This window comes from Colletotrichum scovillei (assembly GCF_011075155.1).
Source record: "Colletotrichum scovillei strain TJNH1 chromosome Unknown Contig00002, whole genome shotgun sequence".
Lineage (NCBI taxonomy): Eukaryota > Fungi > Ascomycota > Sordariomycetes > Glomerellales > Glomerellaceae > Colletotrichum > Colletotrichum scovillei.
Genome location: NW_023336260.1, coordinates 4,133,633 through 4,251,333, shown reverse-complemented (window position 1 = coordinate 4,251,333; position 117,701 = coordinate 4,133,633). Strand labels below are relative to the sequence as shown.

The window sequence follows — 117,701 nt, the reverse complement described above, 5'->3', positions numbered from 1 at the left end:
AATTGGCAGCTCCAGCGCCAAAACATGAAAGTCAAAAGAACCGACATCCAAGGTTTCTGGGCGCTAGAGATTTAAGGTAGGCGCCGGGGAAGAAGACGACATCGGTAGAACCGTAGAATAAGCATCGGGAAAACGGAACGGACGGCTTCCAAAGACGCAGAGATTCAGATCACATACGGCAATAGTCAAAATAAGCATCGGGAAACGGAACGAACGGCTTTCAGTAGGCTGTTAGACTAACGCAATGGGATGGACCACGAGAGCTCAGCAGGATAACCCCAGATATGTCTGCGATGGTTGGTATAACTCATTCGTGCGTGTCCCAAACGAGCATCGCGAAAGCCAAGAAGAAGACGTGACATTCCTCTGCCGCTTTCCAAAGTCCCAAGACTTCGAGAAAGCCCAGGCCGCGCAACTCTTCTCCCTGGGGTTCCCTCTCGAAATCAAAAAGGCTTGGTACTCAATAAAAATATTGTGCAATATGCGACTTCCCTACACCAATCTCCGCGCCGCCCATGTCCGACAACTCGATGTTGAAACAGGACTGTTGGCCATATTAACAAATCGTGGCGAAAGACAATAGAAAATAGGGGTGCGTACACCCAAATGTTGCGGAACACGCCAAGCAAACCGAGAGCCCCAGCTGCAGCCTGCGCGTCCGACAAGGCCAGTGCCCAGGCCCGGGAAGAGGGAGCAAGAAAAACGTGGTTGCTGGTGTTTCTCTGGCTTTGCTGAACTCAATTGCTATCAATCCATAGCTGTGAGTTATCGAAATAGTTCAAGGCAATAGTAAACCCAAATAATGAGATTGAGATCCGGGAACCGAGTCCGGATTGCTGGTCTTCGGCTCCGGCACACATTTCACGACATCAAGCTTTCCCACAGTCCGGTGTCTTCTATGGAGGTTAGGCCCGGCAGTTCACTACCTGACAGGTTTCCGCGCTTTTCCTTTTCTCCAGCAAGATCAAATGACCTGGGAGCACCCAAGAAGGGGGTAAAAGGGGGCGGAGGAGCAAAGAAAAATCTCCTGTAATCCCGTGAAGAGCTCCACCATGTTCTCCACGATCTGGTTGATTCAGGGAGTAAGAACCTGCATGTCTCCGACCCTCAGTACGGAGTAGCCTGCCATGACCACTCACGACAAGTCACAAAACTGCTGGCCTGTCTGCTGGCAGCGCTGAGCAAGCGTGGCAGGCAGAAAAAGGAAGCGGGGGAGTGTATCCCAACTGGGCATTCCGTAGGCCTTTGCTTGCAGTGCTTGCGTAAATGCGGGCTGCTGCGGACAATAAGCGCCACGCTCCGGGCGGGCAGGGTTGGCTGACAATCTGGCAGTTGAATGACGGGAGTGACAGCCTGCATATCCCACGCATCCTCGCCGCAGACTGTGCAGAGAAAGAGAGAGAGAGGCGTTCTGACTGGTGCGACAACCTGAACCTGAAGCTCTGAGATGGCCCCGGCATAAGGCGCAGGGACGAACTCCATCTGCCAGTGTCATGTATTGGCTGAAGTGCTCTTGGTGCTCAGATAGTACCGGCGTAAAGCCTTTCGAAGCTGTCAAGGAGTTGGCTAGTTGTCAAGCGCCACCAGCATGACATGACTCTGGGAGCTCTTGTGAGAGCTTCCGCGTAACAACACACCCAAGAGTCAAGACTCAAGAGTCGATACTGAAGTGAAGAGTCAAGCTCGCCACGAGTTGACGCTAGGTGACGGAGAAATACCTTATCTGAGACAGATCCTTGCCCCCACAACTCTACCTGATTTTAAATTTAATATACGCCGGGACCATGAACCCCACTTGAGCCATTCCCGTTCTGTATCCCTGACACCCTCAACCCCGGTGGGTTGACCCCCGAGCCGCCGAGCCAACGACAACGACAACGACCCAGAACTTCCTCTCTCCAGTCTCCATCTTGCCTACGAATAGACCATGAGTCCATCCTCCGGCCTCCGGCCGACGGGTCTGCCACCGAACGTGGGAACGACAGGACGAAAAAGGAAACCAACGTAAACGACCAGACACCCCCTCCCCTGACGCCTTCAAGCCCTTGACAACCAGACGACATGACTTCCTCATTCCAGCTAGCGCCCTCGTCTTACGGTCTTCTTCTGTCCATTCCCGGAATACACCAAATCGATTAAACAACTGGACCTTGCGGTAAGTGGGAGTTGCTGGTTGTTCAACTCCGTCGGTGAATTCATCTGGGAAAACCCTAGGAGGAAAATTTGTAACCGCGTCCGCAAACCTGCAGAGTATGGGGGGAAGTCCTGAAATTCTGCTCACCTATGCACGTTTTTTTCTATCTGTATCCTTTTTTCTGCCTCCATCCCCCCTTTCGGACCCAAACTTGCTCATCCCACACTATTGAGCGACTGCCGTAATTGAAGGGACCCATCTACTCCGTACGGAGGCCTCGAGTGCGTTTTCTTCTTCTGCTTTTGTCCGAAAATACTGACTTGATGCCCTGGACCCGGGCAACTGACGTCGTCCCCGGGGAACCAGTATTGAGGCTCTTTCTTCCGATGGTTGACAACTCCACCCACGGTACTGGGCCTGATCCGATGCCCAGTGGCCCCCGTCACCCTTTTTTTGCCGTGATCTGATCCGTGAGTAGGAAGAGCCGAAGAGGTATCCGTGGATCACTAGATCATACAGAAGAAAAGGAATCATGATTGAAATCCTTCTAGTCTATCCGCATTCTCCTCACAATGTTACCTACTACCTACAACCCATCCCATGTTCTCGGACTCCCTCCATCATGGCTCCATGTTCACTTGCTCTCCACACCACCCCTGCAACATGTCGTCCGCCCTTCTTCCTTTTTTTCATCCCATCAATCATCCCCTGGCTTCATTTCGAAGCCCACATCCCTCTATATACCCTGGCTCGTTTCCAAACGTCAACTCGCTCTTACTGGCTTAGTTTGTGTCTTGGCGGAATATCGACCAAACACCTCCTGGCCTGCGTTTCTCCTAGACAAACGAACCACCTTCTCTCAGCTCGTACCACGCCCACCACCACGCACACCCAGTGACACCACATGGTCGACCTCTTTTAGGCTTTCCGTCCCGTCTATTCGTGCGATTTCCAAGTTCGAGATCGCGGGCACCCGGGTACCGCTTCACTGCCACCGTGACATTGGGCCGCCCGTGCTTCATGCTGCCAGCAACCGGCATCTACCTTCTTGGGTCTTCTACTCTGCCCACTGCTTCCTTTTCAGGTTGATGTCCAATATACTACAAGCTCTGTCGTGTTTTGTCCCTTTCCCGCCCTATGTACTCCGTATCCGTAGTGTATTTCGTACCGCCAACTTTCTCCATCATCCCCTGCGCCTGACGCGATGAGCAGCGTGATCAATGAATGTACTCTATCCCGTGGTCTCTGTATCCGACCTTGGTGTAAAGTCCACACACACGTACACCCCTCCCCCCTCTCTAGATGTTTCTCCACTCACGAGTGCACCCATCACGACTCTCTCTCCGCCAAGGACGTCCCAACATGTGGCCCAACCTGTCCAGGCCCAGGCAAGGCACCACGCAAGTGCCAAGCCCCAAAGCGTCGAGAGCCTCCTCCTACCTTACCTAACTGCTCGGCCTGGGTCCCGCTCGTAGCCTTCAATACCACCATGATCCTCGCCAAGACCAGGGATATGCCAAGATGCGCACGCGTACGCAAGCCATCACCCCCCCCCCTTCCGGGAGTCTCCCAGACTGGACCAGAGAAGGAAGAGATGAACAGTACTGCAGTCTGCAGGACAAGGCCTGCTCGAGTTTCTCCAGAAGAGCCCAAAGGAAAGGGTCTTGGCCCTTGGCAACAGAAGCTTAGCCAAGAGATGTCTTGGCTCTGAATACTTAAGAACCATCCTCCTCCGGCTCTCATACTCACTTACCCTTTCGATCTCCATCCCGCTTCACTTCCAACTTCTTCAGTCCTTCAGCTCTTTTGCGCTCTTTGCATTCGTTCTCTCAGTAACCTCACTGTCAATACCTTCGTTCGACGTAGACCGTCAACCCCATTCTCTATTACAACCACTATCAACCAACCACACAACTAGCACCTCCAGCTTATTCACGAAAAGAAGTCAAGATGAAGTTCTCCATCGCCTCCTCCATCGCCGTCCTGGCCGCTCTGGCCAACGCCACCCCGACTCCCACCGTTGTCGGCGGTAACGCCGTCGACCCCCGTGCCGTCGAGAAGCGCGCCACCATCACTGACGCCTGCGACGTCGGCTACGGCGCCGGCACCACCGGTGGCTCCGGCGGTACCACCACCACCGTCTCCACCCTGGCCCAGTTCACCGCCGCCGCTACCTCCTCCGACAAGGCCGTCATCGTTGTCAAGGGCGCCATCACCGGCGCCGCCAAGGTCAAGGTCGGCTCCAACAAGTCCATCATCGGTGCCAAGGGCTCCTCCCTCACCGGTGTCGGTCTGTACATCAACAAGCAGGAGAACGTCATTGTCCGCAACATGAAGATCAGCAAGGTCCTCGCTGACAACGGCGACGCCATCGGCATCCAGGCCTCCTCCAAGGTCTGGGTCGACCACTGCGAGCTCTCCTCCGACCGTGACAACGGCAAGGACTACTACGATGGTCTCCTCGACATCACCCACGCCTCCATGGCCGTGACCGTCTCCAACACCTACCTCCACGACCACTACAAGGGCTCCCTCGTCGGCCACTCCGACTCCAACTCGGCCGAGGACACTGGCAAGCTCTACGTCACCTACGCCAACAACTACTGGAAGAACATTGGCTCCCGTGTCCCCTCCGTCCGCTTCGGAAACGTCCACATCTTCAACAACTACGAGGAGAGCATCGACACCTCCGGTGTCAACACCCGCATGGGCGCCCAGGTCCTCGTCGAGTCCTCCGTCTTCTCCTCCGTCAAGAAGGCCATCACCTTCCTCGACTCCAAGACCACCGGCTACGCTACCGTCTCCGACGTCGACCTCGGTGGCTCCACCAACGACGCCCCTGCCGGCACCTTCACCAAGCCCGACTACTCCTACACCAAGCTCGGCTCTGCCAAGGTCAAGGCCTCCGTCGTCGCCTCCGCCGGCCAGACCCTTTCCTTCTAAGTTATTAGTTGTCCTTAATAGTGGTGTGAGAATTGCTGCAATCAGCGCTGCCGGCCGTGGGATGTTTGTGTCCCCGGTTGGAAAGTACTAGGAAGAAGTACGGAATTCATGTAAATACTTTTCTCTCTCAAGGCATCAGACAAGGCCCTTGGCCACCTGGTTCTGTAGATATAAGTTGCCGGTTTCAACACACTCTTGTCCAGATGCAGTGTGAACGTGACAGTCATGAAATGTTCCTCTACCTCGGTGGCGACGAATGATAAAGGGACAAAATGATCAATCTAACATGATGGTTATTCTCCAAACACCGGCCGGCATCTTGTGGCTTGATTTAACCATATCACCCGAGGGAACCATGGTAGTCAAAGAACTTGGTGCAGCAGAGCGAGAAATCGATTCTGATAGGTTTCTAGGTAACTCTGTTCCTACGTAGACATACTCGTGGGTTACTCATTGGAAAGACTGGAAGAACTGTCCCCAACACCGCATTACATGGGCTTGCAGCCAGGTGGCAGCTTCGGTTCCTAATTGCCCTTTCTGGTCACGCCGACCTCGTTCCAGGCATCCCTCACGATCTTGCCTGCCTCATCTCCATACAATTCCTCCGCGATCTCCGTCGTCACATCGGCAAACTGGATGAATGTGCACTTGGGAGGAACACGGCCCGAGTTCATGGTCTTCCACCAGATGGGACCAGCCTTCTCGTACGAGAAACCGCCAAAGCCCTTCGCCGCAAGATAGAAAGCCTTGTTCGGGATGCCCGAGTAGATGTGCACACCGCCGTTGTCCTCGAAGGTCGGAACGTAGTCCTTGAAATGAGCTGGTTGAGGATCCTTTCCGAATCGCGGGTCGTCGTAGGCAGTGCCAGGTTCCTTCATGCTCCGGAGAGCAACGCCCTTGACACCGGGCATGATGCAGCCTTCGCCAATGAGCCAGTCGGCACTCTCTATAACGGTTATCAGTAATGTCACCGCCGTGATGGGCATCTTCCACTAACCGGCATCCTCCTTTTCGACAATCTGCTTCACGATGATGCCGAAAACATCGGAAACGTGCTCGTTGAGAGCCCCGCTCATTCCCTGATAGTCGAGGGGACTGGTGTGCTCAGTCACAGCGTGGGTGAGTTCGTGGCCGATGACGTCGATGGTTCCAGTGAAGTTACTCAGGAACTCTCCGCCGTCTCCGAACACCATCTGCATACGCTCTGGATCCCAGACTGTCGTTTGCTGTCAGTGTAGTCCTAAAAGTTCCAGATAAACAGAGAAGGATAGTACTTACATGCGTTCTCGTACTTCTGACCGAAGTGGACGGAACTGATGACATGCATGTTCTTGTTGTCGATGGAAATCCAGTTGAACTTCTCCTTGTACATCTTCAGCACCTCGCCAACATTGTCAAACGCGTCATTGACTGCCTTGTCGTCGACAGCCTTTTGGCCCTCCACACGAACCACATCACCAGGCAACTTGCTCTCGTTCTCGGTGTTCTTGGCGTCATAGATGGCCCGGTAGAACTTGTCGTCCTTCTTACCGGCAGTGGCAGCGAGGGTGACCTGGTCCTGTGGACCCTCGACTTCGCCCTGCTGGACCTGTTGAACCTTTTGCTGAACACCTCTTATGTGGTCAAGATCCCTCTTGGCACAGGCTCTGGTGTCATCGTCGACATCCGTTGAATCGGCAATGTGCTGGAGCAAGATATCAGGGACGATGGAAGGGCGGGAGTGGGAGGAGAGCTGGTGACGCTGGGCGCGAGGACCACCGAGGATGGCGAGGCGCTCGGCACGACGGGTGGTGAACTGCTCGCGGAGGCTCAAAGCCTGTCTCGCGGCATGACGCGTATGCTCGCTATTGCACTCGGCGTCGGCGATGGCCTTGAGCAGGTGGGGAGGCACGACGTAGCACACGTGATCGGCCATGATGAATGACTAGGTAGTATCAGAGTTGGTATGGGAAGACAGGATATTCAGTGAATGTCTTGGCGAAAAGACTCTGGTAGAGGCTGCGAAGTTGTTGAAGTTTAGAGGATGTCAAGAGAAGTGTGGGATGTTGAAGGTTGAGAGAGAGGATGTAAGAAGAAGAGAAGATGGTATTGAGGACGTCGGGGGGATGGCCTCTTATGGGCAATAGCTCGGTGAGGAGTCGAGGGGGGGGTGAAGGTGAGGAAAGGTGACCTGGCGTCTGCCTGCCTTTCTGTTGCCTGCCGTGTATCACTTTGAGACTTGCTGAACACGCGGGCTGGGAATGAGGCAAGTACAGGTTTCCAAGTTTGGGGATTGGATCCAGTTGTCTGTCTGTATGCGCCAGTTGGTGTTGTTGCTCAGCCTTGAAGAGGCAGCCATGCAATGCAACCTTTCTGGGACTTGTTGTCTTATCGCTGGCAGCGTTGCCTGGTCCTATCAGAACAGAGAAAGCCAAGACATGGCGATACAGCTGTCGTCCGAAGGCCAATGTGATTGCGTGACGGGGGGCCAGAGCTGTCCCAATTGGGCCGGTATTCGTGACCTATTGGTACCCCTCTTCTCATCGGATAACCCACTTCTCCATCACGAATCCATCATGGGCTTTTCTGCGTAAGCCGCGGGGTAGAGAATGTGTCTTTACCTGGAGAGACCAAAGAATTATGTATTCAAGTTGTCACTAGTGGCTTGAATGCCATACTTCTAGGTTTGCGAGGTGCGAAAGGTATATAGATCGAGGAGTAAAGAGCCAGAGTTGAAGCAATGGAAGCAATGACAAACAATGCGAAAGCGACCATCTCGGATGACGACCAAGGTACCGATAAGATAAGAGCTCCAGATACCTAAGGTACCTTAAGGTAGGTAGGTAGCTAAGGTAGGCGCGGGACTGGGGCGCAGCGGGTGCCACCCACATGCCGTGACCAGGTGTTCATGTCCAGGGGACGTGTAACTTGGTAAACGAGGCAGGAATGTGGCACAAGTCAGAGGAGTCGATGGGAAGGCGAGACGGCAGATCAAGAAAAGCTCTCCCCGAAGGCTGGAAGCTCCCCGGAGCGTTTGTCGTGGCGCCGCGTTTGTTGACTTACATGCCGCTGCACGAATTGGATACCTACGCCCTGTCTCACTCGGGTCCACTATCTTGGTGCGTGTGTCACTCGACGTCATTCTCCCCGTCTCACAAAACCTTGAATGTGCAAGGTAAAGCTTCGTCACTTGACATCTGGGTGCGAGAACTCGGGCCAGACAAATGGCTTAACTGACGATTCTTTCCAGATAGGAAACAAGTCACCGAACCAGTCACGTCACGCCAGTCAAGCCAGTCAGAGCGTAGTTCAGCTGGGCAAGGGAGAGCTGAAAAAGGTGCAGAACTTCAGGTAGCGGTACCTTACTGAGGACCCACTCCAACTGCGGGGACTGCCGGCGTCAACCCGGGCCGCAGAACGCAAGTGCCGGCTGAGCCCCGGCCAGTCCCGTTTCCCCACTAGAGTCTTTGGCGTCTACCTTACTTTGGCACTTGAGCAATAAGTGCATGGAGGAAACTGTTGTGCTACCCGGCTTACTTGCGTCGTAGTAAGGTAACTTTTGATGTAAGATAGGATGGGAAAGGTAGGTAAGCAAGACTCTGGCGGACGAATGTTACCATTATGCTGTGCTAAAGTGTAAGCGGGCATCGTGTTACTCCGTGAGAGGCTGACAACTTCCTTCTTCCGTAATTTTGGTTCGAATCAGCCGCAATGCGAGACTTATCTTCGGTGTAGAAGGAAGTAGCACTCCTTGTGTGTAGGTAATGTGATCCTCGAAATACCTAGGTACTACCTTACCTAAGGTAAGGTAGGTGTCTATGGTACCACCACGTGATGAGGCAGCTTGTAGATGGGAAGAGCACACCTGCCTCATCGTCACCATAAGTCTTTGGTACCTACCTGGGCAGCTACAGAGCCTCAAATGCTCGGGGAAGGCTCGAGGAAGGAGGATGCTGGGTGCCCTTCCAGGATCGTCTCAGGATCAAGGTGTCTGGTTGTCCTTTAGTTCTTCCCTATCCCTTCATCTCCTCACATCACTGTCGTTATTCAACTCGATTCCAACTCTGCCTCCATAGCAAATCCAAGAGTGCTGGGCTGCGATAGCAAGAGGTCATTCGTTCACGATGCCTCCCCTCCTTACCCCTAATCCAACACCCTCCAAGGCCCCTCATCCTCAATCTCAGTCTTCGACACCAGCTTCTCGACCCTCGCAAAGCACACAGGCCTCAAAGAACCCCAAAACAACAGCAGATCTCTCACAAGAGCACCACGCAATCATGCTTCGTCACGCACTCTCCTCTCCGACAATCCGAGCACTTGCCTCCCTTCCCCGCGGCCCGCCTCCCGAAGAGATCCTCCGTTGTGCCTCTTCCGCAACAGAATTCCTCTCCTTCACCTTCAATCCGTTGGAAAAGGTCGCCTTCTCCCACATCAACAACGACCCTTCAACCCGCTGGCCCTTGAAAGAGACCCTAACCAAGCCTTGGCACAAGGTCTTCCTCGTCGCCCAATGTGAGGCTTCGGGCGGAGACTACGGCGACTGCCTCTCCCTCCAGGCCAGGCAGAAGCTCTTGTCCGACAAACCCCGCATAGTAAAGATCCTGGGTCAGGTTCTGCGTGCCTGCGCCGACATCATGGGTTGTCGCAAAGACGCCGTCGGCCTGAGGCGCTCCCTCGAGACCTGGCGTGCCGTTGTGTCCAAAAGCTAGGAGGGATTGGCGACGGAGCTACTTCAGGTACCCGATATTGGGCCGAAAAAGATGATCACACTCGTCGAGCATGGCATCAGAACCGTACGCCGGCTTGCTGAGATGGACTTCTTTCACATCGAGAGGGTGCTCTCCCGGAATCCGCCATTCGGTCAGAAGATTGTGCGTAGCTTGGCACACTTCCCACGCCTCGTACTTGCTGTGGACATACCCAAACGCGACGAGGGCCCGAAAAGTGGTGTCATTGTTCGCGCCATCCTAGGCTGCTCAAATCGGGAGGCTCCTGTCTGGAAAGGGACGACACCTTGGGTTATAATGGCTGCCGAGACCTCGGATGGCCGACTGGTTTTTTTCTGGAAGGGAAAAGTCAGGAGCCTTATGCCGAGCAAAGACCTCGTGTTCTCTATCGAAGCGGCCAAGGGCGACAAGGTGTTCGTGTGGGCAAGTTGCGAAGAGATTGCTGGTACTTATGTAACAGGGGAGGTAACAGTCTAGACTGATGCGGTTGAAAGTATGTGATCGAGCGCCAGTTTTTGGGAGGGAGATTCTCATGGCATGTCCATTATTTTTGAAGAGCCTCAAGGAGTATGATGGAGTAGCAAAGGATTACTGAGCCCTAGGAACCATGCAAATGCTTGACCGCATGACGCAGTCTCAAAATAATTACTTGTTGTAATCGTGAGTAAATGCTCTGCCAGATGCATTAATCTCGCTTTCGTCCTCTGCTACACAGGTCACATAATCAAGCACTGCACGGCCGCAAAGTATAGTCGTAACGATGTGAATCTCTTATTCTCCGAGCGGCTAGCGCTGTACCGCTCGTCCGCAGCATGCAGCTGCTAGTCTCTGCAATATGAACACTCGCGCTCTCGGCTCCCTAAGAGGGGCCTCAGATATACAATGCACCGTTGCCTGAACCTTGCGGTCTGGCCGGGTATCGCTGTTGATGATACTGTGTGGTATGTGGGTGGTTTGCTCACATGCAAGCCGGACTCTATTCCAGGACTGGATGTCCAAATATTCCGGAGCATGCCACCCGAGAGAAGACAAAAAAAAAAGGTGCACAAAAAACGAGCCCCCCCTTCCAATCCTTTTTATTACCCTGCCTTTTGTTGCTCGTCATGGTACTCCCCAGCCGATCCCCCATCTCGACTCCGGTCAACGAGTTTACGTTACAACATTTCGAAATGACGTCATTGAAGCGACGATGTGATGCAAATTAGTCGTCGCGGTTCTTGCCCCTAGCTGATGGCGCTCGGTGGTGGTGCAGCATAGGCGACGATGGCCTAGACGTCGAAAGTCCCATGCTGCGGACCGCATCGAGCGGGTCAAGATTAAGCTTGGTTTCATCGGTGACGGCTGGCGTGTACGCCGGGTCAACCATTGCCTTCTCGTAGCTTGCAATCGTAATCGGTGGCGGGCGGCCCTTGCGATCGGGAATGCTGTAGATATACGTCGCGGCAAGAACCAGAGTGGTACCGAGAATAAACTGAGAATGTCAGATGTAAGAATCATGGCGAGTTGCGAAAATTTACTTACGGAGAAGTTGACTTCAAAGTTAAAGAACCAAACGCTGAATAGAAAGCTGATAACGATACTGATACTTGCAGCAAAGTTCTTTGCAATGTTGTCGGCGTAGTTAATGCACAACGACGCAAGCACGCCGCCGACAGCTTGGAATACGATTGCGGTCCATACGACCCAGTTGTAGCCATCAAAGAAACCATGCTTGGCAATGTCCTCCGCATCAATCAAGATAACGCCTGCCAGAGCAGGGAACAGAGAGTAAAACGACAGCTGGATGTTGCGCGTCCACACAGAGGCATGGGTTCCCGAGTCCTTGAGCATCTTCTCAAAGTAGACTCCAGCAAGACCCGAGGCGACGGCGGCGACGAGCACGGCGGTCAATCCAATCGAGTAGTTCATGAGCGGTGACGGGTCTTGGTCCTCTTGGATACCCTGATACGAGGCCGACCGCTTCACGATTTCTCCGCCGACGCCCGCGAGACCGTCCGCGGCGCGCTTGGTGAGCTCACGGGCCACCTCCGCCGCACCCTCGGCAGCTTGACCAAGCTCGTGCACGGAGCGAGGAAAGAAATGGTCTGTGGTGTCGTGCAGGAGGATACTGGCCGACGTCGATTCGGCATGGCTTGCGGACGAAGGTTGGGGAAGTGAGACAATGGATACGCCCAAGGTCAAGATGATCAAAGAGATCCAGCGCTTCATACCAAGCGCGCGGCGAAGCATTGTAACGGAGAAGACGGCGGTCGTGAGAATCTGCGACGAGAACACTGTTAGTTCCGGTAGATCCCCCGAGATGAGAGAATCAATCCGTGACTGCGCGCACCTTGAGCTGGTATAGTACTTGGAAGTGAACGGCATCCAGGTTTCCGACTGCGACGTATTGCAGTGTGTTTTGCAGCGTGTATAGTGTTGCTGGGATTGCGAGCTTCCACCCATCGCCCGAGAACACGGAGTTGAAGATCTGCTCGAAGATGACGGTGGCCGGCGTGGACGGTGCTAATGTGCGCGAAACCTCTGCAATGGAGCAGGTCAAGCAAATGGACAGCTTGATCACCTCATTGAGGAAGACTGCGGTGGATGTGAAGTATCGGTGATCGCCCACGGGAGGCATGATGCGGGAGTAATGCATGATCTACCACGGCCGGGTCAGCGCTGGTGTCTGGAAATGGCGACGATGAGAAGGCTTACCAGAATCAGTGCCGAGTTTTGAAAAGTGAGCTATAGAGCGAGGCCATTGTCAGTATTCGCCGATACAGAAGGGAGCCTTTGCGCAAGGCTTGGTGCGAGCAATCGTTCAGAGCGTACCGTGATGAGGGAAAGTTGCTTCATGGACATGCCGAAAAGTGTCGGGCCCCCCGCCGGCGGCGCGGCAGCGTCGAGGAGAGCCATTGTGGCTGATGCGAAAGGAGATGAGGTCGTCAAAACGTGGGAAATAGCAATTGGCGGTGCTAAGATGAGTAGGCAGATGTTAAATTCGTGCGATGTGTGTTGTTCTTCTCGAAGTTTTGAGGGTCCTGTTTCGTCGGGTATTTTTGAACCGCCGATAATTCGTCGCGATTAAAGGGGGGGAGCAAAGTGGGTGGTGTGGGAGCTAAGCTGAAGCTCTCCCTTTTTTTGACCCTATTTTTTTTCTTCCCGTCTCGTCGTAGGATGGTAGTGTACTTGGTAGTAGGTTGCGTCAAGACAGCGAATCGGGGTACAGATGATGATCTGGAGGGGTCTGGAACAATGTCAGAGCGGCGGCGGGCAGGTAATACGGTGGGTTGTATGGATCGCGTGGCAGCAAGTAGTGGTGATTGGCAATGTCAAGCTGCCGGATGGTGAAAAGATGTAGACAGGTAGCAGGAGAGGAAGAGAAGGGGAAGGATGGAAAAGCAGAAGAGAAGGGTTGCATTGAAGCCGTGGAAGAGGGTTGGAAAGTGTGTCGCGTTTCTCAATGCCCCAGGATGGGACGTTTCTAGCCCCCGTCCAAGCAAGAGCAAGTGCAAGTGCAAATCTGCGTGACTGCGACTGTGTGTTTCCTCTGCTTGGGATGCGCTGTCCGTGACGCAGGTACGCAGGTCCCTTCCTTACCTGACTGGGTGAGGCGGCCCCTGACGTAAGGGAAGAGCAAGGGCGGGCAGGAGCAAGGGGGTTTCCTTCCAAAGCAGCTGGGGCAACAGGGCAGGCAAGCCGCAAGAGCACCTCACCTCAACCTGGAAGTCGCAAGTGCAACAGCAAGTGCAGAGCAGGCAGGTGTCGTAGTGGAGTTACCTTACTACCATGTACGGACCTGAAGACTGCGCGGAGTGACTGGGCAGTGGGCAGTGGGCAGGAAGGAGCAGGACGAGAAGGGGAGGAAGGGGGAAGGGGAAAAGGAAAGGACGACAAGGGTACGTACCCCTTGGTCTGGTCTCTGCCGTCTCTCGTCTCTCGTCTCTCGTCTCTAATCTTTTCGGTCTCTCCTTCCAGATTTCTGCAGGTGCAAAGGGAAGGGAAGGTGCAAAATACAAATGCCAAGGCAAGTGCAAGATGCAGGAAAGAGGGAGAGGAGTGAAAAAAAGAAGAGATGCAATGTGCGCCTGAGATGAAGTCTGTTCTCAAATGGCCTTGAATGCACGTTTGCCGACTTGCCAGGAGAGTGCACACGCTTTCTCACTGGCCTGGCTCAATTGGTGATTTGTTGAAAGTCCGGTGTCCGATGTCTCCTGCAGAAACCATGTGCTGCTCTTGCTCAGTCAGAGCCTGTCCGTGAGTGAATCTGGCAACCTCTACCTTACACTACGTATCTGTGAGCCTGTGAGGTACCGTAAGGTAGGAAGTAGAGACCACCTCACAACACAACAGCAAGTGACCCGGAACAAGGGACGAATACTCGGATCGCCGTATCGCGACAGCACCAAACCCAAGTATTGGTGACTTGTTTGAAACCACGTCTCGATGTCTGGTCGGCGCCCCCCCTTCCTCGGTTAGCATGAGCAAAAAACTTGGGCAGAGCTTCCGCTTCCACGGCCTCCCATTCGTCAACCGTCCCTCGCCTCGCCTCACCTTTCACAACTCTCAAACTCTCCCCGATGACAGTTGCGGGATTGCCTGCAAATGCCGCCCTCCCCAACCATGCGATACGCCACGATACACTGCGATACACCTCAGAGACACCTAGAAAATCAGAAACACGTACCTCAAGCTTGTCGCCGTGAAGGCATCCACCCTGTTCTACTGGGCAAGTCGATGCGAGAGGAAACACTCGAACCACCAGACCCCAAAGCTTCCTACGTCTTTCAGCTGCTGCTATCCCAGTTCGTTTGCCCGGATCCTCGTTATTGCGATTTCTGATGCACCGAGAGATGCAGAGCCGCCCAATATCGGTCGGAGTCCCTTGGTTTTCAGTCCGATTCCAACCCGCTCAGCCGCCCGAGCGTGCCGCCGTGCCGTCCAAGCCCGCCCGTTTACCTCTCGGAGTCTCTGCCCACGACGCCCTTTCCCGCTTGTGCCTAGATGCCCAGATGCCCAGCCTGCGGGATGGACGATTGCTGGAGTCTTTTGCCCGGCTTGCAGATCAACGACGCATCGGTCACGCTTGCAGTGGAGGAACCCGCGCTGAGGCCCAACTCGCACGCAGTCCAGATGGGTCCACGGCACCAAATCCAGCACTACAAGAGGCACTGTAAACAGACGATCAGCGATGCGATGACAGGGATCACCTCTGTTTTCGGCCCCCTTTTTTCTCTGGTTCCTGTCTCTGCAACCTGGCTGCCGTCACTGATGATCCGGGGAAGCTGCTGGGAAAGCTCTCTTGGTTCCTGGTCGATGCATACACCGAGACACAGTCGAATTGCTTAGCCACTCCTTCGACCACAAGCCTCAAGAATCGAGCCTCTATTTATACCGTCGTCGACATATTGAACTTCCACCATCTTCACTGACCACCCTCAGCCCTTCACGAGATCAAAAGCTCACAGTTCAAGCAACTAGCCCCGGCCCAGGGCGGGGAAGCTCCCCATAGTTTCTGCGCCTCCATGCATAGTGAACTGTCCCGGCTGGATCTGGGTCCAGCATGGCGTCACCTGGCACTTGGCCGGATCACCACTTTGGTTTTTGGGCAGAGACATCCTAATAACCTAATAAGCTTGGAACCGCCATCGAGACATTCTTCCCTAAAGCGAGACACGCTACCCCAACCGCGTTGGCAACTTCCGCCATCCCGCCCTCAACACCACGCCAATCACCATCTAGTCAACTCCCTGTCCCGTGCGACTCCGCCGCCACGCCTGGCAATGCTTGGCCTCATGACCCGCCCAATGTTGACCGCCAACGTCACCTTGTGTGAAGTTGAAGGGTCAGAAGTAAGCCAGAAAGGTTGGGTAGGGCGCATCACGCGGGATCCATTCCATGGTTTTCAGACGGTGCATCCTTCATGTCACAAGAGACGCGTCTGACAGCTGCCAATGAGTCGGGACGGTTCAACGTTGAGGCTTCCCACGGATGGTCGCCACGAAGGCTGGAATGCCTTAGTGCGATCCCAATTTCAACGCCTCCCCCAGATTCTTGCATCGCCATTGGCTTTTTCCAGACGTCTACCGGCTCTGTTCCAGGTGAGGTTATGATGAGGTCCTAGTTATGATTGGAGTTTGTCTGCTCAATCAATCCTCCGATGTTCGGTCCGGCGAAGGGATGCCACACCGCTTCGAAATCTCCGACGACTGATGTCGGATGGCTTGTCGTCCTTAAACAGAGGGACATCACGTTACTGAGCTGACAATCCTTCTCGGCTAGTCTCTATTGATAAAAGCCACAGGATGATCGTGTATGCCGCCTACTTCACACACGAGCGAAATAATGAACACCCCTTTTCACCACCCGAAAATCAGCATTCCATCTCAAGCGAGATCGTAGTGCTATGCCACTCCCACCTAGCTGAACGACGGGGGATATTGATGCCTTTGGCCATCCATCGATGATACCATAGATGCTCGGTCAATGTCGAGCAGAATATGCTGGCTTCTTCAGTGGTACTGCGGACAGAGTTATGGCAAACATTCAGTCGTAACTCATCATTTCTATCGTATCCCACAGTCGCACTCCATCGGTCTCGTAAGCAGATACCTTCATGTATATGCTTGAAAGCTAAACGCGCGCAAAGTCGAAAGAACTAGCCACTTTCATTGTATCCATCGACTATCGAGACTTCCTCCCAGCTCTACTACACTGTTCGCACGACTTGTTTATATGGGCTTAGTCCAGTGACCGAGAATCCGTGACAGCTCATCGATTCTATACAAGGGTGTCAAGCGACACAGACGCGAGGTCTTACGTACGCCCTCGTTAGCCTTGTGCTTGACAAAATTGGTGCATGAATAGGATCGGAGTTCTTGCTTCTCGCCCGCCCCAAATCCCTCTCGTGGATGGCTGGCCGCTGATGCAAGTCGTATTCCATCCGCGAGAATGGAGGCAAGTTTCTGCTAGCGTAGCTCTGACCAGTGTCAGTGACAACAACAACAACAACAGTCGCATTCTCTTTGCTTTATCAACTGGCTGCTTTCGGGCTTATTTTCTTTCACGATCACACCTACAGCGACATCGGTAATAGCGAAAAGGGCCCCCATGTATCTTGGCTCTGCATGTGTTAACCGAGGTAGGGATACTCTGTAATCTGTTCAGAAGCACCTTCGAAGATTCGACCACCCACCAACGACCACGATACGATTCTTTGCGAACGACAGGCAATAACACGCGAAGGAACATATCACCAAACATGGTTCATTGAATTGCTTACGTATGGCGCCTCGCAGCCTGATATTCTGCCATTCTCAATCAATCGAAAGACAACAGCAGCGCCCAGCCGTTGAGCAATGCCTCAATGCCTCCTCTGTGGCTGCTTACTCTCGTTCAAGACCGGATTTCATAGGGCGATGGGACTTCTGCAGGCGTCCCTTGCAGCGAAGAATGGGGTTCGCCAGTATCGTACATGCGGTGAGATTGCAGATTAGGATTCTGCAGTCAGCACAAGCTGCCTGCATACTGCTCACGGCTTGACCGCGAACCTGTTATATTATAAAGTAGCAGCTTGACCCGTTGAATAAACTCATAACTTTGTTTCCTGCCATCGATATTCCCGGTTCGCGCTGAAATTTGTCTCCAAGTCATCGAGGCGACGTTTGAACGAAGTCATGCTAAGTCCTAAGCTTTTTGCGGCAGCTGCCTTCGCAGCTGGCCACGTTGTTCACGCCCTCGCAGCTGACATCAGCCCGACGGAGCCTGCCAACTTCAATGTTGTAGACGCACTTCATGAGCTAGGCATTGTCATTTCTGAGATTCCAAACATGACCGGCTTCAACAAGAGGTCGGAAATAGGCTGCTCCGCTGCGGTGAGTCGTCTACCCTCCGCAACGCCACTTTCAAGGTGACTGACGTTTGGTTCTCTATCGTAGTGTGGCACTTTGAAATTTGTCTACGGCGATGATGCTGTCGAAACGAGAAATGAACCTGCATACACTGAGTTCGTCAGCTCATACTGGTCTGGGAACCAAGCCCAGGTCAGCCCTTATTGTGTCTTCAAGCCGTCGAAGCCAGAGCAAGTAGCCGTCGTGGTTCTACTGTCCCGTCTCACGCAGTGCCCATTCGCTGCCAAAAGCGGTGGCCACGCCGCAATGGCTGGTGCGTCCAACGCTCAGGACGGGATCACGATCTCATTCCAGAACATGAAGAGCATCGCGCTGTCTGCCGACAAGAAGATTGCTTCGATCCAACCTGGCAATATCTGGGGCGACGTCTACCGCGAGCTTACAAAGTCTGACTTGAATGTCATCGGTGGTCGGATATACGACATTGGTGTCGGAGGACTAACTACTGGAGGTACGTTTCTGATCTACACACTCCAAGCCCGGACATGCATCTTTTGAGAACTTCCTCGCGATTTCCTCACGGCATACCCCTGGCACAACGCGTCGAGCGTAGAACGGCATGAGCTAATGCAACTATAGGTGGCATATCCTACTTCTCTAACCTCCACGGCTGGGCTTGTGATAATGTCGAGAGCTACGATGTAAGTTCACTGGGGAGAGACTCTGACCACAAGCTGATTTTAACAGGTCGTCACTGCTACCGGTGCTATCATCCGAGCATCAGGCACCCAGTTCCCGGACCTGTACTGGGCCCTGCGTGGCGGCGGCAACAACTTTGGCCTCGTAGTCAGCTTCAACCTTCGGACCATCTCGCTCCCAGGCGGTAAGATGTGGGGTGGCTCCCGTACCTATCTCGAAGATTCGTTCCCTGCGCTCTCTGGGGCTTACGCCAACTTTATTGCGAATGCGGAAAAGGACCCGAAGGCTGGCTTGTGGCACGTATACGCCTACTTCAACGGCACCAAACTCTCCCTCCCGACGCTGTATTATGCCGAGCCGGATGGCGGCGAGGCCGACATCTTTTCCGAATGGAACGCTATTCCCGCCATTTCGGACACGACGCAGAACCGCATCATTGCTGACTGGGCTGCGGAAGGAGCCGAGGGTTCACCGCCGGGGCCGCGGGAGATCTATTCCGTCATTAGCAGCAAGGCCGACAAGGGACTCGTTGATGCCGCTCAGGAAATCTACTTTGAGGAGGTTCTTGCCGTGACGGACCTGCCTGGCATTCTTCCCACTTTGGTGTTCCAGGGCATCACCATTCCGATGCTGAAGCACATGCAGCAGAACGGGGGCAATGCACTGGGTCTCAATGTCGAAGACGGCCCGTTCTACATCATTCTACTCTCCATAATGTGGAGTAACGAAGAAGACGACGACAAGATTTACTCTTTTGCCTCAACAGTTATGGAAAGAATCGACGATGAAGCCAAGGCGCGGGGGCTGGAGAACGACTACATCTACATGAACTACGCCGCACAGTTCCAGGATGTTGTCAGTGGATACGGTGCGGATAATAAGGCTAAGCTCAAGAGCATCGCGAAGAAGTATGATCCCAAGGAGGTGTTCCAGAAGCTGCAGCCTGGGTACTTCAAGCTGGACCGCGCCCCGCTGCCGAGTTCCAAGTACTTCAACTGGTAGAAGCCTTTAGACATGAGATGAAGGTCCAATCCCTTTGTACGAGAAATTGAACAGAGTATTGTTGCACATGCAGCTATATTCATCGGCCATGGACAAGCTAGTCCCATCTACAAGGCGGGTAATGGCAAGCCTTTCACTGAGATAATGTAAAGCAAAGATGATCTATCGCTGTTCCAACATGGTCGCCACTGTTCGAACCTCCCTTCATAAGCATAAGATGCTAACGATATACCATTCTCAACGAGATTCTTGAAACGTCTGGAAAGTCATATCCGAATCCGACCGTTTCCGCAGAATCTTGAGCATCCACGGTGGGGCCCTATCCCGAAGACTCCCACCCCGAACCCTCCGTTCGAGAAGCCACTGCACCGTCATTGTAGCCATAGCACAGTTCCACACAAACGAAACAATCATGCCCAGAGAGAATAGGAGCGACGAAGAGAGCGTGTTCGTTCCGCAAATCGTCATGATGCCAAAGTCGTCGATGCCGTCGGGGAGGGCGAAGCCCGAGATGAGCAGGATGGCTTGGCAGACGAGGAAGTCGAGGGCGTTGAAGAATTTGAGGCGGCGGTACATGTAGAAGGTAAGATCTGGGCGGGAACTGAGCCTTTTTTGGTAGAGATAGAGGGGGACTGAAATTGCGGCGAGGCCAATGGTAATGTAACCGATGATCTAGAAAAGGATCAGGGTCAGCTTCTGACTTGCAAGCGTTCGAGGAGGGGTAGCTTACTCCGTGCTCTGTTCTTGCGTGGTCAGAGGCTCCCATTGCGATTATACCGGTGACTACTCCTGCAATGGACAGAGGAGCGAAGAGGAGGACTGTGAAGATTGTCTGCCATCGTTCTAACTTTCGTTTCGTGGGCTCCTGGAGTGCGCGATCGATCATGATACACAAGTTCGGTGCTGAAGCTAGTACTAGAATAACGGGGTAACAGAAGAAAAACGCTGCAGTCATGCATACAACTAGAGCCAGTCAGATACATGGTATGATAGACTTTAGGGGGAAATGAGGCAACTCACGATGCACATAGGTCAATAAAACGAAGTCATCCTCGTCGACCCCGTTCACCTTGTAAGAGTCATCTGAGAAGTCAATAGAGAAGGCGTTCCCTTTTGACGTAACGTTGAGTTGTATACAGGTTGGTATCGTGACGTTGAGCAGGGGGTTAGCTGAGATGTTTCTCTGTAGTAGTTCGTGTAGTCCTGCTACACCCTTGATGATCCAGCAGTGATCAGTTGTTGATAAGTCGTTGAAATGCTCTTGTAGGAAATCGGTTATGTAAAGTTCATCCCAGGGACTAAAGGGACAGTCTCGCCGTATAGGAACTATCGTGTCGTTGATTTGCCGATGCTGCAGTTGTACGCTTCGGAGGCTTGGGTCCTCGGAGATGCTATCTGAAGATGGCCTAGCATCTGCAAGTCCGATGCTCAAGAGAAGTACGCTAAGCAACATCTTGCCTGAATACATGATCTGACGGTGGTTCGACGACAGAGAAAAAGGAAACGAGGTTTCCCTCATGGAGTCTCTGAGGTAGTAGTAAATTTGACAACCTCCTCCACGGAGCCGTCGGCAGTTCTTTCTAGCGGAGGCTCTCCCGGCCGTTCCCAGAATGACGAAAACTGTGAGGCTGCATTTCAGGGGCTTTGTACGGCAGAATTTGCCCCGTTGTGAGGCTTGACCAGTGATTTAAGGTTTCGTCTCATTGTGCGACAGAGTCGGACTCATCGCACACTCGGATCCGGTGGAGACTCGGGGGCCCGCGGAGGTGCTGGTGTTGCAGGGCCACCCTTGCTAGTGCGATCCATCACTCTGTAGTCTATCTGTACGGCAGCGGAAATGAACATCAGGATATTTGGGTACTGACTTAGAGCGGGTTATTTCCATAGATGTTTGCTCTATTATGCTAGGGACTGTACTGACGCGTACTTGCTGCGCCACTATGCTGCCCCAATCGCAAAGGCCCCGAGGATATCAGAGGCGTATCTAGATACCCGAAACATCAGAAGTCGAAGCAATCCGTCACGCCGTCGATGCCGAGCTCGCTCAAAAACAAGCCGCTTACATGAGAAGATGAGGGAAATAAGATATGATCTCTCGTGCTGTTTTCGGTTCTGGGGGATTTACTTCTCTCTTCGTCATCATCTCTTGCCGCCTTCGAGCCGTCCACATCACGCGAGAGCGTCAAGCCGAATGGTAGAGCGACTGTTGGCGACGGTTGGCCTGGAAACTTTGGTATATCCTGCATTAACTCGGGAAATTGGGCAAAGAAGTCTGGTGCCATTGTCCAAGATCGCAAGTCATGGATCTTCTCTTTGAAGAGAGGCGAGAGACCGTATGTTCCCAGTTGCATATTCCTGATATAGCAGTCACGAAAGTCGTACGGCCACACTATGCGCAAGTGTTCTTTGAACATGTGCCAGAACAAATTGCTACAGTACCGGTGTGGCGCAATAGCAAATCGGTACCTTAAAGCTGGCCTGCATCTACAAGTCAGCATCATGCTCTTTGCTAAGAATCGAGCCAACTTACCAGGCAAAGTAATCAGCTGATGGATCATGAGTAATTTCCTGCAGAGGCCTTCATAGGGTTAGCCCATGGTCATATTCAGGACTCAACAACATTCATTGCACTTACGATTTCAGATACCACACTGGTACGACTGCGGACTTCACCAATGTCGGATCGGCATATGCCCTCATAAGAAGATGGATTATGAACAGAACGGCCAAACGTTCTGCCTGTCCACATGCTGAGAAACAAAGTTCATCAAGTTGGCGAACCTTTCTCCACAGAGGCGTCATCCTGCCTGTGTGCGCCAAGCTATCCCAACCATGAAGCACAGCGTGAACAGGAACGTCCTCGACTGTCTCTCCTTCCAGTCGTATTGAAGCGTCGGGTAGAGCAAATGGCTCTTGAAGAATTTCATTACCCGCTTTCCAGTTATTGCAACTGACTTGTGAACCATCCGAGAGTCGTCGAAGTCTGTTGGTTGACGAGCAGTGGCATTTAGAGGCAATTCGGCGTGTTTCTGTTGTGAGTTGCTGACTTTTTCTTGATGTGGATGTGTCCAGTGATACGCCTCTCATATGTGGCTCACTCATGTTTTTCGATGGGGCGGTTGTTGTGAAGTCTGGCTGAAACATTGAGTCGCCCAAAAATTGGCTGATATCAAGTGAAGATTCGTCCATGAAACTGTCCATGTCATCCCCCATTTCTTTCTCCAGGACCTCATCGGCGGAGCTATCGAAGACAGGGACCGATGAATATGCTGGAGACGTTGATGATTCCGGGCTCGGATGTTTCGGCGAAACCTCTTTAGCTGATGGCGGCTTCGACAGAGAAGGCACGTCGCAAATCATCCCCGTTGAGCCCCATGATTCAGCCTCTTTGACGTGATCGTTAAACAAAGAAGAAGTTGTTTTGAGACATCTCATGAGTTTGTTCCTCTGTTCAGTCACCCTTGACAACTCCGCCATGAGCGATGCTGTAGTAGCGGTGTCATCTTGCTGGCTCAACTTCTCGACCAGGCTCTCGAGCTGAGCTATTCGGTTCTTCGTCTTTTCGCGAGCAACTCTTTGGGCTTTGCGATCGTATTCTCTCTTCTTGAGCCTTTGAGATGTTGCAGCAGTCTGTGAAGTCCGCCCGGGTGATCGAGCAGCCGTATCCTGTGTGCAAGAAGTCGTAGGCGTGCCAGTCATTTCAACCTGTTTCTGAGTATTGAAGCTGAGTGTCATGCAGTGAATATGCGACAAATTGAAGTTCGCCTGTTACTCAGCAGACGAAGAAATCGCATGAAACGGTGGGTTCGGGGTGACGTGGGTGGGGTTTGTCCGACGAGTTGTGATGAGAATGCGGGGGAACAAAGGCGTTAGAGGCAAATGACCTCGGATCCTCGGTAGCACGCGGTACGAGATGGTTTCCTTTTTGAAACTAATTAAATGACCAGCCACTCATTTCACTAGAACAATTGAGTAGTCGCGAACTTTTTCACGCGCCAGGTCTATGGTGGTATTTGTACTCTGGGGATCGTCTGCGGGGCCCCGGACTAAAGGATGATCTACATAAAGTAGGTTTATAGTCTAATGAGCTAGGCCTTGCTCTGGGTTCTTCTTCTCAGGTAAAAGTAGTATGTCCCAGAGTGCTGAAGATCCTTGTTGTCCATAGCACCGATCACAGTGTTTTCGTCCACATAACGGAACGCGTCAATGATGGGGAACTTGTCATAAACCATTGCCGCAGTCACAACACCCCTGAACCTAACCTCTCGAACCTGATATCCCTCTTAGCTATATCTTCAGTGACAAGTGCCCAGAATAGATGCACTCACCTGCGCATGGCCGTAGTCAGAAAACCATGTTCGTTTGCCGTCTTCTTCGTATCGCATGATTGGGTCTACATCATCGACAGATCGGAAGTCTTTACCCGCCCATTTGAAGTTGCGAAGTTGCAAATGCGTGGGATGTCCCGTATCGAAACTGCCTCCTTCCCACTGGCCGACTAGCAGCTCTGGAGCGACAGGCTTCAGCTGATCGTAGACGCTTGCGATAGTGGCCTCCTCTACATGGCCCTCGATCTTGGCGAGTTCCGCAACTTGCTGTTCGGGTCTGCATGATTGGTGAGAATTTGTCAGCGTCTAGTTAGGGCTGGGGTCTAAGCGCGAACGTTGAAGTCATTATAAAAGTTGTCGTTTGAAAGGCGAGGCGGTTCCGATTCTTCTGAGAACGATACTGGTCTCAGTGCTCCAAGTCAAAACGCTGGGTATGATCAGTCATATTTATGCAACGAAACCAACACCATTTCGCTCCTCGGGCTTCGTGACGCCACTGAGAAGTCAGCATCTATAAAGTCGTGAGCCGAGGGTGCGAGTCAAAAGCCCGTCCCCACCCCTGACTCGACTCTGCATGTCACACTTGAAGCGATTCAGCAGAGCACTACTCAGTGATTCACAGCGACGAGCTCTCACTTCCGCATATGTTCATCGTGTAGTAATTTTGGCCCCTCATAATCCTCCTTCACAATATGAGGAATTTCACTTTGTGGACTTACGTGCACGAAGTTTCGATCATGAGGCTTGAACAAAGTAGGGTATTAGTCCTACTTAGATCTAGATCTAGATAAAGATCAACTAAACTTGAGAAAGACTCAATTCTCTTCACAGACAACATGATTGCTTGAAATTTCCCAAGGAAACTACTTAGAAAAACGATTGAAAGCGCTTTTGAGGATCGTATAGACGCCGCAACTCCACCAACTTGTCATAATGCTCCCGGTATACCTATCGAATCATCAGGGGAAATATTCCGAATCAAGAAACTTAAAAGTCAGCTGTAATTACTCACCCCTTTCACGTCGTGGTAAGATGGCTCGAGGCCAGCAGGATTGACTTCCGCCCGAGTTTCTGGGCCCAAAACCTGGCCAGACGCATCGTTGGAGATTTGACGAATGATTTTCTCCTGCTCCTCTGTGCCATTCCCGGACAGCTTATGATGACCTGTTTGAGTTTGATGGGACCTTGTACCACCAAACGGAAGGCGTAACTATGGGCACCTCTTGCGCCCCAGCTTTCGCAAATCTTTCGCTTGGCTTCAAGGAACGAAAAAGTCAGATGCTGAACATGTCACGAACCGGCTTGAGGTTCTATGTTCGCTACATTGACGACATTTTTCTCATCTTCAAAGGACCCAGACAGGACCTGGAGAAGTGGTTGTCGGAGTTCACTCCACACCTTGCGCCCTACGCTATCTCCTGGGAAATTCGTTCATCTCGCCAAGCGACGCCGTTCTTAGACGTAGAATTCTTCTTCCGGCAAGGGCAAGAATCCGCGGGGTTACAATCTCGGGTTTTTCGCAAGCGTATGAACAAACATCAGTATATCCCCTGGTCATCTGCACACCCGGAAACGGTCAAACGAGCCTTCGTTAAAGCAGAATTGACTCGCTTCATGACAATCAATTCCACCCAAGAACTCTTTGAGGAGAGAGTTCGTGAATTCATGACAGCATTGAGCCGGCGAGGATACCCGGCTGACATATTATCACGATGGCGACATATGGTGGACTACAAGGACCGACCGGCTCTACTCTGGAAACGGAAAGAGTCGCGCCCAGGACTACCCTTGATGCTACCTTCGTCATACGATGAAGTATGGGAATACGTGGATGTTCGGGCGTACTGAAGACGATGAGACAGACCTGGAGCAAGAATGGCACTCTGCCACCTTCCCTCGATGGCCCACATCAAATCCCTCAGACGAACAGAGAGCCTTCGATAAGATCTCTGCATGGAACAAGGTCGTGCTACGACAGCCTCCTAAGTCGGAAGCCTTGGAAGTTTGAAGTTGCCTTTGCAAAGAGGTGGCCGCAGGGATGCGCCCTTAAAAACTGCCAAACCGCCTCTAGTAGTGCGCTGCAAAGTTCGCGAACGGACGGGGAGGTGCCATACAACCTTGATGGAAGAGTTAGTTTTTGACTGCCGCGAGATACCGTCCACTCCGAAAAAATTATGCCGGGCTAAGGAAACGGCGGCACGAGATGCCGGCCCCAGAGGATCAAGCTTATACCCCGCCCTCTTTCCTAACCCTAACCCGAACCTCTACCGCCTAACCAGACGGTGTCAGCTTTGCAGAAGACCTGGCCCGAGCTTGTCTCGGAAAAGGCCTCCGTTTTCATCCGGTGCCTCGGCGCACGAGCCACCGCCTTGATTACGTGACCGGAGTTTTAGACCGGAGCTTTCCCCTGTGGAATGTCCGTGTTGACCCGACGGCCAGACCATTGCACCGACTCCGGGTGGGGCAGGCCCACAGTAGGTGGAACATCGTACGACGACCCACCGGCGGATTGCAGGTTCAGCGCGTATTTAACCAACCGCCGCCCACCACTCTGCATTGTTGGAATGCAGGTGAACGGCACAGCTGCAGGAACCCAGACAGCAATCGGAGGGACCAGACCTCCGACTCATGCTTAAAGGGAACCAACAGCTTGGCGTGCTACTTACCCAACAAGTATTTATGTCCCTGATGAGCCTTCAAGGCGAAACACTTCTGTCGTTCTTTCGAACCAGGACCGTGTCGGACTTTCTTGTTGCTCATCAGTTTTTATCTCCTCCCGTGGAATCCAATCACATCTAACCCTAACCCTAACCCTAACCCTACGTAATTAGTAGTATTAATATATAAAACTTAATAAGAGAGCTAAATAGACTTAAGAGTATTAATATTATAAACGACCCTAATACTATTATAACTACTTATATAGTAATATATTCTACCTATAGCGAGGTCCGGTTTATAATAAATATAATTATTATTACTTTTATATTTTTAAAACTAATAGCGAGAAATTTATTTATTTAAAAAAATATACTTACTTATATATATAACCGCTAGCCGTTTATATTAAAAAGCCTAAGAATAGTTTATAACTATAAAATAAACTTTAATAAATATTTTGATTAATTTTATTATAAGCTTTAATATAAGCCGCGATATATAAACGAACTACTATAATTATATTTACGTAACTATTTTTATAAATTAGCTCTTATAAAACCTAAATATACTCCGGTTTATATTTTTAATTTCTAAAGTTTTACTTAGAATAGTTTATTAATTACGTATTACTAAGACTAGATTATCTATATTTTAAATATAAGTATTAAATATATTAGTTTAAATTTAGTTTATCCCGACTATTAAATAATATTCGAAATTAAGAATTCGTTAAATACTAATATAACGCAAAAAAATATAAAAATAAATAATATTATATAATAGCTACTATTATTAAGACTTATATTAGGAGTTTTAATAATAGAGTTACGAGTTTTAAAACGTACTATAGCTCTTTTTAAATTAGTTTAAGAGTAAAATTATTAAGCTAGTTTTTAAATAACGTTAATAAATTTCGCTAGCGATTTAATAGTCCGGGTAATTAAAAGATCCTAATTTTAATATAATATATTTTTATATAAGTATTATATAAAAAGACCTCGATTATATATAACTACTTATATAGTTTATAAAAATTACCTTATTTTAGTTATTTACCGTAATAAGATAAAAGAAAAAGCTATATTTCTAATAGTTAATCTAAATACCGTAACATTAATTATGTTAATTTTTATATTAGTTAAGTTAACTTATTATTTAATAAGATTATATAAATACCGTAGTATAGTAATACTTTAGTTTATAATAAATAGTATATTATTAAGTTAACGAGGCTAATTATAGCAGGATATAAATAAATTAATAAACTCTTAGTCCGTAATTTATTAATAAAAATAGTAATATATTATAGCGGTTTTTAGTAGAGTAAATAATAATATTTTTAAAAATAATTATTAGCTTAGAAAAGAAAAAGAGTAAGGGAATAATTATACTTAATTTATATTACTCTTTCTAAAATTTATATAACTAAAATATTTAAATTATATTATAATAGGTCGTTATATAATAAGTTTTAATAAGAGAGAAATAGAAAACTAAAATAAGGAAATAAGGAGTAAAAAGTAAAAAAATATAGGGAGCGCCTTTACGTAAATAGTATAAAGTTATAAGAAATAAAAATATTATAAAATATTTATTATTATTTAAGCCTCTACCCTCGAGTTTAACTTAAAATATTACTAAAACGATATCCGGGTTACGTTTTATATTATTTTAAATAGCGTATATAACTATTATATAGAGCTTATTAAACTTATTTACTTCGGTTTTTAGATATATAGTATTTAAATTAGTTATTAAATATAATATTATTAGTCCGATCTTTAGCAAACTAAGAGTATATTCTTAGCTAATTAGTTTTATTTTTAAATTATAGTTTAGGACTTTTTAGAGAAATACTTAGTTTTTATAAACTTAGTAAGTACGATATTATAGTAATTAATATTAATATATATTTTATAACGTAGCTATTTAATTATATAACTAGCTAAGAAAAGATTTTTATTAATTATTTAAAAATAGCCGCGTTTAAGCTCGTTAATAATAATAACGGCCTCGGGGTTTTAAAAAATAATATTTTTATAATTATTATTAAAAATTTTAGGCTTTTTAGAGCGACCTAGGCTTATTTCTTAACGTTTATTAGCTTTAAGTAAGTTATTTTTAATTACGAACGGGTTATTAAAACGGCTTAGGGTTACCTTACTAAGCCCTTTTTACGTACTAGGGGCTAAGCCTAGCCCCGTACTCTAATTACTATAGAGTTTAATTCCTTTATAATTAAAAAAATAACTTCGTATTTTTAATACGTTAACGTTTAATAAAGTATTTAGGTTAAAAATATTAGGATTATTAACGTTAAGTATAGGATAAAACGAATACGTTTATTAACTATATTTTTATAAATATAATAACTCCGTTTTATTTAGGTTTAAAAAAATTACGTACCTCTTTAATATATTATTATTATAAAAATACCTAAGGATATTTAATCTAGTTAGTAAGGTTATAATAAGCTATAATATATATATAATACTTATTAACGATATCTTAGAACTTATTATTTTTAATAATTTTAAAATTAGTAATTTTAATATTAAGGGTATTTTATAAATTAAAATCTAAGTTATTTAAAATAAAATAAGAAAGTAGAGCTATACTTATTTTTAAAGTAATAAATAAAAATAAAGCTATAGTAGTATTAAAAATAGGATCTTTAGTATTTAAAAAAAAAAAGCTAGGGTTCTAATAAATATAGTTATAACTTAGAGCGTTTATACTTATCTATTTATTAAATCTTTTTATTATATAAATAGATAAGATTCTAAATAATAAAAATTTATAAAAGTTAAGGCTTTATATAGCTTAATAGCCTTAACTATAAGTAAATCTCTTTATATTATAGTATTCTATTATTCTTCTTTTTTAAATAACTTATATATATTTTTATTTATAAATAATAATATATAATAGTAGAGCGTAGCTAGGTATCGTTTTAAATATCTTCGTATCTAAGCCGGTCCTTAAAAAGTATATAAACTTTATAAAATATAACTAATAATAAAAAGAGCTAATTAAATACTTTATTTTAAAGATAGCCTCTCTCCTAGCTCCTAAATACGAACTACTAATATTATTCTTATTTATTAATTATAATAATCTAAAGAATAAACCGTACTATAATCCTTTCTTTAAATACGTTTTTTTATCCTAAAAAAATTTTTTACGTTTTATTTTCTAAATTATTATATTTTTAATATAAATATTATAGCCGTTTTTTAAAATTGGGATATGTTAAATAATAATTATATTACGGGTTATACTTACGATCCTTAAATAAAATATAATTTATATTTTTATTTTTAAGTTAATAAATAATAACTTATAGATCTTTATAAGCTAGTTTATTTTTATTTTAATTATATTAATTAGTTTAAGGATATTCTTTTTTTAAATCTCCTTTTATATTACTTTTTATATTAATAAGTAAGTTATAGGCTTAATAATATATTTTTATAAAAGAAGTATTTTTATACTCTTATTAAAACGTATAGTATTATTTAATAAAATATAATATTAATATTTATAAACCTCCTTTTTAGGGCCTATTTTATATTATAACTAATTAGAACGAGTTATTATTAAGGATAATAATAGGGTTCTATTAAAACCTAGGGTATTAATTTTATATATATATTTATTAAAATATAAAAAGCTAAAATAAGCTAAATAAGAGTAGTTAATTATAAAAAGACTAATTAATCGTATTAATTATAAAGTAAAATAAGAAGAACTAATAAAAGTATTAAGTTTTATATAACTATTATACCTTATTTATATTAAAAAAATAAAGGGTATAAATTACTTACTTTTCTAAAAAAATTTAGAAATATTCTTAAGAAATCGATTAAGATAATAGAGCAAAGTACGTTTAGTATACTTTTAAGAATACTTTCTATACTTTTTATTAAGAATATAGGATTTTTAAGTATAATATTAAGTATATTTTAAAAATTAAATAATATCTTAGTAAAGAAGTCTATTTTAGATAATATAAAGTTTTAAAAGACGTTCTAACTTAGGAAGAGGATATAGTAATAATTAAAAAAATAAGATTTTATTAAAGATAAGGTATTATATATAGTAAAAGTGAATACGTTTTAAATAGCTTAATTAAAATAATTTATAATTAAAAACGGGGATATTTTATAATTTATACTACTTATATTATTAGCTTTTTTAAATAATATCTCCTCCGTTTTAAATAATCATAACTTAAAAAGAATAAAAAGTACTAAATATCTAGATATAATTCTAAAATTAATAAACTACCGTACTATTTAAGTATTTAAATTATAATACTAGCTTTTTATTCTATAATTTTATTTTATATTTTATACTATTTATTTTTAAAACTTTATAGCCTTTAACTATAAGTAGCTAAGTAGTAATAAGGCGCAAATTTAATTTTAATCTTAAAATAGTATTTAGGTTAGGTATAATTCTCGTTATATTAATTATAAAGGTAAGTAATACTATATAAATATTATATAAAATTAATAAATTTATAATAATAACGATACTATAATTAACGATATTATAATTAACGATACGTTAATTAATAATAATTTATAAATAGCTTTACTATTTACTATTTATATATTTATAATAATATAATTACTAAAATCTATATTTACGTAGCGCGTTTATTATAATATAAACCTCGTTATTATTTCAATTTAAAAAATAATAATACTTTTTATATATCTTAATACCTATACAATAATAAAAATAATAATAAAAGATACTTATAATTATTGTTTATTAAAGAATTTTAGATATTTTTATTTTTATAAATAGTAATCTTTTTATATATTTAGAAAAATTCGTATTCTATTCTTAGCTAGATCTTAAAATTAAGTTGCGTTATATTAAAAACGGGTTACTAAAAATAAATTGTTTATAATAAAATAAGAGTATAATTTAACTAACCTCGTTATATTTAAATAAAGGTTTAAAAAGATATTTTATTTAAAACTATTATTTATATATAGCTATAAGTTTAGCTAAATCGTTTTTAAAAATAATTACTTAGTAACGTATAGTTAGTTATTAGCTAAGTATAATTTTTAAAAATAAAATTAAGTTTAAAATAAGTTAAGTCTAATAAAAGATTTTTAATTATCGAAAGATAATTAAAAAAATAAGTTTTAAATAATATTATATAGCTACTGTAATAAGAATCCTTAAAATTATTAAATATTTAATTTTAATAAATCTTTCGGCTACTAAGTAATAACTAAAAGAATTAATAAATTTACTACTAATCTTTAAGTTAATACCTAGTAACTAAAAAATTAATAAATTTTATATAATTTTTTTAACTACTAAGTAATAACTAAAAAATTAATAAATTTATTACTAATTTTAAGTTAATACCTAGCGACTAAAAGAATTAATAGATTTATTACTAATTTTAGGTTATTATTTAGTAACTAAAAGAATTAATAGATTTACTAGTAATCTTTAGGTTTTACCTAGTAACTAAAAGAATTAACGGATTTACTAATAATCTTTAAATTATTACTTAGTAACTAAAAGAATTAGTAAATTTTATATAATTCTTTTAGCTACTAGGTAATAACTAAAAAATTAATAAATTTATTACTAATTTTTAGGTTAATACCTAGTGATTAAAAGAATTAACAGATTTACTAATAATTTTTAAGTTATTACTTAGTAACTAAAAGAATTAATAAATTTTATATAATTCTTTTAGTCGCTAAGTAATAACTAAAAAAATTTATTACTAATTTTTAAGTTAATACCTAGCGACTAAAAAATTAATAGATTTATTACTAATTTTTAAGTTATTACTTAGTAACTAAAAGAATTAATAAATTTTATATAATTCTTTTGCCGCTAAATAATAACTAAAAAATTAATAAATTTATTATTAATCTTTAGGTTAATACCTAGTAACTAAAAGAATTAATAGATTTATTATTAATTTTTAGGTTATTACTTAATAACTAAAAGAATTAACGGATTTATTATTAATCTTTAGGTTAGTACTTAGTAACTAAAAGAATTAATAAATTTATTACTAATTTTTAGGTTATTACTTAATAACTAAAAAATTAATAGATTTATTATAATTCTTTAGTTACTTTATTATAATTTAATTATTTAAATAAAATAAAATATAAGTTTTATTAATAAAGTATTATATAACTACCATAATAAGGTAAGTTTTTATATTTAAAAATATTTTTTAAAAAAGTTTTTATATATATAAAGAAACTATAGTTTTAATTATAAAATTATAGAGTTTTAAAAAAAAGTTTTAAAATAGAAAAATATATTAGTCTTTTTCTTTTAAAAAAAAAAAAGAAATAAAATTTCAAATATTTATTTAAAGAAATTGCTTTTTGAAAAAATAAAAGTTGGTTTTAAATTCCTTAAACCTAAATAGATTTTACCTACTTAATAACTTTTTATTTATAATAAGTCTTAGTTTATATCTTTTTAAATCCCTTATTCTTAACTACTTAATATTTTTAGTATTAAGTTCGGCTATATACTAAACTATTATTAACTTTATAATATCCTTTTTACTACTATTACCTAAACTAAGTCCTATCTTAGTCTTATTATTATTAATAATTTAGTATTATACGTACTTCTCGTATATTTATATTTATAACCGGATTATTATTAATTTTAGCTTAGTTATTATATACTTAGCTTCTTATTAATAGTATATAATATTATTTTTATTATAATAAAATAATAATATATAAAGTAATTATACCCTTACAAAACGTTAAACTATTTAATAACTAAGCTATTATTATTAAGTAGAATATTAACTTTTAAATTAATTAGATTTAAATAGCTATAATAATCCTTAATATTTTAAAAACCTCTCTTTTAGTTAATACTTATAATAAAAGTATAACTTAATACCGCTACTAAGTTAAATAACTACTTTATATTTTTAATAAATAAGTATATAATACTTCTTATTAATTTTAATAAAGCTATTTATAATAATTTAATACCGCTTTTACTTTTTAATAATAAATAAGTAGTATAAAATAATCTTTTATTTATTATTTTTAATTATTTTATTAATACCCCTTTTTATAATTTAATTTTAATAACTACTTATATAACTCTAACCCTAAGTCTTTAATTAATAAAAGTACTAACTAATTATAGTACTAACTTAACTTTAACTAATATTATTTTAAAGCTCAGATTATATTTTATAGTTTATATAGCCGTTTCTACTTAAATCGCCTCTAAATAATACTTAAAGTATTATTACGAAAGTAATACGGGAAGTTATTACCAGATTTAAACTTTTAGGGTAAAACTTATTCTCCTTTAGACTTAGTAATTAAATAGGAATTATTACGCTATTACAGAGCGAGAGGTTAGTTATCTCTCATCATAGCTTTAAAATATAAACATCAATCGACTTCAAATAAGCTTTATTTACTTTATAATAAATATAAGAGGGATAAGTCGGTATATACGTTTATAGCGTAGGTACTTAGATATAGTACACTACGAGGCCTTTACCTAGCTCTCTAAATAAAAGCCGTTATATAAGTAATAAAGTAAGTTGGGGAAGTTATGCTTAATATTGCCTCTTTAAACCCCGCCCTTCGTTAGTTATTATGAGATACGGATAGTGCTTATAGCGATACTTCTTCTCTCTAAACAAGATTTAATTCCTAGCCCGACTTATCCTAAGAGATTTTGAACGCAACGTCTGCCTGTTTTATTAGACGGGAGGAATTGAATTAACCTATTAGTATGCCTAATTACTGCCCACCAGTTTCAAGTGTGAGGGGCTTCTGTAATCTCTACCTATCAAAGAACCTCGTCATCGACTCCGCGGGCATCTTCTCAAAGTTCTTGACTTGGATCATGCGTCCGACCGGGTACCTGATGCCGCTCTTGGAACTGTACGGCGGAACGGTCTCCAGATTTTCAAATGAGTTGATTTCAAGGTGTCTAAAGCCTCGATGGCCCTCCTTAGGCTGGAATCCGCCCACGCCCTTGCCCCTAAGCTGCTCAAACACCTGACGGCCACCGGTGCGGGTTGACTGTGCTGACCTAAGAATAATGCGGATGGAGAAGGCACTGTTCGGGCCCGACATGGTAGCATACGCCGGCTCAATGTAGACCTGTGCTCAGATGTCATTACTCCGGTTGGACAGGTAAAGCGGCGTCTGAAGACCGGCGGCTGCGCGACCTATGTCTAGCTGACGGACGGATTCAAGCTGTATAGGGTTAGACTCGTTAGTGGCGGCATTGATGAGGGTCTTGACGCGCTGAAGATGGTGGTGCGTGAGGACTGGCGTGACTTTGAGCTGGACGGCAATGGAGAAGATAGAAGTGTTGACGTGAAGGTTGAAGTGAACCGTAACTTCCCCGTCCTACTCCAAGGTGTCTGTGATGAATTTCACGCACTGGTTTCTTTCGCACGGAAAGGAAAGTCGTTTATAAAAAAGGCGTACCCTCTTGGCGGCAGCTTCAGTAGTGGCGTTAATGTGAGTAAAGATATTACTTGCGATATCTATTGGAATTTCTTCAGTGGTGCGACCAAGCCGGGCTTGAGGAGTAGATGTTTGAAGGCGTCGTTGTAGGATGCGAGCCCTTGTTTGCTTAAAGGATTCCCTGGAGGTCGATATTTGCATAACGATGAAGGGAGTTGCCGATACTGGGGGAGGAAGATTGCTCCCGAAATGGGGTCTAGAACGCCCTGTTATCTTATTAGCCTCGTTGACGGTGCCGTCACGATTAGTGTCTGCTTAAAGAATAGGTTGTTGAGAGATGGCGGTTCTGAAATAGAGGATGGCTAGTGTAATAATTGTAACTTTTGTCGAAAGAAGTATCTTAATTCTTTTGATATTTAGTCCTAGTTTGAAAGAGTGAGCTTGAGAAACGGCTGTGAGTTTGTTTTTAAGTATGTTCTAGAGATTGGCCGTGTTAAATGGTTGATTTTTGTTTTACTATCCTTAATATGAATATTATTTGGAACGCTATTAAGAGCTTTGTAGACCTTCCTACCTTGGTTATTAACGATCTGGCTCCCGCGGGCGAGATATTTTGGTTGAGTATATATATTACGCGATGATGACTATCCCCGTTGATTAATTATATTATTTTTAACATATAGTTACCATAATTGACGAACCTCCCCCATATGTCACGCCCCGATCAAACATTGGCATGGCTTTGTTCTTGTCAAGAGCAGAGAACAAGTTTGGGATCCGAGTGGCAGAAATACCTCTTCCAAAGTGAATGTCTTATCACTCAGGGCGACAAAGCTTCATTTTGTTAAGCCAAGATAGGAAACCCATTATGGCCAAGAGATTTTGCCCTAGGGCCGCTGTCAAACCAGCTTGCTCGTTTCCTCAGTAATGGATGTTACTTTCCCTCCACATCAGGCATCTCTAGAAATTCCTAACTAAATGCGCGCACTACAAGTCATCCTCTTGTGGTGACATACGGCATCTGCGGACACACAGTGGCTTTGCCATAGACAGCTCGCTACAGAAACCTGGACGCAGAGTACAGCGTTAAAACTTGATGTTGATTTCTAAGATAATCCAGCTGTTACATGATTGAAATAGGCAAATTTAGGTCTTGAACAAACAGTCAAGACGAATACCAGTGGAAAAGTAAGGTCCAATAATGGGGATAAAGTCAGCCACAAAAGCAGACACAGACTGGGCCTTAGAACAACCACCGGTACCAAGAGCCTGGGAAGAGATTCTGGCCTGGTACGCATCAGCACGAAGCGACCCGTCACGGTTATAGACATTCATGCGGATGATGCTAGGAAGCCAGGTGCCCCATTTGAGACCAGTGCACTCCATGCCCGACAACGGACAGTCCTTGTTGTATGGGCAAGGCTTGCCTGATCTTCCTCCACATGCCGAGTCGGCTTTGTTTGGCGTTCCCTCCTGCCAGGTGAAACCATAGCAGCCGTTATACACGGTATAACCGTTGTGCTTGCCAATGGCGTTGGCTGTCTCCCACATGGAGTGGATCAGGGCGTCGCGCATCGACCAGCCGCTGAGACGGCCTACGGCTCCCCACTGGCCGTCGAGAGTGAATCTGGTGGTCACGCCGCCGTTCCCACCGTATGGGCTGTTACAGAACTTGCTCCATGCGTTGCGAGTGATGTCTGAGAGACCGCCCCTGTCATCGCTGGAGTCGTACATGCGCGTCCAGAGCATGTAGAAGGTGTCGACATCACCGACGTTGACGAGGTTGTCGGTGTACATGCCGTGGACCTGGTAGATCCAACTGTCTCTGGCCTCGAGGGCCTCGGTTTCATTATGAACAGAAGCGGCGGCGGCTTCCTGACGGGCAGCTTCTGCTTTGACGGCTTGGAGCCAGTGCTCACCGTCAGAGTCGTGGATCTTGGCGAAACCTTTGGGCGGTTGGAGCTCTTTTGATGGCCGAGCTTCGGTTGGTATGGAGAAGGCAAGGGGAAAGCTTGCAAGGAGGGCAAGCCCAGCTGAAATGAACTTCATGATCAAATAGTTTAAAGGCTTGAAACTTCGAATCAGTGAGGCTGGGATGAGACTATTGGAGAGTTCGTGGAACTCAGTCATCTATAAGTCAAACCCCCCACTTCCCGGCACCCCCCTGTTTCTGGCACCCACAAAAACGCGAAAATCCACCACAACGCAATGCCCACCCCCAACCTCCTTTTATCACAACATTTTCAAATGGGCTCATTTTTGCACATACCTTCTTCTATATCTAATGCCTCAATATACCGAAGATCAGCTTCGTCAGGCTCTCGAGGACATCTCAAACGGCAAGAGTCAAAGAGCCTCATTGGAGTATGGGATACCACGATCAACCCTCAACTACGTCTCCAAGGTGGTCAGACTAGGAAAGTGGCTTTTGCTGACTGGCAGAGGCTGTCTCCTGACCAGGAGAGTGGCTGGCACAATGGGTTCGCATTCAGGCTTCGCTGGGCCTCGCACCGCACCAACAGGTGAAGGAATTCGCAGAGCGAGTTCTGGCTGCTGCTGGGGATACCAAACCATTAGGAAAAGGCTGGATCTATGCCTTCGTGAGAAGGAACCCTATCATTAAGGTTCAGAGAGTCGTTCCATCGATTCTAGACGCGTTAATGGGGCATCTACTGAGGTCATTAGGAACTGGTTTAAGTTCCTTGCTATCCCTGAGATCAAGGACATCAAACCAGCCAACAGATATAATATGGATGAGACTGGCATCCTCGAGGGTCAGGGAGCTAATGGGTTAGTGCTGGGCATGGCTGAGACGACGTCTGTTCGCAAGAAACAACCTGGGTCGAGGGCATGGGTCTCTATCATTGAGTGTATCTCAGCCTTGGGTAGGGCACTTCGTCCTCTTATCATTTTCAAGGGAAGACGGTCCAACAACAGTGGTTTCCATTACATCTGGTTCCATACGATGGGTGGGAGTTTACAGCAACAGATAATGGCTGGACTACAGACTTAACTGCCATTGAATGGTTAGAGAAGGTGTTTATCCCACAGACTATGCCCGAGGCTGAGGGCGAGGCTCGACTGTTGATTGTGGATGGGCATGGGAGTCATACGACGACAGACTTCATGTGGAATTGCTATATTAACAATATCCATTTACTGTTCTTACCACCTCCTCTCATGTCCTCCAGCCACTTGACCAGTCTGTCTTCAGCCCTGTTAAGTCAGCCTATCGGAAGGAGCTCGGTTACTTGTCTCAATGGAACGACTCTACCATTATAGGTAAAAGGAACTTCCTGGACTGTTACCAGAAGGCTCGACTTGCTGGTCTATCAGTCTCGAACATCAGAAGTGGTTGGAAGTGGACTGGTCTACACCCTGTAGCGATGGTTAAGCCCCTGATGAACCCTATGGTATTACCTGAGCCTTCTGCTAAGCCCACCACACCAAACCAACCAGTCGGGGCAAAAAGCGATGCCATAATGGTCAACAAACTACCCCTGTTGAGCCATGGGATTCTGCTTCCTCTGCAGTGGTCTGGTCGACACCCAGGAAGCTGGCAGAGCTCAGCGGTCAACTGCACTTATACACCCAACTCGACAATGATACCAGCACTCAACGGCTGCTGTTCAGGAAGGTGAAAAAGGCTTCAGAGCAGGCCTGGCAACTGGCAGCTGCCCAGCAGCAGCTGGCTCACCTGAGGGCTCAAGTTACCAACGCTGCAGTTAGGAAGAGGAAGACTGTTCAGATCGATCCCAACACGAAGTTTGCGAACATCAGGGATATCCATCGGGCTCAAATCGAAGCGGGTGAAAAGGAGGTTATTACGGCTGAATCCAGCGACTCTGAATGCCCTAGTGAGGCTGGCAGTTGTATTGTAGTGGGTGTGGTTGAGGATCAATAGTTAATAGTAATGAGGAGGTTGGGTTGTGATCCCATCGTTTTTGTGGGTGCCAGAAACAGGGGGGTGCCAGGAAGTGGGGGGTTTGACTTATATATACGAAGTACTGATCTGTACCACAACCCGTCTCTCACACGACAGTATCACCAGTCTTCTGCGTATCCTATGACAAACAACTTCTCTATGATAAGCATCATTCATCCTATCACCAGGCCAAGCTATCCTGATCATGTGCCTGACCTAACTAAGAAGCTGGATGGAGATCATCGTCAAATGTTGTGCCAAAGAGATAACATGACTTTACGAGCCACCCTGGAAAGGAGAGCATTTACACGAGTACACGGACCAGAGAGTTTTTTTTTTGGTGAAGAAAGAGAAAAAACATCCCCTCAGCGAGTCAGCACCCACTATATGTTATCAAAGCTCGCAGCCCCAATTTCAAAATGTTCCCACAACTCAGGTTCCAACGTCGACTAGTCGCTGCATATCTTTTTGTGTTGTCTATAAGGTTCACGCCTTTTGTGGAGCTGGTAGATAGAGGCACGATGAGCCAATCATAATTACGAACTGTCTTTTTAAACTTTAGGTCATCTTACTATTTCGTCTGTCGAGGGATCCATCATTCAATTCGATAAAACATTCTAGAACTGGCAGGGTTCGGCTGTGCCTCAGCGGCTTGGCCAATATCGCGGTGCGGAGGCCTTCGACAGTCGAGATGAACTAAGCCTTTTGAGAGGCGCTGAAATTAAACAATGGCTAGACGAGATGAGGTCCCATGATAAGCTAGCGGGATGACGATCTGGGCTTAAACAGGCGAAGTTCTGTGGTGGAGAGTTTATGATACTGAACAACTGTTGATATAATAAATTCTTCAAACAGAAATGATCTGGGCCTGCCCTCCAGTCTGGGAATTGATACTCAACTCTTTTCTACACACTATGATGCGATCCTCAACACTCCTATCACTCGTTGCTCTTGCTGCTCCGACACAAGGCATCAAACTCCTTGGAACAGAGTTCACTGTCTTGATATCTTCAAGGCCGGCGCTTATCTTGTTCACAGCGGACGGTTGCAAGGAATGTGACAGAGTGCAAGGAGTCCTTGACAGGGTGTCTCCAACGCTTACCAAGACTGCTATTGCTTCTGTCAATTGCAATGAGGAGCCGATTGTGTGCGATGACTCTGAGGTCTTCACTGTTCCCACATTGAAGTTCACAACCGGCAACAAGGAGTTGATTACCTACAAAGAAGCTTTAGACGCGTCATCGTGAGTTTTTTCGAATTCTCTAACATGGCTTGTGGATCACTGATCATCATTGCAGGGTTGTAAAGTATATTGAACGGCAATCAGGTTCTCCAGTTACGGAGCTTACCGAAAAGAACCTTCTCCATTTCGCGCGTTCATCTCGAGTCACAGTTGTTGCCTTTTTTGGTTCGCATCATCAACCTGAGCTCAAGACCTTTCACGCTGTTGCTACTAAGTGGCGAGCGCATTACAGTTTTGGTAATCTTCATAGCCCAGAGAAAGACGGGAAGGGCCCTTCCATCGCCGTCTATACCCAAGAGGAAGAGGATCCAGTTTATTATCGCGGGCCTTTTACCGTCGCAGCTATCGAGGCATATTTACAGGATGCAACCCAGCCGCTCATTCGCGAATACGATCCCATCCTTCATGAAGAAGCAACAAAGGTGGGTCCTTCTTCGCTTAATGTTTGATAGGGACTAACCGTTCAAGGACGAGAAACCACTGGCCCAAGTATTCTTCAGCAAGCGGGATGATCGGGCTGAGATTGTCAAGTCACTGGCTTCGCTTGCAAAGAAGTACAAAGATCAACTCACGTTCGTGACGGTGTTTGCGCCAGATTACCCCAAAAGATGTGAGCAAATGCATATTAGCAAGGACATCAAGCGTGGGTTCTCCATTGCAAATCAACAGGGGAGAGCATATCCTATGTCTGAAAAGGTGTTCAACGCCAACAGGGTCGCTAAACATGTTGCTGCTTACCTGGCTGGTTCATTGGTGCCTACCATCAAGTCAGAACCAGTGCCTGGAGCCTCGACAACGCACCAATTCTTGACAACGCTAGTTGGCAGTACCTTCGACGACCTAGCTTATGACAAGTCCAAAGATGTCTTAGTTGAGTTCTACGTGCCGTGGTGTCAATACTGTACTGAGTAAGTTGATCATATCTGTGTGCTATCGAATGCAGAACTTACAAGCCAAACAGTCTGCGTACTCCAATGAATGAGCTTGGTTTCAAATACACCGAGTTTGGGCTGTCGGACAAAGTCGCGCTGGCAAGTATTGATGTCGACGCGAACGATGTGCCAATCGAGATAGATTCATATCCATCAATCAGGCTATATCGCGCCGGTTCAAACGACATTGTATCTTTCGCGGGCAACTTTACTCAAATGTTGACAGTCGAGCAGCTGGATGCTTTTGTTTCACAGAGTGGAAGTCATAGGGTCAGTGTATTCAGTCAGAGCGAAGCCCATGACGAGCTGTAGTCTCCAGATCAAGGATCGTATCGAGCAGCTCATACGCACAATGTTTACATGATCTCTCACTCGCAAACTTTTCGATTCTGGATCTGAATTTGGCCCCCTTGCGGCTGACCATCGGTTGCGTGATGCTGTAAAACTTGTACCATGGCGATCAGCGGAGTGGTTGGGCGGGCCGCACCACGGGTCCTTCAGTGGAGGGTGTTTCACCATCTTTCCCACAAGCGTAATCAGATGAATGCTTGCTGCATAGCTCCAATGAATCTAAAAACTCTATTCACTTCGTCTTGTCCTTGGGGTCTTTGACGTGATCTTGGAAACCTAAGGCTTAGAGGACCCAGAGTGTCCTGGGTCCGCGCAGGTTGCGGTCGACGTGGCTTGCATCCCGAGCACCATCTTGCTCATGCCTCTAGTAAAGTTGCAGTCCCTTTTCTTTTCAACTGCTCGGCGAAACCAATGCTTTTCGGTGCTGTGAACACCCACGCAAATAACTAACTCCAAGGATCGAATGATTTCCGCAACGACCATTCCTGATTTCCAGATACGGAACCCATCAATCTCTTTGAAAACCTCCCCATCGCTCAAACCCCCCCGTATCTAGGTCAAACAGATCGAGCATTCGTCCAACACTATGCTCGACGAGATCGTCCACCGTCGCCGGGCGTTGGTAAAACGCGGGCACCGGCGGAAAGATAACGACTCCGTTCCGTGCCAGAGAGAGCATGTTGTCGAGGTGAATTCCGCTCAGGGGACACTCCCGTGCGGCGAGTACAAGCGTTCGGCGCTCTTTAATCACCACGTCAGCCGCGCGGGCGACAAGCGAGTCGCATAACCCCGCGCGTATTGCAGCAAGCGTTCGCATACTACAAGGCACCACGATCATACCGTCTACTCGGAACGACCCGCTTGCGATTGGGGCGGACATGTCGCTGTTGTTGTGAACGTGATCCGCGAGGGCGCGGACGGCCGCCGGGGTGTAGTCTGTCTCGTGCTTGAGGGTGCTTTCAGCCCACTTGGTCATGATGAGGTGCGTCTCGACATTGAGTCGTCGGAGGGCGATGAGGGTCTTGATTCCAAGGATAGCTCCAGTTGCGCCTGTGAGAGCGACGATAATGCGTTTTCGTTGTGAGGTATTCATGCTTTCTATCGTCATTCTGTATGGCTACGTTTGCGATGGGAAGAGGCAGTGTAAGAACCACTCAAAAAGATGTGTTTGCACAGGGGCATGACATCCAACTTTTACAGCCAAGATTGTCTAGAGCTAAAGTCACCAGATTTGATGTTTTGTCTTTTGAACCTGAAACAACTGGTTTAGGGCTTAGAGCCATCTACCGCGAAGATATTCACAGTAAGTGTTCCAAGGTCCATAAGACACGGAGAACCGAACGCGCGAATCTTCAACAGCATCGGCGGTCACGTATAGTTCCGCTCCGCGCCGGGGCCGACATTGTCTTAAAGACGTAATAGTAACGTAAAAACGACGACTAGGCCTCTGAATTAGTGGAGAAAAAATGGAAATAGTGGCGGATATAAGACGCGGCTGTGCTGTAAATGCTACGGGGTTTGTTCGATCTATTGTAAATCGGCGGAGGCATCATGTCTGACGCCGGAGATGTTGTGGATCTCGCGACGGATGACCTTCCGGTCGACGCTACGGGAGTTGAGCCGATTCTTACGCGATAAACTCGGTCGACGAAAAATTTAGACAATGTGTGTTTACCCTAAGGACCTAGTTCGGCCTCTGCAATCACGAATTGACCTCTACATTGGGACTCGGCGTTATGTGAAGCTCAAAGTACATTTGAGCCCCATTAACATACTATACACTCAACCTAAGCCATTTCTACCGGCGCTCTAAATGGCCCGTGTTTTCTATGACCAGGAAGTTTCCAGAGTGCATGTGGGCATTGTTCAAACGGCGACTTATAAATGCCCTCGGGCAACGTGTGATTGAAGAATCAAAAATGTCGTTCAACTCGACACCTCATCTCCTCAACCATCATTTCCTACTTGAATCCAAATAAATGGCAATGGACTCAAAGGCTGAGAACACCAAATCATCCGCGGCCAGCTTCCGCGCCTTTATCGAAGAGTTGGCCGAAGAGAACGACCTGCTAAGCATCACAAAAGAGGTCGATCCTCATCTGGAGCTAGCAGCCATCACACGAAAGGTCTACGAAACCAGAGACAAGGCCCCTCTCTTTCAATGCGTCAAGGGTCGCACCGAAAATGGTCTCTTTCGTGTTCTTGGTGCGCCGGTCGGAGCGAGCAAGCTTCCTGGCAAGCGTTTCATCCGCATCGCGAAGTCATTGGGGCTACCGTCTACATCGAGTGGACGAGACATCATCGAAGCAATCAACCAAGCAAGAAGGCTCCTGCCCATCCCCCCAGTCGAGTTCGAAACTGGCTCCGTAAAAGAATTCAACATCGCCGGAGAAGATATTGACCTCGAAAGCCTTCCAATCCCCATGCTACATGAGGCTGATGGTGGTCGTTATCTTCAGACCTTTGGCATGTTCATTGTGCAGAGCCCCGACGGGGCGTGGGTCAACTGGTCCATTACCCGCGGCATGGTCAATGGGAAACGGACGATGGTCTGCCCGACAATGTCCGCGCAAGACATTGGTCGTATCCGCAATACGTGGCTAGAAAAGGGCGAGGACATGCCCTTTGCCCTGTGTTTCGGGGTACCGCCTGCCGCCATCATAGTGAGCGGGATGCCCATTCCGAAGGGTGTGAATGAGAGCGGTTTTGTAGGCGCCCTGATCGGCAAGCCAGTGGAGGTCACCAAGTGTGAGACTAGCGAGATTCGGATCCCCCGCGATGCCGAATTGGTTCTTGAGGGTCTTGTCTCCGCGACGGAGACGGCGAACGAGGGGCCTTTTGTCGAGTATCATGGTCATGCCTTTCAAGGAGTGCCTAAACCTGCCCCTGTCTTCCGAGTTGATGCCATCACATACCGAAAGGATCCCATTTTGCCAATCTGCGTCACGGGACGGGCGACAGAGGAGAGCGAAACAGTGTGGGCTCTGACTCAGGCGGCCGAGGTGCTCAACATTTGCCAAGCCGCCGGCCTTCCCATCAAGATGGTCTGGAGCCCGTTTGAATCTCACTGCCTCTGGTTCGCTCTACAGGTAGACTGGGCCGCGCTTCGTGCCCTGAGGACCGATATGGAGGAATTTTGTACAAAGGTAGGCACAATCGTCTTCGCCTCGAAGCCAGGCTTCTACATCCCTAAAGTGTACCTGGTCGGAGAGGACATCGACCCAACTGATCTTAACGACGTGATCTGGGCCGAAGCCACCAGGTGCCAGCCTAAGGTGAACGAATTTTTCTTCGACGAGTATGGGAATATCCCGTTGATTCCATATGTCGGTCGGGGACTCAGGAAGGGGAGAAATCATTTCAAGGTTGTACGATGTTGCATGTTCCCTGAAGAGTTCACAGAAGCTAAAGAGAATTGGAAATCGGCGTCTTTCCGAGGTTCTTACCCCCAAGATATCCAGGATAAGGTCGACAGCCGGTGGAAATCCTATGGGTTTTAATTCTTCTCGAATGCTGAGATTAAATCATGTCGGAGTGGCCTCGTTGAAGGATTATTCAGTCAAGAGAAAAGTTGATGCATGATTCCATTTTCTGCCTTTAATTTGATTACTGAGTGCCCGCTTTTTGCTGGATAATGATAACCTCACTTCTCTATCCGCTTCCTTGCACAAACCTAAAATGATAGACTGTTTGATGCAAGTCTCCAGCTTGATGCTAGCGAGGTGCTTAGGACAAACTAATAGCCACTTAATTCATTGACTGGCTATGGATAGATCTAATACTATAGATGTAAAAGGAATGAAGCGGCAAGACATTGAACGAGTGAAAGTAAGAAAAGAACCCTGTGCATGTATTCCACTAGCGGCTTTTGGCCACCCATACCAACCGTCCAGCACTTTGAGCTAGGTATAGAGACATACCAAGAGTCACCACTAAGAGCGTCCCGGTAGTCCAACCAAACAAGCAGTACCTTGAAGAAATTGGAGGCAACTCGTCATTGTAAGGCGTCGTATGGGGTCTTTCCGGTGCAGGGAGCTTCTCGATATGTGGACCAGCAAGAGACTGCTTGAGAACCTCCCTGAAGAAGAGGTCATCCCCGAGCCAGGGCAAAACGTAATGTATAATAAGCCCTGAAAACGGCGGCTGTTGGCAGAGGAATGCGCCATCCCGACGACCCTTCTTCATCATGCTGGAGGCCCGTTCATATCGAATTGCGCATACTTCACTCAGCGCCTTTTCGATGAATTCGAGTTGGAGGTCTGGAGACGTTGGAATCTCGTTACGCGTGAGGGCGTTGACAAGATTCGCTGCCGCCTCAATCGCACCGTTTCCTCCTTGAGCTGAGATCGGATGGACCTAGATGGTATTATTAGCACAACTATCCACTTTTGTAGTATATGTAGTCCTGGGTCCATGGTTTACGGTCGTACCTTGGTTGCCGCATCACCGATAATAAGAATCCTCTGGAAATGCCATCGCCTGAAGACATGTTCCTCTAATGGGACCAATGTAGACTTGATGCGGTTGTCGTAGAGATCCCCGAACGTCAGTTCTTCTGTGATGTGATCTTCTCGGTGTTGTGTCGACAGGAGCAACTCATCCTCCTTAGAGAATTTAGGAATGTCTTTTCCGAATTTTGTCTCTCCTAATTCGTGGAACAGGAACCAATACACCCGGTTTCCCGGTGCGGATATAACCAAGTATAGATGGCCTCGGAAAAAGGTGCTCTGCTGAGTGGCACCAGGCGGGAAGTTTACTGGTTGTCTAGAAATTCCGAAGATGCACTTCATACTCGATTGTGCAACTATGCATAACTGTTAGTACCTCTCTCTTCGCCAATACAAGTAGGTACGTCAGTGCAACGTTAGGGGAATCCATAGATACTTACTTGATCTCTCTTCTTGGGGAAATGCAATTGGATCAGAGACACTAGCTATCCGCCACATCTCTTCCCGTACCTTACTATGAACTCCATCACCGCCAACCAGGATATCGCCGGTATGTGTCGATCCATCTTCCGTCGTGATCACAACTCCTGTAGAGCTGGTTTCCACGTGGACGACGCGCTTGTTCGTGAGGACTTTGTCCTTTTGTTTCAAGTTGTCGTACAGGATTTGAAGTAACATTTGTCTATCTACCCACAAAGACGCGTATCCGGCGCTTTGTTGGTTAGTGTCATGGACATAAACTCTTCAAAGAATTCAACTGACTGTTTCTCCATTCTTTCTGACATTGTAGGTCCGGGCGTTGAGGAGATGGGTTTCCCATTCGCATCGCGGAAGGTCACCCTGTGATAGTAGTTTCCAGCAGCCTCTCGGAGTCGCTCATAGCAGCCTAATTGATCCAGAATGCGCAGGCCGTTAGGAAGTAAGCCGATGCTAGCTCCAACTTGGGGCGCAATTTCAGAATACGCTTCGAGAATCGTGTAATCGATGTCGAATCTCTCTAGCATATTGGCAAGAGAAAGGCCAGCGACACTGCCTCCTACAATGATGATTTTGATACCCATGGCGTTGGATAGGAGCAATAGAGCATGAAAGAAGTACCGGAGAACATGGAAGAACAAAAGGTCGACTTGGACAGCAAATATAGGTTTCCTGTGATCTCTTTCGCTTAGAGTAGCTCTACCTTGTTCCATGTCTCTTGCAGATGGCGACATTTCGGATCTTGGCAAATTCCGCCGCCGGCGGTTCGGTATCACGGAATCTTGACCTTGTATCCCCCGTTATCCACTGGTCACAGAGCCTAGCATGTAGCAGCTCGTATCGCTAGTTCTCCAATTAACTTGGCTCATCGCCATCTCCTTGACCCAGTATCTCCACAGCAACATTTTAGATGTCATTATAAGGACACCGGGAGGAGCCGAAACTCCGATCTTTAGGACGAACCGGGAGTGGCCGACAAGTTAGTGCACAATACGACCCAGGGAAAGTCTTTCCTTATGTAATAAGCAAGCTCACGCTTGCGGAAATTTTCATCGGAAACCTATTCTACAGCATTAATGGACCTTCAAACATGTCCTGAATGTTTTCGTTCATGGATGACGCCGCCTTTTTATGCACATCGGGGTCGTTATTCAGCGCATAGATAAAAGCCTCCCTCTCAGCGACAACTTCAGGATCATCGGAGTGCAAACGTAGCTTGAAGTCTGTCGATGCCTTATTTGTGAATTCTTGCCACGTTGCCTTTCGAACTTCTCCATATCGTGACAGGAGCGGGCCGGCCTCTTCTTCGAGGATCAGAATTCTCAAAAGGCAATTCCCAAGTGCTGCAGAGTCTAGGAATCCAGTTGTCAGACCAAGTCCGCCAATTGGGTTGTTGGACTTTAGAAGACGAATAAAGTCAGCTTATTCTAAGCAGCGCGATATTGAACATGACTTACATGCGCAGCATCACCACAGAGAACAATTCTCTCATTATGGAATGTCTTGGCACACCTTTGATGGGCCCAATACGGATTGGCATTCACCAGATCGTACTCCAAGGGTCTAGGTCCTGGAAGTAGACGCTCGTACTTCTCATGGAGTTGCTTGATGATGTCTGAATCCACGATGTCGGCCGGGACGCCAAATGCAACTCGCCATGGTTCGTCTCCTGGGCCAGTTCTAGCGATGACTGCCCAGTCTTCCTCGTCGACAATCATGTTCGCGGTCGCAAACCCATACTTCTCGAAATTGTAGTTGACGTTTGATGCAACAAACCGGAAATCAGTCCAAGTGAATCCTTCAAAGGGAATACACAACGATCGCCTGACGGCACTGCTCGCACCATCGCAACCTATCAAATAATCACAGGTGAAGGCAACCTCTCCAGAAGGTCCAACTGCAAGTACTTCAACAGGTTTGCTATTGTTGGTCTGGTTGGCCCCGACAAAGCGATGCTTCCAAAGGATTCGAAAGGACTGCTGCTTCTGGCAGTGTTCGAGGATAATCTTTGCTACCAGATGTTGACCAAGGTGAATTCCTGCATAGTTGTATTTCACAGTCCCTTTGGGAACTTGAGACATCTTGAGGCTTCCCAGAACCTCGCCGCCTCTTGCATATGATTGGCGGAACTGAATGCCTTCGTAGTTTATGTGTCCTGCCTTGACGAGGTCATCGACAATCCCCACCTTCGCCATCTCGTCTAATACAATGGGCATGTAACTATCAGACTCAGTTAGAAGAGCTATCAAGACTTCTGTTTGGTTATCCCTGACGTTGTGGCCCTGGGGCTTTGCAAGATACCAGACTCAGCTTCTAGTATCAGCACATCAACCCCTTGGCGTGCAAGCTTGAGTGAAAGGAACAGGCCAACAGGGCCTGCGCCGACAACGATGACTTTCGCAGACTGATGCATAATGGAAAATACCGGAGTGATAGCGTAATGAGTAGTATGTCTTGTGGAATTTGAGGTGAGACTGATGAGTAGATGGTACTAATCCAGCTAAGGTTATCCCTAGTATTGCTAAAAAGACAACTTCTTTGGGTCAACTTGGAGTCGAATTAACCCCACTGTTGTAACTCGGGTTCACCAGAGTCTACGATTCCCCCGTAATCAAACACCCCTCCCTCTGATCAAAAATAGACGCCCTTAACCTGCTAGTCAATTGTGGGGGACTGTAATGCTGTGGGGTAAACTTAAGTGGTCATTATGAACACAGTAATATTGGATTTGACTCCCCTTGATAGAAGAGCAGCCGTCCTCAACGTCTAATGACTAACAAAATGCGGGGGAGTGTAGTGATGTAGGGTGAATCCAGGTGGTCATTGTCAGCTTGGTGGCATTGTATGTTACTTACCCCATGAACCCCACATTCTTGACTTGCAGAGAAGGTGGAGGGATTCGTGAGAAAGTCTTGACTAACGAAATCGCTTCGTTGTGTCATCAGCATAATTAGAATCAGAACGGTTTAATGTTGTCGCAACGCCACACGTGGCGCTGCCCACTTATTGCCGTACGAGACCGCTTACTACAAGACGACTGCCCGCTTCGTACGGTATTTAGATACGACCCCTTACGGGTCCCATACTTAGAAGAATCAAGCCACTTTCTACTGTATATGTCTTCCACTTGGATCCTCGCTTTGTAACAAATGTCTTTAGGCCTCACGATCGCCAAGAAAACGACCTGTATCACAACTAGGACATTGTACTCGTTTCGGTCGGTTACACAAGAACCATGTCGAAATACTCGGTTGAAGACGAAGAACTGAGAGGCTTAAGTGGCAAAGTGATACTTATCACGGGAGCAGCTACAGGCATTGGCCGCTCTACCGCTAAGCTCGCGCACCGTATGTCTGCCTTTGATGGTGTGGAATTTATCTACAGTAGGCTGACTCCTCTAGAAAACGGAGCGAAAGTAGCTTTCTGTGATGTTAACGAGGCCAAGGGCCGAGATTTGGAACGAGAGCTGAAAACGTGCGTCCAATGCCATATTTGTACATGGTATCATGGATAAGACTCTAATCACTTCCTATCAACAGAAACATTCTCTTCAACAAGTGTGACGTTAGCAATTGGGGTGATGTTGCCTCCTTTTTTGAGGAAACATATAGCACTTTGGGTCCGATCGATGCTGTCATATCTAACGCAGCCATCAACAAGCACGAGTCCACTGCGCCAACGTCGACACTGACAGCTCCAGATCTCTCGGTTCTGAACGTTAATTTAATCGGGACATGGTATGTAGCCACATGTGCTATTCACTTCTTCAACAAGCACCCAGATAAAGCATCACAGCTTGTCTTGATGGGCTCTGTAGCCAGCTACATCGATACACCGCCATTATATACGTACTGCGCCAGTAAGAGTGGGGTTTTAGGCCTGATGCGGGGGCTGAGAACTCAGCTCCTAAAGCACAACATCAGCGTCAACATGATTGCTCCCTGGTTCACAAGTGAGATCCCTCTACTTAAGCCCTTTTTCCCAAAGCTGCTGGTAACCCTTGCCTCAAGTCACTGCCATGGTACCGGAGGACATCAAGAGATTGTGGGGCGATTTACCAGCGAATACGCCTGAAGATGTCGCCAAGGCCTCCTTGGTGCCGGTGATTCGACCTAAGATTAATGGGAAGTCGTTCATTGTTCATGGCAAAGAGTTCACCGATGTGGAAGATAAGCTGGACCAGACACAGCATTTATGGATGGGATCTGAGCTTGACGAGGCCATGCGTGAAGGTCAGCGCAGGCTGATTCCCTAGTTTCTTATTTGTGTCAGTTTTGATTTTTCTAAGAAATAGTGATTCATTCAACTTGGTACCTAATGTGAGGTTCGCTTTGCTCGCATGCTCGCATCCCTTATGCTCCACGAGACCTCCGTTATAAGCTTACTGTAACATACCTGTTTCCCGGAGTTTCGCTTCATATTAAATCATGACAGTTAACTACTTATTACTAAAGATTACCATACTACTAAATCGAGGTATGTTGCTATTCTGCGCCAACTCTCTACTCGGATTCTCCTATACAGACGGAGCTAGATTGATATTGAGTATGAATTATGTCTCGAAAATCGCTTGCCGCGGTTCCTGAATACGAAAACGCATTGTAGGCTCTGGTAGTGATTCTGGAGGTATCGAAGTAATCGGCGAAAGGATTAGCGCAACAGCGGATGCACTTGAATACTCGGCTCGTGGTCTTCCAACGATGAGAGACCTCTCTAGCTAGCATCTCTCTGTACCCACGAGGTAGTGCTCGCGGGTAACTTAATTTTATATAACCAGATCTCAAAGGAATGACTCGTTTGCTCGATTAGCAAGGTCGATGTGAATAAAAGAGAAATGAAGAGAACAGCGTAGGATTCTCGCCGACTCTTGATTGATATCATGCTACAGGGAGATATCATGGCCCACTTCAGCCTGTCTAGCTAAGAAAGCTGGCATAGGAACCTCAACTTGAGCTATTACATGCAATACGCCATGTCATTGTCCCTATGTGATCAATATGGGTCTCGAACATTACTTACTTGATGCTGTCACAACTTTTACGGCTTCAGTTCATCATTGTCATTACAAAAGTCACGCTAGCGATCGAGCCTTAGTTCAAGAGTCCCCGTTGAAGTTATTTTAGTCTGGTCTGATGAGCCCAGTCTATGGGATAAGAATCATGGGGCCATGGTTCGTATATCTTGAATATTATATTCCTCCTCACGTATGTCAGTCTATGCCTTGGTAAACTGTGCGGCGCGAGTATCTTGGCCTATATAACATACATGATCACATGGGCTTTGTTCATGACTTAGAACCTTGTAAAGTTTTCAGTAGTTCTAGTAACGAAAGCACCCGATAGCTGGAGGTTGCGAGGGAGATACACCTAAACTACTCGACTTCTGCTTGTGAATCAAAACTCAATTCATATGGAGGAAATAATTTTAATTACGTGCTTGCTATGCGATGAGAAAGAAACCTTGTATTGAGGTAGAGCAGAGGCTCCGGCAAGCAGGAAGCCGCTTGTGCTATGTAGAATCTGCCTCTCCCAATTGCGCCTCTGCAACCTTAGTACCTCGCAGCTACTGCATCCGCGCAATCTCTGCGGATGAGAGCCGCGTGCTCCTCACTCCGAGGACTTACCTTGACGTCAAAAGGTGCGGTGTGTTTGGTAATCTGGGGGATCCTCATCGTGTCTATCGGTTTCCCCGGTAGTTGCTCAAAATCAAAACAATACAAGAGTCGTGCAATGGCGATCCAGACATTCATCTCTCCCACTTTCCATCCGACACATACTCGGCGGCCTGAACAAGTATCATTCCCCTGCTAATGTCTCGTGTCGACTGGGGGAAAGCTTACCTGGACCAAATGCCCAATGCCCTTTTAAAGCGTTTTCTTCGTTACCATCGAGAAATCTCTCTGGCCAAAATTCTTCCGGTCGATCGTATTCCTCGGGGCTCAGAGCAATTGCCCAGGCATTCCAAGTGAAGATTGTGCCGGCGGGAAAATGGTAATCTTCATACTTGTCATCCTTGATCAGCATGGTTGGTGCGCCAATCTCTGCAATGTTTGGTCGCCAGCGGAAACCTTCTTTAACCACGGCCGATATATAATTGAGTCTTTCCCTATCCTCCCACACAGGCAAACGTTCTGCATTGGAGCCACAAACTTCATCCAGTTGTGCACGCGCCCGTATCACCCAGTCAGGGTAAGTGGCTGCGCCTGCGATTATTTGGCCAAGGGTGACTCGAGATGTGTCGCTTCCAGCTTCCATTAGTGTACCGAAAACAAAGAGCTTTTGCACCTCCGTCATTGTCTTGACCTCCTCGGTGTTGAGAAAGTCGGTACCGAAGCATTCTCGCTGGGTTCCGTTGGCCATTTGTTCTTCCATCTTGGCTATCTCGCGTTTGTAAACCCTAGAAAAGCACATGTTAGTCACTCGAGTGAATAATGAGAGTTGACGATTGGACACGTACTTCGCGGTCTTGTGAAACACTCTTTCTCCCCGGGGCCGCCACCATTGGAGGACCCTGGGAATCTTCTCGAGTACTGGAAATGCATCAACAATGTTAACGCCTGGTTGTTGATTCTCTAAGAATAGTTCAAGAGTTTCGAACAGTTCAACCACATCTGGGTCATCGAGTGTTGACCGACGGCCGAAGACGACGCTCATTATGACAGAATTGGCATAGCGAGCATTGGCTGACCACCATCTGCTGGGTGTCTGCAGATAATCCCAGCAGAGGTTCTTTGATTCGAGATCTTGGAAAGGTTTGAAGATATCTTGCTGCCTAGAGCTCAAGATTTGGTGCATAATTTTACGCAGCATGCGCCATCTTTCATTGTAAGGCATGAGGACGATACGTGAATCGCCTGACATAATGCCTTGAGTCATGGGAAACGGTGGCCTCGACGAATAAATGGCAGCTCTGCGCTCAAGCAAATCATTGACAACCCGGGAAGAGTTCAAGAAAACCCATGTCGAGCCGCCAAACTTGCAAGTGAACCTATAAACAAGCGAGTCAGCCTTGAAGTAGAAATCATAGCCAAGCCAGCTTAACACGATACACGACTCACATTTCGCCATATTTTTCAGCTAGCTTCTTAGCCCAAGGGCCCTGTTGCAGGGCGGGAATTTGAAATGTGTTGCCGAACACCGGAATGCCAGGGACTTGTGGGGGGAGCTTGAACCCTTTGTCACGCCGAGATGCTCTCAGCAGCCATAGTGCAAGAACAGTAGCTAGTCCTATTAAAGACACAAATAGGGCTTTTTGCGATATCATGCTGAATGGCGTAAATAATTTGCAACTGACTGTAGCTTCAAGACTGCCGACGGTAGGAAAATGAGCTCTGACTATAGAGACTGCCATCTGATCGAAGCAACCTAGAAAAAATCTTTTCGCAATGTCTAACCTCTCGTTCGGAAACGAGTAATAATGCTAATCTGGTACTAACAACTAGAAACTCCTTCTCACAGGAATTACCCACAGACCCCACACGACGTTCCCCGCAATCCGCCGAATCCGTATCCTCACTCCGCACACTCCTAGCCACACTCAATTCAAAGCTCCATTCGAACTTCTAACCAGACTTGAGCGAGCCCCACCCGTCCCCACTCGTTCCCCTCATCGGGGGACTTCTATGTGCGAGCCATGTTGCTCATGTTGAGTGTGATGTAGTTGTCAGTTGAACTTCTGACTAAGGTAAAAGTCAATTGCATTGTCTTTGGTAAAAGGTAGAGTACTCAGTTAGGCACCGTTCGTCGTACCCAATACCTCCGGGTTAGTTAATTACATACCTAACCAACAGATCAAGGGTGCATGACAAGGCCCCACATCCGTATCGCGGGCACATTCAATGCTCTGGCCCGAATGTTGGCTATTAGTTCGAAGAGAAAAAAGGGAACGAGATGCTACCCCAGATATTTCATTAGCTGCAATCCCTTGGGGGTATTTGATGATTCTGTAGAACATCAATACTTTGCACGCAGGCGCCCGGCTCATGACCACGGTCCTCCTTCTCAACATGACACTACACTCCACTTGGTTTGACTGGCTAAGCGTACAACGAGAGATGGATGTCATGCCCGCGATATTGTCCTGCATTTTTGCCAGCGCCATGGCTATCATTGCCACCTTATTCTACAGACTTTTTTTGCATCCTCTCTCCCATTTGCCGGGCCCTCTGCCAGCCAGATTAACAGGTCTCTGGCGCACAACAAAATACATTCAAGGCAACTGGCATGATGACATACTCTCCATCCATAACAAATACGGAAGAGTGGTACGAATTGCACCGAACGAAGTTTCTGTAGTGGACGAGTACGCCATGAAAAACTTGTACGGCCACGGTCACAATGCCACCAAAACGGATTGGTACTCCATTTGGGATCCTCCCAATACAGCACCTCAACTATTCTCGGAATTGGACAAGAAGCACCATAGCTTCCTAAGAAAGCGCCTGGCGAGTGCTTACTCAATGTCTTCAGTCCTCAAATACGAGGTCCATATTCAGGCCTGCCTCGATTTACTAATCCGAAAGCTCGGGAAATACGCCCAAGCTGGCGAAATCGTTGACATGGCTGTATGGACTAATGCGTTTGCATTTGATGTAGTTGGTGAACTCGGCTATGGTTCCCAATTTGGCCATCTTCAGGAGGAAAAGGACGTCGGTGAACTTCGAAAAACCATATTCAATGTTTTCAAGCTTTTGTCATCCGTCGGCCACCTCCCTCGGTGGTTATGGCTTGTTACAAGTCGTGGTGCTCAGATGATTACTGGATTCTTCAATGCAGACCAACCCCTGGTAGCTTTCCGCAATTGGTCCGCGATGAAAGTCCAGAAGCGACTAGACAACCCTGAGATGACCGGACGAGAAGACCTTCTAGCACATTTCTGCAGAATGAAGGATCTCGAAGGGAAACCAGCTTCCTTCCTTGAAATCTTGGTGGAGGCGATGAATTTAGTGTAAGCCTGATCTCCTCGTCATGACGCATAGCTACTAAGAGAAAGTTTAGTGGGGCAGGAGCAGACACAACCTCTATTGGCATGCGAACCTGCCTCTACTACTTGGCAACAAATCCAGAAGTGCTGGCTAAGCTGAGAGAGGAAATTGACAACTTTTATAATATCAATAATTTGAAAACACCCATTTCTTACCTGGAAACCCAAAAGCTGCCCTACCTGCAAGCAGTCATCAAGGAGGCCATTCGACTACTACCGTCCATCGTCTTTCAGCTCCCACGACAAACACCACCTGACTTTAAGGTTAGGGGTATCAAGATCCCAGTGAACACAACGATTGGGATCAGCCCTATAGCTCAAAATCGCGATCAGGAAATATGGGGTTCAGATGCAAACGAGTTCCGCCCGGGCCGATGGCTCGAAAACGAAGACAAGACGAGATACTTTGATCGTAGTACGATGACGTTCGGCGGTAGCGGACCGAGAATGTGTATCGGAAGGAATATTGCGCTGGTAAGTCGGACGGAACCACGAGCCTTGAGGGGAGGTAAAACTGACCAGCTATGCTTTTCTATAGGTTGAGCTGCACAAGTTCGTGGCCCAGTTCGTACGCGTCTTCGAATTTAAGCTTGTCAATACGGATACTCCATGGAGAATCAAGGCGTATTGGTTCGCGTATCAGAGCGAAGTTTTCATGAATATAAGCCGACGGAAGTGAAGTCTTCAGCAGACTGCATTACCAAATGATGCCCGACAATGACAATGGGAGGCGTGGATATTCTGCTTGTCCAACTATATTTTACTAGATAACTACTCCTGGCATACATTACGATATTGTTTCTTGCATTGTTTGTTTAACGCCTGTTTCACCCGTAAAGGTCAGGGCGCCTTCGTCGGCTATCGAGGATAGTATACATTACAATAGTGCCACTGCTCCGTCTATTTCCACGTGCTTTCCAACCCATTTACCTTGACGCTCACTCTCATGCTACTAGGTAGGTCTGTGGTACTCATCACAAAGCGCGACAAAGGCTGAGTCGTAAAGAACGTGTTAGTCGCGCTGTCGATGCCACCGTTAATGAAGACCTCCAGAATTGACCTATCGATCACTCCACTGAGACCCCACGAGTTTTGTTCCGTCGTCAAGCTACTAATGGAGGTTCTTTCTGTGAAAAAGATATTGTCAAAGCCTCGGGCGCCATTGCGGTTGACAAAAAACACGGGATCCCCGCCGAAGAAGTATCCCCCGTTGATGTACTCGCCGGTAGCAGGACTCGAGAACGTAAAGTTCAAAGAAGCAGTTGCCGAGATATCTTTCTCTGGAATGCCTGTCACATTAACCTCCCAGTAAAGTGCGTTGGATTCCACATCGGCATAGTCCACGATCAGTGTTCCGTTACCCATGCTGTTGTTGGAAGCTAGTTCACGACCTAGCACAGGCTCCAAGTTGTACGGGGCCGAGACCAACTTCCATCCCACTCGCTTCGCCTTAGTCAGATAGTTCTGACGCGGAAGACTCATGATGCTTCGCCAGCTTTCCTTGTCAGTCGGAACCGTTTGAGCATATTGCCAATTTGATGCCCATGCGATTGACACCGGGAATTCCTCGGCCGGAAGGCCGTAGAACCATTGCCCAGCATAGTTATCCTTTCCAAAGTCTGCAATTCTCGCAGCCGCGTCAACAGCCTCAAAGTGAGTGCCGTTGAAAGTGCCAGGATGATACTCCGTGATAGAGCCTCCTAGAGGCGCACCTGGGTTTATGCTGATGGCCATAAGCCACATGTCGTCCTGCCTCTTGCCCTCTGCGTCTATGTAAGGCATAGAAATCAGGTTTGGACACTCATACTGCAGACCGAGAAGTCCATGATGAGAGAAGTTGCTAGTTGCTGTCCAATCTTTCAGATTGGGTGACGTGAAGATACCGATGGCGAAGTCATGTGGATAGGCAACCACCATGACCCACGAGTCATTGTAGCGGACGACTTTGGGATCGCGGAATTGCGCACTTGTACTATTGATGACGGGGTTGTTTGCGTATGGGGTGAAGGTGTACCCTCCATCTCTGGAATAAGCGATACCCTGAGTCTCCAGCGTCGGCGATGCCAGAGTCTTGTTACATTAGCCATGGTGGTATCCAAAGCCGGATTGGAGTAAACTCACATAGATTGCAACAACACCGTTGTCCTGGTTTGGGAAGAAGCCAGATGTATTGTTCACATCAACAACAGCACTTCCAGAGTAGATGAAGACATTTTCTTCGGGGGGGAAGAGAGCAATCGGCTGATTTGACCAATGGTACAAGTCTTTGGACGTGGCATGTCCCCAATGCTGGTTGCCTGCAACAGCGCCCGTAGGATTGTACTGGTAATACAGATGCCAAACGCCATCGGCGTCTCGGAACATGCCGTTGGGGTCGTTCATGAAATGTTGAGGGGGAGAAAAGTGCACTTGAGGGCGGTAAGCGCCATTGTAATCGCCAACGATAGGTGTTCCAGTTGGAACATGGACAGGTTGAGAAGAAATGGTTGATTGGCCAAGTGTATGCCGGGTGAACTGGGCGACACCGACAAGGGTCGTCAGGAAGGCGCTTCGAATCGCCATGGTATTATTGTACCAGAAAAGGAGGCATCCGATAATATGACATTTATTATCACCACAGGCAGCTACCAACGCGATATATATACAAAAGCCTAATCGCCGAGAAACCGCTTTCACGAGAGTTGTCTCCACTTAAGGCCACGAGCCAAAATGCTTCTCTCCAAGGAAAGATGCTTTTACCCCACGGAGAACAGGCCACAAGGCATTCCCAGCGTTGTCTTGACTCGCCCTCCCCGCGATTTTAGTCATGGGGAAATGGCGGAGGAAGCTATCCTTGATTCCTTGAAAGACTGGACAAACGTTAGCGTACTGGTCGACATAGCCAAGGTGATATTGGGCACTAAGGGAAAAGAAAAAAGCTGGCAGGGCTTCGTGCGGTTTAGTGAATAAAGTGAGTGGTCATCGGGCCGACGATCGAGGAACGTGTTTGCGATATCCACTTCGGGGGAAATTTCGCCTTGGCTAATGGGCTAAAGGAAAATCAGAGGGCGCACGGAGAAGTCTTCGCTAAAACTTCTTACCTTCTTCTTAGCCAACGTACGAGAGAGGAGCATCCCACCCGGAAGCTAAGATCAAGAGGGATAGACGAGCTCCGCCTTAGAGGTCGCTCCTCAGACCACCTGGAATATGACGAGTCTCACCTTTTCCGGTAATCCGAAGGGACCATAGCACATGGCACAACTGGTTTTCCGGTCTGTGAAAAGGCAGGACAGGGCGATATGCATGTCAATTTAACAATGGATGGTACATGCATTAATCACAGCAGGATTCAGTGTCGGAACACTTCAAGGGCGGTGATGTCTAGGTTAGTCCGCTTCATCCCCAAAGATTGAAGTGCTGTCATGTCTATATGAAAGCGTTGCAGGATGTCTTAGACGTATCTGGTACATGGTGGCTTGCATCTGTATGTTGGATATCTTACTCCGTAGAAGCGTACCTAGATAATACACACTACACTCTCTTTGTCTCGTGTCCACCCCTATTGTGATTCTGATGGCAGCTGCGAACTTCATAAGTTCTTCTCCATAAGTCAAACCCCCCACTTCCTGGCACCCCCCTGTTTCTGGCACCCACAAAAACGATGGGATCACAACCCAACCTCCTCATTACTATTAACTATTGATCCTCAACCACACCCACTACAATACAACTGCCAGCCTCACTAGGGCATTCAGAGTCGCTGGATTCAGCCGTAATAACCTCCTTTTCACCCGCTTCGATTTGAGCCCGATGGATATCCCTGATGTTCGCAAACTTCGTGTTGGGATCGATCTGAACAGTCTTCCTCTTCCTAACTGCAGCGTTGGTAACTTGAGCCCTCAGGTGAGCCAGCTGCTGCTGGGCAGCTGCCAGTTGCCAGGCCTGCTCTGTGAAGCCTTTTTTCACCTTCCTGAACAGCAGCCGTTGAGTGCTGGTATCATTGTCGAGTTGGGTGTATAAGTGCAGTTGACCGCTGAGCTCTGCCAGCTTCCTGGGTGTCGACCAGACCACTGCAGAGGAAGCAGAATCCATGGCTCAACAGGGGTAGTTTGTTGACCATTATGGCATCGCTTTTTGCCCCGACTGGTTGGTTTGGGTGTGGTGGGCTTAGCAGAAGGCTCAGGTAATACCATAGGGTTCATCAGGGGCTTAACCATCGCTACAGGGTGTAGACCAGTCCACTTCCAACCACTTCTGATGTTCGAGACTGATAGACCAGCAAGTCGAGCCTTCTGGTAACAGTCCAGGAAGTTCCTTTTACCTATAATGGTAGAGTCGTTCCATTGAGACAAGTAACCGAGCTCCTTCCGATAGGCTGACTTAACAGGGCTGAAGACAGACTGGTCAAGTGGCTGGAGGACATGAGAGGTGTGGTGGTAAGAACAGTAAATGGATATTGTTAATATAGCAATTCCACATGAAGTCTGTCGTCGTATGACTCCCATGCCCATCCACAATCAACAGTCGAGCCTCGCCCTCAGCCTCGGGCATAGTCTGTGGGATAAACACCTTCTCTAACCATTCAATGGCAGTTAAGTCTGTAGTCCAGCCATTATCTGTGCTGTAAACTCCCACCCATCGTATGGAACCAGATGTAATGGAAACCACTGTTGTTGGACCGTCTTCCCTTGAAAATGATAAGAGGACGAAGTGCCCTACCCAAGGCTGAGATACACTCAATGATAGAGACCCATGCCCTCGACCCAGGTTGTTTCTTGCGAACAGACGTCGTCTCAGCCATGCCCAGCACTAACCCATTAGCTCCCTGACCCTCGAGGATGCCAGTCTCATCCATATTATATCTGTTGGCTGGTTTGATGTCCTTGATCTCAGGGATAGCAAGGAACTTAAACCAGTTCCTAATGACCTCAGTAGATGCCCCATTAACGCGTCTAGAATCGATGGAACGACTTCTCTGAACCTTAATGATAGGGTTCCTTCTCACGAAGGCATAGATCCAGCCTTTTCTAATGGTTTGGTATCCCCAGCAGCAGCCAGAACTCGCTCTGCGAATTCCTTCACCTGTTGGTGCGTTGGTGCGAGGCCCAGCGAAGCCTGAATGCGAACCCATTGTGCCAGCTTACTCTCCTGGTCAGGAGACAGCCTCTGCCAGTCAGCAAAAGCCACTTTCCTAGTCTGACCACCTTGGAGACGTAGTTGGAGGTTGATCGTGGTATCCCATACCCAATGAGGCTCTCTTTGACTCTTGCCGTTTGAGATGTCCTCGAGCCTGACGAAGCTGATCTTCGGTATATTGAGGCATTAGATATAGAAGAAGGTATGTGCAAAAAATGAGCCCATTTGGACTCGAATTGAAAATGTTGTGATAAAAGGAGGTTGGGGGTGGGCATTGCGTTGTGGTGGATTTTCGCGTTTTTGTGGGTGCCAGAAACAGGGGGGTGCCGGGAAGTGGGGGGTTTGACTTAATCTATCCCATCTCCTACCAGACCCAGTAGATTCTTGCAATATCAAATGTGAAGCCTCTTCCTTCTTTGGCACTGCGTAGGTTCTGCGGCACTCAAAGTTCCGGCCAGAAAGGGTCTCCAAGTTTAAAAACTGTCTCTATATTCAAAGATCGTTTGGACGAGGACGTAAACTTACAACATTGAAGTAACAAGGAAAACGCTACGATAAGATCACGACGGTTCAGAGATAGGCAAGGGTTGAGGAACAAGTGGCTGAGATGAGCTTACAAAGGCTATGAGTTATGTTCTCAAGTTCTTCGATGAGATGAAGTTTCAGCTTGTCTTAGATGCTGTGAACTGTGGATCATGCGACCCGAAAGATGCTTGCAAACGTCGAAGGTGAAAGCATTTCTCAGGGATCCCATTTGGACTGATAGTTAGAAACATCGAGCTCGCATAATTCTGCTAAGAACCTAGCTTAGGTTTGCTCGACACCATAGTCTAGAATCACCTTATCGTCTAGTTATTCCTTGCGGTCAAACCCTAACGCTATATTCTGGGCATGCATCTCTTTACGCAGGCACTGATTATGTACAGAAGATGCGTCGAGTGCGATTATTAGCTAAAGAAACCACGAACCTAGAGAAGTAGATGGGCCTATGTACGGTATCTCAAATGCCGACATAAACCGAACTAAGTTTGCAGCATACAGGTATCGTCGAGATTGTAGACTGGGTTAGCACTACCTCATGTCGCTATTGAGAAATGGCCGCGGCGTTCGAGAAGCATATTATCTCAGATATCAATTCTTTTTCTTTCGATTGATTTGATCAAACGATGTATCAGTAAACATCACTGCCGAATATTTAACCCATTGACTACCACCAATCTGGCCTCTCAAGTCGATTCACTCAAACACTGTGGTCAGCGGTCCCAAACCCCCGAAGCCCGCTATAGTATGAAACTTAGTCTGAAAGCACCTGAGATAGACACTAAAGACTTGATCAAAAGTCTGCTGAGAAACGTCTATCGTTCTAAGTTCTTTGTTCAAAGAGACAACGTTAGAGGCCCCGTCGGGGGCTGCGAGAGGACTAATGTCGCACCTCAACGTAACCTATGGATCTTGTGATCACAGTGTTCAAGATCTAAAATTGCATCGTTAGACCGATCAGGCCTACAAACGCGCGAATGGTAAGGAACTGCCTTATATCAAGACCGGTGTCTGCAATGTTCTTGACGTTGGTTTGCATGGGCAGAAGGTTCAGTATACGTAACGCAACGCTTGTTGCCCATATAACTGTACGAAAACAAGCATCCAAGACTGTGAATTCACACCGGAAAGAGCCATATATTGCAGTTCTAGGATTTCAATAGACCCAAGATAGTCTCAAGAGCTATATGCAACCTGCAAAAAAGGGAACCATCATCACAGATATGACGGGAGTTTATACACCAACGATGCTAGTAGGTAGAAGAGACATAACTAATCTGGTCGCGATTTTCTAGTAAACAGCTTAATAAACTGTCGCAACGCCACACGTGGCGCTGCCTAATTACTGCCGTACGAGGCCGCTTACTACGAGACGACTGCCCGCTTCGTACGGTATTTAGATACGACCCCTTGAGGGTCCCTCACTTAGAAGAATCAAGCCACTTTCTACTGTACATGTCTTCCACTTGGATCCTCGCTTTGTAATATAAACTAAAACCAAGCAAGGTAGTATAGTATTGCAACAAGAATGGCTTCACAGATAAAGCCCACCACTGATGACGTGTTTGTGGGCTTCGAGAAGAAGAGACGATGAGATACGATCGGAAATGCAAATTTTGCATCATAAAAAACGAAAGTGACGAGCGCCGCAACGCCTAAAACTACAAATAGCAAGGTTCACCACGACGCCAATGAAAACAAGCATCCAGCCCAACTGAGTAGCAACACAAACAACGTGATCTCAGAGATGACAAGCCCCATATCAATCTGCCACGAGTTCCGGCACACAGCAATAGGCATATGAAGTGAGTGGAAAGTAACTTGAACTAACCCATCTAGAACGAAGAAAATAGATCAGTCTATATACTGGACGGATGGCAGATTCACGTAAACAAGCACATGGCAGAATGCCTGACGAATGCTGATACGACTCCTGTTCCGTGACATAATTGAGTACAGCCGTTCAATTCTACTGAAAAGGGAAGAATCGAGTGTGATTAGCCCTAAACTGAGAAAGAAAAACGGCAAAGGGATGCCCGTCACGAGAATCGGTAGATTGAAACCAATCGATCGATCTCCATTCAGCATAAGTAACATCAAGGGCACCAACAAAAGGCGCAAGGATATTACTGACGGCGTTGGGATGCCAACTAAGTCAAGGGATTTCGAGCATTTTTCAATTTTCGTAGTGCCGGCAAGAATAACTTAAACCAGAACATCGAGGCTCCCAACGCCGAACCCCTGGGAATGAAATTCGGCTAGCAGCGAAAGCCAGGGGCGGGGGATTAGAAGTCCTTATGTCCAAATTAGTACTTGAGTGGAAGTGTAAGGAGGGGGCTGACTACTTATACAAGGGAGGTATGTCGCAATCCGATGGGGCATGGCGAGTTCATCAGTAGTGAGACAGAGTGCTAGAGTATTCAGCAAAGAGGCGGGTTTATGACGCATAAACAGATAGGATGAAGTGCTGCGATTTAGCCACACACGCCACGTAACCTCCCTTTCCAATCAATCAAACTCGGTTCGGCTTCATCTCGAGCTAAGCTATCGCACTAATTTCGTCTAAATCGAGTGAAGAAGAAAGCAAACCCGATTCACGAGAAAAGTCCCATCAGGAAGATTGGCCATTGGTTGATAATGACCACGATGGTCCCCCTTACGGCCAAGCCATATTGAACTCCAACGGAGCCATCCGACACAGTCTTGATGAATACAGCCGATGGCATCCTGAGTATGAAATGCAGTGATTTTGAGAGAAATGATAAATGATTGACAATGTCCATGCACTCAGCTAGGTTATTCCTTGCTCTCTGCGAATAACACAAGACAGAGACACTGAGTTCCAGACTTCTCTCGGAACTCGAAACGATTGAGTCTTGCCTATCTTCCTACAGTCATTATAGCAGAACGAGCCCGGAATACCATGGACTGCTCCCTTGAAATCACCAGCAGCATCTGGCTCGGCACAGTCATCGGCCTGACGATACTTAATGCCGGAAAGGTGATAGAACAAACCCTGCAAATTTACTCAAAAATAAGGTCCTTTACCAGTCTGTACAGTTGGATGTAAGTCATTATTTCCTTTTCAGCAATATGCATATCCATTTTTCACATAATAACATACTTATTCAAGGATTGTGGGCTTGCTCCTTGCCAACATTTCACAAGCTGTTATTGACTGGCTCTATATCCGTGGAGACGTTGCCGGAAGGTAAGAAGATGATGATTGCCCACCCTACCTATCAGGAGCCTGTTTAACGTGATAGTCTTGGCTTTTCGGGCGCAGGGACAGTCTTGTGGATAATCCAGACGCAATGTGCACCTCAAATTATCGCAAACCGACTGGGACTCATCATCGCGAATAAGAGGAAGACCAAGATCATGAAAATCACGCTATTTACAATCGTCGGCATTATGAACATCTTTGTTATGAGCGTAATGTTTCCGATGCAAGCGACCCGGCCCAAACTGGGTTTACGTATCCAGAGATTCTACTCGCCCATCGACAAGATTCTCAGTTTGCTAATTGACCTTTCGTTGAACTCAGTGTTCTTGCGGAAGCTTCAACGCGAACTAATCGATAACGGCCTAGTCAAGTATCGATTACTATTTTTTCTTACAATTGCTGCTATAGTAGTTTCGCTATCTATGGATGTAGGTTACAGAGTGACTTGCCATTTTAGCCGTTTCCGAGAAATTTATACAAGACTGACTCTAGCCCTGAAGATTTCACTAATCGTTGTGGTGTTTCTATCGAACCCCTATTTATACGCTTCTATCCACCCTACTGTCTACAGCATCAAGCTTGCCATTGAAATGATGATGGCAGATTTTATCGCTCGGGTTGTGCAAGAGCAGCATCAGATTCAGGAAATATAAGGCTTATTGTTGCTAAACAAAAGTACGTTGATTCATAGATTAACTATGTTTAGCTATAAAATCATGTATATCCTTGGCTTGAACACTCTGGCAACGAACTAATATCTCAAAATAAACATTCGCAAATTTATTCGCAGAAATGGTATTGGAGCTAGTTAGAATGCTATCTTGACACAATGCAGGCCATGTTGCATGAACAAAAATAACGGAAGTAGCTATGGTGGATCGTGACTGATTGAATATTGTCTAGGAACACATTCTGTGTAATAAGGTAGCTAGGCCCCGCGCGAAACAGATAAGCTCTTAGTCACGACTTCTCTTCAACATAGATAATAGATCCAATTCGGGATCGCGTCGCCTAACTTGCACTTTTGCAGTTGGACTAGAGTCGAGTTGAATGCCTGATAGCACAGGCTCAGGGTTCGCACCTGGCACCAACTCGAAATCATAGTTCATGATCAAGAAGCATAAAGCAATCTTGATCTCATTAGCAGCAAAAAATCGTCCAGGACATGAGTGCTTTCCATGCCCGAAAGCGATGTGTTGTGGGGATGTTGTGGCAAGCTGGTGCAGGTTCTCTTGTCCCACCTGTTGGCGCTTTCGAAGCCATCGATACCCATCCCAGGATTTAGGATCTGGATGAACAGAAGGGTCCCACATAGAGTGCGCAGACACTCCCATCTTGGATCCCGCGGGAAGGATTGAGCCATCGGGAAGCGTAACATCGTTCAATGCCAGCCTGTTCATGCTCACCACGTTCGGTGGTTTGATGCGTTGGCTTTCCTTGATCACGCTGTCCATCAGCCTCAGCTTATAGAGCGCTGTCTTCTCCCATCCGTCTTGACTGATGACTGTGACAATCTCCTGTCGGAGGGCTGGGATAATCTGTGGATGGCCAATGATATCGAACAGGGTCTGAGCGAGGAGGTCGGTTGTGGTATGGACAGCAGCCATGGCGAGGGCAATTTGTGCCCGGCCTACGTCATAGCTCTGACCCTTGGCCATCTGTTCGAACCATTCGATCGCATCGTTTCGTACCTCCGGCTTCAAGCCCCTAGCAAGTCTTTGTTGATCTTCCAGTTGGCGCGCCCTTAAAATATCATTGATGATATTGCGTGCCGTTTGTCCCTGTGCGCGTACAGTCTTGCACTCTGGCAAAAACCAATGAACAACGTGACGAATTCCAGGAGGGTATTTCCGGAGCTCAACACAAGCCATGAAGCTGTTCACGGTGAATTCCTTGGTAATGTTGAGCCAAGCCGGATTGCGGCAGCCCACGTCACCGAGAAACACACGAGATGATATGCGCGCAACAAGATCCAAAAGTGCGGACTTGAGTACAGTCTCCTTCTGTTCTGCAGTGTGTCAGTTGCATTACTCAAGCGACACCGGGCCATTCCAAACTTTCAAAGTTACTTTACCTTTGGATTCCCCGAAGATTTCTCGGCATGCTTGGTCGCACTCGTCAGCTAGAGGACCAGTTACCTTCCCTAAGAAATTGTGTCAGGACATATTGAGTCTTGTAAATTTCGGAATACGAGATAGTTCACGGACCGAGAGATTGTGTGATCTTGACTCTGGTAACATCAGTGACCAGGGAAGTCAGGAATCCCGTCTTGAAAATCTCAAACCCAGGAATATCTGAAAGAAATTGCTGCAAGGTTCGTAAGTGAACCAGCCAGTTACCAAACAGATGCGATTGCTCAAACCTGGTTGACAAATTCCATAAAATCGAGGTCGGCTTCGTTGCGAATGCCATTGACAAATTCTGGGGGAAGGATAACCATCTCGCCTACATCGGCGATGATGCGAAAAGGTGTAGTATTGCCGACCTGCACGAATGAGTGAAAGTCAAGTTGAGACGGAATTCATGAGCCACTTACCTTAGAAAAACCGTCTTTGATGAGTTTGACTGAGTCAAATACGAATTGTCTTCTGGCCTTTGAATTACCAAAGTCGAAGATGGAGGTAGAGACGGTGACATCCGGAAACTTCGCGAGTTTAGATCTATTCAGGACGGGAATGGTTACGCAGAGAAGTATGAAGAACATGGACATGAAGAGAGGTCTCAAAAACAGCGTCTCAGTAACAGGCACCCCGACAGTAGCAGAGTTCGCAGCCATTGAGGCAGCTTGAGTAGTCCTGGCGTCCATGCTTATGGCTGCTGGCGATTGGAAGGGAAAGGTCGATTTGCCTGTTATGATTGCATATCATTAGTTCATCCCATCAACTCAGGTGCAGCATTCACCTCCTTAAATACTAATCTGGTCATGTTCCTGAAAAGTAACAAGACTCCTTCTCAAGATTGACGGAGCAGTCCGATGGAGCTACCCACGCTTGTATCCGTAGACGTGGACTGAAACACCGTACCGGAACCTTAGTAAGCCCGATACGAACACGGATCGGGTTACATTTGCCGTCTCTAGCTCCGGTGCGGCAGACATCTACGATCGGCACGGGCTGGATAATTACTAACGGCATTTTCGGAATCCGTCCTGCTTCACAATAGCCTCTATTGATTGGCTAAGCTACTAGATGTGACTTACAGGAAAGAAATAAGCTTTCTGGATAGTTCATTTGCAGCTCCATTCAGATACAGAAGACGGATACCGTCTAGGCCCGGTAGTAGTTGCGACAGCTTGGTAGTTCTACGTGAGTCAACGAGGAAGACCAGCTACGACGAATTACTAGACATCTCGCTAAGGCTGCGGCGCGCGTCATGACTAGCACCTAACTCCAAGCCACAGTTGACTATGGCTTGATGGGTACAACCTCTCGGATATGCATAATGGCCGAGGGAAAAGTGGCCCAGGCGAGCTTGAACAGGCATCGAGGCAGAAAGGAGCCATCTGGCACGGAGAGTCTAATGTCACTTCACAACGTACCACATGAATATGAAAAATCCGGTGCATAGGTACCTGCACGGTGTCCATCTGGTAGGGAACAACATTAACGATGGGAGGATTGATCGTCGAGAACGCGACCACTGAGCTTTGAATCGGCAGGGAAGTCCAAACCCGTGACGGTCAAAGTTGAAATGAAATCAGGGAGCGATTGCAGGACATGGACCACCTTGTGGGGGGTTTAGGCTAAACAAGCCAGCTTTCAGGGCTGGCAGCCCAATGACTGTGCAAGGACGCATGTTCAATCTTGTGAGAGGATTCATTCGTGAAGAAAACATTTTAGCAAGATCTGGCACAGTTCAATTGGGGATCTTGCAACGCTCCCAGCGCCGATCATGATTGAGTCTTGAGATTGAAGTTTCATAGGTGGCAGAATTCTTGCCTATGACGGATCTAGACGCTCACCGCTAAGGCTCTCTGCCAGACTAGTATGGTTGCTTCAGTGCTGTGGTATTTTCTGTTTTGGATGTCTCACGCAAATCGAACCAGAGTGTCACTCTCTTCGATTCCGGGATAACCGTTTCTGCAGACAAGGCCAATTTCATAACTAAGGCTGGTTTTGGAAGGGTGACCTGCAGGGCCGGGAGCTGTAATCCGACCTCCGGCTTCGTCTCAATGACTCATGGCCTATCGGATAAATTCTAGAGGTAACGTTTGCACATTTGCCTTTTCTTTCTCGCACTATAGCATTTTCCAGTCTCCAACCAATATTTGTGCGTTTTCTACTCAGTAAATCCTTGACATAAATTATTTGTGAACTATTTGCCCGTCATTGTGACCATGGATTTATACATCCGACCACTGTCAGTCAACGATCTTGATCGGTGCGTTGCGGTGGAGGCCGCAGCCTTCCCCCCCGCCGAAGCAGCAACTCGCGAAAAGGCAAGTTGCTTCCCATATTAGCCTTCGTTGTTATGGACAAATTCATCATCAAGCTACATCTTATGCCCTAAATCCCTGCCAATTCGTGCATAACTAGCCACTAGCACACATATTGCCGCAGTGTTCAGGGGTAAGGGCGCGCTTGCAAAGAAGGTCGCCGAACATATCTAATTCGATTGTGCATTCAGATTGAATATCGACTGACGGTTTGCCCCGAACTCTGCTTAGGATTATTTGCCCGTAAGGGTAAGAGCAGCCCAGAGAGCGTTATCCGACAAGGGATCACCCCGGTCTACAGCCCATCCGAAACTTCGAGTCGTGACGAACTTATCGCACACACAATTTCCACCAAGTCAGTCTCTTCTGTTGTCACAGACGAGGATATGGCTGTCCCATCTGCGTGGAAGACAAACCCGACCGGTACATACGGCGTAGGGCATCGACCTGAAGGCAAAACTATCACTTTGCATTCACTGGCTGTCGCGCCCCATTTCCAGAAGTCGGGTTACGGCAAAACCCTCATGGCATATTACATCAAGCACATGATGCAAACGGCACAGGCAGAGAGAATTTCCATTCTCACTTACGACAGGCTGGTTTCGTATTATGAAAAGCTGGGCTTTACACACTATGGCAAGAGTCAATCCGAGTATGCTGGAGTGGCTTGGCACGATTTGGTATGGTCTCTTAAGGGCAATCATACAAGCTTCCTGCTGACGTTCTCCATGTAGGCTTACGAATTCAATATTGCGTAGTTCTCCTTGGCAGCTGGATCAAGTTCCGGCTTTTCATTTTGGGCCATATGCTAAATAGAAATTAGACCTGGGGTTTGAGCAAACTATTCGTATTTCTCTGGTCTCCTTTTCGAAATCTACTCCTTGTGTCTGGTAGAAACATTGGAACACGCTAGCGTCTTCTCTTTGCAGCGGAGAGCCTAGCTTTGATGCTCCGACGCCAGAGGCGATGCGAGAAGAATGGTCTACTGGAGAGGGGTACCGTGGTCGCCTCATACGACTCTGATAGACCTGGTGCTCCATCTCATTACGGCCGATAGCGTTTTCATCTATGATGGTGAACATATCTGTTTTGCTTAACCAAATTAGTATGAAGCCGCCTCATGCAAAATCTCCAGTTAATTGTAAGAACCGGAAGGCAAAGTCTTGGATTACTTTGTCACAGGCTCGTAGTACCAGCCAAGTGGAACCAGGCTCAAGATTGGAAATTCCGCGTGGATTATGTCTACAGTCCTCATCTGTCGGCTTGCCATAGTTTCGCGGCTGCCAAGAATAGCCAAAATTCCCAGCCGAAGGCATATCATTAGTGGAAAAGTTCCACAGCTCAGCTTTACGGAGGAAGTGCTGATGATCGTCGTCTTTGGTAAAGTATGCATGCCTTTATACTGTGTTTAGCCCCAGATGACCTTACGGGGGGGTTGCGGATATCTGCTACCCATAGTCCGTTTGGCTGGCGTTCAAGAGCGAGTACCGCTGGAAAAGGAGTAGTATCTGGTGGCTATAGGTTGAGAATGAGAGATGTTCTTTAATACGAAGTATCATCAAGAAGTGGGAGATCATGGATAGGTGCCAAACTTTTCTCCATACAGGTCTAGGCCTTAACGTCGGATCCAGTGTCATATCAATGGTTACACCACGAAATCTATTCATATCACAAGCTATCGGTCAGACTTATTTGTCACTCAGTCTATGTGTTGCCACTACTCAGCCGACATTGCGAGTACTGATGCCTTTCAATGTACCTAAAAATAAGAACTATCAGTTCAGAAGAACCGGTATACTGCCATGATGGTAGCTAATAATGAAGATTCTTGGAGGCGGGAGCTAGCCATTATCGATTCGTGTGATCATCGCAAAACGAGCATGGAAGCTCTTTTCCGAGTTCATCCCATTGGAACAGTCAAGTTCACCGTCGTAGGAAGTTCTTGCCAATATCTCCCTCAGATCTATGTTGTCAGAAAGCCACGATCCTATGTTTTCCCAGAACGTTTGGCGGTATCCGTCACCGCTGAACTCATGGAAACGACCTGCTGAGTGTGTTTTCAAAAATTGAAGTACCTTTGGCTATCTTGTTGTTTTACTCAACGCTCATCAAACGATGTTTCCCACTCACAGCGTCGTTAAACACGTACAGAAATGCTGTCATTTGGTGCAGTAATACCCCCATGGCTAAAGTTCTGATATATTTGAGCTTCATCCTCTTGTACCTGTTTGCTCGAGTGCACGTGTCTCTCTTGGTTATGTAGTAGATTAGGCAATACGTTCATCCCGTCGAGTTATTTGCGGGGCTCGGTTGGCATTGTCCGGCACATGAGCATTGGAACTGTTGGGTCCAACATCTTGCTTTCAAGTTTAGTGTGGACACCGTAGCAGCTTGAGCTAGCTTGTACGCCTGAATATCGCACCCTGGCACGTGTGACGGGACGCATATTCAGTATCATACCTCGGCCTAAGTCAATGACAAACTACGTTCGAAACACGGTATCTTAACTCGCGCACAGGAAAGTCCTCTCTTGATAAATCGCAATGCTGGTTATCGCAGTCATAGAACCTAATATTGGGCCGGCAGCGACTGACCCAAATGATCTCTCTCGCTTCGCAACACCGTCCTGCGTTGGAACAATTCCTTTACGAATCGTGTTCAAAGTCGTGTTGACTTAAATCGATAAATTCCTTGCAGAAGCTGTGTTGTCCACAATACCGGTCCAGGCTAACCGGAAATTTCTTTCCTTACAATTTTGGGCAAGACACGACAACACCCTTGAAAGCCTACCTTGGCCAATCGTGTCCAAAAAGAGAGAAAGGACCGTGACAAACGATCCGGGATTCCAGTAGGCGACCTGATCAACCGCCGAACATACGCCCAAGAACTCCGGGGCTTTGCTTCTCTATTGCAATCTGGCTATGGAGTATCCGTACTTACCTCCGTAACATGGCTGGATTATCTCAACAGTGCCTTATCCCAGGGTTTTGGGTGGGGATGGCCCAGACGCATTCGATGGCAATTTGCTCGGTGTTTCCCGTCTATGGCGACGATCATTCTACACAGAAACTAAGTTTTACGTGGCAGTTGTCAATGTTACTCTAGCAAGTCTAGTATCGTGGTGTTCATCCTCTACGGAACGCGTCAATCGGGGAAGATGAGTGAACAGAGCTGCAAAGCACCGCAGTGAGACTATCGCAACAACCATCACAATTGATGTTACCATCTTACAGTAGTAACGATATCTTCCATCAGATGTCGATGAGTTTCATGTGTGCTGATAAGTGATGATCGTCCTGTTGTCTTATCCATCCCCCCACCCGATGTAACACTCACTTGACTCACCTACTCTTTGCAGACGACCCTGCTGCTATTCCCTCCCTTTTAGGTAACGTTTTGTTGGCTAGGTCGCGAATCCAACTCATTCAGGATCAGAACGGTATGTGCCGCACATTTGGAGTGTCTTGATGAATGCAGGCTATTTCAACACCAGCATTTACCGACGAGATGATCGCCCGGGGTACTGCCGCGGCAGTCGTGTATTGGCAGGAATTGCCAGCATGAATACCATAGCACCCATCACTTGTGCGCTAAGTTCGATGGTTGCTTGTTAAGACTGTCTACGGAGTATGGTAGCGAGACCGAATTTGGAGAGCCATGTCACCGAAACAACGCCAGCGACACTATAATACGACAGCGGGCAAGGGTAACAGAAGGGCTGGACTCCAGATTTGCGAGCTGATTTTCTGCTCGGAGGAGCACAGGAGCATGTTGGGCAGCGCCTTCGCCTTACGGGATATCAGGTCGCATTGATAGAAGCAGATCGTCTGCTTGATCAGGTCTTCGTGGCCCCCACCAAAAGAGCGTTCCTACGTGTCTGTGGTGGCCAATTACCTGTGCGTTGGGGCGGCGTGGATTTAAATTGGGACCAGCGGACATTCATCCGCGACACCCGGGCTCCTCTTCAAGAACAAGGATCAAAATCTGACGCAATTCCAGGTCTTTTTATCCGATCAAGAGCTGCGGGTCAGTCGCGAACTGTACAAGCAAGTACGGAGTAGTCTGTCTGTCAGTCCTTGAGGCTCCTTGGCGTGGTAAATGAAACCACCGGGTCGCTGGTAGATTGGGAACTGGAGGCAATAGTGTGTATGGCACGGCTGGACATGCTCGTGGCTGTCAAGAGTAAGATGAAGAAATAAAGTTGCAATCTTGCCCCAATCGCAAAGACAATCTTCAAGGACCCTGCATCACCTCCTTGTGAGGGAGGGAGAGGAAGCCAAAGAGTCAGTAGTAACCTGTCATGATTGTCTCAGAAACCAGCCGATTGCACGCCACAATCCCACACGGTAGATGAAGAAGAAGCATCAGAAGAAGCCGTAGAAGCAACAGCCTCCACAAGAAACGCCCTAGAGGAAGCCCCGTCATATGGTTGACTACCTACGCCCGTAGACAGCTGTCAGTGTCAGAAGAGAGGCGCAAAGGGCCGGCTGGCTTGGTCCGGGTGGCCTCCCCTAAATGGGACGCCGATGACACCGTAATACGAGTGGAGATGGCCTGAGACAATCAGTTCCCTATTGCAGAATAGCATCGGCTTCAGTCCACATCGTTGGGGGTGACACTTTTGTTCCTCCTTCTACCTTTGTGTACTAGTGTAGCATCGCATCTCCCATAATTCCTCCAGCCAGTCGCAGAACAGAACTCGGTTGAGCGTGGCTTTGTGCTCTTTCGTGTTCCCAAGGCCATGTCATCCATCATGTCCGCACAGTCACCCAACGCTGTCTGTGCGAAGGTCCCAGTGAAATTCCAACCTCCACAGCTTGGGCAGCAGATAGCCACGACTCCTTATCACTTTCAAGCCTCAACGCCCAACTTGCATTACTCCGGCAATGTCCGCCTCCGGCCGCCGGCCGTTCTGCTTACTGCTTTTGTCGATAGTCAACGCGTTTGGTGTGAGCCGGGCGGAGCAGTGCTGTCAGACAATTGAGGGGTGGTTCCATGTCGCCAAAGCAGGATCAAGTGAGAAAAAAGTGGTGCCATGTTGGGTGAGATTCTGAATTGAGCTCGCTTCTGCATGGGCTGCAGAACACCAGCACAGCACAGTCGCAATTATGCACGCGAGAACACTCATAAGAAATTTCCCGTTGTCCTCCCCAGCACCAACAACCTTGAAATCAACACCTACCTTGCTACTACGGTCCGGAAGGACTGGGTGCTGTAGTATTGTATGGTCAAGTCCCAACCCGGAAAGACATTTGCCGATGAGATGGATTTACGGTTAGAAATGCAGAGAAAGTTTCCTCTTGCCCGAATCCATCAATTTAGCCCTCTGGAAACAAAATGGCAGGTCAAGGTTCAGCATTGCATCCATGCACGCGTGCCAGTGCCATTCGCCATCGTAACTTTTCCGAAAGCAGGCGAACATCATCGAGATGGCCCCCAACTCTTCCCAATCCTCCATCACGGTGGATTTCGTTCCCTGCCACACCTCGTGGGAAGCTGGTCAGGGACAGCAAGGCATCGGAGTTGTGTTTGAGGAGCGGCCCATTGTCACCCTACCACGACAGGACCCCTGAATCTCTTTCACCATCTCGCGACTCTTGGCGAAGGAAGCCCCCCGAGGTTCAAGAGTCTTCAATCTCTTCGGGACTAATGCGGGGGAAGGATTCCAGACAGTGGACTCTTCGGCCGGTAGCTGGATACGGCCATTCCACCGGCTGCTAACCACCAGACTAACACCAACGTAGGCGATAGCGTGTGAGGCTGGATTACCCGAGATGTGGTTCGCCCCATCTGCCGACATTTGCTCACACCAGGGTCGACACCTCTTACCCGCTTTCAACGTAGCCCAGCATGCGAAGATCTCACTCCAATACGGGATAGATTCTCCAAGAGTCCAGAAGCTGCAATTGGAGTCTTCCGGGGGTGGCCTGCTCATGTTGCATTCTGCAAGGTTCTGCGCAGGTGTAAGTGTGACGATCAGGGGTGCTGGTGTCTCTCTCCTCTCTTCTTCCACTCACGCCGCATGGCAGCAACAGGGCCAGGCCGCACTCATACGGTCGCAGTAGCGCAATTCCGTGTTTTTTTCCCACATTGTCCAGGAACGCATATCTTCAACAAGGTCCCTCCCATCCCTCTTCGTTCCTGTCAGGATGGAGAACCCGAAGAACGACGTCCCGAATCTGCGGTTCCTCTCACGGCCCCTCCCTTGACAAACACGACTCGTCGTTCGATCCCTTTTTCCTTTGCCCGAGTACGGATATCAAAGACATTGAATCGTCTTGTCCCGATCGCGATGGCGGAAATCGAGAACCGCGGCCCGCAGCTGGTGGCCGTCGGCATAACGCTCGTCACAACAGCCATTGTCGCAACGACTCTCCGATGCTATGTCCGAATCTTCCTTGTCAAGAACTTCGGAGTCGACGACTGGTGCATGCTTGCTGCGATTGTACGGAAACCAATCTTTTCCTCTTCCTTCGCACCGATGCGTCCGAGATGAAATGTGGGAGATTTCAAGCTGACCAGAGGACCAACCTGCAGACATCATTCATCCTCTTCGTGGCATGTGCGATTACGGGTGTGCACTACGGAACGGGTCGACACAAGGTGAACCTCACCGATGATCAGTGGTCAACCGCCATGATGGTAAGCTTCCGACAGCCCTCTCAATTCTTTCGGGGTGGTGAAAAGCGATGGGATGATAGACACTGACACGCTGAAGTTCTGGTGGTACTGCTACCTGTGGTACTGTTTGTCGATGATCGCCTCCAAAATCTCCATCGGCTACTTCCTCCTCCGAATCACGGTTCGCAAGGTCGACGTCTGGATCATTTACAGTGTCATGATGATGACAGTCTGCACCGGCGTCGTGTTCTTCTTCGTCACTCTCCTCCAATGTCAACCGATATCCTACTTCTGGAACAACACGACCCAGAGTGGCCGCTGCATCCCCGTGGATGTCATCATCGCTCTCACCTACCTCTACAGCGCCTTCAGCGTCATCTGCGACTTCACGTTTGCTATTTTGCCCATGGTTCTCATCTGGAAACTGAAAATGGACCACAAGACCAAGCTGGCTCTTGTTCCAATCATGGCCATGGCCTGCATGTTCGTGCTCTACATCCGTCTGCTTGCGGCCAAATGACTGACCACTGCCCTCTTTAGTGCCAGCGCTGCCGTCGTTGTGCGTATGCCATTTGTCAAGGACTTCAAGAATCCTGACTTCCTTTGTAAGTCGAGCTTTGCCCCATGTCTCATCGTGATTGATTTAAGGTTGGTGGTGGCTGACTCGCGCACTTCCAGATGCAACCGTCGATATTGCAATCTGGTCCACCACTGAACAGGGTCTGGCGATCACCGCAGGTAGCCTTGCAACGCTCCGCCCACTCTTCCGACTCGTAGGATACCGACTCGGCTTCACATCCATGGGACCCTCGCAACTCCACGATTCCGAACGCGGCGCCCCATCTGCCATGGGTGGCAACATCAAGAACGTCAGCAACAGTAGCTCAAGCCGGGGCCAACGACGCGGCCCTTTCAGTCTTACCACCTTCATGTCCAAGGATGAAAGCGAGAGTCACGAGATGGGCAGCGGCAGCGATCAAGAACGAAACCAGCAGCAGAAGATGTCTTCAAGTAAGCGCGCTCGCGGCTGGGAGTCGACAGGAAGGCGGGATAATGAGAGCGAGACTGAACTAACTTTCGAAGCCTCAAAGGAGTCGGTGGGGAGCGACCGCGACAACATAGTCGTTGTTCAAACCTTCTCTTTGCGGGAAGATCGATTGTAAATGTTGTACACATGCTTACTGTAAACGGTGATTCTAATAATCAACGCCTCACGAATGGGAATTGGGACATGGTATATATAAAAACTTAATTGACCAAGATGTATATGAAGACGTCCTTCAAACACGGTCGAATTGCCATCATGCAAATGTCAGATCCATCAGACCAATCTGATGTCTTGAGACCTACTTGATAGGAGATGCATCAGATGAACCACTCTCCAAAACTAAGGCACATGATTGGTATGCACTTGCGAGAGTAACTCAACAGCAAGCCATGATTTTGTGTTCTCCTGAACATACCTGGAAACTCATCGTCTAAATCTCGATAAGCCACTCCGTCGGGAGCGTTGAGAGCAAGAGGCGCAGGCACACGAACTACACCGGGGGCCGCAACATTAAGGCACAGGAAGAAGCGTTTTGACAGATCGACCTTCCGGTGACTTGAATTCTGCCAATAGAGCTACATATGGTCTCTGAGGTCTTTCCCCAAGATTGCCCGCGCCACAATGAGCGAACATTCTTGTGTCATTCATTCGCCCAAGCTCCAGACCAACCACGGCTTCGGCAGCCACGATTACGACAACCATAGAGCCTGTGTGATCATGCCAAGTAGAGACACATTTGGCTTTGCAAGGAAAACTTCGACGCAAGAAGACTCGCAGTTCTCTTTTCCCAGCAACGCGAGCCGTCACCCAATTTGTCGCAATGCGCATATTGTCATCCGACAGCAATACTGTACTTGGTGTTGCACGGTGAGGCTGGCGATGAGTATCACTGTTACTAAAGACTAGCCACTCTGGCTAAAGCGATACGCCAATTCTTGAAATTTTGGCAGAGTGTCGATCCGAAATAACAAGTTGATTTGGTTGCCACTGCAAAGCATCGCAGTCCACACCAACAGCATTGCTATGCAGTGCTGAAATGAGTGTAAAGCACACCAGCTGGAGAGTACGCTCAGGGCCGCCTAACAATGTCGCCTCGGAACCACGAAAAGCGCAAGCATAGTTGTTTTCCTCGTTGTGATTTGACTGGACACAAATTGCTCCGAGGACATTCGAGGGTGGGTGGTTCGTCCAAATGGTTCTCTAAATATACTTCCTCATCGCTCTGTTTCTTGAAGTGATTCGTCTTTGGGTCCCAGGACCGCAAGTACATCCTTATTCTGGTCGACGGGGACATAGCCTGCTACATCCGATCCCTTCAATGGCGAGAATCACTCTCAGGAGTTTTGAAACTTAGTCGCTAGTGCGCAGTGTTGGATTCAAGTCTCGTCCTTCATGGATGCGGCACTGTGTTGGGGCCTCGTTGGGCCAGCTTGCACTCCATTCTGTACTGGCCTCGGAAGACGGTTCAGAGAGTTCTGGTTGACCTGCGATAACGGTGTTATTGGCGTCAATGGTGTTGTCGAGGTTCTATCAGCATTTTCCATGCTCTGACCTCGCGCCAGAACAGCCAATGAGTTCTTAAGCGCATTTAATTGGGCCTGGAAATCGTTGCTTTCGGTTGCAGGCTGACGGCCGGGATGAGGCTGCTGCTGTGTTGATGTTGTCTGCTTTTGGCGTTGAAGCTCGGCCTCGATCCGATCCATTCTCTTGGCCTGTTCTTTCTTTGCTTTCGCCTGTTCGGTAACGTGGTTCGTGAGGCGGGTCTCCACCATTGCGATGCGATTGTGGAGAGTGCCTAGGTGTTGATCTAAGGAGGTTTTGCTAACATCAACGAGTGTTCTGCAGTTATTGATCAAGGTTGTGCTGATGGCGATAGCTTCCTCCATCTTCAAAATTCGAGGCATGTAATCAGCATTCGGTACTTGGTCGGCGATGGCTCTTTCTATCCTCTCAAGGCGGTCTTCAAAGCCCTCTGGAGGCGGCAGGGTTGAGTCAGGTCGCGTGCCCAACCGTTCTTCCAATGCGGTTAACCGTGTCTCCGTCTGGATGCTCTGCTGAGTATCTACCATTTTTCGACCTTCTGATCCTATTCGGACGGTTTTTTTGCTTATCTCGGAGGCTTGAGACGACTCTGTGTTGGAAAGAAGACCATGTTTGACTTCCTTCATCTCTTGGTTCAACGTCTTCAAATCGCCTTCAAAGCTTGTGATAAGACCATGCTGGTCTTGCTGCCGTTGTTCAATACTTTGGCTCGATTTGCGACATGTCATAATCTCCGCAACAAGGCTGTTTATCTGGCTACTGAGTACATCCAACCTTTGAAGGGCATCTTGGCACTTTGAAGCAGTGAGCAGGTTGAGCTGGTCATGTGCTTTTCGGATATCTCGTGAAAGCTCCTCAGATTCCATAACGAGGCTTGTTTGTTGTTTCAAGAGCTGCATGGTCTCGTCGTTTTGTCCAACTCTGGCCTCGAGCAGTCGGAGTAGCTCATCGTCATACTGCGACTGTTTCTGGTGTCCGATAGTGGCTGGGTCATCCAAGTGCGGGTCATATGTCTTGTGTTGTTCTTCAGCCAAATCCTGAGTTGCACCAAGCATCGAGCCTGCTGCCACATGGTGAGGAGGTGTTCGTCGATGGTCTTGGCCGCTCATTACTTGGCTAGAGGGCTCCTCGTGACAAGGGGTGAGCTGCCAATTCAGTCGCGGGGAGCATGACGGCGATTCCGGGAGGCATTGCCTTTTCAAGGAGTCGGGTGCATCAGGGCTAGGTTTCCTTTTCCGCCCTTGGCTTTGAATGAGGTCATCGATAGCGCTTTCTGAAGCATCCTGAGTAGACGACGGCCTGATGTTATCGTAGCCGAAAGAAGCTCTGCATTGCCTATCCGGTGTTGTCGTCGAGATGCTTGGGAGGCTCTTGCCAGAAGGTATCATCTGGAGGTGGGCGCTAGTGGAAGAGTCCCTACGTTGGCGCTGGCCCGATGGTACTGATATGCGCGAAGCCAGATCCTTGCCGATGCTGCGTATGCTTCCACCTCTTATTTGAAAGCTCGAAGGTGTGCCCTTCTTGATGGGAAACGCCCCATACGTGGGAGGATTATCTGGATCGATGATAGACATCCGGTCATGCTTCATCAGCTCTGACCATGACTCCTCAACGTACTTCCACTCTTCTTCAAGTTCCTGGGTTGTCGGCTGGGCCTCGACTGGCGGGTCAGGATCCCGGGAATTCCAGGCGTCGATGAGATTACTCAGGAAGTTATGGCGCTTCTTGTGGATCTTGGGGGTTTTCAGGTATACGCGACGACGATCCGAGTAGATTTCTGCGAGGTCCTCGACCATTCGAGAGCTGGCATTACACACACCCCAGTGATCGCGTATGAAGTCCCAAAAGCGGGTGCGATCGAAAGCCAGATGTTGACATCGTAACAGAAGCCGAAAAAGAATAACGAGGTTAATGTGTATGCGCTCTTGACGATCGGACAAGGTCTTCAACTCGACAAATCTGTCAAATCTCTTTGCATTGCCAGGATGAAGAAGAATCGCTTTAGACAGCACTGAATCCGGCCACGGGGGAAGCGGGAGCGAGACGGCTGTGATCCAGAATATGTCGTTGTAGTCCCCTTTCCACACCATGGTGTACTATGAATGGTTCAAGGTCCGCGAGGGTGTTGCCAGGCTAGACTCCGGTGTGGAACGCAGATGCTGGTATCGAGAAAGAGTGTGGGCATGAGAGAGCCGACGTCAAGATATCTGCGTGCGTGACACTGACGCGAAAGGGACGGGAAGCAAGGATGGGAGGGGCCACGACCGCGCAGAAACCGAGAACGCGGAACCTGGGAGATGCCGGCGCCGCCGCGCGTGGTGGTTTCAGGGGTCCACCCAGGGGGTTCAACGTTCTGTGGAGTCGACTCGGCGAGGATTTAGCTGTCAGTGTTCGCTGGAACGAACTAGGTACCTATTCGTGAGGTGCCTAATTGTTCTCTTATCACCGACGGGTATTACCTAAGCCAGACTTCCCGGGGCACACCAAACTCATTCATTCTCACATTTCGTCACACTCTCAGTCTCATTCACAGTCTCACTCTCACTCTCGCTTTTAGTTACACGCTCACTGCTGCTCTGGAACTAAGCAATTTCATACTCCATTCTCATCATTCATACCACCATTCCCACCGACATCATTAACATCATTTCCTCAACGCCAATTCAAGTCTGCAATCGCAATGCTCACCAGCACGACCTTAATTCGAGACGTTCAACCCATAACCAGCACACTCCGGAAGCGCACCTTGTTAGAAATCATGTGTTCCGAAGCCTTCTTCGCGTCATCCAGTGAGAATCTCTCAACCATGCACTTGATGCCGTGTGTTGCTGCAAAGTCAATGGCCTCCTCCGAGTCCATCTGATGTCCACTGGGCCATCCACAAACCGACTTGCCTCCAACGATAAGGTCAATCGTGTCGACCTCCAAGCCTCCGACAGGCGCCAAAACGCACAGCTTGCCGCCTGGCTGCAAACCACCGGTAAGCGGCGAGATGATCTTGGGGTTGGGTGCTGTCGCAAGGATCAAAGCAGCACCTCCTAGTTTCTTAAGCTCCTTGACGGGGTCTGTTGCGCTCGAGTCGATGTACTCATGCGCACCCAACTTCATCGCAAAGTCCTTCTTCGTAGACCCGGAACTCAGGACCACGACTTTGTAGCCCATGCGACTGGCGTACTGCACGCCAAGATGACCCAAGCCGCCGAGACCCTGAATGGCAACGAGATTGCCTTGCTCGATTTGCATCTTGCGAATGCTGTTGAAAACGGTAACACCGGCGCAAAGAAGTGGTGCTGCTTCCGCAGGATCGACGTCCTTTGGCACCCGGACTGCCGACTCGGCACGGAGCAGCACGTACTCGGCATACCCACCATCCCGGAACACACCATTAATCGTCTCGTTATCACAGGCTTGGAAGAACCCCTTTTGGCACTGTCGACACGTTCCGTCATGACCTGCATGTCACCATTAGAAACAGCTCTCCACGTACAAATGCATGAGGACTCTGGGACAGACACACCTCCGTGCCAAGCACCTCCAACACGCTCTCCGCCTGTGAACCGGCTCACGCCTTCGCCCACTGCCACCACGTCGCCAATGATCTCATGGCCCGGGATCCGTGGGAAAACGTCTCCGAAACCACCTTCTGCCATGCCTACATCGGAGTGGCATACCCCGCATGCTAGAACTTTGACGAGGACGAGGCCGGGACCTGGTTGTTTCAGGTCCTGGTCGACAATCTTGAGGGGCGCGCTCTTGGACTCGATAACGGCCGCCTTGAAGGTTTTTGGAAGTCCCGACATTGTGAATCGTGATCTTGCGGTCTTGGAAGCTGAGTGTCAGGGTTTGGAACACAGAGAAAAGATGTGCTATGAAAGAGAGAGGTTGCTCTTGCGTAGACCTTAACTTGGAGCGGCGGGATGGCCACTACTTATATGCATGCAGGACTAAGGGTAAGAAGTCAGTCTGTGTATCACACATATCGACTTGACTGGTGCAAAACTGGAATCCACGCTTTCCGAGAGGGTCGGGCAAAGTCAAGTCCAGACTTCCAAGCCCCTCATTTGTTTACTAATAAACAGAATAGCTCCAGAGACCCAGTACCCAGACGCCTGCACTGCTGATAAGAACTCCTGGCTGCAGTCATCTCCTGTAAGCTTTGCATGTCTCTTAGGATGCTTCCAGAGAAGCTTGGGTTGTCGGTAAGACTAGGACGGATTGAGAAGAGGGGTTCAAGTGTGGTGGCGCTGATACCATGGCTACGATGACATCAACGAGACTCAATTCAACCCTCATGGATGTGAGCCCCTCCCATAGCTCCAGGATAGAGCTGGTTGTGCAAAGAATATCATCGATGGTAGAGTCGTTCTACCCCTACTGTGTAAATTCAGATGGAATTAATCGGCCGCCCGTTGCTGCCAAGATATGTACGGCCATGACACCGTCACAAATTCCGCGGAGGCCATGGAACCCACGCATGATCTGCTTCTCGGGGATATCTCTACCTGGCCTTCGTGGCAAGAGCAAATCCACCAAGTTGTGTGTGGCTGGAGGATCAACTGCGGCTTGGGAGAGATCTCATGGGACCCATCGGCAATCGGCGCGCCGAACGCAGACTTACGTCCCGTCCTGCATAACTCCGTCAGCCAATGAAATATTTTTCCTTTTCGGTTTTGCAGGGGTCTCTTTCTCCAAAGCCGACAGATACGGACGAGCGAGTCCTCCGTTTCGTTCGTACCTTAAGGTAGCCACGGCAGCATGCTGGGCGTAAAGGTACCTTACGCAGTATGTTTGTCACGGAGTTCAATTGCCTCAGCCTTACCGGGGCAAACAAGGATTCGAAACCATGCCAAAGCTAAGTCGTCAAGCTTTCCTTAGCACGCGTACGGATGAGAGATGTGTAGCATTCGTGATTATCCTGAGAGCTCCGATATAGCCGGTAAGCTATCCACCAGCTGAGCACTGAAGTACTTTTCTCGCGCTTCGCGCCAAACAAAGAACTTTTGATGGCCGTCCGAGAGCAACAGAATGATGGAGAATACTGCACAATTGCGGAGATAGCAGAGCTTGATCTGATATTCCCTTCCAGAGCCTCCCCACAACCTCGGCCTTCGCGCGCAAGGAGCTATGCTCTCAGGCAGCGAAGTCTTGAAGGCTTAGCTCTGAAACCACGCCTTCTGGAGGTGCAAACCGAAGTCCCCGAAACTCCATGAATGTGGTCATTGATGGAGTTGATGGATCTTTTGTCGCAGTAGCTGAAAGCTACCTCGGGTATATAAATGATCAAAGCTGCCCACTTCCTGTACTTTGTCCTCTGAAATAAATAAAAAACAACGGAATATCACTTTAATAGAAGCTTCAAATACTTCAGTCACACAATCCAACCGTCCAACGTATCAACAGAGCTTCACGTACAAGCAGGCCTAGAAATATCATTACACGCAGAATGTCTCTCCAAGATAAGGTCATCCTCATCACCGGAGGTTCCAAAGGCATCGGCAAGGCCATCGCTCTTGATGCTGCCGCGCAGGGTGCCAGGATTGTTGTCAACTACAGCAGCGACTCAACCGCCGCCGACGAAGTTGTCAAGGCCATTGGTAGCGACCGCGCTATTGCCGTGCGCGCCGACGGCTCCAAGACGGCCGAGTTGCAGAAGCTCGTGGATGTCACCATCGACAAGTTTGGCAAAATAGATGTGCTGATCCCCAATGCTGCCATCATGCACATGCGCACTGTCGAGAATACTACGGAAGAGGACTTTGACCAAATGTTCAACACCAACGTCAAGGGACCCTACTTCTTGGTACAGGTATGCGATCCAATCCATTTCGACGTGCCCTTGTGTTCTATAAGACTTACCTTTTCCGAAAAGAAAGCTCTCCCCCACATGTCTGAAGGCGGCCGCATCATCTTCCTCTCAACAACCGTCCTCGCTTCAAGTAGCCTTCCCCCGCCGTACCTGCTCTATGCATCGACAAAGGGCAGTATTGAGCAGATGACCAAATACATGGCTAAGGACCTTGCCAAGAAAGGCATCAACGTCAATGCTATCGCGCCTGGCCCCACCGGGACCGATTTGTTCTACAAGGGCAAGACGGAGGAGATGCTCAAGAATATTACTGCCAGCAGCCCCTACAACAGAATTGGTACACCAGAGGAAATAGCCTCTGTGGCCATCTTCTTGTCAGGAAAGGAATCATCTTGGGTGACGGGGCAGACCATTCGCGTAAACGGAGGGGCTGCATGAGATGCATGTAATTAGACAAAGGCTTGCGCATGTAGTGCTAGTCCTTAATATAGAATTTCCATGTCCGACTCCTTGGCCTCACTCCATCGAGGCAATCACTCAATATGGGATCATGGACCATCTTGGACGCTCTTTCAATATCCCAAAAATCTAAAGTTCAACTGATGGCGCCGCTAGGGATTCTACTGAGCCCCCAAGGCAGCTAGTGCATTGCGCAGCTCCTTCACTGCCGTCGGCACGTCTTCAAAGTTGAGCGCAGATATAGCCCACTTGGCGTGCTTCTGTGCCTTTGGCAAATCCATATCATCCGAAGGTGCACTGCTTGGTGCCCACGACTTGTGTGAACCGGCAGCCACCTCGGCTCTGGGCTGAGGTACAATCGGCGGTGGCTTGAATTGCTGAGGCGCCGGAGGTGGAGGCGACTTGGTTACATTAGGAGGGGGTATCTGAGGCGGCTGCCACGGCGACGCAGTGTTGGCCGGGCTGAATGACGGGCCGGTCGAGGATGCGGCATAAGGAGAAGGGGCTGACGGTTCGTTTGCCTTGGCGGAAGAGTCATTTACGCCGGATTGGCTCAAGGGAGATGGCGGGAACTGTTCGGGAGGGTCAAAGTAGCCCTGAGTCTGTGGTGCCGGCGGGTTGAGGTCGTTTGCCGACGGCACTGATGGAAGATCGAGCACGCTGGACTGGGCAGGCTCAGGCTCGCTGGGCTTGGTTGTCGGCGCGGTCTCTATCGGTGCCGATGCCTTTTTGTAAAACTCGGTCTCCGGGTCGTCCTCGACGGACGCAGGCTTTGGGGACGTTAATCCTTGGACGTCTGGGTCGTTAGGATCCAGCGCAGGAAGAACATCTTCGGCTGCGGGCTCTTCCTGTTTGGGGTTCGACTCGTTGGGATCCTTGCCCTCCTTCAAAGCCTTGAGTATCCGAGCAGCGTTCCACTTTGCATATTTGACCTTTTTGAGCGTTTCTTCGTCTACAGGTCCCCAAATATTGCCCAGTAGGAGGAAGGTTGCAGCGGCATCGAAGGTATCAGCGGTTTGCCTAGGTTCGAAGCACGTTAGGAGGCAAGGAAGGTGGTGTTATCGTAGTGGACAGGGCGTACCTGGTGACGCGATTCGCGCGCATAACCTTCTCTGCCCTGTCGAGAGTTTCTTGTGCGAATTGCTCGACATATGCTTGCCCAACTGTGTCGTCGGTGATGGCTTCTTCTTGAGCGTTCTCGGTTTTGGTCTGGCACGGCAACTATCAGTCTCTGACGCACAGCAACAACGATAACATCATCATCGTCCTACTGACCTGCTCAAGCTTATCCATAAGATTTGTCGTGTATGAGAGACTCTCATCGTCGACATTGTGCAGACCCTTGGCTAGGATTTGGTTGACCACCCAGTATTCGCCTGTGTGTGTATCTGGTCAGTATCTAGAGCAACCTCCGGCCATGCAGTAGTAATGGAGATGCCCAGACATACACCAGTAGGTCACCACAGGTTTGTGCTGCCGCAGCTGATTTGCGCGATTGATGAATCTCGTGATGTCTGCCTGTCGCAGGCTGTCGGGGATCGGCTCGGCCATGGCTGCGGCGGCGGCGGCTGCAGCAAGCAGAAGGAAGAGGGTTCGAAGGGCGCGATGGACAGTATCGGGAAAAGACGCTTTTGATCAGTATCGGGGTCCGGACGAGAGCAAGGGGAAAACCCTTTTGCTCAGTGACAGCTCACGGGCGCAAAGATGTAGCGGACTTGCGACGAGTGGTGCTGCGCCAAGAGGTAGGAGACATGTATTCCGTATCTTGGAAGCCTTACCGCAGGTGACTTATCAGCAGCAGCACCCCACACGGCGCACATCACAGCGGGGTGGGAAGGTCATCGGGTACGTACCTGCATCCATCAGGTGGACGACGACCTCAGATTGTGAGGTACCTTAGGTACATACTTTCAGGGAGGTACGTCCACAGAAGGAAGTACTGCGGCTTGTGGTGCTCAAAATGTGGCTCAAGCTCAGCAGAGCTGGTGTGGGGTATGTGGCTGGTGCTCAGGCCAGATGCTCCGATACAATTGACTGGAAATTTCCATGGTTCCATTCCCAGGCCGAATTAAGCCCAAAGGTGAGGGGTTCGCGTCTCACAGTTCCACGCTGGCCTCTTTGCGCTGCGAAGAAGCCAACTAAACTTTTATGCTTCCCTTTGCTTGCTTTCCCAATTCCATAAATGCAGACAGGGACAGAGCTCTCTCACATGGCTGAACCCAGTTCCATGCTCTGAACGTTTTATTCCCACACCTTTTCTCTTATCTCCCGGCTTCCTTTCCTCCCTTCCTCTCTTTCTGTTCTCTCTCCCTCTACCTTGCCCATCCACGTACGTCTCCATTGTCTCTGGCGTCACATCACTTGCTGCCGTCCGGCGCCCTTCTACTCACCTTGCCCACCCCACACTTTACGCCTACAACAGATAAGGTGCATTGCTGCTAAACTTTATCCACCACGATGCATCACCCCACTCTCATTGCAGCTGGCGCTGCCGTTTTGTCGGCTTTGCCCGGCGCCCACGCTGGCATGTATCCAAAGAGCTCTGCTGTGCTCCAAGTTGATGCCAAAAACTACGACAGCGTGATTGCCAAATCCAACTACACATCGGTAAGGCATTTTTCATGGTGTTGTTTACATCAATCACATCTTCTTCCAACATGCTTACCTGAGCTTGCCAGATTGTCGAGTTCTATGCTCCCTGGTGCGGTCATTGCCAGAACCTCAAGCCTGCTTACGAAAAGGCTGCCAAAAACCTGAATGGTCTGGCCAAGGTTGCTGCCGTCGATTGCGACGAGGATGCCAACAAGCCTCTCTGCGGTCAGATGGGCGTGCAAGGCTTCCCTACCCTCAAGATTGTGAGGCCTGGTAAGAAGCCTGGCAAGCCCGTTGTCGAGGATTACCAGGGGCCCCGTACCGCCACCGGCATTGTTGAGGCTGTCGTCGACAAGATCTCCAATCACGTCAAGCGCGTTACTGACAAGGACCTCGACTCTTTCCTTGAGGGTGACAAGCCCAAGGCAATCCTATTCACTGAGAAGGGCACCACTAGCGCTCTGCTCCGCAGTGTCGCCATCGACTTCCTCGACGCTGTCACAATTGGTCAGGTTCGCAGCAAGGAGGCAAAGGCTGTCGAGAAATTCGGAGTCAAGTCTTTCCCCGCCCTGGTGCTACTGCCCGGCGGAGACAAGGAACCTATTGTCTACGATGGAGAACTAAAGAAGGATGGGCTGGTGTCGTTCATTTCCCAGGTCGCCTCCCCCAACCCCGACCCCGCGCCCAAGGCCGACAAGAAGAAGGCCGACAAGAAGGCAGAGACGAAGCCTGAGAAGAAGAGCAAGCCTGCGTCCGAAAAGTCAAGCACCAGCACTGCCACCGAGCAGGAGGCTACCCCTGAGCCTGAAGCCGCCACCGAGACCCCGTCTTCTGAGCAAGCCGCCCCTGTCCTCAACGTCATTCCTCCATTGCCCATCGCCAACACGCCCGGGAGACTCCTGTCGGAATGCCTCAACACCAAGTCCCACACCTGCGTCCTGGCCTTCGTGCCTTCCAAGGAGAACGAGAAGGCCGAGAAGGCGCTTACCAGTCTGTCAGAGATCGCCCACAAGCACGGCCAGGCCAAGCGCAAGCTGTTCCCCTTCTTTTCCGTCCCCGACGAGAACCCGGCCGCGGCCACTGTCCTCAAGAGCCTTGGCCTTACTAGCGAGGTTGAGATCATAGCCGTCAACGCACGCCGGAACTGGTGGAGACACTACGAGGGCGATTTCGATGCGACGAGCGTCGAGAGCTGGATTGATGCTATCCGTCTTGGTGAGGGAGCGAAGAAGCAGCTGCCTGATGGATTGGTAGCTCAGGAGATCGAGCCCGAGTCTTCGGAGAGCAGTGCGACCGCCTCTACCGCAGCCACGGATCCTACTGCCGAACCCGAGACGGAGGCGCCGAAGGAGGCACCATCTGAAGCCCCCGCGCCGCATGATGAGTTGTAAACATCCGCTTATCCTCTACAATCTGCATGAATGGTTAGCTAGGACCGTGTGTACATTAGTTAGTCAATGTGATGGGAGAAATCTGACCATTGCCAATACCGCTGAGCCCCTTCTGTGGTTGATGCTGCCTTCCATGCTCCCACTCATGATTCCATTTCCAAGTCCAAGCCGGTGCCTTTCTCTACCGTACCCTCTTGTACCATTTGACGGCCCTTCTCCTTGACCACGCGGTCCATAAACTGCCGCACCTGTTTGCATCCATCTACACCAACAGCAAGCATGCCCTCCAACCGGCTGACCTGAACACGGCTTTCACACACTAACACGGCAACACGGTCTGTGAGGCCCAGCGTTCCCACTGTCATATACGGCAGCTCCTGCTCTTCCTGGGTGTTGAGATCGAGTAGAGGGTCAGCACCATCATCGGCGGCTGCGTATGTAGAAGTTGAGCCGGCAGTGCAAGCAGCGATGTAGTCGGTCATGGGAATGCCAGCATCGATGAGTGCCAGCGTCGAAGCGTTCAGAAGGGCCGCCAGAAGGGAACCGTCCTGCGACAAAACATGTAGAGAGATGGTGATGCTGCTGTGGGGGAAGAGGTGTGTATGAAGGTTCGCCGAGACAGCTTTGGCAATGGTAGCCTCGAGTTCTTGTGACCGCCTGCAAGGATCGAACGATTAGCCGAGGCAATACGCACATGCACTCACTCAATGCACTTACTTGTCGTTGCGGCCTCGCTTCATACGGTCGACAGAGCTAAAACCGGCGACGACGAGGTTGACGGTAACGGCAGCTTCCTTGGACTGGCCGCCGGCACCTCCGCGACGCTGTGGTTCAGCAGGTCCTGTAACAACGCACATGACCTTTGTGTGGCCCATCTCGAGGTAGCTCGAGCCATCGGCGGCTTCCTGGGTACGGATCTGGGCGTGCAGGCGTCGGAGCTCGTTCCAGCGGCGGCCATCAACGCGCAGGAGCGCCATGGAGTAAGTGGAGGTATCTAGAGGCATGATTGGGCCACCTGCGATTTCCTTGGTTGTATATTTGCGCTGAATTCAGTGGTCGTAGGTGGAAGAACAAATGGAGGGATCGCGAGCGCAGAAAGTTGTTGACAAAGTGTTGCACAGGGTGGGATGCGAGGCTGTTGCTGTTGCGACTGCGACAGAAGGATAAAACCAAATTTTTGGAAAGCGTCAATCCACCCACCGCCTGCCTTTGGCCACGCTGGGAAAGGTGGGATGGTGGGGCCGGGCGGTCGGTGAGACGGCGTCCGGGTCCCGGTCATCTACGTACAGAGCTCGGGCCTTTGAACCCCTGGGACCCTGGGCTTCCCATGGCCCGCACTGTCCATCCCGAAATCGCGGGGAAGCTCTCCCATCTTGGTGGTGGGAAGACCAGAGAGGAGGGAATCTCGAAACTAAAGAAGTAACATCAGACTCGGCAAGGATGTTGCAAGTAAATTCGACAACGACCAGCTGCCACCTTCACTACACACAGCTGACTGTGACTGGTAGGAATTGAAAACGCGGGGTAGCGAGAGTCAATGCCATGTTTTCTTCTCGCGCTGAAGGTACACTGTATGAGTTCGCGCGGACTGTTGAAGGGCGGTTTGGAACAGGAAGAGACATGCAATTGCTGCTTTCCGAAATCCTTCGTCGTTATTCTCCTTTGATTACGAGAACATTCAAATCTCACTCACTGCCGCCACGAACCGTATCATTTAGGTTTGAACCTTGGTAGTGTTGATGACCGGTGTCTTCGTTCTCATTCCTCGTTATGCTAATATTACAATCTTGTTGCAGGAGGGATGATGGTGTCGGTTACCTGGAGCAGCCACATTGCTCGACCGAAAAGTCCATGCCCGCCTTCATGTCCGTGCCATCCAGTCCCAAAAAGAAAAGAGCTCAGTTCCGTTCGCGAGCTTGCCCAAAGTAAAAGGAGAGTTGATAGTCCACGCCGTTTAATTTCAATTGTTACCACTCAAGCCATGACCAGGACACCCATAGTGGACGTGTTGAACTCGGACGCCGGAGGCACCAGAACCAAGGAGTTGGTTGGCTTAACCTCGTCGTCTTCGGGCCCATCAGTCCATCCTCTCTCAGGGCCCCATCTGATCTTCCGGTTGTTCGCCGATGTCACCTCCAGAAGGGCCCGCATCATTCCACCCGACTTCTTCACACCAGGCCAGGCGTCGAAATATACTGTGTCGATCCAGGGCATCTGGTTGAATATTTCCGTCAGGAGAGACTGGCTGAAACCTTCATAAAAGCCATCCGACCGGCGAAAGCCGTTAAAAATGCCGTCGCTAGGATCGCATTCGACCAGTACCGTCAAGCGACGGACGTTGACGCACTCGTGGAGGCCCAGAGCTGGCGTCACCACCCATCCTCGCGGCGGCTTACTCCATCCGGGACCAAGGCGAAGCTCCAAGGATGTAATGTACGATCTTGAGCTTGGCTTCATACGAGCCAAAAGCGGCTTCTTGCTTTTGAAGTACTTGCCCGGGTGTGTTGGGAAAATGCGGAACGGGCGGCTACTGTAGAAGTAGTGAGAGACTTCTTGATAGACAGTGCGGCACGTTCTTTGGATTCCGAGCTTTTTGTGGTAGGTCTTGTAGTTGTCCGGGTCGAGGTCCACGACGCCACTACTGCCTTCAAAATAATAGTCGTAAATCTTGAGGCGAAGTTCTGATGGCAAAGCCATGAACGCAAAAGGCTTGGCCTTTCTCCTGGCTGCTCTTCTCTCGCTCAGAGTGAGAGAGCCGATACTGTCTCCAAGTGCATCTATTTCAACTTCGGAGGCATACGTCGACGGGTAGGCGGAGCTTAGTGGCGTGGTAAGAGTAGACGCAATCGGTGTCGGGTCGAGTGATGAGCCGGCGGCTCTCGATATCTTGCCGCGGCGAACCATTGTTGCAGTCAGTGGCTCAGTTTGATATGCGTGATGCTAAGGTATCTTGGGTTATTGAATCCTTTCCAGGTATTCGATGTATACTCAAGATATTGAGGTTTTCGTAATGCGCCAACAGGGTTGATGGGTAGGAGCGTCGGGAGTGGCGGGGTGGCGGGGCGGCTTTTTCCTCAAAGAATGGGATCTTGTGGTTATGTGCAGAGATTTCAACAGCTTTGTGTTTAGTTTGTTTGGTTGGTGAAGTTGTTGCAGGTCGACGGACAGTCTCGCAGAGCGTAGAGAATCACAGAGGGTGGGCCCATTGTGATCGTTGATGCGAACTTGGGGACCACCCTCTAGAATTCACCACGCGCGACGGCCATGGTGACGATAGAGGCAATTGTGACGGTGCTAGGTTGAGTTGAACGGCTTGTGATGATGTGACTGTATCTGAGGGATTCGGCCAGGTTAGGGGAAGTTCGAGGGTACTCTTTGAGGGTTGCAATAAGAGGGAAATGCGAAGTGGAAAGAGTTGCGGATGGAAGTAGGTACTGGGGGTCTGGCGCAGTTATGAGGGGGGGGCAGCACTCAGGATGGACGGACACTCGGTGGGCGGTGGTGGATGCAGCTCATGCATGAAGGTCACTGCCGGAGGGGACGAAGGACATCCATCGGTCGCGCGTCCGCCATTCAGACAAGGTTCGCACGTGAGCCGCTTCCCAGAGGACGTGCACCTGATTAACTAAGCAGACGCGAGCTGTGGCCAATCATTGCTGTAGAGAACCCAAGGTGGGACAGCATCTGCATCGAGAATGACCTCATTCAAGGTTCCTTATCCGTACAGTGACTTACCTAAGTGTACACTTATCGCCGATGGAGATAGCCGGAGAATACTCGGCACCCGGTCGTACCTTGGTGGATCAACGCTGTTTTGCAGTTCCCTTAGGTTCTCACCCTGGCCACAGTGGCACCAGCTCCCTGGGGCACCTTCCAGGTTCTGCAGGACAGCCACTTCACAGTGAAGTTCCAGGTTCCGAGCTTCTCAAGGCACCGTGCACCCAACGAGCTGTCATTCGTTCCCCTGGTCAGAAAGTTCAAAGGTGGTCCGGACAGTGTGCTTCCTCATCGAAAATTTCTAGTGCCTTCGTCAGGAATATCGCCAAACCCACTCCACCTCAACCTCACACGCCTGCACCAGCATCTTATCCCGTCAGCTGGCGCGCCGCGCAACACGTACCCATCGTTTATCAACCATCGGATCAAGACAACGGTCCAGCCTCGAAGCCATCAATACATAGTCACGTCCACATTGGCCCTTGAAACGCCATGCTGTCAAGGGCAGCTCGCATCGCGCGTCTGCAGCCCACTGCGGCGCAGCTCTACCGCTCTGTCGCAACACCAGCTGCAAGGAGACCTGAGTTCCTAGCCTCATCATGGACCAGGGGTTTTGCGCAGAACAATAAGCCGAAAGGTCCCTCTTCAGAAAAGCCGATTGACCAGCAAAAGTCTTCTGAATCGACGCAAGAGGAGACCTCGGCGTCGTCAAGTCCCGAATACAAAGCAGCGTACGAAGAGGCTGCCGAAGCTTCATCCAAGACATCCTCAACACAAACTCCCAAATCCGACGCCGAGAATGCCGCCGATAAGACCGAAGCTCCTGAGCCTGCCGCACCTACCGGCCCACTACCCGACCTCACCCAGGGAATCCCCTCCACCCTAGCATACGAGATGTCTGGTGCGACAAACAAGGCCGCGCTGGCTGCCCTCGCTGAAGAAGAGGCTGTGGCCCAGGGCGGCGGTCGCGGGCGTGGAGAGCTTCCCGACTCGGCATACGTCTCATCAACAGACAGGAAAAGACAGCAGTTTGCGAGCCGCATGTTTCTCGCCTTTGTCGGCTTCGGGGCTGCCGGTGCCGTCTACCTTGGCCGCAACTGGGAAGACAAGGCAGACGAGCTTCGGCACGCCGAGGATGCACCGAACGGATGGGGGTTCGGCGCTTGGTGGAACAGAGTCACCGCCCGTACCGGCGACTTCTTGAATTACTACCAGGAGCCTGCCTTTGAGAAGCTGCTCCCTGATCCCGATCCGTCTTTTGAGCGTCCCTACACCTTGTGTATCAGCTTGGAAGATATGCTCGTTCACAGTGAGTGGACTCGCGAGCACGGTTGGAGAGTGGCCAAGCGCCCCGGCGTTGATTACTTCCTACGTTACCTGAGCCAGTACTACGAGTTGGTTCTCTTCACGAGCGTTCCTTTTGCCATTGGCGAGCCGCTTGTTCGCAAACTTGACCCCTACCGCTTCATCATGTGGCCCCTCTACCGCGAGGCGACCAAGTACAAGGATGGTGAAGTTGTCAAGGTTCGTAGAATGCCCCTCAACCATGTTCTGTACTACCTCTAACCCGGATCCAGGATCTGTCTTACCTCAATCGCGACCTGTCCAAGGTGATCATTATCGACAGCAGCGACAAGCACGTCCAGAACCAGCCGGAGAACGCCATTGTTCTTCCCAAGTGGAAGGGCGAGTCCAAGGACAAGGAGCTTGTCAGCCTGATTCCTTTCCTCGAGTACATCCACACCATGCAGTACGGGGATGTTCGCAAGGTCCTCAAGTCCTTCGAGGGCAAGCACATTCCTACCGAGTTTGCTCGCCGCGAGGCGATTGCACGTGCCGAGTTCAACAAGCAGGTGGAAGCCAAGAAGAAGAAGGCGCCTTCAGGTATGGGCTTGCTGGGTGGCATGCTCGGCCTCAAGCCCTCCAACATGGCCTTGATGGTTGCCCCCGATGGTGAACAAAACCCCCACGAGGCTCTCGCTCAGGGTAAGATGCTCCAGGATATCGCCCGCGAGCGCGGCCAGCGCAACTACGAGATGCTCGAGAAGGAGATTCGCGAAAACGGTGAAAAGTGGCTCAAGGAGGAAGCCGCCATGCAGGAGAAGGCCCAGCAGGAAGCCATGCAGAGCATGATGGGCTCCTTCAGCGGATGGTTCGTTAAGGGCGATGACGCCAACAAGAAGCAGTAAAGAGGCTGCTGCCACGCACAACCAAAATCCCTTGGCTAATCAGCACATCTTGTGCTTTCCACAAAGACCCATTTCTTCTCTCCTCTTACCAAAACTATTTGTATTTGTATTATCAGGCAAGCTTGGACGGCGAGGAGGCGTCCCAACTTGCATATAGACTTGACGACGTGGGTCTGCATATGTACGAATCTCTGTATACTACTACATTGCCAGAACACCTCTATGAGGGAATGGCTCAATCAAAGTTGACGTACCAGTATGCGATGTAAAGCCGATCTGTAATCAAGTGGCCTAATTAAATCAAAGTAAAACCTAGGGGTTGACCCATTCCATTGCCAGGTTCTTTAGTTGATACACATTGTTCATTACTATAAGCCTATGGGTTTCCAGCCCATTGCTCGTTGCTCATCATCAAACATCGTAGTCAGTGCTACTATTCGCCATCATCACGTACCTCCAGTGGCCGGTACCAAATCAAGCTTTCCAAATATCCTTCATTGATCGAAACTCGGCTAGCTAACATGACTGTCTTGAGGCTGAGAATGCTTAAGCTGGGTGAGGGTTCTTTTTGATCCCTACTCTCGCACACTGCTCGCAGTTGGGGTTTGTGACGCATTGGAACCATCTGCCAATAGGTTAGTCTACTGGCAATGACTTGATCGCAACACCCTTTTGTGAAGAGTGTGAAATTGCAAAGTGCTAAGGATCCCACGTACCCGTCTCTATCTTTCCCTTTCAAGTCGTCGCAGCGGCAGGCCAACTGACAGTAGTGCCATAATGGATTGAATGGTGGCGTCTTTCCTGCCTCGATGAGAGGGTCTACTTCCGCGAGGGAGCTGGTGCCTGGCTTCTGTGGGGTTGGCGCGGCCAGACCGTGTGCCGTGAAGAGGGTGAAGAGTGTGAGTTGGAAGAAGCGCATGTTGTTACGGTATCAAGAACCGGGCTGTGAGTCTTGTATCTCAGAAGTGGTGTTGAGCGGTAAACATAGAGTAGAGTACCAAATGTTGCTGTTTCGAAGCCTCGAGTTTATATTGCAATGTTGGCTGATGTCGATGCTTTCAATCCATGTCCGCAACCTCGCCCTTGCCCTGGATTATATACCCTCAACGCCCGAGAGGAAAGACCACTTCCTTTTCCAGACTTTGATATTCAACCCGTAAGCCAGTATCGCCGCAAGATCATCTGCATCAATGTTTGCGGTTCACTCAGCATGAGGCTGCGCGAGGAAGTACAAGCTGGCACAGCAACAATGCTATCAGGGTGACAATGCTTCCTGGTCTGGTGACGATTTCTGTGTTTCTCGATATTCCCCAGATACTTCACAGCTCGAAAGACCAGCTCAGTACTGGGTGTCCTGGGATCGAAAAGGTCCGAGTGAGCTCATATGACCAAAGAAAGCATACCTGGACTCCTGTCGAATGTCGTGCAAAAGGTCGTACCAGTATAATCTCGATTGAAGGCGAAACAGCAACAGAGCAACACTTATAGAATCCATCATGCGATCTTTCGCCTTGTTCTCCCCGGTAAGCAGGGCAACCAGCGTCCAGCAAGGGAGGCCGGCAGGCATACTAGGGCATTAGACAAAAGACGTGCGACAAAAACGGCCTTTCAGTGCTGCCATGGAATTGGACTTGCTCCCACGGCACTTGTACGACGTGACAAGGTCGCGTTTTCGCGGAGTCGAAGCTACTTGACCCAGTCCAGCTGTTATCGTCTGGAACGTGTCGACATTATGTCCCCGAATGAATTGACACATTGCACACCTTCAGATGTAGTAACGTAATCATAAATCGCACAAAAGTTGTACGAGACCACATGGCGGTGAGACATCTCGCAGTAGATCAGGTACGCAGCGCAATCTGGCAGCCCTGCGCAGCGTCGTCCCCCATAGTTCAATGTTGACAAGTGGCAGAGAACACAGCATGATCTATTCTCATATTGCAAGTTGGACGTGTGAGCTGAACGCCTCAGCCATTGCCTCACCGCGGAGATGTCCCGACGTGTTGCCTTGGGGGATGTGTCGTGGAACTTGGGGTAAGGGGAAGCTGCTCAGTCATGCGCGACTGATGAAAGATATCCGTGACAGCTTGGGTGTACAAGCCCAAGGATCTATCACTGACAGCGCTGTCCTTATACTTATGCATCATCAAGGCGATGGACGGACACTGTTGCCATCGTAACGGAAAAGGACACACATAATATCACAGCATGCCGGATGGAAATTGCAAGAACGATGCGAGTAATGCTACAAAATGAGATTGTACACTAGAAATGAGACAAGGCTTTTCCTGGCCGGGTATTTGAGCAACATTATTATGAATTGGCCTCCCCGTTTTGAACCATCTTCTTTTCCCCCGGGACTGGTGCTGGTGCCGGTGCTGGTGCTGCAACGCTGGCACTGCTTGTCGCTGTCACGACTAGAACGCCGTACGCAACAAGCGCTACGACTGCAATGAGGTCGATGATGTGGACGAACCACCAAAAGTGCTGGGTGCCCAAGGCGCAGGTTGCATATTCAAATTGCCAGGTCCACGTGGTCTCGTCAAACCAGGCGCTGAGCAGACCTGCGTTGCCGCCAAAGTCGCCCATCATACTCCTGACCGTGATCTCCCTCAGCCCTGGAGCACCAGCTGCACCGACTGCGCCGCGACCCTTTGCGGTCGGCCAGGTTTCGACCTCCCATGACCGATCTTGTTGGTCTGGTTTCGTCTGGTTGATGTAGTGGTACGTGTCACAGCCCTCGTGATCGTGGCCGTTCAAGATGACGCCGCGGCGACCTTTGCCGTTGCCGGGCGCCTCCGTGTTACCGCTCATGCCAAAGATGCCCTCGAGGAAGCCCTTGCTCGCGTCAGCCGAGAGCAGGTTCTGCTCCTTGACTCCGCCACCGTCGTGATCGCCGTGGAAGTCGAAGAAGGGCGCGTCGACGCAAACACCTTCAGGCTTGTACAACGGGATGTGAGTCAGCACAACGGTGAAATGACCGCTGTATTCTACCGCCGCCGAAGTCTCAATGACTGCGTTGATGAAGGCATATGTGTCGTCTTGGAGGGACGTGTCCTTGGCCGGAGTATCCAAATTCATGTCGTTCAGGACAATGACGCGAATCTCTGGGGGGAGGCGATCGGACTCGGGATTTTGCTCGTCGTCCACAATGGTGGCGTTGAGTTTCGGGTCTTGAATGGGGAGCTCGAAGCGTAGCTCATAGTTCGCCTTGCCAAAGAGGCGCTCGAATCGGCCGAAGCGGTCCTGGTTGATATCGCCGGCGTAACCAATGTCGTGGTTGCCGGCCACGTTGATAACACGGCGCGGCCACACAGCAGAGGGCTCACCAGAGACGGAAAGGTAGTCGGTGAGGTCATACTCCATAGCTGGGAACACTGCGGCTTCGTCTGGAACCCTCTCGGCCCCTCGCACCACGCGATCCCAATACCGACGGCCGCGGCGCCGGAACTCTTCAATGCCAATCCACTGGCTGCCCAAGAGGTCCCCAAGCACGGTAACGTGGGTAGGGCGAGTCCACCAGTGTACGGTTCGGAAGATATGTGCCAGGTAAAAGTCGTTGCCAAAGAGGTCTATCCGCTTGCGAATGGACTCGAGCTCGTCAAAGACGTCCTCCAAGAAGATATCGACAATGTCGTGCAGAGAGTGACGAATGCGCTGGCGCAACGAGTGACTCGATCCAAAGGTCACATGGGACCATAGACTTCTCGCGTGAGGGAAGATTGGGCCATCGTGTTTTCGAATAGACGTGTCGCCCTCGAGCTGGGGGTCACCAAGCGCGAGAAGGCGGAAAGGCGCGGGGCGAGCTTCGCTTGATCGTAGTGGGATTGGTAGAGGAATATGTTGTCGCGCAGCTTCGAGGAAGGCAGCGGCACTGCTGTCGGCGACATGGCTCGGACTCGTCGATGCGCTGCCGGTTGGAGCGACAGGGAATGCGCATCCCAAGAAGACGGGATAGAGATAGAGCCAAAAGGTCGAGATTACCGCCAGCGGCAGCAGGAGGCGGAGGCCATGGCGGAGGAGGGCCACGAGGGACATGTAGACGGCAGCATGAAGCAGAAATCAATGACTCTGCAGCTGTGTTTGATGTCGAGCCTCCTTGTTGTGAGAAGAGGGATGTGAAGCCAAAAGAAAAGAAAGAATTAATATAGTCGTATGAATACAGTCGAGATGGAAAGGGAAAGGGAAAAAAAAAAAACAATAATACGGAGTAGTTCCTCCTGTTTCGTCCAGCTTTCCGTCGCAATTTGCGTTCGGGGGTGACATGGGACGGAACATATGTGTGGAAAAGGGGTCCAAATGGACCCAGCTACAGCGACAGCAACCCTGACCAGGGCGCCAGGCACTGTGTCTAGGCCCCTGGGCCCTGGGGTGCCTCTGTAGTGGAGACCATTTCACCTGCTGTAAGGCAAGGTAGCCGGGTCCAGGCCACCGACGTCATTTGTTCCAGGCACTGTCCCAGCCGTAAGGTAATTTCTTGCCTCGATGCAAGACGCGATGAATGCATCTTCCTACCAATTGCGGTTCAATTACACATGTTCTTTGAATTAAAACCAAAGCCACAAGAAGCCTTTAAACAGCGATATACCAATGAGTCCCCGATTCTGGGGGCCAGATGTGCTTGCTTACCTTACTCAAAGGTCTCCAGTCGTGGTAGTCATCATGAACTGTCCTAGGTACCTTAGCCTGCTAACTTAAAAACAAAAAAAACAAGCTTGTTTCGATGCCCAGCACATTTTGGGCCCTCGATTTACTATCTGTGAGTGTGAATTAGCCAAAGGCGGTATCTTTCATCGCCTGGTACTCATGCATCTGTGCAGACAGATGCTGCTGTGTGTCTATGAAAGGCCACTCCTTTCAAGTTTGACGCACACGATTCATAATTCTGCGACCCCATCGCCCAACGCCATGCATGTATTGTTTTTGAAATCCCAAGTGTTATCCATCATGCGTCCGACCCCATGCCCTCTTCATCGTCCATTTCATCATCCAGGGTCGGGATATCGACCAAGAACTCAGGCTCATCTGTATCAAACGAGAATGCGACAATGCAGTTGTCTTTGAAGCCCTTGCCAACTGGCGTATCGCTGTCAGAGATCTTGATATTCTTCCATCCTTGAGTCAAATCGGTGGCATTGACAGGCAGGGCATAAGCCAGTTGTACATCGCCCTCAGGAACGGCAGTCGTCTCGGGGGAAGTGTGGTTGATTGTAAGGCCATCGGGAAAGCGGTCACGGAGCACCTCGAGCAGCGATGTGGTTACTTCGGAGAATTTCTGTTGGCCGTCGACAAACATCAAGATGGTGTGCGCACCGTACTTGAAGCGCACCGAGAAGAAGGTCTCGTCGATCTGCTAATCAAGAGTGTTAGCACCATAATGTTAGATAAGGCAGCAAGCTATGTTCATACCATCTTTGCGAGGTGTACCTGTTCTACCTTAGGTACGGAGATTGAATGCAGGTTGTTGGAGGCGACGGTGGGACGTCGCAAACCAAGATGTTGGCTGGGGATCGTCGGTGGGTGCAGAATTATGGTAAGGTACCGGTAATCCGTACTTTCTTTCAGGTGGCAGCTGTCAGGTAAGGTAAGCAGCGGGGAAGTCGCGACCGACAGAGCTCGGGACCGCGGGGCACTTTCCCCAATGCGAAATCACATGACTTCGTGTTGTGCGAAGAGATGGCCCAAGCTCCCTGGAGCTGACGGATCACGTACTTCTGCGCCTGAGGTGAGCACATTGGTTGGCCGTGCATGCCGGTCTCCGTCACCAAAGTCTTCAATTACCAACAGCCACAAACTGTCCCCTCTTTCAAAATGCCTGATTACGCCAACGAACACCACCAGACACAACCCGAGACCGGTTATCCTCCCAGTATCGATCCTACGATGGCCGAACGACCGCAGATGACGTTGGCGGAGAGCCTCAGTTTCGGCCAGAAGCCTTCCGAGGCTCGCCTCTCCATCCCGACACCAGCACGTATCCCGCTCGCAGGACTCATTGGATTTGGTATCGGAACTACTTTGGGTCTCGCCCATGGAGGTCGCATAGCTCAGCTGCGCTTCCGTGCTGAGCACGCGCACAAGATGCCAACCACGACGACCGGATGGTACCTCTACCACAAGAGCAAGAACTATCACACCATGTATGGCGGCCTCAGGGAAGGCTTGACCATGGGAGCCAGACTCAGTTTCTGGACCCTCATGGCCTTTGGCTTGGAGAGCACTATCGACCGGTATCGAGGCCAGAGCGATCTCATCAGTACCGTCTCCGCCAGTTTGACCGTGGCCGGTACTTTCAGTCTGTGGAGTAGGTCAACTCCGTCTCATGCAGGCGCATGCATGCATTCGCGTACTAATCGTTCTTATTCACTCTAGATCGCTTCTCTCTTCCAACGGCAGCTCGCACAGCAAGATACGGTCTCCTGTTTGGACTGGTATACGGTGGATTACAGGACGCTGTTGGTCTTGCTCGGGGCCGCCCCATTGGCTATGTCGAATCTCTACGCAGACGGTTTGGATCTGGCAAGACACCGAAGGCCGATCAGCCTCAGAGTGTTTAATTCTGGGCTCTCCCCGAGAAATCGGTCCTCACTGCAAAGAATCATCCTTCAGGTGCTGTGCAACCACGGATCGTTGGTTGCGCCGAAGATCGCCGAGCCAAGCTTGCGTAAAGCAGAAAGCCCCGAAGCCGGCGCGTGACCTCTGCCTCGCGAAGGAGAAGGTATCCGCATGTTGTTGCGCCGCCCGATTCGATATGGCCCAGCTGGTCCTATGCCGCGCGAAACTGAGACAGTGTACCACAGGACATGGCCGCAGTACCCCACGCCTGCCCAAGTACCAAGAAGCCTGGCCATCCAGCTGACTGCAGATGGAATGTCACAAACACTAGAATGTTCGAGTCGCAGAATGTCCTGTTTGCATCGAAACCATCTTGATGGAACCTCGTCGCACCGCCATCAGAGGCCAAAGCCATTCGCCAATGGAGGCTTTGCAAATTGCACTGCATCATTGCCAGGGTCCGTCCCAACGCTCCGCCTCCGCATCCGGCTACAGTCGGCTGTCTCTATGAGGCACAAGACCTCCACGTGACGGGTCTGTGGGAGGAGATAAGGGGCTTGGTTCAACTTGACCAAAGCCATCGTTGGCTAGGTATCCGACCGGCCTCGGCGCACAGCAATACATCATCTTCTTGGCCATTGACCCTGGCCTACCTGAGATAACGGCACAGTCCATGAGACGGCCTTGGAACTGTCTGTGGATTCGGGCATCTTGCAAAGACTCCTAGATAAAGGCTATGTCATGTGTAGGATCGTCGAGTACATTACCTACCTTGTAGTACCCTCTCGCGCCGATTTTCCATGTCACTGAGTAAATAACTCTTCATCAACCGAATCTACCTTAGAATTAGGCAACCGCTGTTCTGCCCTACTCAGTTACCAAGCTTTGTTTCCTCAGCTCGCATTGATCATTGCATTTGCCAAGGCGTCCTAAGCCTCAGCTTCTACAAAGGGCGCGTTTGCGTTTACCTTGCGGTCCTAGAGCCGCGGTCATGCTTGCACCTACTCAATAATACAGCATTGCTCTTAGGAGAAGACCGTTGCATGCCGCCTTCCTAGCATCCGTCTCACGGGCTGGAGTTCGGCAACATGGCAGCTTCCCTCCCATGAGGACATTGGAAAGATCCATACATTCGTCTACGAAGCGGCCGTTATTGAATAATCAGCTCTTGGACGCAGACACGACACCTACACACCTGGCACTCGAACGTAAGACGCCATCATCGGCAATAATACCTTCATCACCTCCGTCAATGGGCCCACCAAGACCCTTATCCATCCTTCCACTGAACGTCATCGTCCGCTCCCTACTGACATCAACACTATCCTCCTCGCCTATCCTTCTTCCACCCTCACTATGGCTAATGTCCGTCCTTGCGCACGCTACCAATCCACTGCTCAACCCAGACAAGAACTCACTCTTGCGCTTCTTCCTAAAGAATACATTTTACGCACAGTTCTGCGCCGGAGAAACTCCAGCCGAAGTTGGTCGAACCATCAAGGGTCTCAAAGACATTGGGTTCTCGGGTGTCATACTGGGATACGCAAAGGAAGTTGTCTTAACCGACGCTCAGAAAAAGGAATTGGGTGCTTGTAGCCAAGGCAAGATTGCGGAAGAGTGCGTTTACAATGAGATTATTCCTTGGGCCACAGGTACCTTGAAGACAGTAAAGCTGGCAGAACCAGGAGACTTTGTTGCTCTCAAGTAGGAACCATTCATTTCCATCTCTCCGTCTCGATCCTTCAAACCACGGCTTCTGACTGTTCTGGCAGATTTACTGGTGCCGGCCGTCAAGCGCTATATTCTCCCGCAGAACGCTTGCCAAGTTCCGCCGCCCTGACCGACGCCATCAACTCCATCTGCTCTCTTGCTTCCGAGCGTGGTGTTCGCCTCTTGTTCGACGCTGAGCAGGCCTCTCTGCAGCCTGGTATCGACGATTGGACCATGGAGTACATGCGAAAGTACAATACCGCCCCAGGGCATGCCCTCATCTACGGGACGTATGGGGCGTACCTAAAGTCAACTCCAGAGACGCTCTCAAGACATCTTCGAGTCGCAAGAGAAGAAGGCTTCACCTTGGGCGTGAAGCTTGTGCGCGGTGCCTACATTGGAACCGACCTGAGACACCTCATCCACGACACGAAAGAAGGCACGGATGCCTGCTACGATGGCATTGCCGAAAGTCTCCTCAAGAAACAATGGGGAATGTTTTGCAGGGTGACCTCCGAATGCCTCCCATCAGCTTGGTCATTGCCTCCCACAATGCCGAGTCCGTCAGGCGGGCTCGAGAAATTTGTATCGACGGGGAAGCCAGTACTGAGGTAGCCTTTGCACAATTGCAAGGCATGGCGGACGAAGTTGGCTGCGAGCTAGTCTGTCCGACAGGGTCGGACAATATGCGGGAGCAGAAAAGAGCAGAGTCTCAGCCATCGAAGCGTACAAGTATCTCGTTTGGGGGTCGACTGGGGAATGCATGAAGTATCTCTTGAGGAGAGCGCATGAAAATCGGGACGCGGTACAGCGAACACGAAGCGGACGCAATGCGATGTTCAGTGAATTGGTGAGGAGAATGAAGAGTAGTATTGGGGTATCCGTCTAAACTGGCGCGCTTTTTTGGAATTCGAAATCGTTCGGGCTGCGAGGGGTTGGATCCTAGGTACTAGGTTAGATATTCCTCGAGACCTAGAGCCTAGCAATCGCGATTATATGACTTACGACAAATCCATTCAAGGAACAGAGGTGGATCACCTGTCTAGTTCACGCATGCGCCGGCGTAGTTTGGCACCTTATGCCGTGCGCAATGCCATTGCACCCAGAACTAGAGTCTCCAGCTGTTCTCTGCGCTCCGCTTCATCCTTGATGGCGTCGAGCCATGTGAGACCGTTCAACTTATAGTACTTGCGCACCTTGGCCCAATCTGTCGACGTCGAAATGGATTCGTCTGTAAACGGGGTCGGGGTACCCTGAAAGTTATCCTTGAGATGTTGCTCGACGTCTTGGGCAGAGGGCGGGCCGCTCGGGGAGGTGATCTTGACGACGATCACGTCCTTGGTCGACGGGCTGATACCATAGCGACGGTAGGCTTCTGCGATCTAATTACCAGTTAGTGCCTGACGACCAAAGTACCTGAAACCCAATTCTTGAATTGCAAGACAAGTCACCGTACGTTGTTGGCAGAGCTGAGGGATGCGACGAGTTCGGAATGGACGTTTGGGGTCTTGAGGCTGCCGTCAACCTTTGCGGTCACGGCCTTGAAGGCTGCAGCCAGGATATGGGTTCGGGAGACGGCCTGTTGAAGTTTGTGATCAGCAGTCAATTCCGGCGCCTACTGCTTAGTGCAGATGGGCTGTGTGCCATACCACGGAGGCATCGATCAATGCATACTCAAAGTCTGCGTTGCGGTCGAGCAGCTGTTGGTGCAAAAAGGCAGCATTCTCGATTTCCTTGAAGAAAGCGACGTGAACGACGTGATCGGCAGGCACGTGATCGATGGGTATGGTTTCAATGATGGAGGACGACATGTTTACTGCCAAGGTAGATGGAGACACAAAGACGTCAAGAATGAGATGGTACGACGGATGAGAACGGAGCTGTGAGTGCCGGGTTTGGGAAGCTGAAGTGTGGTCTGGTCGAAAAGTATCGCGGGGTAAAACTTGGGAAGACTGAATTTCAGTTGAAGTTTGTTATCGAGCGCACGATAAACTTGGAGGGGCACGGCGCAATGGCGGGGTTCCCTGCCATGACATGAGGTGACCACGTCAGAATTACGGGCAGCCAGCGCCTTAGCTGGGCCCACCTGCCCTACCTACCTATTGCTGAGGCATTGGCTGCAACTCAGGGCACCGCATTCTCACGATCCAAGGCCTTCCTCTTCATCCGATCATTCACTCACTCAGTCACTCTCTCTCACTCATGCCATGACTTGCTCGTTCATTCCCAGATACTCGCTGAGACACTCATTCAGTGATTTGTCCTCACTCAACCCTTGCCCCGAATATGTTCTTCATTCCTCCGTCAAATTGCATCTTCCCACCCCGCTTCGGCCATAGCTAGTGTCTTTTCCCTCTTAGCTTGCATTGCACGTGTAAGAGACTAACACGATCTCCCTTGAGGCTAAGAACCTTATTGAAGCCCTACTACCTGTTCTTGTTCTGTAGATATTAAGTTGTAGTTTGTTGTTCTTTTCATTATTCGATCCGGTAAAATTCCCCACGTCCTAGCAGCCTTATAAGTTAGAGTTTCCGCCCTAGTACGTCACCTAAGGTCTAGCATTTGCGCTTCTTTTATTCTCGGATTTCGGATGAGGTTTATTTTGCTGGGAAACTTGGACCCAAGATCTTCGACTCACTCGGTATATAATTTCGTTTTCGTTATTCTTGTCAAGCGCCAGGCAAAAGTGCACAAATGGGTACTTTATTCTTCAGCTATGACTGGTGTGCCTTGGAGAACAGCCGGAAGGGGCTCCGAATAGTCGTATCTGTTCGAGATCCAATCAGAGCTAAATTATCGACACGAATTTATCCATTCAATGTGAACAAAGTTGACTCTGAGTCACTTTGCATTGGTGAGCCACGTGAGAAGTCCAGACACGTTCTGGATTGAGCAGTATTGGCATATGATGAAGCAGAAATGCGTCACTTGGACAGCATTCTCATCTTCGACCCAACTTGTCGTCGTGTCTGCAACGGACATGTCAGTTGGCCCAACTCTTCGGACGCATCGACCTCTGGCATGGCCCTCATCATCCTCGGCAGCCCTGCTGTGACGCGGCACTCATGGGCTAGGTGAAGGCATGTTTCCGATGTTGATTGGGCTGCTCGTCTCCGCGATTCAGCCTTCAATAACAGGTCAACGATGACGATGTATACGCGCCATGTAAACGGTGACATCTGAGCTTGGGCAAAACTTTCATAGCCATAGACATCTGGTAGTGCTGTTCAAAGCCATCATCGAAGGGGAATATCTAAGAAGGCTTGACACTCTGTCTCTGGGCTGCATGTGCATGCTTTCATGAAGAGAGTGAGGGCAGTCGACTTACTCGAAGAAGAAATGTTGACTACGGTTCCATGTTCTCGGATTGACTTGCCGTAGGGCGTCTCGCTAATTAAGGCGTCTCATGTGGAACAAAGTAGACGTTGCCCGAATCCGGGACGGTACAGGTAGTTGTTTCCCTACATCTCCCAGCCATACCCGCGTGCCTTGTACCGTTACTTGGCTCTGATGAGTTCGCTCGGCGGCGTTGCCGCGTAGTCTACGAACGATGGAAGACTTGCCGCAAGCTGAGCATGGTTGGGCGGTACTTGGGCCGATACCTACGTTCGCAGGAAGGACACAAAGGAGGCTCGTGGGCTCCCTTTGAAGGATCCGGTCACGACAAGCCAAACTACGCTTTACAGTCTAGTGAGACATGGGCAGGACATCATGGGGCAGGGACAACGAGGCAGGCAGATGGAACCATGAACATATGGGTCTGCCGACCGTAAAGGAGGGTCGGTTGCAATCGTATCGAGCTGGTGGTAGGACAACAACGGACAGGCTGAGTCTGGACGGATAGTTTTGAGGGCTAGACTTTGAAATGTAATACATTCGTTCTCATTTTAGTATTAGTCTACGGCCTTGGCCCTGGCACTAGAACCTTGGAACACTGGGATCTCTCGTTCCCGTCCATTGTCGGCCGACGCCTCGATGCGCCACTTCATCGCTCATCGAATCTCATCGACTCGATTTTCTTTGGACCCAATCTTGAATCAAAGCGAACTTGAATTCGTACGCTTGGCCTGGCATGCTGAGAGATGCGCATCTTTCTTCCTGGTCTGCCTGTTTCACTCACTAGTAATTTCCTAAGGGCTCGGTGTTGAAAGTCGAATACCAAGTCCAGCATATCCTATTTCACATCTCATCACAATCATACCACTCTTACTCATGCCTTACAGACAACGAATGCCTGGTATCTGGATCGTTGGGTTACAGGCACTTGGTTCGAGAAAGACTTATTTACATCTTGCCGTTGAATCTTACGAGGATCCAGCACCACCACTCGTCCAATCTTACCAAGTCTCACTTCAGCCAGTGTCCAGACACCACACCTCTCACTCGTCTTACTTCCCTGTCTGAGCTACTGGAATGCGTTATCAGCCAGCCTGATTGGGAGTTTAGGTCTCATCAGGTAGATCTAGAGCACTGCTTCTAGACCGGCGCCGCGTGTCAAGCGTCAAGCTAATCAAGTGTCAAGCGTTCTTGGGATTGGCACGCACAGCTCTTGGTGAACGAACGGGTCAAGTGCGTCTCAGATCCTCAGTGAGTGAGGAGTTCAAGCTCAGTGAGGCAAGGTCCCTCACAGGCTCAATTACGGGTAGCTTGGTCTGGAACCCGCCCGCTGTACCGCCCTCCCGCATCCCGACAGGTCGGGAGCACCTCACCCCCAGTGCCGCAGTGCGTTTGCGTTTGCGTTTGCCATCAGCTCCCGCGCCCCCAGTTGCGTAGGTACCTTACATTACTGGCCCCTGGCACTGGATGCTTTTCCCCGGCTCTCCTTCCGGCACGCACCTCAGCAGCGCACAGGTCTCCTAAAAACGCGGCAACCTCCACCATCCACGGCAATCCCCGTCGCGACTTTCTTCCCGTCCCGCGCGTCGCCAGTGACACTTTATTCTTCGCTTCAATTTGCGCCAATTTCGAATTACAATTTGCTATCGAAAGAGAGGAGGAAGACGAAGACGAAGAGGGAGAGAAAACAATAGACCATGCCGGGTCGCCCACCCAAGCGACCGGCAGAAGCTGGCGATGCAGCTACTCCCTCTGAAGATGTCGCCTCCACCACACCCGCGCCCAAGGTGAAGCTGCCGAGACTCGACAAGGGCGGCCAGGAAGACTTCTCCTCTGTTGTCAAGAATCGCCTGTCGTCGTACACTCGGACAGGTCAGGCCTGCGACAGATGCAAGGTACGTCTTGACTGTTCCTCTTGAGTTCATACCGAGCTCTTCACGATACTACATAGCCCCATTATCACATTCCCGCTCGCATCTTTAGCCTCCCCGTACTAACCCTCGTGACAATAACTCTTAGGTCAGAAAGATTCGATGCGATGCCCTCCCCGAAGGATGCTCCCATTGCATCAGTCAGAATCTCGACTGTTTCGTCACCGATCGCGTCACCGGCCGAACCGAAAGAAGAGGCTACCTTCAAGAGCTCGAAAGGGAAAAGACCGACATGATGAACCACATCCGCGAACTCGAAAAGCTGCTTGAGAACAACGGCACCGAGGTCAAACCGTACCAATGGTCTCCGTACGCCATAAACTACCCGGCTCCTGGCGCAACCTATGACCACATGGGCAATGCCATCGAAGACCCCAACGAGAAGGATGCCTGGACCAAGGTCGGTTCCGTCTGGGTCAAGAACTACAACTACAAACCCGCCGGTGGTCGCTCATTCCCTCGATCGACGCTCGAATCACGTCCCGTCCATAATCATCTGGGCGTGGGCTCTGACAGTGCACCCCTTAGCTCAATCAAGGGCACTCAGCTGTCCATTCTGGGAACGACAATCGACGTCACCTCGTTCGATGCCCCCGACATTGACGAGCCCGTCCCAGACGCCAAGGATGCGCAGCCTCTGTATAACAAGTCCCTACAATCGTTCCTGCAGTCCAGTATGAACGTCAATCCTACAGTCAACATCGAGCTTCCTTCAAGGAGCGACGCCTTCACTTACTCTGAATGGTACTTTCTCATGATTTGGCCTTTTCTGCCAGTCCTGCACAAGCCTAGCTTCATGAACATCGTAAGTAGGCCTATGCCGATTCCAGTCTGTCGGCTCTGACCATCTACAGCTCACTCGTATGTACGACGAATCCGGCTACGAAGCAAGTGTGCCTGACCAGGTCATGGTACACATGGTTTTTGCCACCATTTACTTCCAATACGGCGTGCGAAACTGGGAACAGCAGGAAACACGATCCCAACTCAACGAACTGTCGAACAAGCATTATCACTATGCTTTGAGCAAAATGTTTGACTTGGCATCCTCGCAATCAGTGGCAGCGGTGCAGGCCATGGCGATGATCTGCGCTCACAGTCGTAGCTTCCCCAAGCCAGGGTGCGGCTCCATGGTCACCAACTTTGCCTTCCATCGCGCTATCGACCTGAACATGCACCGCGCCATGAAGGGACCAGGCGAGACGACGAATCTTGAGAACGAGATCCGTAAGCGCACTTGGTGGACCATCCTTCTCGTCTATGTCACTCTGAACGGGCGCCTTGGGCGGCCAATGCCTATCACGGTTGAGGAGTACGATGTCGAGTTTCCCGAGCCGATCGCCGACGAGGCCCTGACGCCAGACGGCGTCGATCCGTCGGTAACGACGCCTTGTACGTATCACGTTGGGCTGGCAGGCTTCAAGATCTTGCCATTATTCATGGAGATGTACTCCAACATCTACAGTGTCAAGCGCGACCCTAAGAGTTACGTTGATGTCGTCAACTCTCTAGAAGAACAGCTTCGTCTCTGGAAGGAAAACCTCCCCGAATCGCTCCAAATCAACCCAGGGCAAAATGAACATGAAGGCCGTATGTATGCCCTGTACATACAGATGTACGCCCTTGAGCTTCGATTGTGTCTACGCCATCCATCCGTGGCCATGACTACCGATCGCAAGTTTCTCCTCGAAAATGCCCGCATATGCGAAGAGACTGCTGCGCATATGCTCAATGCCGTCAAGAGCCTCGTGAAGCTCAAGTCTCTGGATACCACGTGGTACCAAATGGCAGTTTACGGTGCCGCCATTTTCACCACATTGGTCGCCCACTGGGAACGGAGGTTCGAGGCAACGCCTAATCAGATTGCAACCCTTCGAGAGGAGATGAAGGATTGGATGGAGATCATCAATGCGACTGTCTCCTTACTGGGTAAATCCTACTTCTGAATCTATCAATCGGAACTTGGAGACTAACCGTTCATATCTAGGAACTGGCGCACGTATCAGTAACGAAATCAGTGTCATTATTGAAAGGACAATCAGCTGGATTGAACACGACCAAAAACAAAAAGATTCGTCGTCACTTCCCCCAGCGATCAAGACCGAACCATCAACGGCAGAGGCGTCACCATTTCAACTTACGTCCCAGCCTCAAGCAGCGCAGGCCTTGGCTGCAAGTGCCGACGAAGCGGCTACAAAAGCATTCTACTCCGACGCGGAGAATCAGAATGGGACAACTCCGTACCCTTCTCTAGCTTACACCGAGCAGCCACCAAGCACCAACACCATGGCATCGACAAGTAATTTCGAGGTAAACAATGGATACGCGTATACGCCTGCGGCTACGCAGCCCACGAACGGGGAGGACAACACGGCTGAGACCAACCCACTGATTGCGTTCGCATCCCAAGCCACTCAGCATGTTGCAGACCCGGCCGGCTCTGCGGCTGCGGCGGAGCTCCTCTGGAGACAATCAGCATCACAAGGGAATACCTGGCAGGACTGGACAGCAGCAATGGCAGACAGCCAAGATAGATACAGCGCTAATGCCCTGTTGACCCTGGGCGGCGGGTCTAGGGATCCCACTTCTGTTACGGAGGCGGCGACAGCGGCCGATATGGCTGCTGTCACAGCCCCCGTCGGCCAATGGCCGCTCATCATCTTTGACGGAGCGGGGGCCCCAGGAGGACAGTAGACAGAGGTTTGGTTTTGATACACTTTCGAGCGTGTTCTGATATGTTTCTCTCGTTCATATGTTATCACGGAGCTACTTTAGGCGTCTACGCGGGGTCTCTTTCCAGACCAGACAACATGCTGCGGCTCAGCAAAGGGGGTAAAAGGATAGGGGACTATGGGCACGAGTCGAATGGTTCGACTTGGTATTTTGGGGTAATCCAAATGACCCCGATGGGTTTCGGCGTTTCATGGTCAATTTCACCAGCGATCGTTGCATGATGTAAACCCAGCAATACCCGGCTGCAAGCAAACAATGGGCAGCGTTTTATAGGCGTAATTTCAATAGTCCTATCTCCCTCAAGGCTTCATGCGGTTCTGCAAAGGTATGCGAACTATACAGTCGCTTTTAAGCAATAGTTCAAGCCGAAGCTTCTTCGCGGCGATGAAACCTACTACGTACTTTGAGAGTAAAGGCCGATCGGGTCTAGGGGAAGCAGGGCAGAACCTGAGACTTGTATGGTACCTCGCGAACGTCGAGGGCGATCGCTCGCAGCCTAGGGCTTGTAAGGCTTGGCAGTGGGTTTTCACTTGGCGAGTAAGCATTATGGAGAATTCAAAACCTTATTGAGTTATGATCATAGACCTTTGCCGTGCGTGGTTTTGGTCTCAAAAGATTGGTATCAAATGGCGCAACTAGGTGCTTAGGGGCTACTTCCCACTACGCATTCCAACCCCGTTCTAAATCTCATCTAAGATCAAACCCGCTTACAGCTTTCCGTCATTTGACATTATAGCGTCTCCTCACAAATCCTAGCATCATGTCTCCTTCCGAACATAATCCGCCTAGGCTGACTCCTTGCGGACGTGGGCGTGGGCGGGGTTGGTAGACTCAACCTGAATCTCGGCGGGAGAGCCCTTGGTCTCGCTCAAGTTGTCGTGGTTCAACTTCTTGTCAGAGTCATAATCGGTGACACCGAACAGAGCATCCATATGCTCCAGGGAGATACCCTTGGTCTCGGGGACGAAGAACCAGACGAAGAAGAACATGGAGAAGCAGAAGCTTCCAAAGATGAGATAGGTTCTGTCACAAACATTAGTTGAATGTTAATTTGAAGGAAGGTCCAAGCAGAAAATCACTTACCCGTAGCCGTGAGCACCGACAGTAGCCAGCATGTTCGGGACAGTACGGGCGACAATGAGGTTGAAGAGCCACTGGGTAGCAGCAGCAAGAGCGACATTCTGGGAGCGAAGGCGAGCTGCCGGGATCTCAGAGGCGTAAATCCAGCAGGCCGGACCCCAACCAAACTGGAAGAATGCGGCGAACAGGAAGATGGCGACCAGAGCCATGTAACCAGCACCAGGTACAGGCTCTCCGGCAATGGGCGGGGAGATGCGGACGTAAAGGCCGATGTAGAACATGCAGCAGCCTTGGGCGATTGAAGTCCAGAGAAGCGAGCGACGACGGCCAAGAGAGTCGGCCATGAAGAGCAAGAAGCAGATGCAGGCAAGAACCTTGACGATTCCGTAGACACCGGTTGACAGGAGAGGCGTGGACCGACCGCTGACACCGAGGTTCTTGAAGATCGTAGGGGCGTAGGTGTTGATTGCGTTGGTTCCCGTCATTTGCTGGCAGATCATGAGGAAGATGGAGATGAGAGCATGGTTGCGGTTGCCCTTGATGGTCCACATCTCCTTTTGCAGGTTCTTGAAGGTGGCGTTGCCAATGAGCTGTCTTTCTTGTTGGAGCTGGTCAACAATCTCCTGGAACTCGTCTTCAAGGTAGGGGTGGTTCTCGGGCAAGTTACGAAGAGTGGAGAGAATCTTCTTGGCCTCTTCCCACTTGTCCTGGCGAGCCAGCCATCTGGGAGATTCGTTGCAGAAGAGCATGCAGATGAGAAGCATCAGACTGGGCAGACCCTGGATGGCGAGAGGAAAGATGTACATGGTCTTTCCCGTCAGGTTGACCTCGGCGCCGTAGTTGATCCAGAAGGCAATCATGCCTCCTGTCACGATGAATAGTTGGTACATGCCAGTGAGGAGACCGCGAATGGCACGAGGCGCGTTTTCGGAGACGTAGAGAGGGTTGATGGCAGAGGCACCGCCGACACCGAGACCTGCGATGAAGCGACCGACGAAGATGGCAGCGATTCTACCGGAAGAGACAGCCTGGAGGACAACGCCGACGAGGATGATGGCAGCGACAGTAACGAGACACCACTTGCGACCGAATCTGTCTGTCATGGGGGAGGCGAGAAGAGCACCGACCAAGCATCCGGCTTGGAGAGTAGACACAATGTTACCGGTCAAGTTGGCAGTTTCCACGGGCTTGGCATCCTTGAGTCCGTAGTCGCTATGGGTGGATAAGTCAGTTTATTGGTACTTGATGATGATATATGCTCTCCAAGCCGACACTTACTTCTTAAAGGGCTCCATTACAACGACACCACCAATAACGGAGCTATCCCAACCGAATGACATGGCGCCGAAGCAGGCGGAGGCGGCGAGCGCGAAGACTCTCCAGCCGTAAATTTCTGCGGGGTCCGTCTCCATGGACTCATTGTGGACGATCTTCTTGAGAATCTTTTGCATCGCCGTCATGTTGGGCGGTTGGTGTTGCTATCGCAGTTGAATGACTGGTGGCCGATGTGACACGACACCCTGTGATGGTTGGATCTCGAGCCAAGGTGAGTCAGCTCAAGATGTGATGAGGGGTGGGTGATGGGTTGAGGACTGGATGAGGAGACGAAGCGACGAAGAGAAGAAAGCGAAGATTCGAGGGTGTGGGCAGCCGGCCCTGATATATCGGAAATCTCTAATGGTGTTTTCCCTCTTTTGCTGATCAGGACCCTCGTCTTTTTCCCCAGATGGGTGGAAACCCGGGGACCCCTCACTGTCAGAATAGTCAGCAATTTGCCATCTCACATGTAGCAAAGAGTAACCTGGGGAAAAGGGGATTGGAGGTGCTGGTGAGGAGTAACTGTTCAGAGAGCCATGGTCGCAATCGATCCTGTGCGTCTCCCAGCCCGTCCAGAACCCAAAGAACCCCTGCTGCAATCCTATCTTGTCTAGTGTAGCTCGTTCGTCCGCTCATCTGTGCCTCTAAACCCCAGAAAACCGAGCCTCAACGAGTACCAAGACGGACGGTGAATTGTCCATGAGATTTTTCCGCCATTCAGAAGGGACGGAGAGGACAGCCCGATGGTGCTGGACCGACGGGGGCGGCAGAGGAACGTCTTGGCTCTTGGGAGAGGGGGACCTATTCGGTTTTGCGATCAGCCGACCAGGTCGTGCAATTGGAGGCTTCCGGCAAAGGGTGGGATACGGCAAGCATCTTAGGGGGTGTGTAGTAACTGTGGTGGTTGTGGTGGTGGAGGTCGACCGTCGAGGTGGCCGGATGGGATGCAGCAACAAGCATGGCATGGCTGGGCTAGTCTCAGAAACTAGGCTTGGCAGGCTAAAGGCAGAACGGATGGCACTCTACTCCGTGGTCGAATGGACGACAGGAACGACGCTCGAGTATACGAGGGTGCGAACCCAGGGGAGACCAACATCGCAGCCGTACACTAGAAGGACCTTGGTGAAAGATGGAAGCATCCACGTGCGCATCCTACCTACTTTTCGGATACGTGATGGCCTTGAGCTCGTCGCGGTCGGTAGTCTGATAGTATGGTTCTCACGGTTCATCTATACAAACCATGAACTTGATAAGGGAGCTGTGGGGAAGCTTGAATGCGGTGTGAAGGTAATGAGATGAAAAGATGGATAACCTTGTCTCCTAGGTTAGCTCCCATATGCCTTGAAATGCTTCATCATGGCAATGAAAGAAACAAAACGCCTGCTGGCTGCAGACCAGGGGCGTATGCTAACAGTTCAAGCTTGATAGTAATAGACGTGGCTCTCTGGGGCCCCAGAGGAGAGTCCCGTCCTTCCCCAGGTGCCCCAGGATACGGAGTACGCACAGCGGAGCAAGAATAAAGTATCCGTATGCTTGCTAGGACGAACGGCTCTCCGAACTGTGGCTATTCTGGTTATGGTTTCCGTCGCCGAAATGTGGACCGCTCCTTGCAGCGAGCAAGGCGCGTGATTTGCTGGAAGATGCGTCTCTGGTTGTCTCCCCCATCACAGTATTTAGGCTACTGGCGAAGGTGGAGAAAGAGGGACGAGGCAAAAAGGCAAAGAAATAAGAGCGTGGGCCGTAGAGTTAGACTGCCATGAATGGCTGTACAAATCGAGTGTAGACCAGGGAGCAGACATTTAGTGCGCTGGACTTGGTTTAGTCTCTTCTTCACTGCGTATGCGTTGACAGGGAAGTCCGGGCATGGGACGATGTATCCATACAGGGTTACAGGAACACAAACACAAAGAGCCAAAGAGTCTCTGACAACCAGTGACAGGTGAAGTAGGCATCTTTGATAAATAGGTACTCCATAGAGCCTACTTGGTTCCGGCGCCTCCCACACCTTTCATCCCACGTCCCGGACTGGTTTCTGCTCCATCCAATAGCCCATTTGTCGACCCATCCCCGTACGGTGGATTCTGCGGAGTAAGGGCGCGGGTAGGAGAAATGGGGTTGGAGAGGTGGAGATGTGTTGGAGATCGCGGGGGTGGTCAAGAGGAGCCTGAGGAGGTGGGTGAAGTGGCACAGACAGACTTGACCTTGTGGGCGAACACAACGTCAGCAAGTCAACAAGCAACAAGCAACATTTTGACTTTGTCAAGAGACGAAGAATGACTTTATCAAAGTAGATCGCGCCTCTCAGTTGACGCTTGACCATAGCTAGACTAAGCTCGTCCGTAGATGTCTTCATTCAGCGAAGGCACAGTCTAGACTCTTGTTGGGCTTCTGTCTCATTTGTTGTCTGAGCTCAGACTCGATCTGGCACTTTTTTGATGACCTTAATGACTATTCCAGCCAAGGTAAGATAGATCGTGATTCGACCAACCACCCGCCAAACACGATTTGAGTCTGGGGTTCCAACGGCCATTCCCATCTTTCGCGACACCACCCCGACTTCGTGGCGTTGGATCCTAAGGCTTGGCAACAAGCCATGAAGCTCATTCATTTGACGGAAAAATTAATCCGCGTTTCTGACCTGAAGGACCGGATCTTTCTAGTCTGATTCTGCCAACACTCTATTTTTGAAGTTTTCCAATCTTTCTCTGGTACGTACGTTGACTTGCTCTCGTATTTGATAGTTGGTCCAACTTAATATTCGTCACCAAGTGTACATGTAGCTGTAGATATTCCAGATATGTTCAAGACACCACACGCTAAGTGAGCCACTCCGGTCGCCTTCGGCCAACATCATGCGATGCCACATACCAATCCCTCCCCTTATGTCTGTCTGGTTCCGGATCCGAGTCCTCGGGCCCTGCTAGACCTGTCATGCCCTGCACTGCTTCTGTTGGCGCCTCCTTTGCAGCTGTAGCTATCCATGAACCAATAGTCCGGCATGTGCCGTACCATCGCAGGCCAGGGCTATGGGACTCGGGAGTGCATCCTTCACGGCTGCCTCGTGGCCTTCAGACATGATTAGAGTTCCCCAAGTGGACTGTGAAGTTATTCTAGTCCATGAACTATCGGAATTCTTTTGATCTGGTACTAAAATTTCGACTCAATGTCGGCGCGTCGCTGTATCGTCATCGCGAACGATTCTCGTATAGAGACAGGACGGAAAAATTTCGTCCTCCAAGACCCGACGTTGAAAACATATGCAAGCCACTCCATGAGCCTCTTCGTTTCTCCTTTCACTCCCGTTCCCTCGATCGTGCCACGCCAAGCCCGCGCATTCCTGTGCCACCTCTCACATCCAACGCCAAGATAATCCAGCTCGAACCAAGCCCCCCGCTTTTGCTTGTCCCTGACCTGCCTGCGCTGACGAGCCGGGATGTCACTCAACGAGGTGCATCGTCTTCAAGCCCCTGTGGTCACTGTATTGGGTCGGGACCCGGCTCACCGCACATGCGTTCTCAACGGGAACGCGTTCCAGCAAGACGCCATCATCTCCTTCAAGGGTTGGCAATATGCTGTGTTCTACAGTAGCTGCTCTTCCTCAGGTCTAGGTGATGACACTCAGCGAGAACCTCTCTTCGTCTGCATGAGTCGGCGTAAACTACCCAACTCTGAGTGGCAAACGATAGTTTTCGACGATTATGACCAGACCACTGATGATGGCCACAATACCGTGCAGATGGGCATCTGTCCAGGCGATGGTACCATCCACCTATCTTACGACCATCATTGTGACACGTAAGGTTGCTTCTCATTCTCATTGAATGCGACAGCTTTAAGCTGCAAAACCATTAGGGAAGGACAACCGTCGCTGACAGATTCCCAAAAGCTTGAGGTATCGGCGCTCCATCAAAGGCATTGCCAGTGATCCAGAACTGTCCCGATGGACCAAAGACGTATTCACTTCGACTCTCGATTACATTCCTGGCATTACACAACCTCATGAGAACTTCGGCTACGTGACCTACCCGCGATTTGGTGTCTTGGGCGACGATATGTTCTTCTCCATAAGGAATGGCAAAGCTGGTCTTGGAGATGATCTACTGTACATATACCATGCCGCAACAGGATTGTATGAGTATGCTGGAAAACACCTCAAAGGCATCCAGAATAACCCATACGTTCATGGCATGGATCACCGTGATGGTAAGCTACACATCACATGGGTGTATCGCGGTTTCGTACACTATGACGGATGGGATGATCCTCTAGATATGAAACACAAGCAACAAGCCGGACCCAATGGCGCCGATAATAACTATAACATCTGTTATGTTTATAGCGACGACGGGGGTTACACATGGAAGAACGGGCACGACAAGACCATTGCTTCGTTGAGAGATGGAGGCTCGATTACACCTGATTGTCCTGGTCTTGTTGCCTTTGATATTCCTAAGGGGCGAGGTTTGACAAACCAAGAGGCACAGGCAGTCGATCAGGACGGCGGGGTGCATGTTCTCAACCGCGACACGATGGATGCAGAGAATCTATGGAAGCATTACTATCGATCTCCCAATGGCAAGATGACGACACCCAGCTTTTGTTTTTACAGATTTCATCGTTCAAAGAGATTTCAGCTAACGAGTATTCTTGAGCAGGAAGATGGACTCAACATGCCATCGGGCCAGTACCTAGTCCTCGACGCGGCCGCCTAGCCATCAGCAAAACCGGTGACCTCTTCCTGATTCTACCCGACCCTACCAACTCATCTCTCCGTATCCTCAAGTCATCAAAAGCAAAAGACTACGCTGAGTCAGTAGAGGTCTGGCGTGGTGTTGGCTTCATGGGCGAGCCGCTCGTGGATAGCAAAAGACTCGAGGAGGAAGATGTTTTGTCCATCTTCGTCATTATCGTGTCGGCGACCTCATCGAAAGACCGCCGAGTTGCCGTTCTTGACTTCCAGATCTAGAGCTGATGTACGGTGAAGGAGAATCAGATGAAGTTGGTTCGTTGCCGGGATGGTGAGAGACGCGCATCGAGGAAACGCAATGGCCTAGGTCTGGGTGGTGAGCCACAGGTTGTTGCACATCACCTTCTCGGAAATTTCGCGGCAGATGCCATCTCATTACTTTAAAGGGGCGGAGGCGCAGACGAAGACGGCGGGAGACCGTCGGACGATTACGGGGCCTTTGGCCATAGTCAATCCAACCTCGGAGTGCCGAAGTTCCAT

The 117,701-nt window shown here is 49.1% G+C and overlaps 36 protein-coding genes across 36 annotated transcripts; 15 read left to right on the top strand and 21 right to left on the bottom strand.

Annotated features, from left to right (window-relative positions):
* Positions 1-4,084: 4,084 nt before the first annotated feature.
* HER10_EVM0010195 (pectate lyase B) lies at positions 4,085-5,077 on the top strand (the record flags this gene model as incomplete). Its single annotated transcript, XM_035479663.1, has 1 exon — positions 4,085-5,077. One exon carries the CDS (start codon positions 4,085-4,087, stop codon positions 5,075-5,077), a length of 993 nt encoding a protein of 330 aa, XP_035337611.1.
* A 380-nt stretch (positions 5,078-5,457) lies between these two features.
* HER10_EVM0007535 (uncharacterized protein) lies at positions 5,458-7,896 on the bottom strand. Its single transcript, XM_035477089.1, has 3 exons — positions 6,356-7,896; positions 6,075-6,293; positions 5,458-6,023 (listed from the first exon to the last, which is right to left on the bottom strand). Exons 1-3 carry the CDS (start codon positions 6,990-6,992, stop codon positions 5,602-5,604), a joined length of 1,278 nt encoding a protein of 425 aa, XP_035337374.1. The 5' UTR covers positions 6,993-7,896; the 3' UTR covers positions 5,458-5,601.
* A 1,284-nt stretch (positions 7,897-9,180) lies between these two features.
* Positions 9,181-10,260, top strand: HER10_EVM0011222 (uncharacterized protein; the record flags this gene model as incomplete). Its single annotated transcript, XM_035480659.1, has 2 exons — positions 9,181-9,750; positions 9,784-10,260. 2 exons carry the CDS (start codon positions 9,181-9,183, stop codon positions 10,258-10,260), a joined length of 1,047 nt encoding a protein of 348 aa, XP_035337693.1.
* Positions 10,261-10,537: 277 nt separating this feature from the next.
* HER10_EVM0008432 (nucleotide-sugar transporter) lies at positions 10,538-13,822 on the bottom strand. The gene is made up of 5 exons (XM_035477955.1): positions 12,595-13,822; positions 12,478-12,507; positions 12,113-12,421; positions 11,305-12,042; positions 10,538-11,254 (listed from the first exon to the last, which is right to left on the bottom strand). The coding sequence occupies exons 1-5, from the start codon at positions 12,676-12,678 to the stop codon at positions 10,985-10,987; spliced, it is 1,431 nt and encodes a 476-aa protein (XP_035337444.1). The 5' UTR covers positions 12,679-13,822; the 3' UTR covers positions 10,538-10,984.
* A 4,096-nt stretch (positions 13,823-17,918) lies between these two features.
* On the top strand, positions 17,919-19,313 carry HER10_EVM0011988 (FAD binding domain-containing protein; the record flags this gene model as incomplete). Its single annotated transcript, XM_035481393.1, has 3 exons — positions 17,919-18,123; positions 18,252-18,313; positions 18,360-19,313. 3 exons carry the CDS (start codon positions 17,919-17,921, stop codon positions 19,311-19,313), a joined length of 1,221 nt encoding a protein of 406 aa, XP_035337756.1.
* Positions 19,314-19,550: 237 nt separating this feature from the next.
* On the bottom strand, positions 19,551-20,766 carry HER10_EVM0004767 (uncharacterized protein; the record flags this gene model as incomplete). Its single annotated transcript, XM_035474400.1, has 3 exons — positions 19,551-19,985; positions 20,044-20,276; positions 20,334-20,766. 3 exons carry the CDS (start codon positions 20,764-20,766, stop codon positions 19,551-19,553), a joined length of 1,101 nt encoding a protein of 366 aa, XP_035337152.1.
* Positions 20,767-21,313: 547 nt separating this feature from the next.
* HER10_EVM0008362 (uncharacterized protein) lies at positions 21,314-23,012 on the bottom strand (the record flags this gene model as incomplete). Its single annotated transcript, XM_035477887.1, has 2 exons — positions 21,314-21,815; positions 21,949-23,012. 2 exons carry the CDS (start codon positions 23,010-23,012, stop codon positions 21,314-21,316), a joined length of 1,566 nt encoding a protein of 521 aa, XP_035337441.1.
* A 389-nt stretch (positions 23,013-23,401) lies between these two features.
* HER10_EVM0005703 (uncharacterized protein) lies at positions 23,402-24,975 on the bottom strand (the record flags this gene model as incomplete). Its single annotated transcript, XM_035475309.1, has 3 exons — positions 23,402-23,584; positions 23,642-23,918; positions 24,965-24,975. The coding sequence occupies 3 exons, from the start codon at positions 24,973-24,975 to the stop codon at positions 23,402-23,404; spliced, it is 471 nt and encodes a 156-aa protein (XP_035337230.1).
* A 10,884-nt stretch (positions 24,976-35,859) lies between these two features.
* On the bottom strand, positions 35,860-36,822 carry HER10_EVM0012587 (uncharacterized protein; the record flags this gene model as incomplete). Its single annotated transcript, XM_035481980.1, has 2 exons — positions 35,860-35,893; positions 36,011-36,822. 2 exons carry the CDS (start codon positions 36,820-36,822, stop codon positions 35,860-35,862), a joined length of 846 nt encoding a protein of 281 aa, XP_035337802.1.
* Positions 36,823-39,612: 2,790 nt separating this feature from the next.
* Positions 39,613-40,853, top strand: HER10_EVM0000020 (uncharacterized protein; the record flags this gene model as incomplete). The annotated part of the gene is made up of 2 exons (XM_035469818.1): positions 39,613-39,941; positions 40,442-40,853. 2 exons carry the CDS (start codon positions 39,613-39,615, stop codon positions 40,851-40,853), a joined length of 741 nt encoding a protein of 246 aa, XP_035336768.1.
* An 879-nt stretch (positions 40,854-41,732) lies between these two features.
* HER10_EVM0013365 (uncharacterized protein) lies at positions 41,733-42,332 on the bottom strand (the record flags this gene model as incomplete). Its single annotated transcript, XM_035482726.1, has 1 exon — positions 41,733-42,332. The coding sequence occupies one exon, from the start codon at positions 42,330-42,332 to the stop codon at positions 41,733-41,735; it is 600 nt and encodes a 199-aa protein (XP_035337866.1).
* Positions 42,333-43,209: 877 nt separating this feature from the next.
* Positions 43,210-44,724, top strand: HER10_EVM0009940 (uncharacterized protein; the record flags this gene model as incomplete). The annotated part of the gene is made up of 1 exon (XM_035479411.1): positions 43,210-44,724. One exon carries the CDS (start codon positions 43,210-43,212, stop codon positions 44,722-44,724), a length of 1,515 nt encoding a protein of 504 aa, XP_035337585.1.
* A 358-nt stretch (positions 44,725-45,082) lies between these two features.
* Positions 45,083-46,733, bottom strand: HER10_EVM0000426 (FAD binding domain-containing protein; the record flags this gene model as incomplete). The annotated part of the gene is made up of 4 exons (XM_035470209.1): positions 45,083-45,580; positions 45,655-46,028; positions 46,113-46,384; positions 46,435-46,733. The coding sequence occupies 4 exons, from the start codon at positions 46,731-46,733 to the stop codon at positions 45,083-45,085; spliced, it is 1,443 nt and encodes a 480-aa protein (XP_035336804.1).
* Positions 46,734-47,214: 481 nt separating this feature from the next.
* Positions 47,215-48,344, bottom strand: HER10_EVM0009933 (uncharacterized protein; the record flags this gene model as incomplete). Its single annotated transcript, XM_035479404.1, has 2 exons — positions 47,215-47,547; positions 47,607-48,344. The coding sequence occupies 2 exons, from the start codon at positions 48,342-48,344 to the stop codon at positions 47,215-47,217; spliced, it is 1,071 nt and encodes a 356-aa protein (XP_035337584.1).
* Positions 48,345-51,697: 3,353 nt separating this feature from the next.
* Positions 51,698-53,499, bottom strand: HER10_EVM0005119 (uncharacterized protein; the record flags this gene model as incomplete). Its single annotated transcript, XM_035474743.1, has 4 exons — positions 51,698-51,933; positions 51,989-52,545; positions 52,606-53,136; positions 53,207-53,499. 4 exons carry the CDS (start codon positions 53,497-53,499, stop codon positions 51,698-51,700), a joined length of 1,617 nt encoding a protein of 538 aa, XP_035337182.1.
* A 748-nt stretch (positions 53,500-54,247) lies between these two features.
* HER10_EVM0004325 (uncharacterized protein) lies at positions 54,248-55,099 on the top strand (the record flags this gene model as incomplete). The annotated part of the gene is made up of 2 exons (XM_035473974.1): positions 54,248-54,479; positions 54,534-55,099. The coding sequence occupies 2 exons, from the start codon at positions 54,248-54,250 to the stop codon at positions 55,097-55,099; spliced, it is 798 nt and encodes a 265-aa protein (XP_035337116.1).
* A 932-nt stretch (positions 55,100-56,031) lies between these two features.
* HER10_EVM0011169 (beta-fructofuranosidase) lies at positions 56,032-57,693 on the bottom strand (the record flags this gene model as incomplete). Its single annotated transcript, XM_035480607.1, has 2 exons — positions 56,032-57,201; positions 57,253-57,693. 2 exons carry the CDS (start codon positions 57,691-57,693, stop codon positions 56,032-56,034), a joined length of 1,611 nt encoding a protein of 536 aa, XP_035337689.1.
* A 7,275-nt stretch (positions 57,694-64,968) lies between these two features.
* HER10_EVM0006326 (cytochrome P450) lies at positions 64,969-66,818 on the bottom strand (the record flags this gene model as incomplete). The annotated part of the gene is made up of 5 exons (XM_035475914.1): positions 64,969-66,020; positions 66,087-66,155; positions 66,220-66,319; positions 66,375-66,497; positions 66,549-66,818. 5 exons carry the CDS (start codon positions 66,816-66,818, stop codon positions 64,969-64,971), a joined length of 1,614 nt encoding a protein of 537 aa, XP_035337278.1.
* A 1,412-nt stretch (positions 66,819-68,230) lies between these two features.
* Positions 68,231-69,205, top strand: HER10_EVM0008952 (GNAT family; the record flags this gene model as incomplete). Its single annotated transcript, XM_035478457.1, has 3 exons — positions 68,231-68,450; positions 68,639-69,127; positions 69,182-69,205. The coding sequence occupies exons 1-3, from the start codon at positions 68,349-68,351 to the stop codon at positions 69,203-69,205; spliced, it is 615 nt and encodes a 204-aa protein (XP_035337494.1). The 5' UTR covers positions 68,231-68,348.
* Positions 69,206-74,299: 5,094 nt separating this feature from the next.
* HER10_EVM0011124 (uncharacterized protein) lies at positions 74,300-76,299 on the top strand. Its single transcript, XM_035480562.1, has 5 exons — positions 74,300-74,892; positions 74,985-75,089; positions 75,166-75,551; positions 75,609-75,673; positions 75,747-76,299. Exons 1-5 carry the CDS (start codon positions 74,470-74,472, stop codon positions 76,229-76,231), a joined length of 1,464 nt encoding a protein of 487 aa, XP_035337684.1. The 5' UTR covers positions 74,300-74,469; the 3' UTR covers positions 76,232-76,299.
* Positions 76,300-77,293: 994 nt separating this feature from the next.
* On the bottom strand, positions 77,294-79,748 carry HER10_EVM0012944 (uncharacterized protein; the record flags this gene model as incomplete). The annotated part of the gene is made up of 1 exon (XM_035482319.1): positions 77,294-79,748. The coding sequence occupies one exon, from the start codon at positions 79,746-79,748 to the stop codon at positions 77,493-77,495; it is 2,256 nt and encodes a 751-aa protein (XP_035337834.1). The 3' UTR covers positions 77,294-77,492.
* A 386-nt stretch (positions 79,749-80,134) lies between these two features.
* Positions 80,135-81,831, bottom strand: HER10_EVM0001879 (alcohol dehydrogenase GroES-like domain-containing protein). The gene is made up of 2 exons (XM_035471613.1): positions 81,176-81,831; positions 80,135-81,110 (listed from the first exon to the last, which is right to left on the bottom strand). The coding sequence occupies exons 1-2, from the start codon at positions 81,456-81,458 to the stop codon at positions 80,371-80,373; spliced, it is 1,023 nt and encodes a 340-aa protein (XP_035336928.1). The 5' UTR covers positions 81,459-81,831; the 3' UTR covers positions 80,135-80,370.
* Positions 81,832-82,986: 1,155 nt separating this feature from the next.
* HER10_EVM0003454 (short-chain dehydrogenase) lies at positions 82,987-83,902 on the top strand (the record flags this gene model as incomplete). The annotated part of the gene is made up of 2 exons (XM_035473129.1): positions 82,987-83,464; positions 83,528-83,902. Exons 1-2 carry the CDS (start codon positions 83,102-83,104, stop codon positions 83,900-83,902), a joined length of 738 nt encoding a protein of 245 aa, XP_035337057.1. The 5' UTR covers positions 82,987-83,101.
* On the bottom strand, positions 83,829-85,663 carry HER10_EVM0013338 (uncharacterized protein). Its single transcript, XM_035482700.1, has 4 exons — positions 85,372-85,663; positions 85,199-85,299; positions 85,005-85,132; positions 83,829-84,943 (listed from the first exon to the last, which is right to left on the bottom strand). Exons 1-4 carry the CDS (start codon positions 85,472-85,474, stop codon positions 84,085-84,087), a joined length of 1,191 nt encoding a protein of 396 aa, XP_035337864.1. The 5' UTR covers positions 85,475-85,663; the 3' UTR covers positions 83,829-84,084.
* Positions 85,664-86,380: 717 nt separating this feature from the next.
* Positions 86,381-87,906, top strand: HER10_EVM0010744 (uncharacterized protein; the record flags this gene model as incomplete). Its single annotated transcript, XM_035480195.1, has 2 exons — positions 86,381-86,530; positions 86,602-87,906. The coding sequence occupies 2 exons, from the start codon at positions 86,381-86,383 to the stop codon at positions 87,904-87,906; spliced, it is 1,455 nt and encodes a 484-aa protein (XP_035337652.1).
* A 143-nt stretch (positions 87,907-88,049) lies between these two features.
* HER10_EVM0006192 (3' exoribonuclease) lies at positions 88,050-88,910 on the bottom strand (the record flags this gene model as incomplete). Its single annotated transcript, XM_035475784.1, has 2 exons — positions 88,050-88,563; positions 88,624-88,910. 2 exons carry the CDS (start codon positions 88,908-88,910, stop codon positions 88,050-88,052), a joined length of 801 nt encoding a protein of 266 aa, XP_035337266.1.
* A 640-nt stretch (positions 88,911-89,550) lies between these two features.
* On the bottom strand, positions 89,551-91,433 carry HER10_EVM0005018 (uncharacterized protein). The gene has a single exon (XM_035474644.1). It carries the CDS (start codon positions 90,808-90,810, stop codon positions 89,881-89,883), a length of 930 nt encoding a protein of 309 aa, XP_035337172.1. The 5' UTR covers positions 90,811-91,433; the 3' UTR covers positions 89,551-89,880.
* Positions 91,434-91,812: 379 nt separating this feature from the next.
* HER10_EVM0011258 (NLI interacting factor-like phosphatase) lies at positions 91,813-94,068 on the top strand. Its single transcript, XM_035480694.1, has 2 exons — positions 91,813-93,147; positions 93,201-94,068. Exons 1-2 carry the CDS (start codon positions 92,116-92,118, stop codon positions 93,810-93,812), a joined length of 1,644 nt encoding a protein of 547 aa, XP_035337699.1. The 5' UTR covers positions 91,813-92,115; the 3' UTR covers positions 93,813-94,068.
* Positions 94,069-96,047: 1,979 nt separating this feature from the next.
* HER10_EVM0000591 (uncharacterized protein) lies at positions 96,048-98,065 on the bottom strand. The gene has a single exon (XM_035470365.1). It carries the CDS (start codon positions 97,848-97,850, stop codon positions 96,126-96,128), a length of 1,725 nt encoding a protein of 574 aa, XP_035336823.1. The 5' UTR covers positions 97,851-98,065; the 3' UTR covers positions 96,048-96,125.
* Positions 98,066-98,331: 266 nt separating this feature from the next.
* HER10_EVM0009321 (uncharacterized protein) lies at positions 98,332-99,389 on the bottom strand. The gene is made up of 2 exons (XM_035478811.1): positions 99,222-99,389; positions 98,332-99,165 (listed from the first exon to the last, which is right to left on the bottom strand). Exons 1-2 carry the CDS (start codon positions 99,222-99,224, stop codon positions 98,758-98,760), a joined length of 411 nt encoding a protein of 136 aa, XP_035337524.1. The 5' UTR covers positions 99,225-99,389; the 3' UTR covers positions 98,332-98,757.
* Positions 99,390-99,695: 306 nt separating this feature from the next.
* On the top strand, positions 99,696-100,369 carry HER10_EVM0000710 (uncharacterized protein; the record flags this gene model as incomplete). Its single annotated transcript, XM_035470479.1, has 2 exons — positions 99,696-100,116; positions 100,185-100,369. The coding sequence occupies 2 exons, from the start codon at positions 99,696-99,698 to the stop codon at positions 100,367-100,369; spliced, it is 606 nt and encodes a 201-aa protein (XP_035336832.1).
* A 1,103-nt stretch (positions 100,370-101,472) lies between these two features.
* HER10_EVM0002043 (proline dehydrogenase) lies at positions 101,473-102,966 on the top strand (the record flags this gene model as incomplete). Its single annotated transcript, XM_035471770.1, has 4 exons — positions 101,473-102,071; positions 102,140-102,574; positions 102,610-102,743; positions 102,773-102,966. The coding sequence occupies 4 exons, from the start codon at positions 101,473-101,475 to the stop codon at positions 102,964-102,966; spliced, it is 1,362 nt and encodes a 453-aa protein (XP_035336944.1).
* A 187-nt stretch (positions 102,967-103,153) lies between these two features.
* Positions 103,154-103,888, bottom strand: HER10_EVM0007896 (uncharacterized protein; the record flags this gene model as incomplete). The annotated part of the gene is made up of 3 exons (XM_035477436.1): positions 103,154-103,459; positions 103,534-103,656; positions 103,727-103,888. 3 exons carry the CDS (start codon positions 103,886-103,888, stop codon positions 103,154-103,156), a joined length of 591 nt encoding a protein of 196 aa, XP_035337400.1.
* A 2,529-nt stretch (positions 103,889-106,417) lies between these two features.
* On the top strand, positions 106,418-110,376 carry HER10_EVM0002335 (uncharacterized protein). The gene is made up of 4 exons (XM_035472051.1): positions 106,418-107,308; positions 107,433-108,149; positions 108,199-109,273; positions 109,332-110,376. The coding sequence occupies exons 1-4, from the start codon at positions 107,111-107,113 to the stop codon at positions 110,036-110,038; spliced, it is 2,697 nt and encodes an 898-aa protein (XP_035336969.1). The 5' UTR covers positions 106,418-107,110; the 3' UTR covers positions 110,039-110,376.
* Positions 110,377-110,705: 329 nt separating this feature from the next.
* Positions 110,706-113,336, bottom strand: HER10_EVM0011659 (uncharacterized protein). Its single transcript, XM_035481083.1, has 3 exons — positions 112,436-113,336; positions 111,161-112,369; positions 110,706-111,100 (listed from the first exon to the last, which is right to left on the bottom strand). The coding sequence occupies exons 1-3, from the start codon at positions 112,615-112,617 to the stop codon at positions 110,863-110,865; spliced, it is 1,629 nt and encodes a 542-aa protein (XP_035337728.1). The 5' UTR covers positions 112,618-113,336; the 3' UTR covers positions 110,706-110,862.
* A 2,571-nt stretch (positions 113,337-115,907) lies between these two features.
* HER10_EVM0010224 (uncharacterized protein) lies at positions 115,908-117,440 on the top strand (the record flags this gene model as incomplete). The annotated part of the gene is made up of 4 exons (XM_035479691.1): positions 115,908-116,269; positions 116,361-116,509; positions 116,555-117,073; positions 117,160-117,440. The coding sequence occupies 4 exons, from the start codon at positions 115,908-115,910 to the stop codon at positions 117,438-117,440; spliced, it is 1,311 nt and encodes a 436-aa protein (XP_035337614.1).
* Between the last annotated feature and the right edge of the window lie 261 nt (positions 117,441-117,701).

Excerpts from the sequence above, each read along its gene's own strand:
- HER10_EVM0011258 (XM_035480694.1), top strand. The coding sequence starts at position 92,116 with ATGCTGTCAAGGGCAGCTCGCATCGCGCGTCTGCAGCCCACTGCGGCG. Across the intron at positions 93,148-93,200 it reads AGGATGGTGAAGTTGTCAAG|GATCTGTCTTACCTCAATCG; the intron begins GTTCGTAGAATG and ends ACCCGGATCCAG.
- HER10_EVM0002335 (XM_035472051.1), top strand. The coding sequence starts at position 107,111 with ATGCCGGGTCGCCCACCCAAGCGACCGGCAGAAGCTGGCGATGCAGCT. Across the intron at positions 107,309-107,432 it reads AGGCCTGCGACAGATGCAAG|GTCAGAAAGATTCGATGCGA; the intron begins GTACGTCTTGAC and ends AATAACTCTTAG. Across the intron at positions 108,150-108,198 it reads AGCCTAGCTTCATGAACATC|CTCACTCGTATGTACGACGA; the intron begins GTAAGTAGGCCT and ends GACCATCTACAG.
- HER10_EVM0013338 (XM_035482700.1), bottom strand. The coding sequence starts at position 85,474 with ATGGCCGAGCCGATCCCCGACAGCCTGCGACAGGCAGACATCACGAGA. Across the intron at positions 85,133-85,198 it reads TTATGGATAAGCTTGAGCAG|ACCAAAACCGAGAACGCTCA; the intron begins GTCAGTAGGACG and ends TTGCCGTGCCAG. Across the intron at positions 84,944-85,004 it reads CGCGCGAATCGCGTCACCAG|GCAAACCGCTGATACCTTCG; the intron begins GTACGCCCTGTC and ends CTTCGAACCTAG.
- HER10_EVM0007535 (XM_035477089.1), bottom strand. The coding sequence starts at position 6,992 with ATGGCCGATCACGTGTGCTACGTCGTGCCTCCCCACCTGCTCAAGGCC. Across the intron at positions 6,294-6,355 it reads TCAGAAGTACGAGAACGCAT|TCTGGGATCCAGAGCGTATG; the intron begins GTAAGTACTATC and ends AGCAAACGACAG. Across the intron at positions 6,024-6,074 it reads TGTCGAAAAGGAGGATGCCG|AGAGTGCCGACTGGCTCATT; the intron begins GTTAGTGGAAGA and ends TAACCGTTATAG.
- HER10_EVM0000591 (XM_035470365.1), bottom strand. The coding sequence starts at position 97,850 with ATGTCCCTCGTGGCCCTCCTCCGCCATGGCCTCCGCCTCCTGCTGCCG.
- HER10_EVM0011659 (XM_035481083.1), bottom strand. The coding sequence starts at position 112,617 with ATGACGGCGATGCAAAAGATTCTCAAGAAGATCGTCCACAATGAGTCC. Across the intron at positions 112,370-112,435 it reads GTAATGGAGCCCTTTAAGAA|CGACTACGGACTCAAGGATG; the intron begins GTAAGTGTCGGC and ends ATCCACCCATAG. Across the intron at positions 111,101-111,160 it reads GTCGGTGCTCACGGCTACGG|AACCTATCTCATCTTTGGAA; the intron begins GTAAGTGATTTT and ends TGTTTGTGACAG.
- HER10_EVM0008432 (XM_035477955.1), bottom strand. The coding sequence starts at position 12,678 with ATGGCTCTCCTCGACGCTGCCGCGCCGCCGGCGGGGGGCCCGACACTT. Across the intron at positions 12,422-12,477 it reads AAAACTCGGCACTGATTCTG|ATCATGCATTACTCCCGCAT; the intron begins GTAAGCCTTCTC and ends CGGCCGTGGTAG. Across the intron at positions 12,043-12,112 it reads AAGTACTATACCAGCTCAAG|ATTCTCACGACCGCCGTCTT; the intron begins GTGCGCGCAGTC and ends TTCTCGTCGCAG.
- HER10_EVM0005018 (XM_035474644.1), bottom strand. The coding sequence starts at position 90,810 with ATGGTTCGCCGCGGCAAGATATCGAGAGCCGCCGGCTCATCACTCGAC.
- HER10_EVM0011124 (XM_035480562.1), top strand. The coding sequence starts at position 74,470 with ATGGCAGCAACAGGGCCAGGCCGCACTCATACGGTCGCAGTAGCGCAA. Across the intron at positions 75,090-75,165 it reads AGTGGTCAACCGCCATGATG|TTCTGGTGGTACTGCTACCT; the intron begins GTAAGCTTCCGA and ends GACACGCTGAAG. Across the intron at positions 75,552-75,608 it reads ATCATGGCCATGGCCTGCAT|TGCCAGCGCTGCCGTCGTTG; the intron begins GTTCGTGCTCTA and ends TGCCCTCTTTAG.
- HER10_EVM0001879 (XM_035471613.1), bottom strand. The coding sequence starts at position 81,458 with ATGTCGGGACTTCCAAAAACCTTCAAGGCGGCCGTTATCGAGTCCAAG. Across the intron at positions 81,111-81,175 it reads TGGAGGTGCTTGGCACGGAG|GTCATGACGGAACGTGTCGA; the intron begins GTGTGTCTGTCC and ends GGTGACATGCAG.